General features: G+C 45.0%; 6 protein-coding genes across 10 annotated transcripts in view; 4 read left to right on the top strand and 2 right to left on the bottom strand.

Annotated features, from left to right (window-relative positions):
- PLEKHB1 (pleckstrin homology domain containing B1) overlaps positions 1-20,110 on the top strand; it is a 26,426-nt gene extending 6,316 nt beyond the window's left edge. Inside the window, exons 3-7 of the mRNA XM_060682728.2 lie at positions 1,078-1,230; positions 9,397-9,499; positions 13,682-13,721; positions 16,055-16,157; positions 17,469-20,110. Of these exons, the coding sequence (XP_060538711.1) occupies positions 1,078-1,230; positions 9,397-9,499; positions 13,682-13,721; positions 16,055-16,157; positions 17,469-17,605 (536 nt within the window). The 3' untranslated portion in view covers positions 17,606-20,110. The remainder of the gene's footprint in view (positions 1-1,077; positions 1,231-9,396; positions 9,500-13,681; positions 13,722-16,054; positions 16,158-17,468) is intronic.
- A 1,549-nt stretch (positions 20,111-21,659) lies between these two features.
- On the bottom strand, positions 21,660-77,553 carry RAB6A (RAB6A, member RAS oncogene family). Of its 2 annotated transcripts, none has more exons than XM_034438774.3 (8): positions 76,823-77,553; positions 47,826-47,884; positions 42,258-42,311; positions 38,555-38,660; positions 33,611-33,722; positions 30,405-30,498; positions 26,994-27,060; positions 21,660-23,995 (listed from the first exon to the last, which is right to left on the bottom strand). In XM_034438774.3, exons 1-8 carry the CDS (start codon positions 76,890-76,892, stop codon positions 23,931-23,933), a joined length of 627 nt encoding a protein of 208 aa, XP_034294665.1. In that variant the 5' UTR covers positions 76,893-77,553; the 3' UTR covers positions 21,660-23,930. The 2 variants fall into 2 exon arrangements, with proteins under 2 accessions (XP_034294665.1, XP_034294666.1); XM_034438775.3 differs by lacking the exon at positions 38,555-38,660 and adding an exon at positions 38,730-38,835 and having other exon boundaries at positions 76,823-77,297.
- A 9,538-nt stretch (positions 77,554-87,091) lies between these two features.
- On the top strand, positions 87,092-100,052 carry MRPL48 (mitochondrial ribosomal protein L48). 2 transcript variants are annotated; one of them, XM_060682727.2, is made up of 8 exons: positions 87,092-87,279; positions 89,164-89,216; positions 90,018-90,061; positions 95,923-96,008; positions 96,511-96,683; positions 98,284-98,386; positions 98,631-98,720; positions 99,635-100,052. In XM_060682727.2, exons 1-8 carry the CDS (start codon positions 87,259-87,261, stop codon positions 99,707-99,709), a joined length of 645 nt encoding a protein of 214 aa, XP_060538710.2. In that variant the 5' UTR covers positions 87,092-87,258; the 3' UTR covers positions 99,710-100,052. The 2 variants fall into 2 exon arrangements, with proteins under 2 accessions (XP_060538710.2, XP_087751850.1); XM_087895724.1 differs by lacking the exons at positions 87,092-87,279; positions 89,164-89,216; positions 90,018-90,061; positions 95,923-96,008 and adding an exon at positions 92,423-95,722.
- A 2,123-nt stretch (positions 100,053-102,175) lies between these two features.
- On the bottom strand, positions 102,176-103,599 carry COA4 (cytochrome c oxidase assembly factor 4 homolog). 2 transcript variants are annotated; one of them, XM_034438765.3, is made up of 2 exons: positions 103,476-103,587; positions 102,176-102,700 (listed from the first exon to the last, which is right to left on the bottom strand). In XM_034438765.3, exon 2 carries the CDS (start codon positions 102,688-102,690, stop codon positions 102,427-102,429), a length of 264 nt encoding a protein of 87 aa, XP_034294656.2. In that variant the 5' UTR covers positions 102,691-102,700; positions 103,476-103,587; the 3' UTR covers positions 102,176-102,426. The 2 variants fall into 2 exon arrangements, with proteins under 2 accessions (XP_034294656.2, XP_087751852.1); XM_087895726.1 differs by having other exon boundaries at positions 102,287-102,719; positions 103,476-103,599.
- Positions 103,306-121,968, top strand: PAAF1 (proteasomal ATPase associated factor 1). 2 transcript variants are annotated; one of them, XM_060682726.2, is made up of 12 exons: positions 103,306-103,658; positions 104,940-104,980; positions 107,343-107,446; positions 109,410-109,499; positions 111,042-111,140; positions 111,964-112,114; positions 113,867-114,061; positions 114,573-114,664; positions 115,973-116,088; positions 117,569-117,651; positions 119,784-119,870; positions 121,603-121,968. In XM_060682726.2, the coding sequence occupies exons 1-12, from the start codon at positions 103,528-103,530 to the stop codon at positions 121,674-121,676; spliced, it is 1,263 nt and encodes a 420-aa protein (XP_060538709.2). In that variant the 5' UTR covers positions 103,306-103,527; the 3' UTR covers positions 121,677-121,968. The 2 variants fall into 2 exon arrangements, with proteins under 2 accessions (XP_060538709.2, XP_087751849.1); XM_087895723.1 differs by having other exon boundaries at positions 103,639-104,808.
- A 7,299-nt stretch (positions 121,969-129,267) lies between these two features.
- On the top strand, positions 129,268-140,273 carry DNAJB13 (DnaJ heat shock protein family (Hsp40) member B13). Its single transcript, XM_034438781.3, has 8 exons — positions 129,268-129,364; positions 130,346-130,449; positions 132,111-132,272; positions 133,571-133,728; positions 134,447-134,560; positions 136,048-136,161; positions 137,503-137,579; positions 140,053-140,273. Exons 1-8 carry the CDS (start codon positions 129,297-129,299, stop codon positions 140,204-140,206), a joined length of 951 nt encoding a protein of 316 aa, XP_034294672.1. The 5' UTR covers positions 129,268-129,296; the 3' UTR covers positions 140,207-140,273.
- The last annotated feature ends 1,469 nt before the right edge of the window (positions 140,274-141,742 follow it).

Genomic DNA, 141,742 nt, shown 5'->3' with positions numbered 1-141,742 from the left:
ATCTGATTCATATTTATGACCATTGCAGTATCCCCGGGGTCACGTGATCCCCTTTTTGCGACCGCCTGACAAGCAAAGCCAACGAGGAAGACAGATTCACTTAATTAATTAATTGTGATACTAACTTAACCACTGCAAGGATTCACTTAACAACTGTGGCAAGAAAGGTCGTTAAAATCAGGCAACGCTCCCATTACAAATGTCTCACTGAACAACAGAAATTTTGGACTCAGTTGTGGTCGTAAGCTGAGGACCACCTGTATTGTCGAAAAAAAACTTCTTTTATTGATCAGATTTAGAAACTGCCCATCTCACTCTCCGATATACAGGTAGTCCTTGACTTATGACCGTTCGTTTAGTGACCATTCGAAGTTACAGTGGCATTGAGAAAAATGATATTTGACTATTTTCACACTGTGTATATGTGTGTGTGTGTGTGTAACAAATGGATAATAATAAAGGGAAAAACAGAAAACTGCTGGTGTTTTGGGGAATGATTGATTCATTTTTTATTTTTTTCCCTGGTGGAAATTTAAGAATCTGTGGATTGCTAAGTGATAATTTTATTTTTTTAGCATGTTTAGAACTCCATAAAGAAAAAAACAGGGACGGATTTTTGCGGGCAGGAAAGCCACAAGCCATTCTACAAGTAGTCCTCAACTTATGACCACATTGGAAGGGCAAAATTTCTGTTGCCGAAACAGCTGTTAAGTGAGTTTTGCCTCATTTTACAGCCTTTCTTGCCACAGATATTAAGGGAATCGCTGCAGTTGTTAAGTTAGTAACACGGTTGTTAAGTGAATCTGGCTTCCCCGTTGACTTTGCTTGTCAGAAGGTCGCAAAAGGAGATCACATGAATCCAGGACGGTGCAACCGTCATGAGTCACTTGCATCCTAATTTTGATCACATGATCATGGGGAGGCTGCAATGGTCATACGTGTGAAAAAAGGTCGTACGTCACTTTTTTCAGTGCCGTTGTAACTTTGGTCACTAAATGAACGGTTATAAGTCGAGGACTGCTGTACTTTTTCCCCATTTTTCTTAAAAAAAAACTTTCTCGAATGAACCCTGTGCAGGTTCTATTCTGCGACGCTGGAAAAGGAACTGGTTTGTGCTGTGGGCGGACGGCAGCCTCGTCTACTACCAGGATGATACCGGCCGTGAAATGGACGGAAGAATTAACATCAGATCCAACTGCCGAGACGTCAGGACGGGCCGCGAATGCCGGGGTGAGTAGGCTTGGGGTCGCCAGATGGATCTTTTTTCACCAACACCGGACTGAAAGCCCATCCTTTGTTCTTAAACTAAGTTTCTAGTCCTCAAGGCTGTGGGAACTTCTTGGAGACCACCAAAGAAGGATACATGCGAAGATATTTAAATTTGGTAGCTGGAGGTGGGGTGTTTGTATTTGATTGATTGGAGAGGGCTGGCTCCTGGGTGAGGCAAACTGTGCCGTGATTGGTTGGTGTGGGTGTGGAGTGGGAGGTTCCCTTTTTTCCTGCCTTTTTTTCCTTCAGTTTGCTCTCTTTACCTCATGATGTTCCCGCTGTGTTGATTTACCTCACGATGCTCCTGTTAGCCTGAGCGTCTCGTTTGCTGTATATATAGTTATAACATATTTATTTTATACTGTATAAAACTATTAGTTGGTGTCAGTGTCTTTGAACTTCATTAGCACACCTGCCGTGCAGTTCCCTGACAAAACACTTCTTCCATTTTCTTTTCTTTAAAACTTACTTATCTAAATTTCAAACATACAAATAGTCCTGGAACCCTCACTTCTTTGGGGCAGCCCCTCAAATATTGGAAGACTGCTATCATGTCACCTCCTAGTCCTTCTTTTCATTAAACTAGACATTCCCAATAACAGAACACCAGAGTTGGAAGGGGACCTTAAAGGTCATCTAGTCCAACCTCCTGCTCAAGCAGGAAACCCTACATCATTCTAGATCAGGGGTCTGCAACCTTAAACGCTCAAAGAGCCATTTGGACCCATTTCCCCACAGAAAAGAAAACACCGGGAGCCACAAAACCTGGGTGGGCGTGGCCAACTCAATGTCACTCACTTCTACCAGTCACATGACACCCCCCTAGCCACGCCTACTGAGCTGGTCATTAGGGCAGAGAATCGGTTGTCAAAAAACACCGGAAACCACAAAACCCTCCCTCCCTCCCTCACTTTCCCTCTCTCTCCCCCCCTCTCTGTATCTCTTTGTCTCTGCCCTGACCGCTTCCCCATCCCTCCGCTGTCACCCTTATCTTCTCAGGCCAGGCGAGGAGTGACTGGGAGGGGAGGGCAAGGGGCGGGGCCAGCCAGTGGTGGGATTACCCGACACGGAGCCACAGCAGAGCCACACGCGGCTCCGGAGCCGCAGATTGCTGACACCTGGCCTAGAGCCTTTTTGATTGGACGGCCTTATAAATCTAATAATTATTAATATTAGTAAATGATGATTTGCGTTGCTCAACCTGGCCCCCATCCCAACTACTTGGAGTACCCTTGGAGGCTCTGAAGCAGTGGTGGTTTCAGCCGGTTTGTACCAATTTGGGCGAACTGGTAGCGGAGATTGCGTGTGGGCCCGCTCCCCCACTCCGGCGTAAAGACGTCCTATTTAGCCACGTTTTTGAGACCGGGCGCATGCACGGAAGGCGCGTGCATGAGGAAAACGCATACGCGGAAGGCCAGGCACATCTGCAGAAGGCGCGCACACGTGCGAAGCGAAGGTGCGCGCATGCGGCAAACCAGTGATAAGAATATGTGAAACCCACCGCTGCTCTGAAGCAACCCACTCCGTTTCTTATTTGATAACAGAATAATAACAGAGTTGGAAGGGACCTTGGAGGTCTTCTAGTCCAACCTCCTTCTCAGGCAAGAAACCCTATACCATTCCAGACAAATACTTGTCCAATGTCTTGTTAAAAACCTCCATTGACGGGGGCACCAACATTGTGATGGAAAGGTTTTCATTCTTTTCTTTTCTGGTCCTGGCAGTGCGGGGCTGAAATCACCCCAAATGTCCCCTTCTGACACAATGGAAGGACACAGCAAGTCAAAATAGAAGATTCTTTCATTTGACACCAACACAAACTGCCAGCAGTGCTAAAGGAACAGTGGCCGGTTGTCTACCAGCCTCCAGCTAATTCTTGCTTCCTTCGTTTTGTATGTTTGTGAACCTCTATAGCTGTCTGGTTTGGTTCTGCAACCCACAAGACAGACACAGACTTCAGAGGATAATCAGAACTGCAGAAAAAGCAATTGCTACCAACCTGCCTTCCATGGAGGACCTGTCTACTGCACGAGTCAAAAAGAGGGCTGTGAAAATATCTACAGACCCCCTTGCATCCTGGACATAAATTGTTTCAACTCCTACCCTCAAAATGACAGTATAAGGCACTGCACACCAGAACAACTAGACACAAGTACAGTTTTTTCCCGAACGCCATCACTCTGCTAAACAAATAATTCCCTCAACACTGTCAAACTATTCACTAAGTCTGCATGACTATTAATCTTCTCATCGTTCCCATCACCCATCTCCTCCCACTTATGACTGTATGACTGTAATTTTGCTGCTGGTATCCTTACAATTTATATTGACTGTTTCCTAATATGATTTGATTGCTTATTTAGAATAGGACAGAATAGAATAACCGAGTTGGAAGGGGCCTTGGAGGTCTTCTAGTCCAACCCCCTGCTTAGGCAGGAAACCCTACACCACTTCAGGCAAATGGTTATCCAACATCTTCTTAAAAATTTCCAGTGTTGGAGCATTCACAACTTCTGCAGGCAAGTTGTTCCAGGGATTAATTGTTCTAACTGTCAGGAAATTTCTCCTTAGTTCTAAGTTGCTTCTCTCCTTGATTAGTTTCCACCCATTGCTTCTTCTCCTACCCTCAGGTGCTTTGGAGAATAGTTTGACTCCCTCTTCTTTGGGGCAACCCCTGAGATATTGGAAGATGCTATCATGTCTCCCCTAATCCTTCTTTTCATCAAACTAGAGACATACCCAATTACTGCAGCCATTCTTCATATGTTTTAGCCTCCAGTCCCCTCATCCTCTTTGTTGCTCTTCTCTGCACTTTTTCTAGAGTCTCCATATCTTTTTTATATCATGGCGACCAAAACTGAATGCAACATTCCATGGTCATAGAGAACAAATATTCCATTTGTTCCCTATGACCATCATTAAGTGTTGTACCTTATGATTCTGGATGAATGTATCTTTTATGTACTCCGAGAGCGTATCCATCAAGACAAATTCCTTGTGTGTCCAATCACACTTGGTCAATAAAGAATTCTATTCTATTCTATTCTATTCTATTCTATTCTATTCTATTCTATTCTATTCTATTCTACTTTACTCTACTCTACTCTACTCTACTCTACTCTACTCTACTCTACTCTACTCTACTCTACTCTACTCTACTCTATGTGTGTGTCAATTCCAGGATATTGATGGGCACCGTTCAATCACCTCCTAGCCGTGTATTCATCTCGCTTTGCTGCCTGATGAGCATTCGAGCTGAAAAGACTTTGCGGGAAGTAATGGTCCCTGCTGGGTTTCGTCTGCAAGTATATAGATATATAGAGATATTCTGGATCTTATCCAGGAAGGTGGCCTTGGAACCATCTTCTCTAGCCATCTGTTCGGTTCATGTGCTGGGGACCCATTTCCCAGCCTTGCTTGAGAGATTTGCAAACAGATCCTTCCAATTTCTGGTTGGATTTTATTGGCATGGGTGTGTGATGCAGCCGGTGACGGTTGTTGTAAGGCAGGATTTATTTCTTTCCTTTGACCACCCTGCGCAGTTTCAGTTGAGATTTTAAAATGACAGTTCTGGAACAAGAAGAAAAAAATAGATCCAGCTGTTTCCTGGCTTCTATAATAGCAAAGGTTGAAATCCAAGGTTGTTGGCACATTTTTTTATATCAGGGATCCGCAATTCCTGGGTTGTGGAGAGGTCCTAGTCCGTGGCCCATTAAGAACCAATCCTTGCAAGCGAGTGAAGCTTCATCAGCACATGTGTGTGATCCAAGTAGCGTGTGAAACCATGCGTCCCCCAGTCCGTAAAATAATGTTTTTCCACGGAACCGGTCTCTGTGTCTAAGAGGTTGGTGGCCGCTGTTGTAGATGACTTCTGTATTTTTTTACGAGGTCTTTTGGTTTACTTAGGATATTTTGGAGAGTATATTTAAAAGTACTGTGTTTTTCGGAGTATAAGATGCTCCGGAATATAAGACGCACCTTAGTTTTTGGGGAGGAAAATAAGAAAAAAAAAATTCTGCCTCTGCCTAACAGCATCCATCGGTATTCATCTGGCTAGCGTCCTGTCAGCGTGTGAGAGAGTTGAGGGCTGTTTGGAAACTGAAACAGTAGTTGCTGTGTGAGCAACAAGGAAGGAGACAGCAAGGAGCCTGGGCGTGGCTTAGCTCTGTAGCTCTGAGTCTGTGCTGAGCTCTAAACTAGTCTGCTGCTCAAAACGGAAACTGAAACTCCTCTCCTCTGCTTGCGTTTTGCTGGTATTTACTACCACGTTGGAAAACCTGCTTTTGATATTGTATATTTACTCCAGGTATTATATTATATACAAAGAGAAGTTATTGAATCCTGCTGAATCAGTTACTTGTGTGTGCTTTCTGGATGTGATTGCTGCTGCAAACTCTGAGTCTTTGCAGCAAATAGCAAACAGCCAGGTCAGTTTCAGCACATTATTGCAGCCTGCTTCAGCACAAACAGCTGATTGGCAGGTGGATCCGCCTCCTGGAATATCCCCAATCAGCTGCAGGGATTGCCACAGAACATCGCCGCCTCCGTGCCTCGTGATTTTGGCTACATTCGATGTATAAGACGCACACAAATTTTCACCTTCTTTTAGGGGCGGGAAAAAGTGCATTTTATACTCTGAAAAATACAGTACATTTTTATCCCCTCTCCTTTACAGCTAAAGACATTAGGGAGAGTCCCTTTTTTGCCAGACCTCCATTTCTGATGCAGGCTCAGCTGCCTCTTCTCTGACTGTGGTCTAGCCTGCAGCTCTTCCTCCTGACTTCCAAGGTCGTTCCTGAAAACCATCCCAGCTGCCCTCCTGCCAGATCTTCAAGCGTCCGGATTTTGGAAAGAGCTCACGTCTTCATTTGTTTGCCAGACTCTCTGAACGAACATCCTGGGACCTTTTCCTGGGAGGCAACAAACCTTCGTGTTGCGTGTACCATACGGACTAAAGTTTTGGTCCTCTGGGGTCAGCGTGACATCTCTTGTTTGAATTTTGTGGTGTGTCCCTCCGGGGGCATCCGCCAATGCTTCCTACTAATCTCCCGCTGTTTGTTTCGCTGTGACTCCTGACAACTCAAGAGTTGTTTCGACAACTCTTCCCCGAGGTCCTAATTATGCGGTGACTCTCTTGGGTTGCGACAGACAACGAGGACGGCTTTAGAGACATTCGGCCAGCAGCAGTTCCTCCGGGAAGGCGTTCTTTGTTTTCAAAACACACCCACGTACAACAATGGCAGCCTTTATTTTCAAAACTGCAGGTAGTCCTTGACTTACAAACAGTTCATTTAGTGCACTGAAAAAAGTGACATGACCGGTTATTTTTTTTTAACCCTTACAACCGTTGCAGTGTCCCCAGCGTCCTGTGATCGAAATTCAAATGCTTGGCAACTGACTTGTATTTATGACAGCTGCAGTGTCCCGGGGTCACATTTTGCGACCTTCTTGTTATGGAATGATGGGACCAAACCACATTCCTGGGTCAGCCAGAGACAGTTTATTGCGCAGTTTCAGAACCAGATTTCTATCTGCAATTCTGAACCCAGAAGAGCTCTGATACAACTGCTTTTATACATCTCCAAGACAAAGGATTTTGCAAGCACAGCAGTTTTCCATATATGGTTAACATACATTTGTTACATGATAATGGACACTTTCTAATTACTAAATTCTTTCATTATTTTCTAGTTCATAAGATTATCTTAGCTAAACAACCTTCCTCAGTTCTGTGTTTGCTGATGCGTAGATTCATGACTGCTTTGGATAATAAGTAACTTTTTGTTTCATATGGATGTCCTTGCATCCTTGACAGCTAGGCCCCTCAGAAGATATATATTACCAAGAATGGAATTTAGCTGACTTAGTGTAATCTCTAAACAAGCACATTTCTTTCTTATAATAATGTGAATAAAGTGGGTCCTTCAGTGTTCATATAGCTGACCCTGTACTATTCCTACATCATTCACATTATTCTGACTGGCAAAGTCAATGGGGAAGCCAGATTCGTTTAACAACAAGAAACGTCGTAAAATTGGGCAAAACCCACCAACTGTCTTGCTTAACAGCAGAATTTTGGGGCTCAATTGTAGTTGTTAGCTGAAGACTACCTGTATATTCAATCTAATAAGAAGAAAAATAAAGAACTCTAATGAACTGTGTAAAGCCTTAGTAAGGCCACACCTAGAATCCTGCCTTCAGTTATGGTTACCACACTATAAAAAAGAGGTTGAGACTCTAGAAAAACTGCAGAGAAGAGCAAACAGGATGATTTAGGGGACTGGAGACTTAAACATACGATGAACGGTTGCAGGAACTGGGTATGTTTAATGAAAAGAAGGACTAGGGGAGACATGATAGCTGTCTTCCAATATCTCAGGGGCTGCCCCAAAGAAGGAGGGAGTCAAGCTATTCTCCAAAGCCCCCGAAGGCCAGACAAGGAATAATGGATGGAAACTGATCAAGGAGAGAAGCAACCTAGAAACAAGGAGGAATTTCCTGACAGTGAGAACAATCAACCCATGGAAGAGAAGTTGCCTTCGGAAGTTGTGGGAGCTTCATCCCTGGAGGCTTTCAAGAAGAGACTGGACTGCCATCTGTCAGAAATGGTGTAGGGTCTCCTACTTGTGCAGGGGGTTGGACTAGATGACCTCCAAGGTCCCTTCCAACTCTCTTCATCTGAACAACCTGATGCTGTCAAGCAGCGTTTCTCAATCTCGGCAACTTGAAACTGCGTGGACTTCAACTCTCAGAATTCCCCAGCCAGCAGTTTGCAATGTTTTGGGGTGCCTGATTTCCCTCCCTTCCCCCAAATTTTTTTGTTTTTATTAAATTTATATACCGCCCTACTCCCGAAGGACTCGGGGCGGTGAACAGGCACAAAAAAAAAATAAAATACATAGATACAAAAGTTAGAAACATAATTAAAACCAGATTAAATAATTTAGCCCGAGACAATTAAAAATCCCAATAATTTAAAACAGATTAAAATTTCGATTTAAAAGAATTTTAAAACAGGGGAGAAAATTACGCCAGGCCGGCTTGCTGGAATAGGAGAATCTTAAGAGCACGGCGGAAGGTGCACAGATCCGGGATCCTCCGTATCTCCGGGGGGAGCTCATTCCAGATAGTAGGTGCCCCCACAGAGAAGGCCCTCCCCCTGGGGGCCGCCAGTCGACATTATTTGGCTGACGGCACCCGGAGGAGCCCCTCTCTATGAGAGCGTACTGGTCGGTGGGAGGCTGCTTGTGGTAGTAGGCGGTCCCGTAAGTAACCAGGTCCTAAGCCTGGTTATGCCTTTCTGGAAGAGATCCATTATAATGCTGACCTGCAGACCCTCCCAAACGATCAAAAATTCAAATGCTTGGCAACAGACTCATATTTATGGCACCCAGGGAGTGTTTCCCACGGCTTTTAGTGTGATAATTATGCCTGATTAATTTCGAGATTGTTGTAAACAGGGGTGGGCTTCATAAATTTTAGCAAGGGTTTCTCTGCCTGGTTGCTGAGTGGGCGTGGCCATGGTGGGTGTGGCCTCCTGCACCACGGCGGGGGAGTGTTTTTGTCCTCCCCAGGCTCTGGAGGCTTTTTTTGAGCCTCCGGGAGGGCGAAAACGGCCTCCCCAGGCTCTGGAGGCTTTCCTCAAGCCTCCGGGAGGATGAAAATGGCCACCCCAGGCTCTGGAGGCCCGTTTCCGGCCTTCCCAAACTTCCGGTAGGCCCGTTTTTCGCCTTCCCCAAGCCTCCGTGTGCACCCTGCACTTACCTGCATCCCAGGTAAGGGTGGGCTGGGGCAGGATGGGCTGGGCAGAGCCAGCCAGGAGTGGGATTTGGGGATTCTCCAAACTCACAGAATCTTAGCTAGAGGTTCTCCCAGTGAATCCCCAGCAGCCCACTCCTCGTTGTAATCCGATGTTGATCCCAGGCGCAGTGATGAAAAAACCCCATTCGTAATAATATTATGACATGTTTTGATCAGTGTTTCCCACCCAGCTTTAATGAAGAGCAGACTAGAGGAAAAGTCCCGTTAACACGACACCCTGGAGCGAATCCAAGCTCAAGATCTTGAGGTCTAGAAACTTGGGATGGAAATAGGAAGAGTTTTATGTCTCCTCTCCTGTCTTTATAGATATCCAGCCTCCGGAAGGGAAAACTCGGGAGTGCCTGATATGCGTCGTGCAAAGGGACGGCCCCAAGACCATGCTCTGTGCCGAGAGCGAAGACGATGCGTTGTAAGTTGTGGGTCCTCAAGGTGGGGGTCAGAAAAATCAAGATGGCAGCCACGAGCCTGACCCCTTTTTGTGGCGGACAGAGTTTCAATTGTATCACTTTGACAATCATTTCTGAAGCCATCACTACTACCACTGATGGTCCATCCAGCGGTTCAAGGCACCGGTTGTTTGGTTCCTTTGTTTTAATGTTATTTATTTATTTTGGTTGTTTACGCCGACTGCACCTTTTGGGAGCTCCTGTTGGGAAACACAAAGCTCTCTGTAGGGAAGACACTGGCGCTCTTGTAAAATTTCCATCTCATTGTTTGGGGTTATGATTACAAACCAGAGCCTTTTGCGTTTCCCAATTTCTGGTTTTATCCAAGCTGGAAATTATCTATCACAGAGTGACTGTGTTGTGTCGTAGGTTTCTGGAAAAGGTGTAGGGAAGGTATTCAGACTAGAACTCTCCTAAAGGGATGCGGTGGCTCAGTGGCGAAGTCGCTGAGCTTGTCGATCGAAAAGTCGGCAGTTCAGTGGTTCGAATCCCGGTGCCACGTAACAGGGTGAGCTCCCATTGCTTGTCTCAGCTTCTGCCAACCTAGCAGTTCGAAAGCACATTAAAAAAATGCAAGTAGAAAAATAGGGACCACCTTTGGTGGGAAGGCAACAGCGTTCCGTGCGCCTTTGGCGTTGAGTCATGCCGGCCACATGACCACGGAGACGTCTTCGGACAGCGCTGGCTCTTCGGCTTTGAAACGGAGATGAGCAGCGCCCTCTAGAGTCAGGAACGAGTAGCACATACGTGCGAGGGGAACCTTTAAAAGGTAAAGCTAAAAGGATGGAGAGAGGATTAAGGGCTGGAGTGGGACTCTCTGCAGAATGGTGTGACTCTCAGATTGAAAAATATGAAAACTTTTAAAAGAATCATTGCAGCTAGCCCTCCACGTACGTCCACAATTGAGCCCAAATTTTCTGTTGCCAAGCAAGACAGCTGCTGAGTGAGTTTTGCCCCCTTTTCTACGATCCTTTCTTGCCTCAGTTGTTAAGTGAATCAACAAAGTTGTTAAATTGGTAAGATGGTTATTTAATTGACTTTGCTTGCCGGAAAGTCCCATCACATGACCCAGGGGGCACTCCCAATGTCATAAATGGATGCCAGTCGCCAAACATCCCAAATTTTGATCATGTGACCATGGTGGAATGCTACAACCGTCATTAAGTGTGAAAAATTGTGATCAATTGCTGTTTTAAGTGCAGTTGTAACTTCCAACGGTCGCTAAACGAATGGCTGTAAGTTGAGAACGACTTGAAATAAGAGGAATAGGAACAATAATATATTCAAAGGCCTGGATGTTTATTTAGTGTAATACAGGATCCCTGTATTGTGGGCTCATTTAGCAATCCGTGGTCAAAGCCAATCCTAATTTAGTGCAGGGTTTTTCAAACTTGGCACTTAAACAAATGTCTCACTTAGCAACAGAAATTCTGGGCTCAATTATGGTCATACGTCGAGGACTACCTGCACAGGTAATCCTTGACGTACAACAGTTCATTTAGTCACAGTTCAAAGTTACGACGTCACTGAAAAAAGTGACTTATGACCGTTTTCCACACAGCAGCATCCTGATGGTCACGGAATCGAAATTCAGACACTCGGCAATTGACTCGTATTTATGACAGTTGCAGTGTCCCAGGGTCATGTGATCCCCTGTTGTGACCTCCTAATAAGCAAAGTCAGTGGGGAAGCTCGGATTCATTTAATGACTGCGTTACTAACTTAACAACTGCTGTGATTCCCTTAACATCTGTAGCAACGGAGATGATAAAACGGATGAAATTCACTTAACTGTTTCATTTAGCAACACAAATTTTAGACTCAATTGTGGTCGTAAGCCGAGCAAATAACTACGTGTATTTGCAACTCAGATATACGTTCGTCATCTTCTGACTAAGATTTCCGATTTTATGTTCTATGTTTTATATTTTACTGAAATATAACAGAGTTGGAAGGGACCTTGGAGGTTTTCTAGTCCAACCCCGTTTAGGCAGGAAACCCTACATCATTTCAGACAAATGGTTGTCCAATCTCTTCTTTAAAACTTCCAGTGTTGGAGCATTCACAACTTCTGGTGGCAAGTTGTTCCACTGATTAATTGTTCTCACTGTCAGGAAATTCATCCTTAGTTCTCAGTTGCTTCTCTCCTTGGTTAGTTTCCATCCATTGCTTCTTGTCCTACCCTCAGGTGCTTTGGAGAATCGATCCACCCTATTTTCCCTATATGACGTGAATGAGCCATATGATACCTAAAAAAGAAATACCTGGGAAGACTGACAAAAAGCACAGGAGGATATGACTTCAAATGAGCCCCTCCTGAGCTTCTTGACTGCATTAGACAATCTCTGCAGCAATAGAGATCTTGGCACGCTGATCACCCTCCAGGACTAACCGGAGGTGGCAGGAGGATGACATCTCGGCTAATCCTGCTTAGACCTGTGACTCAAGGTGATTTGAAAGCCTCGGGTGACCTTGAGGTCACGGTGGAGCCAGGATTAAGATAATCTCCCTCTAGGAGAGCTCCCAGCGATGGATGTCACCGAGATGAGCAAAAGTTGACAGGAAGGTCTTTACCTTCTCACCTCCCGTTTGGAGAAGCATTTTATAAAGCCTTAGTAAGACCACACCTAGAGTATTGCATCCAGTTTTGGTTACCATGATGTAAAAAAGAGGTTGAGACTCTGGAAAGAGTGCAGAGGAGAGCAACCAGGATGATGAGGGGACTGGAGGCTAAAACATACGAAGAACGGTTGCAGGAACTGGGCATGGCTAGTCTAGTGAAGAGAAGGACCAGGGGAGACAGGAGAGCATCTTCCAATATTTGAGGGGCTGCCACAGAGAGGAGGAAGGGGGTCAAGCTATTCTCCAAAGCCCCCGAAGGCCAGACAAGGAACAATGGATGGAAATTGAACAAGGAGAGATTCAACCTGGAAATAAGGAGAAATTTCCTGACAGTGAGAACAATCAACCCATGGAACAGAAGTTGCCTTTGGAAGTTGTGGGAACTTCATCCCTGGAGGCTTTCAAGAAGAGACTGGACTGCCATCTGTCAAAAATGCTGTAGGAGGGTCTCCTGCTTGGGCAGGAGGTTGGACTAGATGACCTCCAAGGTCCCTCCCGACTCTGTTCATCTGTTATCTGTTTGAGGAACGCTTTCAACCCTAATGCAGAGCTTCACCAGCTCAAGTTTCTTGCTGGTGAGGCCCTCACGGATTCCACCCATAGAAAAGCTGGTGCCCTGGACAAGTCTTACGTAGAATCCTACGGCTGGAAGGGACCTTGGAGGTCATCTAGTCCAACCCCCTGCTCAAGCAGGAGACTCTATACCAGTGTTTTGTCAACCTCAGCGGTTTGAAGATGCGTGGACGTCGACTCCCAGAATTCTCCAGCCAGCTATGGTATTGAAGCAACGCTATGCTATGCTGGCTGGGGAATTCTGGGGGGCGGGGGGGGGGGTTTGACGTCCTCACTTCTTCAAATTGCCAACGTTGAGAAAAACACTGCTCCAGAATATAGGAAGTCCTCGACTTACGATCACACCAATTTTATGTTGCTAAGGGAGACCGTTTTTAAAAGAGAATTTCGCCTCATTTTACGGACCTTCCTTGCCACGATGGTTAAGGGAATCCACTACGGTTGTTAAATTAGGAATACGGTTATTAATCGAAGTTGGCTTCCCCATGGAAGTTAGAAGGTTGTGAAAAGGGAATCACGTAATCCCGGGACACTGCGATCGTCATAAATGTGAGACGGTTGCCAATCTTGGAACTTGCTTCCATAGTTTATTCTTGAAGGGAGTGGTAGGAAAGGAACTGCCTTCCGCCGTGCCCTTAAAACTTTCTTTTTCCAGCAAGCCGGGCTGGCTTAACATAACATTTTTTAAAAAAACATTTTTAACTGGTTTGTCATTTTAAATTGGGGCCAAATTAATATATATCCTTTTAATTGTTTTTAATGTTTGTATTGTATGTTTTTAGCTGGCTGTACACCGCCCTGAGTCCCTCGGGAGAAGGTGCGGTATATAAATTCGAAATAAAATAAAATAAAATAAAAAAATATGAGGGGGGGGGGTGAGTTTAAAATCCATCACTTTCCCTCCGGCAGAGACAAGTGAGCTTAGCTGATTTTTCTGTTTCTGTCCGCAGAGCCTGGAAGATGGCCATTTTGGAAGCTAAAGCAACCCAGGTGCGTTTCCTTTTGTGGCCTTTTCTTAAAGGTGGGGTTGGGTACCTGAAAATTACTGAATGCGCTGATAGAAGAGAATATTGCTAGTAGCTCAGGGTTGAACTGTGGGGTCCTTGGTGCTCTCCGAGCTTGTTTCTTTTGTTTGCAGACATTTCATGCCCCAACTAGGTAACCTCATCAGTGCTAGAGGAGAATGGGGTTTTACTGAAAGTTGTTTTCAGATCAACCGAATTAATTTGCTACGGTAGTTCTAGTCGTTGACTAGGCAGTGGTGGACCTGGTTAAGGCCTGCATGGGAGGCCAGAAATGAGGTGCCAAAGTGGCACCCCAGATTGAGAAACTGGGAAAGCATCCAGGAGAAGGCAGATGGGAGAAAACGTTGGCCAGAAAACCTCAAGGTTGAGCAACTCAGCATTTCTCAGCCGGAGCAACTTTTTAAGCCGTGAGAACGTCGTCTCTCAAATTTCCCCAGCTGACCTGTGAATTTTGCAGAGTCACTTTCCGCTTTTCGGCTTCGTCCGACTGCTGATCGATGAGTGCAATTCATGGGAGGTTGCAGAAACGTTTTAAAGGCTGGATCGATTTTGTAAAGAGCCAGAGACGCCGGAACGAAAAGAAAAACAAAAATTGGGTGGCCAGCCATGAGTCCCTGCGGGGATCGGAGGTTGTCGGTTAGCGTGTCTCCCTTGCAACAATGGACGTCTCTCCTCACAGCTAGGAAAGCCAGCACAGAGTCTTTATTTATGAGGGGTCCTTGGTGCTCTCTGGTTGTTTTCTGGCGGACGTTTCATTACCCAATTAGGGAACATCATCAGCGTTACAAGGGAGTGAGGTAAACGGAGAGCAAACCCAACTGATTAGGTTACCTAGTTGCGCCAAGAAATGTCTGCAAGGAAACAGCCAAGCTCAGAGAGCATCAAGGACCCCCACAGTCCTCCTCTTCATAAACACAAAACTCCCTTCTAGCCCTGATGATGTAACCTAGTCAGGTAATAAAATGTCTGCAAGAAAACCACCGAGTTCAGAGAACACCAAATCCTCATCCTCCCTGTAAACCAGGGGTGAAATCCAGCAGGTTCTGGAGAACCGGTAGCGGAAATTTTGAGCAGTTCGGAGAACTGGCAAATACCACCTCTGGCTGGCCCCAGAGTGGGGTGGGAATGGAGATTTTGCAATATCCTTCCTCCAGGAGTGGGGTGAGAATGGGGATTTTGAAATATCCTTCCCCTGCCATGCCACCAAGCCACACCACGCCCACAGAACCGGTAGTAAAAAAAAAAAATGGATTTCACCACTCCTGCAAGCCCACTCCCTTCCAGCACTGATGATGTAACTTAGTCAGATAATGAAATGTCAAGAAAACAACCAAGGACCTCACAATTGTCTTCTTTTTCTTCTTCCTCCTCCTCCTCCTGATTTTGAGGGACAAGGCGGAAGAGCTGCAATCAGGTCCATGGTCAGAGAAATCTGATTCCAGGACAGAAATATAATTTAAGACGGCATCCCAAGCTTAATTCTCCCTAGTTCTTATGAAGAGAAAGGAAGGGAGGTGGGACGTGAATTTAAACTTTTCCATTTCTATTCCTGTAACCTTATAATAAAAGTCGCATTAGCTGCTGTGTCTTTGGTCTGCAAGGTTAGTTTAGAATAGAATAGAATTCTTGATTGGACACACAAGGGATTTGTCTTTGGTGCATACGCTCTCAGTGTACATAAAGGAAAAGATACGTTCGTCAAGAATCACAAGGTACAACACTTAATGATAGTCATAGGGTACAAATAAGCAATCAGGAAACAATATCAATATAAATCGTAAGGATGCAAGGAACAAGGTTACAGTCATGCAGTCATAAGTGGGAGGAGATGGGTGGTGGGAACGATGAGAAGATTAATAGTAGTGCAGACTTAGTAAATAGTTCGACAGTGTTGAGGGAATTAGTTGTTTGGCAGAGTGATGGCATTCGGGAAAAAACTGTCCTTGTGTCTAGTTGTTCTGGTGTGCAGTGCTCTATAGCGGCATTTTGAGGGTAGGAGTTGAAACAGTTGATGTCCAGGATGCGAGGGGTCTGTAAATATTTTCACAGCCCTCTTTTTGACTTGTGGAGTAGACAGGTCCTCCATGGAAGGCAGGTTGGTCTACCTTGGAAAGCTGACAGGTATCTCTCAGGGATGGCGTAGGCAGGGAAACCTGCGTAGGTGTGGGAGGAAGAGGGTTGGACTTCATGACCTCGAAGGTCCCTCCCCATTCTGTGATTCTGTGCCTGCAGCCCAAGGGGACCCAAGCTGCTTTGGGATCTCAGGCGCTGACGTTGGGCTGCCTTTCTGTCTTCCAGGTTCACCTCTACGATCCTTACGACGACTACTACCAAACGGTACCTCTGGACTCGCACCAGGCGATGTACGTCAGCTCGGATTACCACGGCAACCCGTATGTCGGTAGGTCCGGCAGCTCCTATCCCAGTTAACGTTTAAAGAAGGGATCCAATGACAGGTTGTCCCCGACGTACGGACACTATTTGAGCCCAACATTTTTGTTGCTAAGCGAGACAGGCATTAAAGCGAGTTTTGCCCTGTTTTACCACCTTTCTTGCTACGGTTGCTAAGTGAATCACTCCAGCACCAGAATTCCTGCTTTCTAGCCTGGTGCCCTTAGCAGCCTTCATTGGCCCTGCAGGCCTTCCAAATATGGCTATTTAACAGAATTCTAACAGAGTTAGAAGGGACTTTGGAGGTCTTCTAGTCCAACCCCCTGCTCTGGCAGGAAACCCAATACCATTTCACAGGGTAGGATCAGAGAAATTGTGTTTTCCCCAGCTGTCTGGATCAATAGGAGCTCTGAATTGTTCCCTTCTTCAGTTGATGCACTGGACAGAGCCTGGTGGCGCAGCAGACTAATAGCCTGTTATTAACATTCAGCTGCCTGCAATTACTGTAAATTCGAATCTTGCCAGGCTCAAGGTTGACTCAGCCTTCCATCCTTTCTAAGGTAGGTAAATTGAGGACCCGGATTGTGGGGGCAATAAGCTGACTTTGTATAAATATACAAAAGGATGAAGGCTATTGCTTAACGCATTGTAAGCCGTCCTGAGTCTCCGGAGAAGGGCGGCATATAAATCAAATTAAAATAAAAATAAAAATAGCCTGTATTAAATTCCAATTCCATTCCTTTGGGCTCCTATGAATCTCGAGGGCTGAAGTGACATCTGGTGGCCAAATTGGGTATTGCCACAGATGCAACAGAAGGAGATTTTTTTAAAAAAATCTTATTACAGGTAGTCCTCCACTTACAAGAGTTTGTTTAGCGACCCTTCAAAGTTACAACAACACTGGGAAAAAAAAAGCCTTATAACTCCTTTTCGCACTTAACCATCGTTACAACATCCCCATGGAGCGGATGATGATCCGACATTGATCACGTGATTAAAATTCAGATGCTTGGCAACTGGCTCATATTTATGACGGTTGCAGTGGGATCCCTTTTACGACCTCCTGACAAGGAAAGCGAAAAGGGAAGCCAGGTTCACTTAACAACCGTGTGACTAACTTAACTGCTGCAGTGATTCGCTCAACCACCGTGGCAAGGAAGGTTGCAAAACGGGTCCAAACTCAACAACCGTCTCGCTTAGCAACGTACACGCTCGGCTCAATTGTGGCCGTTAAGTCGAGGACCACCTGTACAACTTTGGAACGTTCGTGCATTTCAAGTTAAAAACCTGATGGCGTTTCTCCTTCCTTTCTTCCTCGCAGCCCCTGGAATGACCCACGTCATCATCCGCGAAGACCCCTACCGCGTTTCCGGAGATCAGATGGCTCTGGGTCTCCTGGCTGGAGCAGCCACGGGGGCCGCCTTAGGCTCGTTCATGTGGATGCCTTGTTGGTTCTGAAGCCCTGATGCTTTTTGGTAGCCTGGCTGACTCTCCCCCCTTTTTTTTCCTGGCAAGGCCTCCCCCCTCCCTATTTCGAAAGCGAAGAGGGAGAACCAAAGAAGACGGAGTCACTTGGCACATAAATTCCCGGGGATTTTGCAAGATCCTTGGGAACGTTTTAAAGCACCTACTGTGTTAACAGTAACCGTGGCCAATAGATCCCATGCTGCACCGCTAGGCCCTCCCTGGGTCATTTAGGCTCCCTGGGGCAGATCTAGGGCAGACCGGGAGACCGCTGACCCTGCCCCAAATCTATAGGTTGCGTTTCCATGGGGAATTTAGAAGGTTAGGTAAGGAGTTGCCACCAGCTTGGAAATCCGTTTAATCTGGCCCGAAGCTTTCATAAAATCTCTTTCTGCACTTTACAGACAAGCCACGTTCCCGTAACATCCTTGGCTAGTGTGGAATCTCAGTTAGCCTTTTTTGCAACTCGGGGCCCAAGTCCTGCTGATGGGTTTTTCCGTAATCAGGTTCAACGTGTTGTGTGAATGAAGGCGAGTCCCCCTTTTTAAAAAATTTCTGGCTTAATGTATTTGCAACGGTGCCTCGTGCATCCTTGGGGGAGGGGGGGGCGTTCTTGGCATCTTCCAGCCCGGATTATGTGGCTTGGCTGGTTCTTCTCCAGGGATGCTCCCCTTCCACCAGGGTATGGTCAGAAAAGTCAAAATGGTGCCACAATGGTGCAATAGAAGCTGTTTTTTTGTGTGTGTGCTGTACATTACAAAAATCCAGATTCAATGGCATTGTTGTGCAGGATTTTGGAAGCTTTTTTTTTAACCATACCCCGTGGGTACAATTTCTTTGCCCACTTTTGTTAGCTTCTTTCCTATCTCCTCCACCTCTTATGGTGGAAGATCTCAAAAAGTTTATGTTAAAGAGTTGCTACATCCTGCCTGGGCTCCCAATTGAGCTAAGCCCATTCAGTTTGTCCATTTGGACAATCATTTGTCTGAAATGGCAGAGGGTTTCCTCTTTGAGCAGGGGGTTGGGCTAGAAGACCTCCAAGGTCCCTTCCGACTCTTACTATTCTGAAAGTCCATCTCCTTTACAGCCTGAGAAGCTAGGGAGGGTCTCTTCTGAGCCTCTTGCCCCACCTGTTATGCAGCTGAGGGTTATGTGGTCTTTTATCTGTTTCCTTGGCAGCATCTCCTTACCTGGTCTCCCAAAGTCTTTCGCACAGACCATTGTGGTCCCCTTCTCTATTGTTATGTACCAGGCCAGAGTGAAGCTGGCTTGTTGGAGGTTGAAACCCAGATCCGTGGTCCGTGTTGTGTGAACCAGGATGTGACGTTTAGCTATGCGCAGGTTGAGTTGGCACGCAGACAGTGGGAATGCCAGGTGAAGCATCTCAGCCGTCCTGGGCGAAGGCATTCAGCAAGATTATAGCCGTGTCTTCCTGTCCTTCGTTATCGAGTGCTGGGTTTGAGGTTAAGGAATGAGCGGTGTGAATATGCACCGTGAATATATATTTTTGGGGGTGGGTTTGTAGCTAAGGGTGCCTTGGACCATTTTATCTCTGAAAGTTGGGAAGAACTAACCCATGAGGTAGGTTAGTAGGTTGCTGTGAATTCTGGGAGGAAAAGTCTGGATTGCAATCTTAACAAATTCAAAGTAGACAGCACAATTTTTGCACCTGCTCCAATTTTTTTCCAGAGTTTTATTTTCGTGTCTGCCACAAAGATGCCAATGGAGCCCGGTGGCTGGTTCATTCTTGGGAAGGCGTGTAAATGCCGCCCTCGCACAGACCCGTTGTGGGGTTGGCACAGCTAAATGACTGAAACACTGCCAGGTCAGCAAGAGATTTCTGGGCCCACAAAAATCACAATTGCTAGCAGCAACAACGGCTGTGATTCACTCCAGTAAATACTTGCCAGATCTTTCTGGGTTGCAAGGGTAACCCTTGTTTCCAGATTAACCGATCGCTTTCCTTACAGCAAGGACCATTTTTTTTAAAGAAAAGGATCTCACAAAAGGCAAAATTGGATCTTGCAAAAAAAAAAAATAATGTTCAGAGGGAGCATTTCCTGCACATATCCAGGCACATCACGGAATGAGAGTTGCATACGAAATGTAATCGTTTTGGATTTAATAAAGGGAACAGCTCGCATTTTAAGGGAGAAGCCGCCGGGAAGCAGTGCCCGTGGTTCTTGATGGATGAGGCTTTTTTTTTTAGCCAGCGGCGGCTCTCCTGAGGGTATCCCATCCCTGCGGCAGGGTCTGCCTCGTCTGGTGGGTTGGGGGCTTCCCAAGAACGCCGAAAAGTGGGCCAGCCGGGCCTCCCCCTTGAGCCGCAGCACAAACGCACCTCGCTTTGCTTCTCTCTGCGCTCTACGCGGCCACCATGTCCCAGTTGTTAGTTTGCGGATTGATTCCATCGAACGCTTAAAGCACTAATAATAATAATGATGTATATTTTGGAAGAAAAACTATTTAAGGATTAAAAAAAAAAAACTTGCTCTTCAACACCGTGGCTGTTGTCTGTTTTTCCACATCACCACGCTGCCATCACCACGCTCTCAAATGTATTTAAAGCTCACCTGCATTTAACTTAATTAGGGGAGTAGGAAAGCTTACCTGAAAACAATGCACCAGGATTGTCGTTTCCGTTGTGTGTTTAAGGGAAGGAAAGAGTTGAGTTTATTTTCCAATTACTTCCTCCCGGTAAGTTAAGAACAGACTAAATAACAGCATTTGGCCTTTTTGATGCTTCCACGAAGCTGCTTCCTTCAGTCAACAGGTCTGCTATTTAACCACTGCCGTTTCTCAAGTAATGTTAAAAATAAATAAATAAAAAGTTCAGTCTTGAAACTTGGTAGCCTTGGTAGTACAGTGGTCTAAGGCACCCTGTTATTAAGCTGGTTATTAAGACCAGCTGCAATTACTGCAGGTTCGAATCTCGCCAAGGCTCAAGGTTGACTCAGCCTTCCATCCTTTCTAAGGTGGGTAAATTGAGGACCCGGATTGTGGGGGCAATAAGCTGACTTTGTATAAATATACAAAAGAATGAAGGCTATTGCTTAACGCATTGTAAGCCGCCCTGAGTCTCCGGAGAAGGGCGGCATATAAATCAAATTAAAAAAAAAAAACACTGTCGTTTACAAATGGTGGATAATGCACTCGCCCGCACGCTCCTCAGACTATTCCTGATCACAAAAGGCATCGCTATGCAGAACGCGGGAAAGAATTAAGAGAGAGTAAAACAAAAGATACAAGAAAAAAAATATCCAGTTCAGGACGGAAGGGGAATCTACATGTCCCAGGATCATGTTGCAGGATCCGATCTGGGTCCATCACCTGGAACAGAGGTTTTTGTCTTCCGAGCTTTCGGACTTGTGCTGGAACCCATCCTTGGGGAACTTCTCTCTAGCAGTGTGTGTGCTTTGGGTGGGTTGTTCTATGTGTGATGTTTATATGGTGTGTGGTTGTGTAGCTTTTAAGTTGTTGATTGGGGTGGGGTGTTGATGGCTATCAAGTCGTTGGCGGTTGTTTGCTTGTGCTGCCCAGCCCTCCTCGCCCCCTATGTACTTGGTAACCTGGTGGTAAATCAGCACTCCCGGTTTACAGGGTCCTGTTTCCCAGGCTTCAATCATTTCTCTGGCTGTTTTTGTGCCTGCTCGGCCAACAATCTGAATAGCTGCAAATCTAGTTCTGTTTTTGTGAAGCAGCTTTACAAGTAGTCCTCGACTTAACCACAATTAGGACTGGAATTTCCAGAGTCATAAGCAGAATCAGACCCAATTTTAGAATTTTTACAGTTAAGTGAATCACTAGTGGTTAAACTAATCGATTATGTATGCTGGCTGGGGAATTGTGGGAACTGAAGTCTACCGATCTTAAAGTTGACACAGTTGGAAAACTCTGTCCTACTTGGGAGTTGCACGCTTGCTTCCCGTCTGGGAGACCAAAGAATTGATGTGATGCTCAGCTCCAACACCGAGTTCAAAACAAGCCAGAACTACCGAGGCCAGCGATGGGGAACAGGGGAAGCGAAAGAAACAAGAGGGAGAAACCGTTTTCTCGTAGTGTTTTGATTAGATACTTTATTGGAAGCAAAAAATTCTGTGCATGTTTTAAAAAATCCAACCCGTGTACACATTTAATTGCTCGAAGAACCCAAACCACAGAAAACTCAGTTATTCAAAAGCAGCGAGATGGGATTCTTTGTTTAAGTTTCTGCACACGTAAAATAACAACGATACAAGGAAGGAAAAAAAAATAATAATAAGTAGCCCAGTCTCCTTTTGAGTTTCTTTTCAGGATTAAGTTCGCCGTCGGTTGCCATAGTTTAAACATTTATTTCTAGACATGCTACTTTGAAAAAAAAAAAGGAAAAAAGGAAAAAGAAAAATCACCTCTTCAATATTGCATGAAAAGCATTTGTATGTCAATCTGCCCTTTTAACATGAGATTATGCAAAGTTACTGGAAACTCAAGTCAAAGTGATGGATTTGCCATTCCGACTCCACAATGCAAAGGGGTGGGGGTGGGGGGGTGGGGGGATTTTGCGTTGAGGCCTCTGCACCGAGCTGGGCTGCCTTTTCAAAAACCAGCCCTTGCGAGAAAAAAAAGCTTGTCCCACATCGCCCCCCCCTTCCCCTCCACAAACTCTCCTGGCAAACAATGTATTTACAATTGTGTTAACTTACATAGCAACTTCACAATGACTAGTACTATTAAGAGTGCACTTCTGTAGCGTGGCTGGGTGTTTGTGTGTGTGTTTTTGTGTGTGTGTACATGAGACAGAATGAATGTCTGTTTCCGAAATAAATCGCGGAATCTTGCAACATTCCCAAAGCTTTAAATGGATTAACCAATTCAAAGAGAGAGAGAGAGACAGAGAGAGAGACAGAGAGAAAGAAAGAAAGAAAGAAAGAAAGAAAGAAAGAAAGAAAGAAAGAAAGAAAGCCTTGAATGCTAAACAAATTTAAAGCAGAGAAAATAAATATTGAAGGAAATCACCGTTAATGGTAGTTAAGTTAAACATAATACTAAACAAACGGTTACTTAACCGAATTATGTAGTACATACATAAGACTCAAGACCGAATGTAAAAAAAAAAGAAAAACAATAATAATGCTGAAAGTAAAGGCAACGGTCTGCATAATTGAAAGTTTTGTTTCTACCTTATGCAACAAACCCCCCACCCCCATAATCATCCTTTTAAAAGGGACTTTTATAACTCTCCCTGCCTCCAGTTGAGTGTTGAGCTGCCCAACAGCCTCATTTATCGTGGTCCTCCTTCCTCACTTTACGGAGAATTTACAAGCTTGGGCGTAGTGTACATGCCTCCATTTTAGAAACGGATTTTTCGCGTCCATCGTTTCTCTTAAAACAGGCCGGACCCTGTTTTCAAAGCATCCTCCCCCCAAGTGCCCGTTCTGAAAACGTTCCCAGAAACGCAAAAAACCAACCAGAGACTGCATTGCGACTGGGGGGTTTCTCCCAGGAACCAAAAGAGGTTTTTCTAAGCCCTTCGGTGGGGTGTCACACAGAAGATCTGGAACCGTGCACCTTAAAAAAAAAATTTTTTTTTTCACCAGCTGATGCCGAAAGGCGGTTTGTTCGCGCTATAAAAGTAATAAACAAACGCGATTGAAAGCACGATTTAACCGGCCGTCTTTTTGAGTTTTGCTTGCCCCAAAAAGTTGGACTGAAAAGGCAGCGCAGTCTCTCTTAGGTTTTTTTTTTTTTTGCTCTTCTGTTAACGCTCTACGGCCTGCAACGGCGTCTTCTACCCTGCGACGCGCGTCCCTTGCCGGCAAAACCAGGCGCCATCCTTATTCCTCTCCCCGCTCACTCCCCACTTTCCATCCATTTGACAAGTGCAAAGTTTTAATTTTCTTTGTAAAAGAAAAAAGAAAAAGGGGAAAAAAAAAAAAAAGGAACAGACCTCAACAAAGTTGTACTCAACTTTCTAGAACTACTGGAATACAGGTAGGGTGGTTTGGGCTCTTGCAACCCCTTTCCTTCTCTTATGCAATGAAGACACCGACTTTTTTTTTTTGTTTCTTTTGTGCTTGTGAAGCTAACAGATCATCTTCACGAGACAGGCAGCGATGAGGATCCGTGCTGGGGTTAAGTGGTGGAGGAGGAGGAGGAGGAGGAAGTGGGGGAAGGAGGAGGAGGCAAGGCAATCGTCACACGGCGGCTGTCGAGGAGGGAGAGAAGGAAGGAAGGAAGGAAAGAAGGAAGGGAGGGGGGCAGGAGAAGCCAGTGATGGTTTGAGTGAGGAAGGAAGGAAGGAAGAAAAAACAAAAAAAACAAAAAAAACCCCAACACACTATTAGCAGGAACAGCCTCCTTCGCTGACTGGCTGCTCTTGAGGCTTTTCAAGTTTGATGTCGATCACTGGGGAAAGAGAAGTTAAGGGAAATGGAAAACACAAATACACCGCCTCTCAGCTCCGGTTTTATGAATGGCGCACAGGAAGGGGCCCAGGATGTGGAATTTGTAGCAGAGGATTGAACAGTGGGGGAGGGAGGGGGTCCTTGGGGATCTCTGAGCTGGGTTGCTTTCCTTGCAGACATTTCATTACCCACCTAGGGAACGCCATCAGTGTTGGGAGTGGGGTTTGCAGGGAGGAGGAGGGGAAGGAGGAGGAGGAGGAGGAGGGCTGCAAGGTCCTTGGCGCTTGGTTATTTTATTGCAGACATTTCATTACCCAACTAGGGAACCTCATCAGTGCTAGAAGGGAGGGGGCTAGCAAGGAAGAGGAGCAGGAGGAGGAGGAGGACTGTGGGGTCCTTGGTGTTTTCTGAGCCGGGTTGCTTTCCTTGCAGACATTTCATTACCCATCTAGGGAACATCATCAGTTTGCAGAGAGGAGGGAGAGGAGGAGGAGAATTGAGGGGTCTGATTTCCTGCAGACATTTCATTACCTGACAGAAATGCAAGCGATCAACACCCAAATAAGCAGAGTTTCACAGGAAGATTAACATGACTAGACCAACAACCAAGCTGTAAACAGAATCCCAATCAAGGAACTTAAAACAAATGACAGCCTAACTGAGGAACCACCAAGAAAACTCCCACCGACACTGACAGGACAAAGCACTGGTAGATAAAGAGAGAGCAAACCCCATTCCTTTCTAGCACGGATGATGTTACCTAGTTGGGTCATGAAACCCCTGCAAGGAAACCTCCAAGCTCAAGAGAGTGCCACGCTGCCAAACAGACCTTAGGATGAGGCCACAGCTCCGAACACAAACAGGGCTGCTGGGCGAAAGCCCCATTTCCCCCCTGCCCATTCACACACGAAGGGCTTGGAGAAAGAGGGAACAATGAACGGCCCCAGCAGAAGGTTCTCACGGGAAAAGGGTACGGCCAGCCTAGTCCCTTTGCCCTTTGGGAGAAGACTAGAGACCCTATTTATTTGTACTCCTCCTTAGGATTAGTGGCCCCAAGTGACCCCAGAAATCTCTCTCTGTATTCGCTCCCCCTCAGGTGACTCTTGGCAGCGTTCTAAGCTTCTGCTGGGAGTGACGGAGAGTCTTTTGAAACGAGATGGGCGGCAAATAAATGTAAATCTCTCTATATAAAAATGGCTGTGTGTGTGTCTGTGTGTGTATGTATGTTCCAGCATAACTCTGGAACGCCTCGAGCAATTTCAACCAAACTTGGTACACAGATGACTTACTCCCTGGAAACAAATACTGTGGAGGTAAGACACCCCTAACGCCATTCAGAGGTGTGTGTTCTGTAAAGATATAGCCTGTTGTGCCGTAAAATGGCTTCTACTGTACAGCACAGTGGAGTTGCCATGGTAACGGCGTCACAGTACTCCACATGGGGGGGTTCCCTCTGGCAAGGGGGAAAATCCAAGATTAGAAATTACATTTGGTCCTGACATTGTCGACAAGGTTTCGATTACTCTTGAGGACAAGTAAATACTCGGGCCACGCTGGGTTATCAGCTAGTAAAAAATAAATAAACCTACTTGTGCCCGGTAGAGAGGACTTACTTTGTATCCCATCGGTAAAAATACCCCGTCTACTGAGATCCAGAAGAAGAGTCTTTCCCGCGGCAGCGCCCGCCCTTTGGAACATACTGTCCCCCCCACAAGGGTAACCAACCTCCCCACCTTCCACAAGACCCTGAAGACCCTGGCTTGAGGTCCAAATAGGGCACTTCCACACTGGAGGTGGCTGGCTGCTAGATCGATGGCAGACTCCCCCTTTCTTTCCCCCCCCCTCTCCACCTGTCCATCTTTTCAGTCCTTATCTTGATGTATTTATTCTTGCCATGTTCCTTTGTCACTGTTTATTTTATAGTTCTATCATCTGACTTCTGTTTACGCATCTTTTCATTCTGATTCCTTTCTATTCCTGTAAGCCGCCCAGAGCAGCCCCGCAGCGAGACAGGCAGGCAAATAAAATAAAGGATAAATAAACCTCAGGGGTTTTTTTCATATGGAGGAAAGCGAGAAGAATCCGCTTAGCCTTTCAGCGGTTGGTGGGGCTCCGTAGAATTAAGGAAGAGGTTCTGCTTGTCCTAGGATGGTACTTTCCAACATGTAGAAGTGGACCTCAACGTTTCCCCTGGCGTAGCTTTCCGGATCAAAGCCAACTTGGGACGCAGGACACAATTTCCAGAGGAAATTGACTTGTGAATTTCAAAGCAGCCTGGCCTCGCCACCCAAGTTCCCACGTTCAGCTGTCCCTTTGGAATAGCTGCCTGAGCAGCCAAAGCATTCTGCGTTGTTTTCTTAATCTTGTTGTGGCTGTCAAATCAAAGGAGGAGGAGGAGGAGGCGTGGGAATCGGAGTCAGCATCAGGGCAACCTGAGAGCTCCAAGGGAGAAGAGGGAATGGAGCTGGCAGAGAGAGAGAGAGACAGAGGCGGAGCCTGGGCTGTCCGTCAGCCCTCAGATATGGAGAGTCAACAGCCCCCAGGTCTGGAGGTGGCTGATGAGGAGGAGGAGGAACAGCTGGGTCCTGTGCCTGATATGCGGATGTGCAGAAGGCAGAGGAGAGGAGAGCAGTGGAAATCTATGGGCCGGTCCTTGGGACGGAAGAGCCACCGCTGCTAGTGAAGCCCCACCTTAGATCTGGGGATCAAAGGCAGGGGGTGGAGATGAATAGATGGGGCAGACAACTATTCACATCCCTCCCGGACAGACTTGTTAGCCTGCGGTGAGAGAGAAACTTTTTGCCGGGGCTGCTGTCGCTCTGAATAAAGGAATCATTGAGTTCACTTCAGAGGGTTTGTCGTGTTTGGGGAGCTGGGTCGGAAGAAATCTGCTTTGTCATTGTACCCCCTCCGCCGGCTGCAGTGGTGCTCCCCTCCCAAAAAAGCCTCAATACCAATGACTAGATTGCTTCACCGACCGAGCGTAGATCAAAGGATACTATCTTCTCTGCTTTTCTCCTGCGTGCTCTCCATGCCAGGCAAAGCAGCAGCCACACGTCGGAAAAGCTGAGGGAGAAAATTAAGGAAGTTAGAGGGGGGGAAAAAAAAAAAGCAAGATGGATCAATTGAAGGGGACCAGGACAATATTATATAAGGTGCACTGACGCCTTTGTATCAGCGTCCAATAAAAAAGCATTCGTTTTAATGGAAGGTATAAATTGTATTTTATTCCAACTTCATTTTAAATGGTATTTTATTCCAATCTCATTTTAAATTGTTTTTTAACGGATTTTAGCAATGATTTGTGTTTGGAACTCTGTACTTTGATATGGCTAATGGGCTAATCAATAAACTGTGTACTGTATGTATGTATGTATGTATGTATGTATGTATGTATGTGACAGGTAGTCCCTAAATTACAACCATTTGTTTAGTGACTGTTTCAAGTTACAACGGCACGGAAAAAAGGGGGCTTTACAACCAGTCCTTGAACTTATGACCATGTCAGCACCTCACGATCGTGTCATCAAAATCCAGTTGCTAGACAACCGTCATATATTTACACAATGGTTCAGCATCCCAGGGTTGTAGGTTCCTCCTTTGTGATCTTCCCAGCCGGCTTCTGACAAGCAAAGTCAATGGGGGAAGCAGGGTTTAGTTAATGACATGATTCAGTTAACAGCTGCGGTGATTCGCTTAACAACGGCTGCAAAAGAGATCGTCCAATGTGGTGCAACTAACTTAACGCCCGCCTTGTTTTAGCAACAGAAATTCTGATCCAAATTGTGGTTGCAATTCAAGGACTACCTGCCTTGTGGAAAAATATACAACATGAGGTTATGAAAAGTTAAGACGTCGGGAGTAGATGGGCGCAGGAAACACCAGCTCTTGTTTGTGTAACAACATTTTTTTTTCTCGTTATTCTAGTAATAAAACGATGCATTTATTTCGACACCGACAGCCAGATGGGATCCTAACATCCCCCTTCTCCAGCCTCACAGCAGACATGTTCATGCAACAATCCTTTAACGTTTAATGTTCTGCAATGGTTGGTTGAATTTGGTTATCTGCTGTTTGGGTTTTGCACGGTTGCTCCAAATAAATTTCGGATGGCTCCCATTCTCTGGCTTCTTCCTTCTATCAGGAAACAGTTAAGCCTATGTATCGCCTTTCATTCCAACGTTAATCAGAACTGATTCAACTCCATGAGCCTCAGCAGCACTTTTAACGCTGCTTGCTAGAATGCGCTGTTGTCCTATTTGGATCCAGGCTCTGTGCTAAAGGGACTCGCTTCGGATCTAACGGCTCAAGAAGCAACAGGCCCAGTCAGAAAGCCTCAGAATAGAGGTAGTCCTCGATCTACGACCACAATTGAGGCCAAAATATTGGGTTCCTCAGTGACTAAGACGCTGAGATTGTCGATCGAAAGTTCAGCAGTTCGAATCCCTAGTGCCGTGAAATGGGGTGAGCTCCCGTGTCTTGTCCCAGCTTCTGCCAACCTAGCAGTTCAAAAGGAGGTAAAAAATGCAAGTAGAAAAAGAGGGACCACCTTTGGTGGGAAGAGAACAGCGTCCCGTGCGCCTTTGGCGTTGAGTCATGCCGGCCACATGACCACGGAGACGTCTTCGGACAGCGCTGGCTCTCTGGCTTTGAAACGGAGATGAGCACCATCCCCTGGAGTCGGGAACGACTAGCACGTATGCACCAGGGGAATCTTTACCTTTACCTTAAGCAAGACAGTTGTCAAATGTTTGTTGTCAAGCCCCATTTTACGACCTTTCTTACCATCATAGTTAAGTGTCCATGAAGATTCTCGGTCATCCAAGTTCCGGTTGTCCCAAAAGTGCTTTATTTTCAAGAGGTAACTGGACTGTCTGGTTTTTTTCTTTGAAGACATTTCGCTTCTCATCCAAGAAGCTTCTTCAGCTCTGAGTATAACTCTTGGAGTACGTGTTCTACTCTCTCTTTCAAAACCGCCACTGTGAAATTAATCTGTCTTATTCTTTCGTTGAGGAATTGGAGCTGTGCTTTCTGCAGGATGTTTTTCTCTGCCTTGCGTCCCTTCACTTTCGAACCCGGGCGCAGGCTGTTGGGGATGAGTCTGTCCTGTCTGCATCTCAAACTGAAGCGCAAATGGTTCCTGTAGTCTGCAATTTTTCTGGAAATCCGTTCATTCACCCGCACCGTTCGAAGGGGGTTCATCCCAAAGTGAGCAGCTCAGAGCTGAAGAAGCTTCTTGGGTGAGAAGCGAAACATCTTCAAAGAAAAGCCAGAAAGTCCAGTTGCCTCTTGAGAAAAAGCACCTTTGGGATAATCCTACCTTGTTTCCCTGAAAATAAGACCCTGTCTTCTATTTTTTTGAACCCTGAAATTAGTGCTTGGCCTTATTGCCATGCGCTCAAAAGCCCGATTGGGCTTATTATCAGGGGAATGTCTTATTTTGGGGGAAACAGGGTAGTTAAGGGACTCACTGCAGTTGCTAAGCTAATAAAACGGTCGTTAAGCGAATCTGGCTTCCCCGTTGACTTGGCTTGTCAGAAGATTGCCAAACGGGATCACGTGACTCTGGGCTATTGCGACCGTCATAAACGTGTGCCAGTTGCCAAGCGACCAAATTTTGATCATGTGGCCATGGGGATGCTACAACCCCCTGCTCAAGGCAGGAGACTTTATACCCCCCCAGTCAAACGGTTGTCCAGTCCAGTTCGAAAACCTCCATTAATGGACCACCCTGAACTCCATTAGACAAGCTGCCCCATTGATGAATTCTTCTCGCTGTCCGAAAATTTCTCCTTGCTTTTATGTTGGAGCTCTCAGATTTTCACCCATTGCTTCTTGTCCTGCCCTTTTGGTGGTTTGGGGAACAAGTCAAGCCCCTTGGATTTCGATCAAACAATCTTGTAGTAAAGATTTGCCTGGTTTTTAATGGGTCCTGAAAGCCTGGAATGACTCTTTTCTTTGATTTTGTAAGGCAGGGGTCTCCAAACGTGGCCCCTTTAAGACTTGTGGACTTCAACTCCCAGAATTCCTCAGCCAGAAGAATTCTGGGAGTTTTGTTTTTTTTGTTTTTTTAAATTTGATTTATATGCCGCCCTTCTCCGGAGACTCAGGGTGGCTTACAGTGCGTTAAGCAATAGCCTTCATCCTTTTTTGTATATTTATACAAAGTCAGCTTATTGCTCCCACAACTGGGTCCTCAATTTACCTATCTTAGAAAGGATGGAAGGCTGAGTCAACCTTGAGCCTTGGAGAGATTCGAACCTGCAGTAATTGCAGGAAGCTGGTCTTAATAACAGGGTGCTTTAGACCACTGTGCTACCAAGACTTGTTGAAGTCCACAAGTCTTAAAGGGGCCACGTTTGGAGACCCCTGCTGTGAGACATAACAATCTGCAGCTCCTTATTACTCACTTGTTTTACGTTGTATCCGGCCTTTGCGCTAGTTTCGATGAACATCACATTCAGCTCTTTGGCTTTCCTTTCCCCTTCCTCAATAGATACTTGTCTGGAAAAAAGAAAGGACAAGAATCATAGTAAGAGAACTGCAGTCTTGGCTTCCTCTAAGACAGGGGTCAGCAACCTGCGGCTCTGGAGCCGCATGTGGCTCTTTCACCCCTTTGCTGCAGCTCCCTGTCACTCAAAATATGCGTCAGAGCCACCAATGTGCGACACCCGCCGGCACGTGATTTATTGAGCTTTTCAACCCCCCGGTAGGCCAGCCATGGAGAAATCCAAGAAAAGAAGAGTTTCAGAAGAAAACAGAAGGTTTAATTCAACTACATTTGCTAGTTTTGTGGACGCTCAGGAAATAGTCAGGCACGGGAAGGGTTTTGTGGCTCCCGGTGTTTTCTTTTCTGTGGGAAACGGGTCCAAATGGCTCTTTTGAGTGTTTAAGGTTGCAGACCCCTGCTCTAAGAGTTGCTTTCCTTTTACGTACCAACAAGAAAAACACCCTTTCAGAACGGTTACATCTTAGATGCTTCAAGGAAGAAAACTCCATTCGTTAGAAGGGTTGGTGATTACGGCTCTTACGCTTTTATCTACATGGCAATTTACAAAGCGAAGTCCAAGGGCTCATTTGCAGGGAGGGGGGGAGGAGGAGGAGAGAATCTCATAAAACGCAATTTAAATTGTGAGGAATTAAAATTAGTCAGTTAACAGGAAAGATTTAATACACACACCCCAAGACTCAAAAGGATGCACAGGTTAAAAAAAACAAACAACTGAGCCGCCTGTAAATAAAATAAACAAAGCCCTACTTATTGTCTCATCTACATATTCTCCGAGTTGTACATTTTTTTTTTCATGGACACAGGAGAGGGCAGAGCGAAGCAGAGAGGAGGTGATGTGGGGCCATAAAATGGGAGAAAAGATCGGAGAATCTCTCCACTAAACCACACGTGGACACTGCATAGCAAGGCCGTGCAGAGAAAATCAGCAGTCCTCAAACTTATGACCAGTCACTTAGTGACTGTTTGAAGTTACTTTGAACTTCCCCAGGGATACTTACGACCCGGTTCTAAAGTTCTGACCACACTTGTGGTCACATAACTGCATCTGGGGCACCTGGCCTGCTCTCTGTCTGTCTGTCTATCCACAATTTTTCATCTCTTTCATCTCTTCTATCTCTATTTTTATTCATAATTATCCATCTCTCTCTCTCTCTCTCAACTATCATCTCTCTCTATCTCCCTCTTCTGTCTATCTTTATCCATGACCATCTTTCTCTATCCATCCATCCATCCATCTCTCCCTCTTCTGTCTGTGTTGTGACCCCGGCCCCGGAGGCTGATTTATCTTCGCATGCTGAGTCGGAGGATGATATGGAGGAAGCTGGCATGAGCTATGTGCCGGAGGGGCCATCTTCACTGGTGAATCAGCAAGAACTGACAGTTGCTGACGTGCCTCTGGACCCCAGCCAAATTGAGGAGGAAACAGACCGGTAACGAGGAGAGGGAGCCCCTATTGGATGCAAGAGAGAGACGTCGTAGAGAACAGCTATTGCCACGTCCCAAGAGGTGTGGTCAGGAGACGTAGGGCCACACCCTACAAAGTATAAAAGGGGTGTGACTGGGCTGGAAAGGCATGGTGAACAATTTGTTGGCGTTTTGGATGCAGTGGATTTACAACTGTTAGTTTGGAGGTTTTTTTGACAAGAGTCTGCATTCCTGCATTAGCTTGCTGGCCGTCTGCCAAGATGGCCAGCAAGACGTGCGGGTGGTTATGGGAACAACATGGCGCTCCCATGTGACACCTCTCCTGCGTGAGCTGCACTGGCTCCCGGGGGTCTTCCGGGTGCGCTTCAAGGTTTTGGTTACCACCTTTAGAGCGCTCCATGGCTTAGGACCTGGTTATTTACGGGACCGCCTACTACCACAAACAGCCTCCCACCGGCCGGTATGCTCTCAGAGAGAGGGGCTCCTCCAGGTGCCGTCAGCCAAACAATGTCGGCTGGCGGCCCCTAGGGGGAGGGCCTTCTCTGTGGGGGCACCCACTATCTGGAACGAGCTCCCCCCGGAGATACGGAGGATCCCGGATCTGTGCACTTTCCGCCGTGCTCTTAAGACCCTCCTATTCCAGCAAGCCGGCCTGGCCTAATTTTCTCCCCTGTTTTAAAATTCTTTTAAATCAAAATTTTAATCTGTTTTAAATTATTGGGATTTTTAATTGTCTCGGGCTAAATTATTTAATCTGGTTTTAATTATGTTTCTAACTTTTGTATCTATGTATTTTATTTTGTGCCTGTTCACCGCCCTGAGACCTTCGGGAGTAGGGCGGTATATAAATTTAATTAAAAAAAATAATAAAAAAAACATTGCCCGGTAACTATTGGACTGATATACGCTTTGGAAGAGAACTATTTATTAAAGGGCCAGCTTTAGTCTCTCTAGCCTGCGTTTGTTACTGCCGGGCTATTTGAGCCTCTGCAAGGCCACTCGTGGGAGGGGACAGAACAGTCTGTCTATATCTGACATAATTTTCCATCTCTTTCTCCTTCTTCTGTCTCCATCCATCCATCCAATTTATTGGTCCCCATATCTCACAGTACAAGGTGACTCTGAGCGGCTGCTTTACGTCTGTCCGCGGTATGAGTTCAAGTCCATGAAAGCCAACTGGGTGACTTTGGGCCGGTCCCTGACTCTCAGCCCCAACCTACCTCACAGGGTTGTTGTAGAGTAGGGGTGATCAAACTTACATCGTCGTCACATGACGTATCGGGACTTATTCCCCCCCTTCGCTAAACCGGGATGGGCATGGCCAGCATGTGACGCATCCCACCCACTGGCCGTGAGTTTGACACCCTGTTGTAGAGGAAGGTGTGTGGATATGTTCGCCACCTTGAGTTTTATTTGTAAAAAAAAACAAAGGTGAGAAAATCGATCAGCAAGGAAGTAAATCAATCAGCTTCAGGGGAAGCAAGAAAAGTGTGGAGGATCAGAAAACGGCTTCTGAACGAGAGGGACCTTCAGCTACTCAACTCGAGAGACCCAGTTCGGTTCTCACGTATACACGTATTCTTTTTCAAAACCTGGATTTTGGGTTCTATTACAGATTACGCTTTTTCGATAAAATATATATTCAGCCTAGCCATAGAAGCGGGAGGCCTGTCTCCTTACCTCTTATCTGCTAGATCTGTTTTGTTTCCTACAAGCATGATGATCACATCACTACCCCTTTCCGTTCTGACATCATCGATCCATTTTGTGGTTTGCTGGAATGAGTTTACATCTGGGAAGGAAAAATGCACAGAATAAAACCCACAGCAGATCGCTGACAAAACACATTACAGGTAGTCCTCGACTTAACAAGTTCGTTTAGTGACCGTTCAGAAGTTACGACGGCACTGAAAAAGGGGATTTGGGACCGGTTTCCACACTGATGACTAATGCAGAATCTCCCATGGTCGCATGAACGAAATTCAGACGCTTGGCAACTGACTCGTATTTATGACGGTTGCAGTGTCCCAAGGTCAGGTGATCACCGCTTTGCGACCTTCTGACAAGCAAAGTCAAGGGGGAAGCCAGATTCACTTAACAACCGGGTTACTAACTTAACAACTGCAGTGATTCACTTAACTGTGGCAACAAAGGTCGTAAAATTCACTTAACCAATGTCTCACTTAACAACAGAAACTTGGGGCTCAATTGTCATTTAGCAACAGAAGTTGTCATCAAACAATTGTCAGAATTTGTCATCAAACAATTGTCATTCATTTGGCAACAGAAATTTTAGAAATTGTGGTCGTAAGTCAAGGACTACCTGTATCTAGAAAGCATCAGTGGTCATTTGAGATTCATGAAGATTTTGGCTGATCAAAGACTGTGGGGACAGATAGAGCCCACTCAGCTGCTGGAGACCATGAATCAGTGAAATGTGTCATACTTCTACCTCCTAATTAACAACAGGAACCAGACTGCTACAAAGAAAAATGCTGGTTTCTAGTTTTCATTTACAAGAACATCCCTGGACACTAGATATTAATTCTATTATTCTGCTCTTCTATGGAAAAATATCAACAATGGATTGGATGGATGGCTAATGTGCCATCAAATCATGGTTGACTCTTAGCAACCGTGTAGATCAGGGGTCTCCAACCTTGGCAACTTTAAGACTCCCAGAGTTGAAGTCCACAAGTCTTAAACGTTACCAAGGAGTAGATAAAATTTCTCTGTGAAGATTTGCCCCTAATCTGCTCTTTCGGGACTTCTGATGATGTTTCCATCACCCTTGCAACCGAGTCCATCCTTCTGACTACCGTTTATCCTCTTCTTCTCTTTCCTTCCATGCTTCCCACCCTCCTCCAGAGAGCCAAGTCTCTGCCTGTATCCAAAGTAAGATTTTTGATCCTGGACATTTGTGCCTTGCGCGTGAAATCTGGATTGATTTGTCTCTTGACCCGTTGGTTGGTTTTCTTGGCTGCTAACGGACTTCTCAGGAGTCTTCTCCAACCTCGAAATCCAAAGGCATCAGTCCTCTTCTTCTCTTGCTTCTTCAAAGTCCAACTTTGGCCTCCACAGAGGGTCAGAGAGAACATCTCGGTCTGAGCTCTTCTGAACTTTGTAGGCATAGACACATCCTGGCATCTGAACATCTTCTCCATGGCTGCACTCTCAAATGTTAGTTTGCAGGGCATTTTTCTTGACTGTTTATTCCTTTAGCGTTAACCGTTGGTACTAAAGGCAGAAGCTGCCCAACACTTTTGGTATCTTCATTGTCAATTCTAAGGACAGAATTGTCCTTCGAAGGCTACAACTGTCAATTTTAAGGCTAGAGTATCATCTTTCTACCTATTTCTTGGATTTATCTGGCCAGCCACTCGCTCTCAAGTGACTCTGGGTGGCTTACAAACATTAGCTCGATTTTCTTTTTATTTCATTTTTATTTCACTTTAGTCCCATTTTCCCCCACCATGCTGCTTGGCATTTTTTATTACTCGAGCTTGCAGATCCTTTGCATTATCGGCTATTAGAGTAGCGTCATCAGCATAATAATCTCCACAACATGGTTTCAATGTTCCAAATGCGCTCATCAATCTAAAAATATCTGCAAAATTCCCCAAAGGTATATCGCAAGCAACCTGTCAGGGCAGGAAAGGCGTTAGATTTGATGAGTAAGAAGCGAATGAGCCCCAGGTCTCAACAGACATTGATAGTGGCACAGAAGCCAACATGTTTTTTCTTGGCATCACAACCAGGTTATTAATGCCACTACCTGTCTCATTAATGCTTCCATATTGCAATCCCAAAGGTGCTTTTTCAGGAGGCAAGTGGACTTTCTGGTTTTTCCTTTTGAAGACGTTTCGCTTCTCATCCTAGAAGCTTCTTCAGCTCTGAAGGTGAATGGATGGTGGGGAAGGGAAGGTTTATACTCCTTGCAGACAGCTGGTCATTTGCATCCTTTTAGAGGGTCCTTGAGGCCACCTGGAGTGTCACCTGAATGATGCTAATGGTTTCTGTAGTCTGCAGTTTTTCTGCAATTTACGAGGCAACTGGATTTACGAGGCAACTACAATTTACGAGGCAACTGGATTTACGAGGCACCTACATGGCATTGGACCTGGGTATTTGCGAGACCACCTTCTGCCGCCGATAGCCTCCCACCGACCAGTTCGCTCCCACAGAGAGGGACTCCTCAGGGTGCCGTCAGCCAGGCAATGTCGGCTGGCGACCCCCAGGGGGAGGGCCTTCTCTGTGGCAGCTCCTGCCCTCTGGAACGATTTGCCCCCGGAGATACGAAGGATAAAAACTTTTCTTTTCCATCAAGCAGGGCTGGCGTGAACCCCCTTTTTTAGCCTTTTTTAGCCTTTTAAATTGTCAAATGGATTTTAGTTTTAATGTTTTAAATTTTGGGCCACAGTTATATAATTCTTTTAAAATTTTAAATTTTGTATTGGTATGTGTTTTAGTTCTGGCTGTGCACCACCCTGAGTCCACTAGGAGGAGGGCGGGATAAAAATTGAATAAAATAAATAAATTTTCTTGTTTTTTCTTTTCTTCTTTCAGACTTTTAGCTATATAATTTGAACACCCTTGAATGGTGTGGGAGGAGGAATGGATTTCCAGAGGAAAAAAATTGCAGACTACAGAAACCAGGAGCACCACTCAGGTGACCCTGAGGACACAGGTAAACATCCAGGTGACCTTAACAACCCTCTCAAAGGATGCAAATGACCAGCTGTCTGCAAGGAGTATCAACCCTTCCATTCCCCACTATCCTATCAGAGCTGAGGAAGCTTCTTGGAGGAGAAGCGAAACGTCTTCAAAAGAACCAAGAAAGTCCAGTTGCCTCCTGAAAAAGCACCTTTGGGACAACCCTGACCTGGAGGGCTGAGAATCTCTACCGATTTCCATATTGTAGCTTTAGGTCAGGGGGAAAAAAACATTTCACAGGAACCAACTTTTCAAAACAGCAAATTATACTCTCAGAAATGAAATGGTTTCATCTGGCAGTCAATTTTTTTCATGCTTGGGTGCACTGGAGCATTAAAACCCAAACATGTTCCATTCAGGCTACGTCTGTATTTTATAAAAAGATCTCAATTTTTTTCATGTTTCAATACCAATTCCTCTTCATTCAGTTGTCTATTTCAAAGGCAGATTTGAAACTGAGAGAAAACAGGAGTTGCTTAATGTGCTTGCGATAAAAAAAAGGTTTCAAAAACGCTTAGTAGTATTTTGTGAGTGTCTGTGTTTTACAGACGGAAAGGGAAATATCTAAATGCAGTTCTTTGAAAAGTACATACCTTTATAGGAAATTAATCAGTGAAACTAATTAGAAGGAAGGGAGGAAAAAAAAGAAGGTTTTTGTGTGCATGAGAACAGGATGTTATAATCCCTGGAGCTTTTAGGAGCAGTGCAAAAAACAACAATAAAGGATTTCAATAGAGAAACTCGAGAAACTTAAAAGGCAACACAGGACAATAATACCCACAGAACAGCAGATGAATTGAGACCGTGGTGAGACTGATTTGCTTTCAGGGATTCTGAGCACATATACAGGGAGGGAAGGAATGCACAAGAGAGAACAGTGAGAAGCAGAATCAACAAAACTGAGAGGGTTTGCCTCTAGAGGAAGCAAAAACTCCCCAGTTTGCTCAGGAGATGATAGAACGTTTAAATTTAAAGAACTGGAGAAGCCAGGGATCATCTTTGAAAAAGCCTAGCTTTCAAGCCGGAGTCCACTTTCGAATCTTCACCTAAATGCAAATTATTTCGGTCTAATCCACGGGGAGGAGAATGCTTCCTGCACGGATTCAGAGTCAATCTTGTGGCTTTGTAGTTTATGGGTGCAGGACGTGGCCAACTTTAGGGTTGAGCCCCGGTGGAGAATCCTGTGAAACAGGTTCCTGTCCATTTGAAACATGGTAGAAAAGTCTCCTGCTTGAAGCTCCAGACAAGAAAACCATTTTCATGCCACAGTGAGGGGACAAGCACAACTGTGATAGAACATGCACAGCTTCGCTTGAGGGAAAGGGAGAGAAGGAGAGGGGAGAAAGAAAGGAAAAGGGGGAAGGGGAACATAAAAGGAAAGGAAACAGAAAGGGAAGAAGGAAAGGGAAGGGAAGGGAAGGAAAGGAAAGAGAGAAGGAGAAGGAGAAGAAGAAGGAGAAGGAGGAGGAGAAGGAGAAGGGAAAGGAACGGAAAGGAGAAGGAGAAGGAGAAGGAGAAGGAGAAGGAGAAGGAGAAGGAGAAGGAGAAGGAGAAGGAGAAGGGAAGGGAAGGGAAAGGAAGGGAAGGGAAGGGAAGGGAAGGGAAGGGAAAGGAAAGGAAAGGAAAGGAAAGGAAAGGAAAGGAAAGGAAAGGAAAGGAAAGGAAAGGAAAGGAAAGGAAAGGAAAGGAAAGGAAAGGAGGAGGAGGAGGAGGGGGAAGGGAAAGGGAAAGGGAAAGGAAAGGAAAGGAAAGGAAAGGAAAGGAAAGGAAAACGGTACAGGGGAAAGAAAGGAGATGGAAACGGAAGGGAGGGAAGGGGGTGGGAGGGAGGAAAGAAGGAAGGAAAAGAAAGGGAGGGAGGGGAAGGGAGAGCATGCGCCAAGAATACTGGAAATGCCCCCCCCCACTCACTTGTGATATCATACACAACAACTGCAACAGTGGAGTCACGAATGTAGCTAGGAATCAAGCTCCTGAACCGCTCTTGGCCTGCCGTGTCCCACAATTGCAACCGTACCTAACGGAAATCAGTCAAAACAAGCAAGAAAAAAAAAACACGTCAAAGGCCAGAGCTAAATATACCTACTTGTAATATCGTATACTACTACAGCGGCGGCAGAGTCGCGGATGTAACTGGGAATGAGGCTACGGAAACGTTCCTGGCCCGCAGTATCCCAGAGCTGCAACCTGATCTGTGGGATGGGAGAAAATTAAGGAGGGGGAAAAAAAAAAAAAAAGCCAAACCGCCACGAAAACGAACAAAATGTCCCACGCAAAGGTTTTTTTTTTTTAATATTAAAAAAAAATCATGCATGGAAGGTGTTAACGTTGAGGTTGCAAGCAGAAGGCTGCGAGAATTTCTCAGGGGGCTCCAGGTGAGTCCGGGAGGGGACTCGGGGTGGTGGGGAGGCAGGAAAACCCAGGTAACTTTGCAGATCAGGCAGGCAGCGTCAGGCATCTCTTGGGGCAGCATGCCAGCAAAGGAGAATTCGCCTGCAGAGGGAGAACCTCGAGCAGGGATGTGCAGCCTTGGCAACTTTTAAGACTTATGGACTTCGACTCCCAGAATTCTCCAGCAGAGTAACAGAGGGACCTTGGAGGCCTTCTAGTCCAACCCCCTGCTCAAGCAGGAGATCCTATACCAGTCTGGACAAATGGCATGTCCGGGCTCTTCTGGAAAAACCACCTGGTGGAGGAATTCTGAGAGTTGAAGTCCATAAGCCTTAACAGTCGCTAAGGTTGCACATCCCTGCTCTTGAGGTTTTGCAGGAAGTCTGGGGTAGCTAAGAGAGACTGTTGGAAATCAGTGGGTGTTATGAATAAAGCCAATCAGCAGCCATAAACTGTATAGCTTTATCACACATCCTATTTTAAAGCAAAATGAACATGAAACAGCATTGATGGTAATGGGAAATGTTTTCTAACAGTGTGATTTTAGAAGTAGAGTAGAGTAGAGTAGAGTAGAGTAGAATAGAATAGAATAGAATAGAATAGAATAGAAATAGAATAGAATAGAATAGAATAGAATAGAATAGAATAGAATTAGGAATAGAATAGAATAGAATAGAATAAAAAATGCAGAATAGGAGAAAAAATGCAGAATAGATAGAATAGAATAGAATAGAATAGAATAGAATAGAATAGAATAGAATAGAATAGAATAGCATAGCATAGAATAGAATAGAATAGAATAGAATAGAATAGAATAGAATAGAATTCTTTATTGGCCAGGTATTATTTATTTATTTTATTTATTTTATTGAATTTGTATACCGCCCTACTCCCGAAGGTGTGATTGGACACGCAAGGAATTTGTCTTTGGTGCATAGGCTCTCAGTGAACATACAACAATAGTGGTAGATCATTAAGAAAAATGTGCAATTAGATATTTGTTTCGTTTGGATGGCTTTGGGCTGGAGGATTCTATTCAAAATGCTAGGCTGGACTAGGACGGTAAGAAAAAAATTGATAGATTGATTGGTATTCCAACCGGAGATAGTCAGAAGGAACACCAGTCCCTTGCAGCTAGATAGGGTCTGAATCTCCACATTGCCCACAAACCATCATGGTTGGCATGTGGAACTCCACTATGAGGGGGGGGGGAAAGAAAGAGTACAGGTAGTCCTTGACTTACAATACTTTGTTTATTAGTGACTGTCTGAACCGACAACGGCACTGAAAATAGTGATTTATGACCATTTTATTATTTATTTTTTATTAATCATATTTCTATGCCGCCCACTCTCCGAGGACTCTGGGCAGCTTACACCAAAGACAGTATACTAAATAGCATATTGCCCCCCAACAATCTGGGTCCTCATTTTACCCTCCTCGGAAGGATGGAAGGCTGAGTCAACCTTGAGCCGGTGAGATTTGATCCGCTGATCTGCTGAACTAGCAGTCAGCTAAAATAGCTGCAGTACTGCACTCTAACCACTGCGCCACCTCGGCTCATTTTTCACACTTAGGACCATTGCAGCATCCCCCATGGTCACATGAGCAAAATTTGGATGCTTGGCAACTGGTTCATATTTATGTCGGTGGCGGTGATGCTCTTTTGCAACCTTCTGACAAGCAAAGTCAAGGGGGAAGCCAGATTCACTTAACAACGGTGGCAAGACAGGTCACATGGGGCAAAACTCACTTAAGAAACGTCTCGCTCAGCAAAGGAAATTTTGGTGGTAAGTCGGGGACTGCCTGTAATGCAGAAAGTATCGCAATCTATCAGTGATGGTATGGGGTAATGGGAGGGGTGATGGGGTCATAGAGATGCTGCATAGAGAACGTTGGATAACAGGCAGCCTAGCCTGCAGCTGCATAACAGGCGGAGTAAAAGAGAATCAACCCTAACGAAACAGACAGTTAAAAAAAGGGACAGCGGGAGTTTTGTACTTTCAGACTTGCAAAATTCTCTTAGTGTAGCCTTACAATAAAGTGGAATTAGCTCATAGGAGTAGATGAGATTACAGACAGGAGTAGATTTCCTGTCTGGTTTACTTGTGAGGGCTGACGGTAGCTTCCAGCACTTCAGCATAACCGTAAGGTTAAAGCATGGAACTATACTATCTATTTTTTAATATAGGAAAGAAAGGCTTGGCTTTTTAAAAAAATAAACAATTGGACAAAAAGTGTCTTTTTGTCACTGGGAAATTTGAGGCGATTTCTCACTAAGCAGAACATTTGATTGTCACGGTACACAGGATTATCCGTTTATTTCATTTGCTTCTACAGTGGTACCTTGCTACTCTTTGAAACTCATCGCACGTGGTACTTGAGGTGAAAAATTTGTCCTAGTATTCAATTTGTCCTAGTATTCCTTATTTGTTTGGTATTCAATGCACAAGCTAGAACTTATAGGTGTTGGCTGCCTTGTGACTCGCTACATTATTCCTCGCGGGAAAATTTTGTTTGATGCTCATAGTTTTTGGTGCTCATCGTGCCTACCAGTAGCGAGGTACCACTGTATAGGGATGGCCTCAAAAAGTGCACTGTATTATTTACTGGCCACTTCAAATTAACCTCTTTTTCATATAAAGATAATGCAGGAGCAAAACATTCCATCCAATTTATACATGTGAGATTTAGGTTTCTACCTTCATATGTAGTTTGAAATATTCGAGATGCTTAAGAGCGCCAGATTAGTTATTCTCAGGCCAACCCAGGCAACCTGCAGAGTTTTTGCTGTCCGAGGCACAGCAGTTCTCCGCTATGATAAGAAGATAAGCAAAGCTCTGCTGGTTCGGCCAAGGCCCGCCTTCATCCAGCATTCTGGCCAACCAGATGCCTCTGAGGTGTTCAGGTAAGGTAAGGGGCTGGCTTGTAAAACTGTTCCCCTCGATTGGCACTGGAGGTATGGCATCCTCAGTCGGAAATCAGAAGCTGCTCATATCCTTGCAAAATGCATTTAGACCAAGATTTCCCAACCTTGGCAATTGTAAGACGCGTGGACTTCAACTCCCAGAATTCCCCAGCCAGCCATGCTGGCTGGGGAATTCTGGGAGTTGAAGTCCACGCGTCTTAAAAGTTGGCAAGGCTGGGAAACCCTGATTTAGACAATACAATGCACCATCCATGTTAAAACAGGCTAGTTAGTTACTGCAAAACTCTTACTCACTGTGCGGTCTTCCAGGTACATTGTTTTTGATAAGAAGTCAATGCCGATTGTTGCCTGCAAAGTGCAATTCAACAGTGAGTACATAAATGCACGCACACACATTCCTTTTGCTAAAACATGCGCTATCCACTCAATTGCTGGTCAAGAATAATGAAAATACTTTGAAATATTAGCTACCATGCTGGATCCATTTAATCAAGCAAATTTGGGTTTTTTTAAATTTTAGATGAACAATTTGCAATTAATCCAGACTCTAATCTGAGGCAAAGATCAGAATTCTACTTCCATTACAGGCAGTCCTCAAATTACAACAGTTCATTTAGTGACTGCTCGAAGTTACAATGGTGCTGACCAGTTTTTACACTTATGACTGTTGCACAATCCCCATGGTCATGTGATCAAAATTCAGATGCGTGGCAACTGACTCGTACTTATGACGGTTGCAGTGTCCCAGGGTCATGTGATCACCTTTTGCGACCTTCTGTCAAGGGAAGCCAGATCAGGGAAGCCAGATTCACTTAACAGCCATTTTATGAACTTAACAACTGCAGTGGTTCACTTAACACCTGTGGCAAGAAAAGTGGTAAAATGGGGCAAGACTCACTTAACAACTGTCTTGTTTAACAACAGAAATTTGGGGCTCAATTGTGGTCGTTAAGTCAAGGACTACCAGTATATAGAGGGAAGGGAAGAAGATTTTTAAAATGGGGGCCTTGAATCAGAGGCTTACAAAACAGAGGCTTTTTAATGCCAGAGGGAACATTTCTCTTGCTGAAAATTCTCTTTTTAATCTTTCTTTTCTTTTCTTTTATAAATCTTATTGATTTTCTATTTATTACATTTCTTAGTGCTTAATAAACATCGTGTTGTCTGGGGATTTAATTTGCTTAACAATACAGATTCCCTTTTTACTCTCCGCCCCTTTTTTCCAACCACTGGGTAAAATAAGTGCCATGTTTGATAGCATTTTGTGTCTTTCTTTCTGTTCGGTTTTCAATGCCAGTCTATCCATTTCTGCACAGCCTAATATCTTCTGAATTATCTCCTCGTCCTGCGGTGCTTCTTCATTTTTCCAATATGGTGTGAGGAGGATCCTCGCTCTTTTTAATCTTTCAGACGGCTCTTCTGTCCACAAGAAACTTCTGCCACCAATGAAGAAGGAACAGATTCTGCCCATTCTGTCCCTAAATGTTCTTCTTTCCCTTGTTGCTCCTCTCCCTCCTCCTTTGAGTAGCTCCATCCCTTGTGCTTGCTAAGTGAATCCAGAAGCCCCGATATTAGGAAGCAGCGAACGTTCCTTCCGTTGTGCAGTTTTATCTGGGCTCACCACTGGAAATCCACCTTGGGGCGCCTCCTCGGCAGAAAGGACACGAGACGGCCGGTTGTTTGCACAGCACACAAAGCCATGCGCTGTGCAGGCATGAGATAATGCTAAGGCGTGAACGGATTGATGGGAGGACTTGAAAGAAGCCTTGCAAAGAGCTATTCAGCAGGCCCTTTTCTTCTTCCACACGGCTGCCCTCGGGCTTCCTCAGGCCTCCCAGTGCAGGAAGCAGGGTTTTTAGTTTGGAAAAGGCAATGGGGCCGTTTCAAACCTTGCCCCACCCCCCTGTCTATTTCCAACAAGAGACGGGTTATGACTCCGACTCCCGAGCCTGTCCTCATGGAAGAAGACGACTCAGAAGGTGATGGGGAGGAACTGATAAGGCCTCCCTCTCCAGGACCCTCCTCTCTGGCAATTCCTCAGGTTCCATCCGAAGGCCAAGAGGAACAGCCTGGGATGGGCCAGGAGGAAGGCATATCGGAACAACAACAGATAGGGAGCGAGGATGATGAATCCTGCCTTGATCCCAGGCAGCGTCGGAGGGAGAAGCGTGCGCAGCAAAGGAAGAGGCGTGGGAGGGCCAGAGATTGAGTTGAGTCATTGAGCCACGTCCCACAAGGGATAAAAGGGGGCGTGATTGCTCGGCAGGCTTTGTGACGGACAAAAGTTTAAACTAAAGAGTCACATCGTGAATCCTGCACTTCGGCTCAGATATATTTTGGACTAAACTCTTGTGGATAATTTGTCGCTCTGGAAACGGACTGCAGATAAGGCCGCTCCTGCTTTTTGGGAGTACTAATTGGACTGGGCAGGCGTTTTACAGTTAGCTGCCAGAACTCTCGTCTGCCAGGAATTCTGGTCTGTTTATACAATAAATTATTGGCAGGCGTGTTTGATACTGCATTTGTCTGTGTGAGGTCGGGGGACAGAACAGGAAGGGGCAGGGAGACATCGCTGCAGTGGGCTTGCTATGTAGCCAATGGAGAAAGCAAGAGAGGAAGGAGCAGGGTGCTTAACAGAACTACAGGATAACAGAGTTCAAGGGACCTTGGAGATCTTCTAGTCCAACCCTCTGCTCAAACAGGAAACCCTGTACCATTTCAGACAATGCTTGTCCAATCGTTTCTTACAAACCTCCCACAATTTCTGGAGTTAAGTCATTCCACTGGTTAATTGTCCTCACTGCTTCGCTCCTTGATTAGTTTCCTTCCGTTGCTTCTTCTCCTGCCTTCAGGGGATCATCGCCAAACAGCGATTGGCGGTAATAAGCGGCAGCAGCAATCCCCGCCGCCTGGAATGGGCCGAAACAAGCTGCATGGAGGCCGAAAATGGGACACATGGAGGCAGCGATAGGCGGTGGCAGTGATGGGCAACAATGGCGGCAATCCCTGCAGCCTGGAACAGCTGATGGGGGTTGGTATTCCAGGAGGCTGATCCAATCACCAATCAGCTACTCGTGCTAAATCAGTCTGTGCTGAAGCTGACCAGACTGTCTGCTGTTTGCTGCAAGGAAGCAAATTGCTGGGAGGCAGAGGCAGATTTTTTTCCCCCTCCTCTTATGTGTGTCATATAGTCCGGAGAGTCTTATAGTCCGAAAAATACGGTAGCTATTGTCAGGAACACTGGAGAATTTATCACATGCAACTGCTTCCTGTTGTCCTCCAGAGCAAGGTGATGGATTAGGGATGTGCAGATTTGTCAATCTAGGAATGGAACAAGCCAGCTACTCCAAAGCATTGTGTTTCTTTGGAGGCCAACTTTTTTTCTGGCTCATATATATTTCCAGACTCATTTCCAGAAAACTGTGCTAAGCCAGAATTAGTTGGAGATGAACAGGTTTGTTTTAGAGGCAGAGTCCCCCAAAATGCTTCTAATTAATTCCAAAAGCTACTGACCCAGCCTTATAACAAGCATATTCCAAGAAGTTTACCAATGTCTAGAGGAAAATAAGCATTCTGGTGTCCTCCAGAATGTTCTGTGTCCATATCAATGAACTTTGCATTTTCTTACTTCTAAATGTCTAAATGGCTTGAGTTTGACATGTTTTAGAAATCACCAAGTTCACCTTAGAGCAGGGGTGTCAAATTCGATTTGAGGGCCACATCAGGGTTGTGTTTGACCTTGGGAGGCTGGGTTGGGCATGGCCGGGGTGGGTATGGCCAGCTTGATGTCACTCCTGTTGGGAGTGGCCCCGGGCACCCCTGCCTTAGTGCATTAATTGGAATAAGTATCTTGGAAAAGCATTTATAGTTCTGAAAAGCTCTTCTCCCAAAGAATGCCAAAATTAAAATTTGAGTATCCTCAAAGAACACAAAGTACACATGAGTAGGTTTCAGAACTGGGGTTAACTGGTCATGGCTGGGATTTTTAATTGAAATAAATGAAAAGAATTAGTCATTTGACCTATGCTTCTTTTTATGCAATCTTCTTCAACTTTCAGAACAAGGAAAATACAACAAATACATGAGTATTTTTTTTTTTTTAAGGAATTTGCTTGGTCTGATTAGCCTTAGTCAGAATTTGCTTAGTCTGACTTCCAGGTGAAATAATGTTTATATTGCCAATTCCTGGATAACTTGTGATAAAATTAAACCAAACATTGTTAAGATAATGCATTAATAATATGTTTAACCTAAATACAAAAAATGCAGGCAGTGTGGAAGGAGATAATTATAGAGCTTTTAAAATCACCCATTCAGCAGCTAACCAATTAGTTCTAATTTTAAAAAACCCAACCAAGATAAAATAACAGTGCTTCAGAATGGTAGAGTACTTCTGTTCTTCCTTACAAAATATTATAAACCACAAGAGAGTGTTCAAAATTACAGATAATAAGATTCTAAAGAAAAAGTGGCACCTTCTTCTTGCTTTTATTCCAAAATATGGATGGAGGCCAAAATTAAAAACTCAGTTCCATTAACTTATACAGAGAACATGAGACTTCATGGAACACTGAGAAACCAAATTAAAAATATATCTAGCACAAATTTCTGGCTATACATATTTGAAGTAAATCGTCTTCTGCTTCTGCTTCTTGGACTTTTCCAGCTGCTTTGAGATTTCAAACCTCACATCGATGCTTGTCAAGCCCAGAGATGACACGGTGAAATCCAATCCAATCCAATCCTTTATTTGCTTATACTTAACAGACAGAATCTTGCCATATTAAAGCTATAGTCTTCTAACCTACTAGATCTATCCTAAGAGTTTCTAGGGTCTGGCTACTCTGAACGTCTTCCCTCCTGCCCCATCCAGCTTGGGGTTGTGCAGACTCTTAATCTGGGCTTCTCTCTGGGAAAGCTCTGGGTTGTAAAAAGTGCACCCCACTTATTCTCCAGGTCCACAATCCCTCAGAAAGGTACTGAGAATGGTGGATGATCCACTCCCTATCCAACCTCTCACCACAGACTTCTACCCTTTCTTTTCAAAAGACTTCATGTTTTCTACATTTGGTAGAGAAGGGAGTTGAGAAGGACAAGAAGCAACAGATGGAAAGTAATCAAGGAGAGAAGCAACCTGGAACTAAGGAGAAATTTCCTGACAATGAGAACAATCAGCAGAATGACTTGCCTCCAGAAGCTGTGGGTGCTCCATCACTGGAGGTTTTTAAGAAGACACTAGACAGCCACTTGTCTGGAATGGTGTAGGCTCTTCTGTTTGAGCAGGGGGTTGGACTAGAAGACCTCCAAGGTCCCTTCGAGCTCTATTATTCTATGTTCTATCTCAGAGTGTACATGTCAGAAGAGCCTCCTGTAGTTTAGGCTGAATGTGAGTGTGAGACTGTCATCTGGCAAGTGGGTTAATTCACTACATGTGCAAAAAAAGATCTTTTTAGTTTACATAAAGTTTTCTCCTTATTTATTAAGGTATTTAGCAACTTACGTAGAACCAATATTAGTCAGAAATATGGAAGCACATAAGGAATAGCTGTATAGGGTATGAAAAACAAAAAGAGAAAACAGTTTCCGGTATTTTCTACAGTGTACACAACTAGTACCGTCTTTCATTGAAAGCAGGCATACTGATAACAAAGCCAGAAACATTTCTGATTCCTATGTATTAGTAACAAGAGGCCTGACCTCCTATTATTTCTATTCTACTATGGAACAATCTCAAGAAACACCTTCATCCATCATTTTCCTGTTGCATGAGATTAAAAACAGAGGGAAATCTCTTTTAACCTGGAATATTTCAGCAAAATAAGTTAAAGTTTGGAAGTCATAAAACAAAACAAAAACTCTTACCTGGTAGGTATTGTCAAAGCTGTCATACATGAATCTGGTGATCAAAGAAGTCTTCCCAACTAGAAAAACAAACACACACGTTGGTAACATCCAACTAAATTCTAAGCATCATTATATTGCAGTTAAGGAAAAGGCATTTGACATGAATCACATTTTGACAATGATTGCGATTTAGTGACAATAATTAAATGAGCCATATTGCCCCAAACTGTTCACTTTGAAATATTTTTAGTTTAACAGCATGTGAACACTTATTGTAACATCTGTCCCCATTACAGTAAGATTCAACTGTCAAAAGCTTTCATGCTTTGCAACTGTGGCTCCATGTTGTTCAGTTGAACTCTGGGAAAAGAGTCTACCAATCCAGGATTGGCCAAATACAATGATCAAGAACAGGGGTCTCCAAACTTGGCAACTTTAGGATTTGTGAACTTCAACTCCCAGAATTCCCCAACAAGCCAGAACTGAAGAAGCTTCTTGGATGAGAAGCAAAACATTTTTAAGGGGGGGAAAAAAAGCAAGAAAGTCATGTTGCCTTTTGGAAAAGCACCTTTGAGAGTCTTCCCCAACATTAGGTTAGCTCCATCCCTCCTGACGTTCCAGAAATCCTTGGCTAGGTCACCCATCCTGGGAGTCCCAGAGAGAACCAGAAATATATGTAGATATCCAGTACTGAGATGAATGTACTTATTCTCCCTCTGCCTAGGGTTTGTATAATTTATACTTAACAATATTTAATTTTAATACTGATTTTACATTTTTATCATGATAGTTTGTATTTGCATTGTATTTTATCAGGTTGCTGAGAGCAGCCCACAGTCACTTTTCTTGTGATGGTAGCCATAATAGATAGATAGTTAGATAGATAGATAGTTAGATAGATAGATAGATAGATAGATAGATAGATAGATAGATAGATAGGGATGGATGGATGGATGGATGGATGGATGGATGGATGGATGGATGGACAAGTGAGTGAGTCATGAGGAGAAAATCATTTCAATTCAAATGGAAAATTATGAACAAACAACAAAATTTCATTTGGTTGTCAATGAAGATTTATAAGCCACCTGTCGCAAAGGGTGACTAAGGAAGCTACTGTCAGTAACTCTTATGAAGACTTGAAATCATTCCCCCATCTCACCTTGAACTCAATAATTAGAACAGGAGAAGGATAACTTCATCAAAGAACCAACTGTTGTGTCTGGGTAAGGCACTTAGATCCCATTAATTCCTGAAGAAAGTTAGTAGTAAAAACTGCAGCTCACTCCCAACTGGTAGGGTGTATATTAATATTCTAAAATTCATGCAGGATTACAACTCTCATCCTCTGCGGCTGATTCCACAATGTGGCAGAATTAATGGGAATTACAATCTAACACAAGCCTTTTAGAGAGGATAATACCAGGAGGAGATCCCTGTACAGTATGTAATATTAAATTCACAGAGGGGCTTAATATTAAAGAAGGCTGAGGTAAGAATTTGCATCCCAGCCATGCTGATGGTGGTTGGCTTAACCAGCCCTTCCTTTCCTATTTAATAACAAAACAAAACTCAAAACTCAAAACTAATAAAAAGAAAGAAATATAACCGTGATCTCTAACTCTAATCCAGGGGTCTTCCAAGCAAAAAATCAAAAAAAAATCAAAGAGAAGATAGCTTCGCATATTGAGTAATTTCAGCGAGATGCCATTTATCTTTCCTCCAGTTTGCAGCTGAAAAGCAAGAAAATACTTCCCGCTTTGATGAAGCAGCCTTTTGTTCAAGTCTGCTTCAAGTGATGCTGCATTTCAGCCAAATCGTATTTACTGAAAAAACAACAGAGGTTTATCATCCACAACAGGCGGCAAGTATTATATATTTCACACTTCAAACTAATAAGCGTGGTACATATGATTTAACTCTGAAAGTCCCAAATTCGTGTCTAAATAAACTAAATTTAGCCGTGTATTTATGAAAGTGATTGCAGGAAGCTAAAAAAAAAGCTATTTCCGGTACACCAGGCTTCTGCCCACGTAGATTTAAGCAGTCAGGAACATCATGTACTGCGAGCAAAGCAAGAGGACCGATTCCTGCTCAAAAGCACGATCTTTTTCACAAATGTGCTGTTGGAGAATTTCTCACACAGCGAAGACGTAAATTGACAAAGATGCTAACCAGGGATTGGGAGCAAATGAAGAGTCCTTTTTGGACAAGACTTTTCAAGAGACGTTGGGAAAGAAAGAAGTAAATAGGCTCATATTCAACAGAGGGTTACAACAGGAGTCATTCGCTTAATGAAAAAGATGTATCTTTACCATACAAGTCCTAAGACATTTAGAGATTTAAAGGGCAGTGTATCAACACCTTAACTTGTCCCAAAGGTGCTATTTTCCAAAGAAAGCTTGGATGAGAAGTGAAATATCAACTCAGAAGCAAACCTGGCTGAAGCCATCTTTTGCTGCCTCATAGTTGCCACGAACTTGCAGGGGGGAGGTGGGGAAATAACAGCTTAGCTGGTAGTCAAAGCAAAAAGCTTTCTCATGGGAACCAAGGTCGAATCCACAGGTGACAGTTTAAGGAGGCGGGAACCTGACCAAGGAGCCCGCCAAACGTCCCAAGTGGGCAATGTGACCTGTGACAATAGGGGAGGGGATCAATTGCTATTTGATTTTTTGTCATAACTGGGGGGAAATCTTTCAGAGTTGGGTTTCACTGGCTGTGCCGATTTGATGCATCCAATAAAGTTCTGCTTTGATGGGTGTGTTACTCGGAACACTGACACGAAATGTTTTCAAAGGGAAAAAAACACACCCAAGAATGTCCAGTTGCCTTTTGGAGAAAACTCCTTTGGGGACAACCATGACCTGGATGAAGGGAGAATCTCTACCGACAACACCTTAACTTGTGACTGCACAGGGCAACAGCTGAATCCACAGGGTGACAAGTCTGAAGTTTTTGTCTCTCAGAAGCCCTAGGAACCTTTGCCTCTTTCCTGGAGTCCGGACTTGGTACTTCCAAGTGGCACTATCTACCTCCTCTGAACCCTACCTGGAGGGGGGGCTCTGGCTCCCTGTCCTGCTTTTCCCGATAATGGAATGTGGAAGAGTATGACTAAATCCACAATTAATAAAAGAGATAAGGAACGTTAGATTTGCATTACACTGAACAATAAATAAAACTTCAAACTACCAAGTACCAGAAAACATTTTACTTATTTCTACTGAAATAGCAGTGTTAAGTACTCCCAGAAGCTCTTGGTCCTCTCTGACCTTGTTTTCTTGCAGACCCAAACTAGGTAACATCATCAGTGCAACGTCTGCAAGAAAAAAAGCAAGCTCAGAGAGCACCAAGGAACCCTCATTTCAACCCCGAGCTACAAATATTCTCCTTTATTACTCCCAAAGGTGCTTTTCAAAAGGCAACTGAACTGAACTGAAAAAGCTTCTTGGATGAGATGCGAAAGGTTTACTAGGAAAAAAAACCCTAAGAAATTCCAGTTGTCTTTTGGAAAATCACCTTTGGACTTTGCTTGTCAAACGGTCACAAAAGGGGATCATATACCCTCGGGATGCTGCAACCGTCATAAATACATGCTGGTTGCCAAGCAGTTGAATTTTGATCATGCGACTATGAGAACGCTGCAACCATTGTAAGTGTGAAAAACGGTCCTAAGTCACTTTTTGCAGTGCCCTTGTAACTTCAAACGGTCACTAGATGAACTGTTGTAAGTCAAGGACAACCTGTATAACCTATTGTCTTCTTCGCTGATAGAAGGAAGATTTTAAGGAGAGATTGCACCCACCTCATTGGAAGAGACAGAAATATTTTCTCCTGTTGTTCTGAGCTATGCAGAGTGCAGAGTTCGGTTGACCACAAAATAATTCATTTTAATGTATGCCGATTAAGTGTACGTTCAAAGTGACCATAAAGTTATGCTAAGTTCTAAGTTCTCCTCTTTTGACCCGGTCTTGCCAACCTTGAGGAAGAGAGCACCATTTCCTGGCTAGCCGACAGTTCACTGGATATCTCCATTAGCGTTGCTAAATGTGTCGCTCTTCACTATTAAGGGCCCATTCATTTCGCACTTCTGTAACCTCATCAGTTTTAAGCATCCATTCCTTTACCACTTCTAGTTGTTTATAAGAGATTATACTATCTGTCCATAACATTAAACATCTCTACTAAAGCAGGGGTCTCCAATCTTGGCAACTTTAAGACTTGTTGACTTCAACTCCCAGAAAGCAAAGCTGGCTGAGGAATTCTGGGAGTTGAAGTCCACAAGTCTTAAAGTTGCCAAGGTTGGAGACCCCTGTACTAAAGGACTCCTGCCTTTATGACAAAGGGTCCCTCAGTACCACCGTAAGGAGAGGGAACAATTGCTATTGCCCGGTAGATGCAGGGGCCATTTGTTCTTTGTTTTGTTTTTTTGAGCAGTTTAATTTGGCTCGACCACATAAAACCTCTCTAGCATTCTCTTTTAATGTTTTTTACGAGCAAAGAAATTGTCTGGGCTTCTAAGAGTCAGGCTGGTCAAGGAATCTTAAAGGTTGCAAGCTGGACTGGGAAGTTTAAAAAAAAAACGTTTGGAGGGAGAGCAGTGGAAAATCATTTCTGTCATGTTGCCAAGAAAACTGCATGGGTGAATCAGGTATTCACTAGGAAATGAGTTGGGGGGTCTCGTGGGGATCTTTATCTTTTTATGGGCCATTGCAGAGGCCTGTAAAGTCTGGGAAAGGGCAAATCATCTCTCTAGTATTCAAAGGGGAAAAGAATGACAGACCATTCTGATAAGCAAGCTATATAGGTAGGAGTCACATATTATGGGATTCAGATAAATCTATTCAAATGGCCATCGCAGCTGAGTATACCTTAATGTTTCCCCTAGCTTTTCTGGCTTTAATTAAACTAGCAGATTTTTAATTGTGAGAGGGGGTACGCTCTTAATTAAGATTAAGAGCAGATAAAGCCCCTTGGGAATGTGCCCCTGATAACGCTTAAAAACCGCCTAGAGCTCAGAGATTAATCCGGTGGCAAATACCCAGCTGCCAAGTAATTCTGGAATCGAAGATATAAATCAATACAAAAGAGTCATCAAGCAAAGAAATACTGAGGCCAGATTTTTTTACTTTAATTCAGATGATTCTTAAAATAAATGGAAATCTGAAACCAGAACTTTTAAATCTTATATGCATAAAGATGGGAAACGCATTAATTCCCACAATGGAAGAAGAATGGATGGTAAAGATGATGGAGATAGTGAAACTGGCTGTTTTAGTCAAAGAAAAGAATTTAGCAACTTTTGCTTCTACTTGAAGACTGCTTCTGGATTTTTTGCTCAAAGCTGAAAAAAATAAAACTTTGATTTTATGTTTTGATGATCAGAATGGCTTGAAATGTTGTGAAATGTAAAGCAAAAGGTTAATGTTGTCTTATTTTTACAATCTACTGCAGAGGTCTTCAAATGTGGCAGCTTTAAGACTTGTGGACTTCAACTCCCAGAATTCTCCAGCCAGCATAGCTTAAAGGACAAATGGGAGAAAAACGGTCTGTTTTTCACCCGTTTTTGCAAAAAAACGAGGCACGCAGAGGGTTTGGGAGGCCTGCAGAGTGCTCCTGGGGGCTGGGCAGGGCAAAAACACTGTTTTCATTGTATAAGATGCATCAACATTTCCACCCTTTTTTAGGGAGGAAAAGATGTGTCTTATACTCCAAAAAATACAGTACATTCAATTTTGCAGCTACTAAGATTGTTGGACTAGCAGGTACAAAAACAGCCAGGGAAGTGATTGAAGTCTGGGGAACAGGACCCTTGGCAGTCAACGGGAATGCCGATTTACCACCAGCTTGTCAAGTACTTACGAATTGAGGACTTGGCAGCAGAAGGAAACGACGATTTAGTAACCAGCCATCAACACCGCAATCAACAACTAAAAAGCCATACACAGCCAGGCACCATATAAATATGACTCACAGAAAAGCCCAAAGCACACACTCTGCTAGAGAGAAGTTCCTCGAGGATGGGCTCCAGCGTAAGTCCGAAAGCTTGAAAGAGTAAACCTCTGGTCCCAGTGACCGACCCAGACTAGATCCTGTAACATTATCCTGGGATGCATATATTTGCCTTCATTTGTGAGAATTGCTCTGTGCACCGAAAAAGACGGGAGATAGTGCTCAGTAGAAACACAAAAGCATTTATCCCGTAGTTAGGAGCAATTTTATTTCTGCTGCGCAGTCATGGAAATGACTTAATATCAGTCCCTGTGTAGTTAGCAAAGAATTGGGAAGAGCTTTTAAGACCACTACTGGCATAAAAGTAGCAGCAAATTTGCATGTTTCTTCTTTTAAAACTTCACCTCTCAATCTTCGGACTGCTGTTCTAGAGGAGGCTTTGAACCAGTAGTAGCTATGTTGGACTGTTGCCTTTGCATGTCATTCTAGCTTCTGACTCTAGTAAATCTGACCGTCCACAGATAAATGGGAATGAGTCTGCATAAATATTCTTAAGTACTCTAAACGTGACAGCTTACTCTTGTCCCATTCATCTAGGCAAAAATGCTGGCCTCATCCATTGGCTAAAAGAACAAGAGCTACAGATTGCTGCTATTTAAGCAAGAAATACAAGAGGAGAACAGGCCAGCCTGAACTGCATATAAAAATGTCAGTCTTTTGCTTTCTGGTATTTATATACCAATGTCGCTCTTCTCTATTGTCTTGGTCTTCCTTCCTTTTTTTTTTTTTTTTTAAAGTATGCCTGGGAGAAATGTCCCTTTTTAATTGGTATGAGATGCTTTGGAAGACAATTGTTTGAAAGATGCCATAGCAAGTAAAAGTAGTCCTTGACTTACAATCATTTGTTTAGTGACCCAAGTTACAATGGCACTGGAAAAAAAGTGACTTACGACCGTTTTTCACACTTACAGCTACTGGAGCATCCCCAAGGTCACATGACCAAAATCCAGCTGTTTGGCAACCGACTCACATTTATGACGGTTGCAGTGTCCAAAAAAGTCAGGCGATTCCCTTTTGTGGCCTTCTGACGAGCAAAGTCCATGGGGGAAGCCGGGATTCCCTTAACAGCCAGGTTGCTAATTTATCAACCGCGGTGATTCACTTAACAACTGTGGCAAGAAAGGTCGTAAAATGGGGGCAAAACTCAATGTTTCAGTTTACAGCAGAAATTTTGGGCTCAATTGATGTCTTAAGTCGATGACTATCTGTATAATAGCAGCCATGAGTTTTGCTTAAATCTTCTGGTTCCCAAACCTATGACATATTTCTCTATCACTTTAGGGCAGTGTTTCTCAACCTTGGTAGCTTGAAGATGGGTGGACTTCAACTCCCAGAATCCCCCAGCCAGCAGCGCTGGCTGGGGGATTCTGGGAGTTGAAGTCCACCCATCTTCAAGCTACCAAGGTTGAGAAACACTGCTTTAGGGTATTTTCTATTTAAAGTAAGACACCCCCCCTCAAAAAGGCCCATGTTTTAATTCTCAGGCCTCAATTCTCTAGGCATCCCTCTGAGCTGCCAAACTAAGACAAAGACTTTTTAAAAAGCAGCGCAGGCCATTAGCTAAGAATACAAGATTAAACCGGATGAAGGAAACCATCATGAATATTCATGACTGTCTGGTGCAAAAGAAAAAGAAAGAAAGAAAAAAACCATGAAAGGAAGCTAACAGAATAGCCCGAGATGGCAAGAATTAAGCAAAAGTGACGTGTATCTAACACAAGAGCATTCTCAAAAAAGAAAATATTGTGCCGATAAAGGAGAATATTTGCAGCTCAGGGCTGAAAGAAAGGATCCTTGGGGCTCTCTGAGCTGGGCTGTTTTCTTACAGATGTTTCATTACCCAAGCCAACTTACATCATCAGTGTTAGTGACTAGGTTGGAGTTCACTGGCAGTGCTATTTCTTCCTATGGAAAATTTAATTGAAAAGAAAAATCCTCTACTCTCAGCTATTTTTTCTGTCCAATGAAAAAGGGAGAAAAACACTTGTTTTGAGTTTTCATTGTTCCTTAAAAAATAGAACACCTGACGAGGTTTAAGTTCTGTTCAGATAGAAAGCGAGGTATTTAAAATGTTCCAGCAGCTGGCGTTGTTTTGTTCCGAGCTCAATAGCCAGTTTTTTAAAAATTATTTCTTCCACAGCTACAACGGAAAACTGTCTTCTGATTCTTTGTAAACCAGCAGTGGCATACATTAAAAGCAACACCACAAATGGAATTTCATAAGCCCACTGCTTGCTGAATTAATTAAATTTTGTCTTTTCTTTCTTTCAATTAAACACTCAGCACGACTAACAGCAATTACGTAAGAATAAGGAATATAATTAGACTAAGAAGAAATTTTAAATTGGCATCATTAAACTGAAAGCTAACCGTTAAACTAACAATTAAAACATCCGAAAAAGAAAAATATTGACTTCTTTGTTTTCCTAAATGCTAGAAGAGTGGAGGCCAAGTGCACTTTCTTACAGAGTGCATTATATATGCCTTCTTAAATAAATGAGATGCCTGAGCAAATAGAGGAGGGTCTTCAAAAAAAGCCTCTTGATATAGAGAGGAAAAGACGATGGTCCGTCAGTCAGGCCCTAAGCCATGCCACCACGAGCTGGCCCTTTTTATTTTATTTTTTAATTTATACCCCACCTTTATTACTTTCATAAATACTCACAGCGGTGTACCTAATAGCAACAAAGATGATTGAGGGCTGGAGGTTAAAACATATAAAGAACGGTTGCTGCAATTGGGTATGTCTAGTTTGATGAAAAGAACTAGGGGAGACATGATAGCCGTCTTCCAATATCTCAGGGGCTGCCCCAAAGAAGAGGGAGTCAAGCTCTTCTCCAAAGCACCAGAGGGCAGGAGAAGAAGCAATGGGTGGAAACTAAGCAAGGAGAGAAGCAGCCTGGAACTAAGGAGAAATTTCCTGACAGTTAGAACAATTAACCTGTGGAACAGCTTGCCTCCAGAAGTTGTAAATGCTCCAGCACTGGAAGTTTTCAAGAAGTTGGACAACCATCTGTCTGAAATGATACAGGGTTTCCTGCCTTAAGCAGGGGGTTGGACTAGAAGACCTCCAAGGTCCCTTCCAACTCTGTTATTCTAACATGATAATATTCCTTCCTCCTATTTTTCTCACAACCACAGCTGTGTGAGATGAGTTGGCAGAGAGAAAGGGACCAAGATCAACCAAGTGGCTTTCATGGCCATGGCAGGACTAGAACTCACTTGCACCTGGTGATTAGCCCAAAGTCACCCAGTCGGCTTTTGTCCCTAAGGAAGGACTGGAACTCATCTCCTGGCTTCTAGCCTGATGCCCTCATCACTTGACCAAACCGGCTCTCAAACTGGTTATACAGGGAACACCTTTTTATACAGGTGTTCTATGATTTCTAACCCTGCATAACTCTCCCACACTTAAATCCAAATTACGTGCTACCCTTAACACCATCATTATCACCCCTCTAAAAAAATTAAAAACAAGCTTGTAGTAATGGATAAGTAACTAGGCAGGTAAGTGTGGATATGTCAGGAGTAGTAGTCATGGGCCTGCACGCCAGCAGCTCAGCTCTGATGGTTGCTTTTTTCATAGACCAAAGCAGCAGTGAAACCCGGAGTCTCCTTCAGTGACTGAGCAGCCCTCTCTGGGCAGGCATTGCTTTCCTCCATAGTACAGGTAGTCCTGGACTTATAACCACAATTGAGTCCAACATTTCTGTTGCCAAGCAAGACAGTTGGCAGGGAGTTGTTGGGAAACATCACGTAGGCAAGTATAACCGTAACAATCTACTCTTACTGAAGAAGCAACCTAGAACTAAGAAGAAACTTCCTGACAGTGAGAACAATTAACCAGTGGAACAACTTGCCTCCAGAAGTTGTGAATTCTCCAACATGGGAAGTTTTTAACAAGAGATTGGACAACCATTTATCTGGAATGGTAGAGGGTTTCCTGCCTGAGCAGGCGGTTGGACTAGAAGACCTCCAAGGTCCCTTCTTACTCTGGTTATTCTATTCTAAGGCCTGTGCAGCACACGACGTCCTCGTGCCCCATACAACTTCCCGCCTGCCTATCTCTCAACAAGGCCTCCTAGATGCAGCCCTGCTCTAAGCACTGGCATCTTATTGACTGTGTCATTGTCGGAAGAAAAGACGGGCAGGAGATCAGAGTGACCAAGGCCATGTGGGGTGCTGATTGTTCGCAGTTCACAGGCTCTTTTGTCTCCAACATGAAGCTCCACATCAGGCCCAAGAGGCAACTGCAAGGAAATAAGGCCATGGAAAGAATTAATTAAGCCCAGCCCGGCTTCGGCACTGGCTGAAGATTTAGAAACTAATCTTGCTGGCAGTGCCGAAGACGACCGAAAATGCTTCAGGGGTATTGTCCATTCATCTGCACCGAAGATGCCAGGGCACTGTCCTCGCAAGCAGACCGAGTGGTTCGATGAGAATGCTGAGAAGATACGGGCTTTACTGGCTGAAGAGCATCGCGTTCGCTGTGTCCATCATCATCAGCCGCCGAGAAAAATGCCTTGGCTAGTGATCGTAACATAGTCCAGAATAAACTGCGTAAAATGCAAGATCCCCGGCAGACAAAATACAGGTAGTCCTCGACTGACGACCACAATTGAGCCCAAATTTAATGTCGTTAAGTGGTAAATTTGTTAAGTGAGTTTTGCCCCATTTTACGACTTTTCTTGCTACATTTGTTAAGTGAATCATTCCAGTTAGTGACTGTCAAGCTTCGGTGCTATCTCAAAATAAATGACTTTCCAAACTGCCAATCTTTAAGGAAATTTTCTCTTTATTTGAGTACGGCAACTGGATCATGACTCTGCGCGGTCAGTACTGACCTTTGCCCCCCAATCCCTCCCTTTCCAATCCCCAATTCTCTGCTTCTCATTGGCTATCTTCCAAGTCACTCTCCTGATTTCTTTTCCTGTCAGTTCACAGGAATGTTCCCCCTCCCCTCTTCATCTCCAAGGAGATCGAAACTTCAAAGGGATTTAGCAGGCAAAAGTTCAAACTTCATCCTCCCTTTTCTATGTCAGCGCTGAGACGCTGACAGTGACATGGATGTTGAGTGAATCCGGCTTATTGACTTTGCTTGTCAGAAGGTCGCAAAAGGGGATGACGTGACCCCAGGACACTGCAACCGTCATAAATATAAACCAGTGGTCAAGCATCTGAATGTAAATCACGTGACCATAAAGGGATGCTGTAACGGTCATAAGTGTGAAAAATGGTCGTAAGTCGCTTGTCCCAGTGCCGTTGTAACTTTGAACGGTCACTGAATGAACTGTTGTAAGTCAAGGACTGCCTGCATAGGGATATGCTGAAAGAAAACACGTGAAACTGTTCTATGAAGCTGAAAGACTCTCTGTCGACTTAGGAGTTCCTTCCTCCAGAGTGTAGATGGTACAACTCTCATTTCAGAGGGTGATTTCTGCAAAGGTGGGCATACTACGTGGGGGCCATCCTCAACCAACCTTCATCTATTGACTAAGGAGAAGGTGGCTTGTGTGTTTAGGATGCTGCTTGGAGGTTAGCAAGCCCAGGTTCAAGACTTGAGTGCTGCCGTGGGACAGGGTTGAACTCCCATCCTTCGCTCCAGCTCCTGCCGGGGACATGAAAGGAGTCCCCAACTGGGGGTCCCCAGAACAGTGATGCTTTCAACCCGGAAGCAACTCGGTGCTTCTGACAGGAGCTTTACTGTGAGGCAATAGACAGGTCCAGGTTATCAATAGCACCATGGAAGATCCTACTGGTAGTAATAGCTGAAGTCACAAAAGCTGTCGGAGTTATCCAATGGCAAAGCCCAACGGGCAGATGCTATACCTGCAGAGATATACAAAATCGATGGTCCTATATTTACACAGAAGCACACCTGAGTTATTCCAGTCATTTTGGAAACAAGGATCCATTCCTCAGGAACTTAAAAGATGCATCCATCACACACAGCCAAAAGAGGAAGAGCAGTCAACAAGTACACGACAACCCACTAAGGAATCTCTTTGCTGTCCACTGTAGGAAAAAGCCTTGTTAAGAGTTCTGGTCACTCAACTAGAGCTGCGCTTGCTGCCAGAGTCACAGTGTGGCTTCCTCAGAATCTGTGGGACTATTGACACATGAATGTTGCAATACTCCAATTTCAGAAGAAGTGTCAGGAGCAGAATCATGAACTCCACACAACCTTTGTTGATCTCATGAAAGCTTTCAATACGTTCAGCCCACCAAGTCCTGTCACATTTATTCACATGACACACCAGTTCCATGAAGGCAGGAGGGCCAGAGTGGTGGTGGACGGCAGAGAATCCTCAGGGGCATTCCCAATCGTAAGCTGCTTGCACCCACACTGTTCAGCATGATGCTTATTGCGATCCCTTGAGGTGTCATCTGCACCTCCATAACTGTCTGGTTTGGCTTTGCAACCCAACAAGACAGACACAGACTTCAGAGGATAATTAGAACTGCAGAAAAAGCAATTGCTACCAACCTGCCTTCCATTAAGGATCTGTATACTGCACGAGTCAAAAAGAGGGCTGTGAAAATATCTACAGACCCCCTTGCATCCTGGACATAAATTGTTTCAACTCCTACCCTCAAAATGACAGTATAAGGCACTGCACACCAGAACAACTAGACACAAGTACAGTTTTTTCCCGAATACCATCACTCTGCTAAACAACTAATTCCCACAACACTGTCAAACTATTTACTAAGACTGTATTACTATTATTCTTCTCCTCCTTCCTATTACCCATCTCCTTCTACTTATGACTATAATCTAGTTGCTTGTATCTTTACGATTTATATTGTTTTATTTAGTTTCCTAAGTGTTGTATCTTATGGTTCTTGATGTATTTTTTAATGTACACTGAGAGCTTAGGCACCAGAGACAAATTCCTTGTGTGTCCAATCACACTTGGCCAATAAAAGAATTCTATCCTTTTTTCTTATTCTATCCTCTCCTATTCTGTGATGCCTTTCGGGACAGTGATGCCTGTATAGAGTAGATGGGAAGCTCTTCAACCTGAGGGCATTTCAAGCTATTCTCCAAAACAGGTTGTGGCTAAATAATGATTAAATAAATTATTTAATCCAAATAGCCAAGTATATTTTAATATTTTAGTCCTTTCTTCTATTTATATACTGAAATACTATGTAAAACCTTGTACTCCAATTTGGTCTACAAGCAAATAATCAGCAAGCATCATACCAGAAGAACTTAAAATTCATCATCAAGCCTTTATTTAATTTCAGATTTCTTGCATTGGCAGGATGTTATCAGTAACCATGGAAATATTGAGCCTGCTTTCAAATTTACTTACATAACATGCCAGTACCAAGTCCATGAAACTTAACTAATCATTCATGGTAAGACACATTAAAACGGGAAGGGTTTTTCTTGTTTCCATTCCAGTAGAAAACTCTTTCAGGAGCATAGAAATTAGAGTGTAGCTTAAGCAGCAGGCAAAATGGGTGAAAATCCAGGGAGAGAGGGGGAGAACGTTGCTGATGCTGGAAAACACGAGGGGATGATCTAAAATGAAATATCGAAAGAAGTTATTATTCGTCTTGGATCCTATCAGGTCATCTTGTGGAAGAGGACAGAAGAACCACCTATGCTGGCCTCAGGCAGCATGAACAAAGGGGCAAAAAACACTGCCGTCATACGAAGACCTCACAAAGGAAATTTCAGCTGCTGTTGATTTTCCTTGTTCAAGTGATCTGTAAAGAATCAAATCACTCCATTTATAATAATGGAGAAATGAAATAAAGACTAGTTGGTGGGGGGAGGTGAAAGGGAGGCAGTTCCTCGACTTACAACAGTTCATTTAGTGACCACTTGAAATTGCGACGGCATTGAAAAAAGTGACTTATGGCCATTTTTCACACCGACAACCGTTGGAGCATCCCCATGGTCACGTGATCAACATTCAGGCGCTTGACAACCAACTCGTACTTATGACGGTTGCAGTGTCCCAGGGTCACGTGATCCCCTTTGGCAACCAAACAAGACCGAATGGCTGTGGGTATTGCCCCCTAAAGACTATGTCGATTCTCCATCCTTGGTTCTGGGGGGTGAGAAAGTGCCCCCCTCAGAACGGGCTCACAATTTGGGTGTCCTTCTAGACTCACAGCTGAGACTGGAACAACATCTGACGGCTGTAGCTAGGGGGACCTTTGCACAGGTTCGCCTGGTGCACCAATTGTGACCCTACTTGGATCAGGAGGCTCTCCTCACAGTCAGTCAGTCAGTCAGTCACTCACTCATTCATTTATTTATTCATTCATTCGTTTTATATGCCGCCCGTCTCCGAAGACCCAGGGTGGCTTGTCTCATGCCCTTGTCACCTCACGGTTAGATTATTGCAACACGCTCTATATGGGGTTACCCTTGAAAAGTGTTCGGAGACTACAGTTGGTCCAGAATGCAGCCGCGTGAGCTATTGTGGGTACACCTAGATACACCCACATTACATCAATTCTCCACGAGCTGCACTGGCTCCCTATCGGTCTCCGGTCACAATTCAAGATGTTGGTTATTACCTTTAAAGCCCTACATGGCTCAGGGCCAGGCTATCTTCGAGACCGCCTTCTACCGCATAGCTCCCAGCGACCGGTAAGATCCCACAGAGCTGGTCTCCTCCGGGTCCCATCAGCTAAACGATGTCGGCTGGTGGGCCCGCGGGGGAGGGCCTTCTCTGTGGCTGCCCCAACTCTCTGGAACCAGTTACCTCCTGAGGTCCGGACTGCCCCCACCCTACTGGCCTTCCAGAAAGTGGTGACGACCTGGCTCTTCCGGCAGGCCTCAGGCTGTTGATCTCGCTACGATGATCTTGCGAGACCCGGCCATGAATTGGTGTGTATGGGTTTTAATGTTTTCTTGTTAAACTTTTGTATGGGATATTGTTCGCATTGTTTTACTCTTTGTTGTTAGCCGCCCAGAGTCCCTCGGGAGTTGGGCGGCATAAAAATGCGACTAATAAATAAATAAATAAAAATCTTCTGACCAGCAAAATCAATGGGGAACCCAGATTCACTTAACAACCGTTTTACTGCTGTAACAACTGCAGTGATTCACTTAACAACTGTGGCAAAGAAGATCATAAAATGGGGCAAAATTCACTTAAGGATTGTCCCACTTAGCAAAAGAAACTCTGGGCTTAATTGTGGTCGTAAGTCGAGGACCACCTGTATATACTGCAGCAAAACATAGATAGCCTGCTCCTCTTTTGTTATCCACGGGGCCAGAGAGCTTGGTTTACAGCTTGGTTTAATCCAGTCCAGATCAAAGGGACTCATGGGGAAAGAGAAGGGGCATCCAGAATTAATGTATTACACATTTCAAAAGCCCAGCATACAGCGCTTCTTTTCAAACAATCAATTCGTGAATCCCTAGCTCAGCAGTTCGATGAGAATGCCTTGGTGGAAGGTCAGACCACCTGAGGCAGAAAGTAGATTCCAGATATCGACACCTATAGCATGGCAACAATTGTGATCATCAACCTGAATAAATAAACAGCAGTAACAACTGGAACTAGTATAAAGAAGCATCCAGCTGGAAATATTAAGGGAACTTTTTATCAGTTTGCAGAGCTGGAAAGCCATAGATATTGCAAACTGAAAGAAGTCAGGAGACTGAAGCCTGCCTGCCACATGGATTAAACAATAAGTGGATTTATGCTGCAGAGAGATTAAAAAGAAACAGTTAGAAATGCAGAAATTACCTGGCATACCCTCCCCATAAGACATTTCAAAAGAAGTAATGTCTCGAGAACGCATTTATGCTTCAACTGGAGAAAATCAGACTTCCCTGTTTCCTTAGATATATTTGTATCAGAGACAAAACAAAAAAAAAAAACATCAAAGACTTCCTTGAAAATCAATGTACATCTCCATTTTCTTCTCTCCCTCCTTCCTGCACAACACATGTAGTTTGTACAATTGTCGCGCTCGCTTGCGAGTCAATCCAACACTGCACAAGCAATGAACAAGCCTTTTCTGATACCTACAAGAACAACTACGTAACACTGTAGTTGTTACAATTACACAATCCTAGATATTAGTGATGTTGGACTTGCAACATGCAGTTGATCTACCTGAGCCAAACACTCAGCACCTAAGGCGCAAAATTAACAGCAAAAAGACGCTTTCTCATTTGTCTTCTTTATTGGGAAAAAATGTTACAATCTCCAGTTGGGCAATACCTTTTAGGGTCAAATTCTGCAAAAGACTAAGCAGGTTTCAAGTTCTCCAGCACTTAGTGAGGTTGAAAGGTGACGCAAAAAAAAAAACAACAGAAAAAGAAACCAAGATTCCAAAACCAAGGTAAATAACTTGAGATCACAAGGCTTGTTGTAACAGTGTTTGTTGTGACATTTATATTACACTCATGTCTAGGCAATTAATATTCAAGTAAAAACCATCATCATCATCATCATCCAAAATGAGATGACAAAAATACAAATGGGGATTTAAGGACTGTTTAACCCTCCAATGCTCTCTTCAAGAGAAACGTGTTTCATGCTCTATATGGAATGGGGTAGCTATCAGAATAGCAATATAACACAGTTGGAAGGGACCTTGGAAGTCTTCTAGTCCAACCCCTTGCTGAAGCAGGAAAACCCTATAACCATTTCAGACAAGTGGCTATCCAATCTCTTCTTGAAAACTTCCACAACTTCTGGAGGCAACATCCGTTCCACTGATTAATCGTTCCAACTGTCAGGAAATTTCTCCTTAGTTTTAGATTGCTTTTCCTCCTTGATTAGTTTCTACCCGTTGCTTCTTGTCCTGCCTGCAGGGGCTTCGGAGAACAGGCTGACCCTCTCTTCTCTGTGGCAGCCTCTTTCTGAATCCACCCATCTATTGGGAAGGGAGAATCGAGAGCATCATTTCATGGATAGATCAAACAGGATAGGTTATTTCCCTCTGCAAGGGTTGGATCCATAAGTATTATATTCCTCAGCCTTGTAGTACTTGTAGGTAATAACCAGCAAGTTGTTAAGTGGATCACTGCAGTTAAGTCACTAACACAATTGTTAAGTGAATCTGGCTTCCTTATTGACTTTTCTTGTCAGGTCAACAAAGGTGATCACATGACCCTGGAATGCTGCAACCATCATAACTGTGAGCCAGTTGCCAATCATCTAAATTTTGATCATGAGACCACAGGGATGCTGCAAAGGTTGTAAGTGAAAAACCATCATAAGTCACTTTTCTCAAGGCCGTTGTAACTTCAAATAGACACTAAACAAATGGTTGTAAATTAAAGACTACCTATTTTATGCTGTAAACAGCGCAGAGTCACTTTGAAGGAAGCTGGCTGGCAAATAAATTTAATAAATATAAATAAATATACATTAAAGTAGCAGAATCACGATAGAGCGAATGGAATGGAATGGAATGGAATGGGATGGGATGGGATGGAATGGAATGGAATGGAATGGAATGGAATGGGATGGGATGGGATGGGATGGGATGGGATGGGATGGGATGGGATGGAATGGAATGGGATGGGATGGAATGGAATGGAATGGAATGGAATGGAATGGAATGGAATGGAATAGAATAGAATAGAATAGAATAGAATAGAATAGAATAGAATAGAATAGAATAGAATAGAATAGAATAGAATAGAATAGAATAGAATACTTTATTGGCCAAGTGTGATTGGACACACAAGGAATTTGTTTTTGGTGCTTAATGATAGTCATAGGGTACAAATAAGCAATCAAATCATACTAGGAAACAATATAAATCATAACGATACAAGCAACAAAGTTACAGTCATACAGTCATAAGTGGGAGGAGATGGGTGATAGGAACAATGAGAAGATTAATAGTAGTGCAGACTTTGTGAATAGTTTGACGGTGTTGAGGGAATTATTTGTTATTTGCAGAGTGATGGCGTTGGGGAAAAAACTGTCTTTGTGTCTAGTTGTTCTGATGTGCAGTGCTCTATAGCGTCATTTTGAGGGTAGGAGTTGAAACACTTTATGTCCAGGATGCGAGGGGTCTGTAAATATTTTCACAGGCCTCTTTTTGACTTGTGCAGTATACAGGTCCTCCATGGAAGGCAGGTTGGTAGCCATTGTTTTTTCTGCAGTTCTAATTATCCTCTGCAGTCTCTGTCTGTCTTGTTGGGTTGCAGAACCAAACCAGATAGTTATAAAGGTACAGATGACAGACTCAATAATTCCTCTGTAGAACTGGATCAGAAAGCTCCTTGGGCAGTTTGAACTTCCTGAGTTGGCACAGAAAGAACATTCTTTGTTGTGCTTTTTTAATGACATTTTTGATGTTAGGTGTCCATTTTAGGTCTTGAGATATGATAGAACCTAGAAATTTGAAAGTCTCTACTATTGATATTGTGCTGTTTATTATTGTAAGAGGTGGAAGTATGGGAGGGTTTCTCCTAAAGTCCACCACCATTTCTACGGTTTTGAGTGTGTTCAGTTCCAGATTGTTCTGGTCGCATCACGAGGTTAGTTGTTCAACCTCTCGTCTGTATGCGGATTCACTGTTGTCTCAAATGAAACCAATCACTGTTGTATCATCTGCAAACTTCAATAGTTTCACAGATGGATCGTTTGAGATGCAGTCATTGGTATAGAGAGAAGTGGAGAGAGCACACAGCCTTGGGGGGCCCCTGTGCTAATTGTACAGGTATCCGATGTGATTAGTTCCTTGTATCAATATGAATAGTTCCTTGAATAGATCCTTGTATCAAACTCTAAGAAATGTACAAGGACCAGGAGAACCATGCTTCTTCTCTCCAGCTCCCACTAGTCACTTACAAGACTAATGCATTCAGCCTGAACCCTAGCTTTAAATCTGAGCAATTTATCCAAAATAAAAATAAAAATAAAATAAAGTATGTTTTTGTCTTTTGTTATTTGTCAATTTATTGTTAGATGCTTAAGAGTTTATATGGGTGGCCCTAGTCTTTTAAACAATAAATATATTTGTAAAAAAATTACTATTTGTGAAGGAATATTGTAGCTGTAGGTTGAATTCTTTTGGGCTTTTTAAAAGATTTTGCATGATCTAGCAAATCATAAAAGAAGAAACTTTGAGAGGTCCGTGAATATGGGCCATTTTGTGATGAGGTCAGCTCAAGGCAGTGTGACACGTAGAAGCAAATAAAGAGGTTAACTTAGATATTGCTTCACTGCCTGTGACCCAGCCAGTGGGACGATGACTCTACCAGCATGACCAAAGTCCAGGTGATGAAAGCAGTGAAATTCTTTGAAATAATCCTTAAAGTTTGCCTTGGTAGTACAGTGGTCTAAGGCACTGTTATTAAGCTGGTTATTAAGACCAACTGCCTGCAATTACTGCAGGTTTGAATCTCGCCAAGGCTCAAGGTTGAGTCAGCCTTCCATCCTTTCTAAGGTAAGTAAATTGAGGACCCAGTTGTAGGGGCAATAAGCTGACTTTGTATAAATATACAAAAGGATGAAGGCTATTGCTGAGCACATTGTAAGCTGCCCTGAGTCTCCAGAGAAGGGCGGCATATAAATCAAATTAAAAAAAAAAAAGTATTAATTCTATTGATTTTTGTAGCATCATTATTTTTAATGGCCACTAAAATAAAAATAAAATAAAAAAAAACAGCTGAAAAATGCACATGAAAGCTTTGGGGAATTGTCCAGCTAAAGAAAAAAAAAGGACAGTCTAAAATGATAAAGTGAAAGACCCATTGTTTAAAAAAATCACAATAATGCCTCTAATCAAAAGGACTTTGAGAGAATGTCAGCATCGGTTGTTCAAATGCAGCCATCTTGGCACTATCATGATGAAACACTATGGTACACATGGAGCTGGGCAGCCTTAAATCTAGTTAATAAATAAAATTATATCACATGAACATTGAACTATCCAAAAAACTGGATAAGCCTGCAATCCAGAACCTAACAATAATAGAAATCAGAGCCCCACAAGGAGCAGAAACTAGACTGGCACTAATTAAGAGAACTAAGCAAAGGCATTCATTCAAGAAAGGTGTGTATTAGTATCAATTTAGAAAAGATAAGTTTATAATAACTATATAATAACTAAACTGAACTATCAGGCAGTCTGTTGCAGATCAGTATACAATTGTTTGTAGCAAGTAGAGTCAAATTACTCATTGAGGGAATACTTAATAGCAATACAGGTAATCCTTGATTTACAATGATTCGTTTAGTAACCGTTCAAAGTTACAATGGCACTCAAAAAAGTGACATGACCATTTTTCACCACATGACCATTGCAGCATCCCCATGGTCATGTGATCATAATTTGGATGCTTCACAACTGGTTCATATGTGACAGTTGCAACGAGGAAACCAGATTCACTTAACAACCAGTTTAAAAACTGCAGAAATTCACTTAACTAATGTGGCAAGAAAAGTTGTAAAGAGGGGCAAAACTCACTTAACAAATGTCTCCCTTAGCAACAGAAATTTTGGGCTCAACTGTGATCATAAGTTGAGGACTATCTGTGTAAGCGTTCAATATGGAACTATTAAAGCCACAGTGTGTGTGTGTGTGTGTGTGTGTGTGTGTGTGTGTGTGTGTGTGTGTGTGTGTGTCTGAAAACGTTCTCCTGTGCCTACACTTACAACATCCAAGACATCCAAAACACCAGAGCTATGATGCTCATTCAACTTTTCAAGGTGCAAGCCAAGACTCTGAGGAGATGCTTCCGCTGCGGGACATAAGTCAATCATTATCCTTCAAGGAAAAGGAGGCATCTCTGTCAGGACCTCCATCTTTATGACTGAAAAATTCTATAAAGCCCATTAGCAATCCAGCTCCTTCTCCCAGGGGGGTTGAACTGACTACAGGAGATATTACAGCTGCCTCTATAAAGCTTCAATTAGCTTTAGGATGTGCTGATGCCATTAAACTCGAGAAGAATGAGAAAGCTGCTGAGACAATTTCTCTCGATTAACCCAACGACAACAAGCCTTATCAGAAGCCCTGCTGTATAACTGTATAACTGGAGCTGACCAAGATTTTACTTCTGGCTTCTTTTTTCACTGAGGGACTGTACTCCACTTACTGTATTTTTCGGAGTATAAGACTCACTGGAGTATAAGACGCACCTACCTTTTTTGGTGAGGAAAAGAAGAAAAAGAAATCTGCCTCTGAACAATTTTGCGATGTTGCAGCAAACAGCAAACAGCCTGCTTTACTTTCATTTTCGTTTTCAGCATAGCTTGATTAGCACAAGGAAAAAAAAATCTGCTCCAGCAATTTACCTCTTTGCAGCAAGCAGCAGAGCCCTGTGCAAAACAGCTGAGAGCAAATCAGCTGAGAGTCGGGAAGCTGATCCAATCAACTTGTGCTAATTAGGTTGTGCTGAAGCTGAAAGGAGCTGTTTTTTCTTGTTTGCTTTCAAGGAGGTAACTGCTGTGAGGCAGAGGCCAAAGGGTGGGGGCCAGTGAGTGGGTGGGGCTACATTCGGGTGTATAAGACACCTAAATTTTCACCCCCTTTATGGTACTTAATTCGCTGGTTCAAATTTGACTGTTTTGAAGACTTTGGAAAAAGTGCAGAGAAGAGTAGCTAAGATGATTAAAGGCCTGGAGACTAAGACACATGAAGAACGGTTGCAGGATTTGGGTTTGGCTAGTCTAGAGAAAAGAAGGACTAGGGGTGACATGATAGCAGTTTTCCAATATTTGAGGGGCTGTCACAAAGAAGAGAGACTTACGGTATTTTCCAATGCACCAGAAGGCAAGACAAGAAACAACGGACGGAAACTAATCAAGGAGAAAAGCAACCTAGAACTAAGGAGAAATTTCCTGACAGTGAGAACAATCAACTAGTGGAACAACTTGCCTTCAGAAGTTGTGGGTGCTCCAACACTGGACGCTTTTAAGAAGAGACTGGACAGCCACTTGTCTGAAATGGCAGGGGGTTGGACTAGAAGACCTCCAAGGTCCCTTCCAGCTCTATTCTGATTCACATTGGATCCTTCTCTTTCAACCTGGGACCACTAATTTCCTCAAGTAGCCATACAACCTGCAATAGATTTAGAGAGCAGGAGGTTCACACAACTATGGTGCAGTCCACATTTCAACACTGTGCAGGAACGGTTTTAGAGATTACACCACAGGAGTCAGGGAGGGGAAAAAAGCAATTAGACATCCCTCTGCAAGAATGAATAATAGTTCAGTGCTATTCTTTGGAACATTTAGGCAGAAAGAAACACAGCCGTTGGGGGCCCTCTGCAAGAACCCAATCTGAGCTCCTGGGCAAGCAATTGGTGCAATTCAACTTTGATGTTTAAGGCCTTACCTGCCTTGCATTCTTAAGCCCTCAAGCTTTGACAGTTCCTGCCATACATATGTCTAATATTATAACAGCAAATTTTATTTTGCATATGGCAAGGCCTATGCGGTGGAATAAACTGCTATTGAAGTAGGCACCACCTTATTATGTTTTAGGAATGGGGTAGAAACCTATAATTTCTAGAGATTTGGAGGTGCTTTTGGTTCTAATGTTACTTTTAGCATTTTAATTCATGTTATTATTGTTATAAACCACACACAGCCAGCCATTGAGATAGATGTAAAATGTATACATATATAAATAGGATTAAATATAGATTAAAATTCTGTATGTAACATGCAGCCTCCTAACTGCTACAATTTTATGTTCAGTTATACCAGACAATATCTTTTCTGACCTATTATAACTCACTGCTGGTGGAACAATTAGAGACTCTGGTTTCCTCAGCTAAAGATTGCTTAGTTTTATTGCACCAATTCCAGAGTCTCATTCTATGGACCAAAATGGCCTTTGTTTTTCTCCAAATCAGTAGGGTTGAAAAGTTGAATATTATGCAATGTCCTTATGCTTCAAGAGAACTTCAGCAGAATACTGAACGCTCTAGTTAACTAGAGCAGAATACATTTTTTAAAAGTGGCCATTTGCTTGCTTACTCTCTCACTTTGAGATTTAAAACCGATAGACAAGAAGGTAATTTGATATGATTCTTCCAAGCTCGTATCTTCTTGCTCTTTCATCAAATTAAGCCTGTTAACACCTACAGTCTTTGAGCTTTCGATGTGTGTGTATACACACACTCTCTCTCTCACACACACATATATTTCATCTACAGAATACTCACTTAAAGAAAGTTATCTTTCAGATTAAAATAAGCAGACACAAATAAAGTACACCTTTGCCAACAATTCCATTCAACTAAAGAGGGTGGGGGTTTGGTGACAACCCCACCTTAGAATTTTGAGTGCTATCTGTATGTTCTCACTTCCCCCAGCAATTAAATCCACAGCACACTGAAAAACTACACTGAGTACATCTGAATAAACTTTACTTTAATAATTAGCCATCATAAATGTGAGACAGTTGTCATGCATCCGAATGTAAATATGTGACCATAAGGATGCTGCAACGATCATAAGTGAAAAAAAGTCATAAGTCACTTTTTTCAATGCCACTGTAAGTTTGAACGGTCACTAAGCAAACTGTTGTAAGTCAAGGACTATCTGTATACCAAAAGTCATCTAAAATGTCAATAAACTGTCTCACCCAAAAAAGGGAATGGACTTATTCAATTGCCTCAGAGCAGAGGACCACAACCAATGCAAGGAGATTCTTGGCTGAACATTAGGAGAAAAGCGACACTGGAACAGTTCTGGTTTTATAAGCCAAAACACCATGGCAATCTCTTAGAAATGCTGATATTACCAATCTGGCACCATGTAGAAGCCTAGACCGGATGATCTCCATCTTCCCTTCCAGCTCTGTATGTAAAGACAATGACAATTCTGGGGACTGTTAGTGTGATCCATATCTAGTTTCAGACAACCTTCTCTGATCTGATTTCTTCTGGAAGGTTCCATAATTTTCTACCATGCTGGCCAATACATCCGGAGAGCATTAGGCTAGGCAAGGCTACAATAGTTTACTCTTGTACTGCTTCCAGAATCCACCTCAAACACAAAGTCGAACTTCATAATTATAAATCTTCAGCGGGTGCAAAAAATGGGCACGAGAAAAACTCTGAAATATTTAACAGCTACAAAGTATAGCAAAAGGATGCTTTGGCATCATGACCACAATACATGCTAAGCTGAATTACGCTAGTGGTGAAATTGAGTCCGGATTTCAGAGACCCCAATTTCTTGTTGCAGAACCTTCTTAAGAACCCACAACATCTCAAATCCACAAAACGATTGTATGAAATAAACTTCATCCTATATTTATACATAGAAATAACCATGCCCTCAAATAAATGCAAACTTTGCCAATGAAGTCTAAAGAATCTTTGCAAAATAGTAGTTGAATAACTGCTACTGAAATCAGTCAGTCCAGGCAAGTCCAGAAAATGATTATAGGGTTCAAACAAACTCAGACTACAATTTGGAATAACATACCGAAGATCCATAAGAACATAAGGTATTTAGTCTTCAAACATATATAATTTACAGATATTGTTGTAAGAGCAAAATGAAAGACCAGGAGAACAAGGATTAAATAAAAGTTACAATGAATTATTTCATTCAGACGGAACTTCCCTTAAGAATTATGGTGGTTCAAAGACTGGAAGCAGATCAGACTAAAATATCCACAATATTTTTTTTTTCATAGATCAGTTGCCATTTCCATTTCTAAATAGAATATATTTTGAAGCATACATAAAAATAAAATCACTGCAGAGTAGCCAATCTCCGGTAGCACCCTTGTAAATCGATATTTACTCTGTTAAAACTGGGGACCTGAACTTGATTTAAGAATCAGCAAGCATTAACAATTAACAGGAAAATTTATGCTGCCAGAATAAAAAGAGACCTGAAGTACCTATTAAAGTAATTTCCTATAAACTGTCAACTACTTCTAAAAACTCCAAATGTACCAACCACTGCAACTGCAGCACTCCATGATATTAAACCTAGCAGTAAGACAGGCTGATTTTTTTCAGCAAATATATTCAAAGTATATGCCTCAGGATCTTTCAATTTAGGTTGTATATTGTTTTCTCTCTTTGCTGTTCATCCTTCTCTGAAGTAACAATTATAATTGTCTCTAGAGGAAAACACTGCTCTTTATAGGGCTGCCAGTGTGCTTCATAACTCTTGTAACAGTACTTTATAGAAAATATCCTGAGGGACAGTTATCATGGCTAATAGCTACATAAATCTAGTTTGAAAACCTGAACAATAGGAGTCCAAATACAAACTGATGGATGTAAAGGGGGGGAGGGGCGAAGGACCTTTGGCTGACATCCTGTTCTCAGCATCTCAGTACAGGCATTAGATTTGAATTCCCCAACTTTCCTCCAAGAAAGCATATTATTGTGTGATCTTTTTTTCCCCCTGAAAAAAAGCCCCTGGGAAATGAGGCTAAAAAGCCATCCAAGTAGCATTTAGATTCTCAAGCACACAAACACTCTCTCTATATAAAATGAACCATTAAGTCAACCCTAATCAGGTGACTTCCAAGACCATCGAGAAAGCCACCAAGTACTGTTATCCAATGTCCTGGAAAGGTGAAAGAAAAATCTTAAAATTTAAGATTCCCCGCGTAAATGCAAGGGCTTTGATTTCTGTGTACTGCAGTGAAGAAATCTCTATTTGTAGCTTCATTCATCTTTGCAATCATGAAACTAATATTGCCTTAGACTCAGAATTGTCTAAGTCTAAGTAAGACAATTCCTGAATGAAGAGTCTTTAGAAACTATTTAAAGCTCAACAATAAAGCGATATTTTTTTAACAAATCACCAAGGAAATGAATATTATTATGACTTTCATTATTTCATTTGTAGCCTACTTTTCATCACAAAAGTTCATCAGTAGCCTACAAGAAGTGTATAAACAAAAGTTTGTGAGCTGGAGTCTAGAGAACAGTTCCTCTAAAGACAGGAAGCTCATTGGATGAATTTCAGGCAATGACTTTTTTAGCTTCACTTCCCTGGGGCTGTTTTTTTTTTTTCAGGGGGAAAAAGATTACACATAGTGTGCTTTCTTGGAGAAAAGTTGGAGAATTCAAGCACAAAATAAACCAGTAACAATACTGCACATATACAGCTCAACATTTACAGGAACCTGTCATGTGTATGGAGTAGATATACCAGTAAGTGATAGGAAAATTAAAATACAGAAACATGCACAATTCAATTCCCATTCGCTTCAGAAAAGTATGGATTTCATGTGGAAATATTATTGTTTAATCTACTATAAAGATGCCTTAAATTTTATTTAGATCTGTGGTCTGTTTGCCACCAACATATCCGCTGCGTCATATAAGCAATGGCATCAAACAATATATAAGACAATAAATCTATTATTCCTAACTGATGGAAAATTATGATTCCAGAGTCAAATGGTAATCATTGGAAATATATATATTATGACTTGCCTTACCTGTGAGATTGGCAGCATATAAATCTAATAAATATATGAAGGTATTTTAAACAGATTCACCTTAGCATTTTTACTGATTCCATTCATATACCACAAGAATCATAAACACACCTTGCATATTAATGCAGCTGTTCATGATCTCAAGATATTAGTCTATATACGTTAGCTAAGGTTTTTTTAACTAGAAAGATTAGACAGAAATCATTCCACAAACAGATATTTTATGACTAAGTGGTTCTTCCTCCCTGCAAAATAATGAAAACAATAAGGAATTCTGGATTTTGATTGTGATGGAAGAATGGGAAAGTAGAGAAGATACAAGAGATATCCTGTAGTAAATGTTTAAACCATTATTACTACTTGAAGTGTTTTGTTTCTAAGACTCAATGCCTGTCTTTAAAGCAAACTGACAACTTTTCATCTCACTCTGCACCCTATCAAACCATCAAAACCGAGTATGAATCAGCAGTATTGTTTTACTTTGTAGAACATTTGTTTTACTTCATTTTTAGAAGCATGACATTAATAGAAATGTTCATTTTCAAAGAGTGATGGCAATTACATTCAAGCAGACCTGTCACAATGCTATACCACAAGGACAATTCCAGTCATGGTTGAGAAAATCTACTTTTTTTTTCTTAATGGATCCTATCATTCTTCCACTGAAGAAACTGGACCAAATCAGACAAACAGTAAATTACAGCGCTTACCAAAATAATATTTTAAAAGGCTCAGCTCTTAACAAATTTAGTGATCATAATTCTTTCAACAAAATATATAAAAGCTCTCCTTTCTAGTTTTCAACCCAATCAACACTATCAGGCACAGGTACACCAAAATACAAAGATAATATTCATATATTCATTGATTTTTTTCCTTCTTATTCTTTCAACAAATTAAAATCTCAGCATAGAACTGAGTGTTAGTATATATTTATATATATTTATCCTAAAAGAACACTTTCTATTTTCCTATGGTGGAGATCCGAGCTAAATTCTTATGGTGAATTTAAAACTACTAAATTATTCCAGACTAAATTCAGCAAAAGGTTTCAAAGCTTGACTGAGGATTTATCTATTCCCTGCAAAAGAAGAAATTACAGAAAATCTTAATATGCCATTAATTGGGAAAGCTAAGTCTCTATGGAGCTTAGTCACAGATTTTTTTAAAAAGATCTATTAGAAAAATGTAGTACTTCCCCGATCCAGGAAATAGTAAAATTCCTCCCGAAATCAGAAATAGCTAGAATTTCTGATGCTCAGGGTTTCCAAATTAGCAACTGAATTTTGACAGGGAGAAGGCAGCCAAAGAAAATGACAGTGTTTTTTTCCATCTTTTGTGTTAGCTTCCAGTTTGATGCCACCGATGCTCCGGAGAAAACCAAAACAGGCTCAGACATCACACAATACAGAACCCCCATTACTTCAGCTCGGTTTACCGAATCAACCCAGCCAACTAGATGTGCAATTAGCATGCTAAGCTGGATTCACAAAACACACTTTGCCAACAGCCATGTTTTTGGCTTAGTATGCAGCGTACAAGCCTCAGAATTGGAAATAAACACATCCATTGAGAGGGGCGGCCTGACACCCTGATCTGGATTAAAATCAGGATTTTTTCCCCCCTCCCCGTCCAAAGAATGATGGGCCAGCAGCAAGGAATGCCAGGCTGTCCAGCCGCCCCTGCCAGCCTTTGAATACAAATATATAAAAATATAACGAATGAATGAATGCATGCATTAGGGTCATTTTCCAGGCTGCTTCTCTCCTGGGTTTTTTAGGACGAAGAAAAAGCGATCCAGTGAAAGCAAAGAAGGCTTAATACAGAGGGGAGGAGAGAGGGGAAAAGAGGAGGATTTTTTTTTTTTTAGGATGGGGGAAGGAGGCAGATCAGATCGAGACCCTTCCTCCTCCTCCCTCTCCCCCAATTCCCCCAAGAACATGTGAATGTTTTTAAAATGTTATCTAATTTTAGGTTCTATTTAATTGGGCCAAACTATGTTATAATAATAATTTTAATTAGCAATTTTATGATGTTTGTGTATCTATGTTTTTCTTGACTGTACACCGCCTTGAGTCCTACTGGAGAAAGGCAGTATAGAAATAGAATAAATAAATAAATAAATAATCGTTCCTCCTTTATTAATAATCAAAAATGATCAATAATCCTTTTTGGCCCCACCCGGGGATCTGATTTTCCTTCCCGCCCCTTGTTTGTCAGATGGAGGAAGAAATCAGAGCGCAAGAGAATAACGAGGAGGATGAGGAAGAGGAGAGAAGTAGATGATGAGGATGATGAAGATGAGGATGATGATGATAATGATAATGATAATGATAATGATAATAATAATAATAATAATAATAATAATAATAGTAATAATAAGATCGAGGTCTCCTTGCTGGAGCTGGAGGGGAGCCAGAACCGAAGCGAGGCGACCCCAGGAACAGCCCCCGCGCTCTTTTTCCCCCACCCCACCCCCACCCTCCCCCCATCCCCACCCCTCCCCCCTCAGCCTTGCCCGCGCGGGGGCTCATGGGAGTTGTAGTCTCCGCGCTGAGGCGATCGGCGTCGCGGTTCCGAAGGGCAGGAGGGCAAAGGCCGGACTGGCCGCCCCGCCGACTCACCGCTTTGCTCGCCGAGGAAGACCAGCTTGAATTTCCGCAGCGGGTTGCCGAAATCCCCGCCCGCCGACATGATGGGGATGATGGGGGTGGTGATACCGCTGCCGGAGGAAGAGGAGGAGGAGGAAGAGCGGGAGGAGAGAAGGAGCCGCCGCCGGGTCTCCCCGGGTGACTCTCGTGGGGGGGAGGAAGAGGAGGAGGACGGGCAGCGCCGCCTCAGGCCTTCTCCTCAGACGCCTGAGGAGAGTTAGGCCTTTCCAGTCACGGACCGGGCCCGACGCGCGGAGGAAGAAGGAGCCGGCGACCGGGAGACGGCGGGAGCTTCTCCGGGCGGGACTGAGGGAAGCGGCTCCGAACCCAACCTCGGCCACGACACCAGCTCGCTCGCGCCGCTGAGGCAATGCCGGCTCCGCCCGCCGTCCGCCTCTCCTCAGGCTAGGCCCCGCCTCCCAGCCGGACCGCCTCCGCCCGCCCCCCCGCCCGCGGTCCAATCACGAAGGGGAAGAAACAGCCCCTGCCTCGCGCGGATTGGAGGGACGAGGAAAGGGGGTGGGGCCGGGCCGGCGCGAGCGCCCGTCGCTCCAACCGCCGGGAGGAGCAGGAGGGTGACGCCAGCAGGAGTAGTGCGCAGGCGCCAAAGAGAGAGAGAGAGGTGGGGAAGAGAGAGAGAGAGAGAGAGAGAGAGAGAGGCCTTGGGAAAATAGAAGAAGAGGGCGTGGTTTTGCGAGGTCTTTGACGTCGCGTACCTGCGCGTCACACGGAGGGTCAGCATTGGTCGAAATGGCCCCCGGAGGCGGGTTTTGTGAAAAAATCGTTATCCGTTCCCATGGTTACTCGCACCTCCTCTCCCTGCTTGGGTCTCAGGGACATCCTTAATGAGAAAGGCTTCTGCAACGTGGCGCCCCCGAGTATTATTATTGACAATACATTTATATTCCAGTCCGGCTTCCTAATAGTGAGGACAATTAACCAGTGGAACAGCTTGCCACCAGATGTTGCCACCTCATCACTAGAGGTTTCTAAGAAGAAATTGGACAACCATTTTTCTGGTTATGGTATAGGACCGTGATGGCGAACCTATGGCACATGTGCCACAGGTGGCACATGGAGTCAAATCAGTGGGCACGCGAGCTCAGCCAATTTTCGGGCCTTCTGGGCTCACCGGAAGTAGGGAAATAGGCTGTTTCTGGCCTCCAGAGGGCCTCCGGGGCAGAGGGGAAGGCCATTTTCGCCCTCCCCAGGCTCCTGGAAAGACTCTAGAGCCTGGGGAGAGCAAAAAATGGGCCTTCCGGTCCCACTGGAAGTCAGTAAATGTGCCATTTCTAGCCTCCGGAGGGCCTCCGGGGGGGGCTCCTAGAAAGGTTCTGGAGCCTGGGGAGGGCGAAAAATGGGTGGGTCCCGTGCACATGCATGGGGGGGCAGGGTGCATAGAATTATGGGTGTGGGCACGCGCACACATGACCCCCCCACACTTTTGGCACATGATGACAAAAAGGTTAGCCATGACTGGTATAGGATCTCCTGCTTGAGCAGGGGGCTGGACTAGAAGACCTCCAAGGTCCCTTCCAACTCTATTCTGATTCTGAATTCCTGACTGGGTAACTTTGGGCCAATCACCAGGAGACGGTGAATTCTAGTCCTGTTTTAAGCATGAAAGCCAACTGAGTGAGTTTGAACCAATCAGAAAGAGATGGTGAGTTCTAGTCCTGCCTTCGGTGTGAAAACTGGCTGGGTGACTTTGGACCAATCACCAGGAGTCTGGGAGTTAAAGTCCCATGGTAGGCATGAAAGCCGGCTGGGTAACTTTGAGCCAGTCTCTCTGTCTCTGCCCACCTCACACACTTGTTGCTGTGGGGAAAACAGGAGGAGAAAAGGAACATTAAATATGCTTGTTGCCTTGAGCTATTTATAATGTCATACAGGCGGGATAAAAAAAAAATAAATCTGATAAATAAATCAAAATGTCATTCAATTGCCTTGGTGGACACCAGAGCCTTTGTGGTGCAGCAGACTAAAGTGCTGTTAAGTAGCACCAGCTGCCTGCAATTACTGCAAGTTCAAATCTCACCAGGCTCAAGGTTGACTCAGCCTTCCATCCTTCCGAGGTAGGTAAACTGAGGACCCGGATTGTGGGGGCAATAAGCTGACTTTGTATAAAAAAAAGAACACCGCTTGGGAGGGGGGCGAAAGCCCTACTAAGCAGGTATATACAAAAGTATGAAGGCTATTGCTTAACGCATTGTAAGCCGCCCTGAGTCTCCGGAGAAGGGCGGCATATAAATCGAACCAATCAATCAATCAATCAATCAATCAATCAATCAATAAATAAATAAATTCTTTGAAATATGACAGCCCAGAGAAAGGAAATTCCAAGAGGACTGAGGATGCTCAGTGACGAGGAAATAGAGACCAGTATAGTTGGGGGTACATAAGATACTATGGCAAGGTGGAACTCGAATTGTAATCCCTGGAGCCTTCAACCGTCATGCTGCGTGTCATAAGGTTTGATTGGCAGGTGTCCGCTGTGGCCCCCTCTTGAAGTACCAGGATGAGTCACAGAACACGGAGGCAGCTGCCTGTGTTATGAATAGAATAGACTGCGCCATCCGTTTATCAGAGTTTGGCGGGGAGGGGGGAAATCGCGTAACAATGTCTGGCTGCAAGGTAGCGATGATTTGATGTTCTCGAAGGCAGGCGCTTAGCAACCCATGACTCTGCTAATGGGCTCAATCCACCGGGGAGTTTTGCTCTGCAGCAAACTCGATGGAAAGGCGTGGGAATCGTACAGCAGCCCCCGGAGGCTTCAGCGCCTAGGTGGGCAGCCCTCATTCATTTCTCAATCAATTATCCGTGGGTGCCAGCGAGAAAAAAACATCACAAAATCGCTCTCCTCGCGAGGCCGGCATTCACGAGCCCGCTTTCTCCTCATTTGTTGAAAAGAGACACCGATGCCATTAATTTAAAAAACAAAGCCCTGCTGATTTTGATCCCTTGCTTTCAAGACCATTCAAGATTGGTCCTGTTTCTTGGACGACGAAGCCATTTCGAAGCAGCTTTGTGGTTATCTTAACCTCCAACACAGAACTTAGAATAACAGAGATGGGACAGATCGGACGGGGCCTTGGAGGTCTTCTAGTCCAACCCCCTTCTCGAGCAGGAGATCCTAAACCGTTTCAGTCAAGTGGTTGAAAATAATGAAGTGCTAGAAACCATGTAGGTATTCATTGCACCGAAGTGAAATCATTGTGCTTGGGCGTAGGATAGAATTGCCTAATTAAGAACAGCTTTCTCCTAAGAATCCAATCCAGTTAAACAAAAACGTGTTTTGTGTCTATGTGTGTGTGTGTGTGTGTAGGTACAGACTTACAGCCATTTTTTTTAATGACCGTTCAAAGTTACAATGAGTTGTGGTCCGCCAGCAGCCCGCGAAGCTAGCAGCGGAGTCGGACAGTGAGGAGGCTGAGGAAGAACATGGGCCAGTCCTGGAGTCTGGGGAAGGCCCGGATGAGGGCTCTACGTCGGAGGCAGAGATGGAGCCAGGGCCATCTGGGAGCGATGCGCAGACTCCAGAGCCTCCAGAGCCGGACAGCAGAGAGGCAGAGGAACAGGAGGAGCCTGTTCCTAGTGCACGCATGCGCAGAGCTGCCAGAAGGCAAGAGCAGCTAAAGCAAAAGGGATGACTCAGGAGTAAGGCCAGGAGATGATTAGCCCGTCCCATAAATCTTAAAGAGCAGCAAATGTTCTTGGGCTCTTTGTAGGAAGGCAACGTTGCTAAATCTGTTTTCCAGTTGGCGTCTCTTGTGTCTGAACTTTGTGGGGCTTTGCCAAGAAAGGCCTTTGGCAGGGTGCCAAAGAAGATAAAAGGTTTGTGATAAGCCCGAAGGACTTTGGAATTAATTTGGACTAAACTGGGAATGAAGTAATTCTCAGATGTTATAATAAAATAGTTTTGTTTGAGACTAATTGTGTCCTGTCATGATTAAGTGAGCCTAGGACACAACACAATGGCACTGAAATAAGTGAGCAGTTTTCACACTTACAAATGTTGCAGCATCCCCGTGGCCATGTGATCAAAATTCAGATGTTTGGCAACTGACTCTTATTTATGATGGTTGCAGTGTCCTGGGGGGTCACGTGATCAGCTTTTTTTCCCAGTCTCCCGATAAGCAAAATCAATGGGGACCCCCGATTCGCTTAACAACTTACTTAACAACTGCAGTGATTCACATAACAATTGTGGCAAGAAAGGTCATAAAATGGGGCACAACTCACTTAACAATGTCTTGTTTGGTAATGGAAATTTTGGGCTCAATTGCGGTCATAAGTCAAGGACTATTTGTATAGAACAGCTGGGAGAGGCATACAGTGATCATCCATACTGATCATGTGTCTCATCCACCTTATCTGGTTTCTAATAATCAGGGGCTCAATGTTGATGGATTTTACGCAATCTAGATTGGAGACATGGTCTTGCCGACAAATTGGAGACCGCACAGGGGAAATTTCTCCAGTTGTTTGACGTGTTGGTACAGGCATATAGGAGAAAAGAATAAATCTTAACAGAAAATCACAATCACCCAACAATTCAAGGCATTCCACCGATTTCAAACTGCAATATAATATAGTATAGTATTGTTGGAAGACATATCCGGGTTCAGGTCCAAGCCGTGAGAAAGGCACTGGCGACAAAATGGAGGCTGATTGGAAATATGGTCCGTTTATTGATGATGCAGAACCAACAAGCAGGTGTGATTCTGGGCAGGAGACCACATGGAGTTGCGAGCGGAGAGTTTTTATACCTTCTCTTGGGCTTTGAAGTTGAACTTCTTGTTCCTGTGCAAGAACATTGCACAGTGGCACAACTGTGCCTCTCCTCAAGAAGCCTTCCCTGGACCCGGCAGTGTTAGCAAATTATCGTCCAGTCTCCGACCTTCGCTTTGTGGCGAAGGTTGTTGAGAGTGTGGTGGCGCGACAGCTTCCCCAGTACCTGGATGAAATGGTTTATCTGGATCCGTTCCAGTCGGGTTTCAGGGTTTCTATCCTGGTCCTGTTAGATCTCTCAGCGGCTTTTGATACCATCGACCATGGTATCCTGCTGCGCCGGTTGGAGGGGTTGGGAGTGGGGGGCACCGTCCTGCGGTGGTTCTCCTCCTATCTCTCCAACCGGTTGCAGTCGGTGTTGGCAGGGGGGCAGAGGTCGACCCCGAGGCCCCTTGTTTGTGGGGTGCCTCAGGGGTCGGTCCTCTCGCCTCTCCTGTTCAACATTTATGTGAAGCCGCTGGGTGAGATCATCCGTGGCTTTGGGGTGCAGTTCCATCAGTACGCTGATGACACTCAGCTGTACATCTCCACCCCAGGCCATCCCAATGATGCCCTTGAAGTGATTCCCGGTGCCTGGAGGCCGTGCGGATCTGGATGGGGAATAACAGGCTTCGACTCAACCCTTCCAAGACAGAGTGGCTGTGGCTTCCGGCGTCCCGATATAGCCAGCTGGTGCCATCGCTGGCTATTGGGGGCGAGTTATTGGCCCCCACGGATAGGGCTCGCAACTTGGGCGTCCTCCTGGATGCACGGCTGTCTTTAGAAGAGCATATGACGGCCGTGGCCAGGGGGGCTTTTTATCAGGTCCGCCTGATTCACCAGTTGCGTCCCTTTCTGGATCGGGACTCCTTACGCACAGTCACTCAGGCACTCGTCACTTCCCGCCTGGACTACTGCAATGCTCTCTACATGGGGCTCCCCTTGAGGAGCACCCGGAGGCTCCAACTGGTGCAGAATGCGGCCGCGCAGGGGATTATGGGAGCGAGGGGGCGCTCCCATGTGACACCTCTCCTGCGTGAGCTGCATTGGCTTCCAGTTGTCTTCCGGGTGCGCTTCAAGGTGTTGGTTACCACCTTTAAAGCGCTCCATGACATAGGACCTGGGTATTTGCGGGACCGCCTTCTGCCGCCGATAGCCTCCCACCGACCAGTACGCGCCCACAGAGAGGGACTCCTCAGGGTGCCGTCAGCCAGGCAATGTCGGCTGGCGACCCCCAGGGGGAGGGCCTTCTCTGTGGCAGCTCCCGCCCTCTGGAACAATTTGCCCCCAGAGATACGAAGGATCTTTCGCCGTGCCCTAAAAACTTTTCTTTTCCATCAAGCAGGGCTGGCATGAACCCCCTCCCCCCTTTTCTAGCTTTTTTAGTTTTTTAAATTGTCAATGGGTTTTAGTTTGAATGTTTTAAATTGGGCCAGTTATGTAATTCTTTTAACAATTTTAAATTTTGTATTGGCATGTGTTTTAGTTCTGACTGTTCATCGCCCTGAGTCCACTAGGAGAAGGGCGGTATACGAATTGAAATTAATTAATTAATTAATTAATTAAAACAGTAAGATAATACATGCATTAAAATTAACAAGGAAATTGCTAAAATGGGGCGGGGTATATCCAATAGACTGATGGTGGGATCTGCTAATCCAGTATAGATAGTGTGAGAAATGCTTTAAACTGGTTTTCTATTAGCAATGCGTGCAATTTTGCTTAACCCACAGTTCCTGTTTCCTTGGAATTTAGCTGTATAAGCATATGAAACCGAAACAAGCAGTTTATTTCTAGAGTATGTGCAAGCTCTTACGGTGAAAACTGTCAGCTTGCCTGACTTTGGAGCTGCAAACATCGCCTATTTTTTTTTTCTTATAATTCTAAGGCCTAAACTAGGGGTCTCCAACCTTGGAGACTGGCTGAGGAATTCTGGGAGTTGAAGTCCACAAGTCTTAAAGTTGCCAAGATTGGAGACCCCTGCCTTAAGCATTTCTTAGTGGTCCCTAAAATCAGGGGTGAAATCCAACAGGTTCTGGAGAACTGGTAGCGGAAATTTTGAGTAGTTCGGAGAACTGGCAAATACCACCTCTGGCTGGCCCCCGAGTGGGGTGGGAATGGAGATTTTGCAATATCCTTCCCCTGGAGTGGGGAGGGAATAGAGATTTTGCAGTACCCTTCCCCTGCCACGCCCACCAAACCACGCCCACAGAACCGGTAGTAAAAAAAATTGGATTTCACCACTGCCTAAAATGTATGATACCTGTGTTGGAAGAAATGTCCATCTGGGTTCAGTTCCACATGGGAAGAAAGACACTGGAAACATGGAGGCTGCTTGGAAAGATGGTTTAATGGAGAAGCAGAACCACCAAGCACGTGTGACTCTGGGCAGCTGGCCACATGGAGTGGAGAGACAGATATATTTATACCCTCTCTTGGGCCTTGCAAGAAATGTATCCTATTGGTTGTCAGACTCCCAGGGGGCTATGCGGGGGTCCAGCTGTCCTTGTAGGCCCATGATGGCAAACCTATGGCACACTTGCCCGAAGTGGCACACGGACCCATGTCGCCTGGCTGTTGTGGCTCTGTTACCTGAGCCTGTGTCATCGTCAGGAGAGGACTCCGAGAGTGAAGGAGAGGAGTTGGCAAGGCCTCCCTCTCCAGGACCCTCCTCTCTGGCAATGCCTTCGGTGTCCGCCGAAGGGCAAGAGATAGGGCCGGGGCCAAGCACGTCCACGCAGCCACAGATGGACAGTGATGAGGGTAATGAGTCTTGGCTGGATCCACACCAGCATCGCAGAGATAAGCGCGCGCAACAGAAGAAAAGGCATGGCAGAGATTAGGCTGAATCACTGGACCACACCCCACAGGGTAGAAAAGGGGGTGAGGTGGCCATTCAGACTCTGTGACGGACAAAACTAACTACTATCGAGTCACATTGCATCTTTGGAAACAACATTATCGGCCTTGGATTTATTTTACGAACTGGACAATTCTTGACTGTGGGTATTTTGTTTATTGAGTAAAATTTCTTGGCAAGCAGCTACTGGGTTGCTGCCAAGCATCTTATCAGAAGAATTGGTTGTCTGCCAGTTTATTTAACCCCCGGCTGTCTGTTTGTGTGCGTGTGTGAGACGGGGACAGAACACTGGCATGCACGACATCACCCATTCCTCTTCCGGGTTTCTGGCACAACGATCAGCTTGCCTTCGTGCGTGCGGCTGTGCGGGAAACTGGAAGAGCTGGTATTCCATTTTCCTGCATGATCATGCACGCCGGCCAGAAACCCGGAAAACTAGCTGGCTGGCACGCATGCGCCCCCCCGGAAACCAGAAGTTTATTTACGGGCGCACGCACACACCCTGGGAAGCTCCTTTTCCAGGTTGTGACCCAGACGAGTGTATGCGGTGCTGAAAAGTTTCGCCATCGTAAGCTGTCTTGAGTCCCAGGCTTGGTTGAACCTTGTAAGCTGTCTTGAGTCCCAGGCTTGGTTGAACCTTGCTAGGTGATGATGTAATGAAGAGGCTTGGGTTCTGAACGGGTGTTGGGGAATTCCTATTATGGCTTAATGACTTTGTCCTGGTTTGGATCTTGAGCGAGGGCTAATCCTATCATGTCCCGAGGGCCATGTCTTTTGTTTTGTAGATAAGCTGGCCCAGCCTTTTGTCCTTGTAGATAGGTTTGCACCAGTCTTTCTGGGGCTATTAACAAAGATGGGGGCAGCTTTCCAAGAGCATGTATCTCCTTTTCTCATCCAGGGAGGTATAATATTCTGCCTTTTTAATATTTCCTAGAATATTTCATTCTTCTAGGAGAAGGGTGGGTGCTAACTTTCTACACCTGCAAAAACAGCATTTAGCTATTGTTGCTTTTCTTAGAATAGTCCTCGATTTACCAAAATTTCTGTTGCAAAGCGAGACAGTTGTTAAGTGAGTTTTGTCCCATTGTACGATCTCTCTTTCCAAAGTTGTTAAGTGAATCCTTGCAGTTGTGAAGTTAGTTACACGGTTGTTAAGTGAATCTTACTTCCCCATTGACTTTGCTCGTCAGAAAGGCTCAGAAGCTAATAGCATGACCCCAGGGATGCTCCAACCGTCGTAAATATGAACCAGTGGCCAAGCATCTGAATGTTGATCACACGATTCTGGGGATGCTGCAACTGTCGTAAGTGTGAAAAACGGTCATAAGTCACTTTTCTCAGTGCTGTTGTGACTTTGAACGATCACTAAATGAATGGTTGTAAGTTGTGGACTACCTGTAATCACCTCCAGAATGAAACAGCCCCGTCCGATCCCCAAGCCAATCAGCAGTGCCAGGTTTTAAGGTTTTTACCAAAGGCCGAAAAGGATGGGGGCAGATCTCACCTGGGAAGGGTTTTGATGTCCATGTTTACACAGCTTCCTTAGCTCTCATTCCTGCATATAAGCCACCATTCCTGGATTTGCACAGGTGACCACCTACAAGCAAACCTCAACACAGGTGGAGTGTTTTTGTGGTTTTGATCCCAGGGATAAAAAAACCCTCAGATCTAAGTTCATAAAAACTCATAACTCTTTGCCCTTGTATCTAATGATTTATGTTGATTGCTTCTATTTAGCATCCTATGACTCTCACTGAGTGTTGTATCTTACGATTTATGATGATTGTATTTTATGATTATGATGATCACGATTTATCACTTGCTCCTTGTACTGCACTGCGACCTTCTGCACTGGAGACAAATTCCTTGTGTGTCCAATCAACATTTAGCAATAAAGAATTCTATAAAGAGCCTTGGTAGTACAGTGGTCTAAATCACCCTGTTATTAAAAAACCAGCTGCCTGCAATTACTGCAGGTTCGAATCTCGCCAGGCTCAAGGTTGACTCAGCCTTCCATCCTTTCAAAGGTAGGTGAAATGAGGACCCAGTTTGTGGGGGCAATAAGCTGACTTTGTATAAATATACAAAAGGATGAAGGCTATTGCTTAGCGCATTGTAAGCCGGTGTCTCTGGAGAAGGGTGGCATATAAATCAAATTTTAAAAAAATTATAATAACTGTAATTGAAATTCAAATTCAAATCCTCTTTCTAAATCAAATTCAAATTCTATTCCTATTCCTATTTCTAATTAATTCTAATTCTAAACTCTACTAATTGTAAACTCTACTAATGCCCAGCTGCTGTGGTCTAGAGGTGGACCTCTTGCTTCATAATCAGGAGGCTGTGAGTTCGATGCTAGGTAGAGGCAGATGAAGGGTTTCCTGCTTGGGCAGGGGGTTGGACTAGATGACCTTCAAGGTCCCTTCCAACTCTGTTAATCTGCTAATAAAATGTTTTCCTCAAAAAAAAAAAAACTAATTCTAAACGTTAGAAAAGAAGCCTGCAAGTCACCTCTTCCCGTTTTTCTCTCTATGCTCCTTTTCCTAGCCAATCAAAACAGCCACTGCGGAGAGGAGGCTCCTGATTGGCGGCGGCGGCGGCAGAACAAACTCGCCGCGGAACTTGGAATCCGCGGAACAGGGAATAAGTGGGAACCATTTTAGTGACGGACCCGGGACCTGCGGGGGAACGCCATTAGGGTGACCTATTCGGATTCGTGATTTCACCCCCCCCGTTGCCGTGGTTACCGCCTGGAGGGTCGGGGGCGTCGCTGGGGATCATGAGCGCGGCCTTGGGGAAAGTAAGTATCTTGGGGGGACGCTCCCCGTCCCGAACCCACCCCCCCACGGGGTACCTTTCCCCATCTTTCCCTGCCTCTTTCAAGCGGCTGTACTCAGAATGGGTGGGATTCCAGTTCCCATCATGCCCAGCCAGCCCATCTGGGAGTCCTCAAGTGGGAAAACGTGGGTGGATGGAAATGGGGGGGGGGGGAACTGAGCGAGTGCATGGGAAAATGAGGAATTACCTATATATATATAGGTGCTTCTATAGTTTATCCAAACTTTATAATGGGGACATTTCCCCCCCCCCAAACTAGGGATGAAACTACATTTCTCTGCTTTTGCCCTTTCTGCTTTATTTAGTTGGGATTTAATGAACTTTTCCCATTTCTTCAAATTTTTTTTTTATAAAATTTGTAATTTTATTATAACACACACACACATATATATATAGGCTGTACACCGCCCTGAGTCCTTCGGGAGAAGGGCGGTATAGAAATAAAATAATAATAATAATAATAATAATAATAATAATAATAATAATAATAATATGACATTCACATAAGATCCAACATATAAATATCTTATCGTTTTTAAGCATCGTTTCATCATGGTCTTCCTTCTGTTATTTTGTCTTTTTCCCCCTGTGACTTCATTTCATTCCTCTCTTTTTCCCCCATTTCTTCAATTTTTATCCCGCTTTTCTTATTGTTTATAAATAACATGCCCGCCCCCACTTCCCCCAAGAATAGCTACTGGCAGTTCTCGACTTACAAGAGTTTATTTAGTGACCGTTCAAAGTTACAACGGCATCTGAAAAAAAAAAGGGAGTTATGACCGTTTTTCACACAACCAATCAAAATTCAGACGCTTGGCAACTGGCATGTACTTAATGACGGTTGCAGTGTCCCTGGGGGGGGGGTGTCATGTGATCCCTTTTTTTGCGACCTTCTGGCAAGCAAAGTCAACGGGGAAACTAGATTCACTTAACAACTGTGTGACTAACAACTGAGTCAAAGTTGACTCAGCCTTCCATCCTTTCTAAGGTAGGTAAAATGAGGACCCAGATTATGGGGGCAATAAGGTGACTTTGTATAAATATACAAAAGTATGAAGGCTATTGCTTAACGCATTGTAAGCCACCCTGAGTCTCCAGAGAAGGGCGGCATATAAATCAAATTAAAAAAAAACTGCAGTGATTCACTCAGCAACGGTGGCAAGAAAAGTTGTAAAATGGGGCAAAACTCACTTAACAAATTTCTAATTTAGCAACATAAATTTTGGGCTTCGTTGTGGTCATAAATCGAGGACTACCTGTATTTTCTTCCTAAAAATGCCCCCGGTGGATAAGTTCCAAGCCTTTTAATTTGTTTTTAAGATGTAAATCTAGTGTCTGGACACTCAAGAGTAGTGGTAATCCTTGATTTAGACCACAATTGAGCCCCAAAACAGTGACACAGGTGGTATCCAGGTAGTCCTCGAATTACGACCACAATTGAGGTCAAAATTTATATTGCTAAGCGAGATAGTTAAGTAAGCTTTGCCACAGTTTACCAACTTTTCTTGCCACAGTTGTTAAGTCAATCACTGCAGTTAAGTTAGTAACACAGTTGTAAAATGATTGTAGCTTTCTCATTGACTTTCGTTGTCAGAAGGTCTCAAAAGACGTGACCCTGGGACAGTGCAACCATCTTAAGTGTCAGTTGCCAAGCGTTCAAATTTTGATCACAACGAAGCAGAAAGAGAAACGTAGAACATCAGCCATACTATGGTTTCTTCCAAACAGCTTTTTGGGTTTATACAATCAATTTGCGAAAGTCACTAAGGAGTAACCTTGTAGTTTGGAAAGGGCTTGGTATGTTTTTCTTATTTTGGTAACTGATGATTTAACTTCCTTGCTGCAGGTGTTGTCCCTAGGAAAGGAATCTGTTTTAAAGCAAGGATCTGGTTTTTTCAGGTAAGGTACCCAGTGCTCTGCAGATTACAGATAATCCTTAACAACCATTTGTATAACTATTGTTTGAAGTTACCATGGCCTTGAAGGTAGTGACCTATGATTGGTTCTCACACTTATGATCATTTTAGCACCCCCTTGGCCACTTCATTAAGATTTGGGAGCTTCGGCAGAGAAAATACATTTGGAAGGAGAAATAATTTTAAAAAAATTAGATTGTGCAGAAATGAATAGATTAACTTTGATGATTAAAGAAAGAGAGGATTCAGAATACTTTAAGATTTGGAAACAATTTTACCATTGGTTAGAAAAGAGATAACAAATAAGTAAATTAATAGTTATGTATAAAAATGCTACAATTAGAATATTGTGTTAGTGAAGAATTGTAATGGACTTGGCAAGAATGAAGATAGAAGAAATAACAAAAAGAAGTTTTGGAGACAACACTGAGATGTTACATGGAAGGAATGACTGATTTATTGAATGTTTGTTTGTTTAAAAAATAAAAAATTTAAGGACAAGAAGAATTCAGATGCCCAACCTTATTGTAAATATTGTAAACAGGGAGCCGCGTGACAGGACACATATTGATAGGACAAATAAATTAATGCAGGATTGTTTTCTTTGGCTTTATGACTTGCACTCTTTATATAGATTTGCAAAATTGCCAATTGGGCTAGGAGCATTGCATTCGAATTACTTTTTTAATTGGACAACCTCAAGAGAGCTGTGAAAATTTTTATCTCGTGGAAGTACGTGCTATCCAAGCATAATAAGGATTTATTTGTCTGTTTGCTTTTTTAGCCTTGCATTCAAATCATCCGGAAGGAATCCAATCTGTTCTATAGGTAAGAAGATTTTGTTGGCTTTTTAAACCATTTGTTATGGTTTAACCTGGGAAAGAGATCCGTCTTTGGGGCTATGCTGTGGTATGATGAATTTGCTACCCAGAATTGTTTGTTACGAGTTGGGCAGCAAATAAATCCAATAAATAAATAAATAAATGGATGGATGGATGGATGTTATGTTCACCCTGTTTTGTCAAAAACAGTTGGCCACAGAATAGGCAATTGCTCCTGGAAGCACGAAGCCGAGAACACCAGCCTGAAGATGACGAATGAGACTTCGTCGAAACGTCGCCAAGACACTTCCAATTTTACGCGGGAGAAGACCCGAATAACCAAAGACCTACATACAAACACCCGCGAAAACCTGAGAAAACATATATATATATATATATATATATAAACATATATACATGTATATATATATATAAACATATATATATAAACATATAAACATATAAACATATATATATAAACATATAAACATATATATATATATATATATGTTTTCTCAGGTTTTCGCGGGTGTTTGTATGTAGGTCTTTGGTTATTCGGGTCTTCTCCCGCGTAAAATTGGAAGTGTCTTGGCGACGTTTCGACGAAGTCTCATTCGTCATCTTCAGGCTGGTGTTCTCGGCTTCGTGCTTCCAGGAGCAATGTGAGATCGCAGCTGTCTCTTCCTTTTAACTGCTAGTGGGGGTGTGAGCTGATTGGGTGGGAACTTGGCTGTGTTCTGATTGGGTGGAGGTGTGTTCTGATTGGTTAGGGGCTTGGCTGTGCTCTGATTGGCTGGGGGTGTGTTCTGTTTGGGTGGGGGCTTGGTTGTGCTCAGCTTAGTCTGAGTTGCAGGGGGATTTGAGCTGGTGAGCTGCGTTGTTGTTGTTTGGCTTCGTGTTTGTGGCCGTGCGAGCTCTTCATGGTGGGTGTCAGTCTGCTTCATGTATGGATTGGAGGGGTTTAAAGTGGCTAATGATGCAGCTGCGGTCTGGCTTCTGGTCCTTGGTCGTGGCTCATTATCAGTGTGGGTTTGAGTCTGCTTTCTGCGTGGATGTGTGATGGTGACATCAGGTGTGGCACTCGTGAGTGTGGGTCTGGTGTCATTGGTCGTGTTAGGGACTCGTTTGTCAATAAGGGCTGGTAACCGCCTACCAGCCATTTGGAAACCCGCCCTTATTGACAAACGAGTCCCTAACACGATATATATATGGTATCCTGCCTAAGCAGGGGGTTGGACTAGAAGACCTCCAAGGTCCCTTCCAACTGTTATTCTGTTCTGACCTGTCCTGTCCTATCCTGTCCTATCCTATCCTAATCTATATCTTATCCTATTATTTCTTATTCTATTCTTATTTATTATTGTATTCTATTCTATTCCTTATTCTATTCTATTCCTTATTCTATTCTATTCTATTCTATTCCTTATTCTATTCCTTATTCTATTCTATTCCTTATTCTATTCCTTATTCTATTCTATCCTATCCTATCCTATTCTATCCTTATTCTTTTCTAGTCTATTCCTTATTCTATTCTATTCTATTCTATCCTTATTCTTTTCTATTCTATTCCTTATTCTATTCTATTCCTTATTCTATTCTATTTTATCCTATCCTATTCTATCCTTATTCTTTTCTATTCTATTCTATTCCTTATTCTATTCCTTATTCTATTCTATTCCTTATTCTATTCCTTATTCTATTCTATCCTATCCTATCCTATTCTATCCTTATTCTTTTCTAGTCTATTCCTTATTCTATTCTATTCTATTCTATCCTTATTCTTTTCTATTCTATTCCTTATTCTATTCTATTCCTTATTCTATTCTATTTTATCCTATCCTATTCTATCCTTATTCTTTTCTATTCTATTCTATCCTTATTCTATTCTCTTCTAAATGGTATCCTGCCTAAGTAGGGAGTTGGACTGGAAGGCCTCCAAGGCCCCTTCCAACTCTGTTATGCTGTCCTGTCCTGTCCTGTCCTATCCTATCCTATCTTCTCTTCTCTTCTCAATGGCATCCTGCCTATAAGCAGGGGGTTGGACTAGAAGACCTCCGAAGGCCCCCCTTCCAGCTCTGTCAAATCTCCCAGAGGGCGCTGAGGAGAAGGCGAGGGAAGGAAGGGGTTAACTCTGCCTTCCCGCTCTCTCTCTCTCTCTCTCTCTCTCAGAGCGTGTCAATCAAGTCTCCGTAGCCACGCCTCTTCGCTCCCTCCACCTCTCGGCTCCGCTCGGCTCAGCAGACGGACGCTTTTTTCCTCAGCTCCCGATTTTTCAAACCTCAGACCCCAGGAATTTAAGACCCCCACCCCACCCCACTCCCCACCCCCACCTCTCCAAGGAGGAGGTCAGGCCCAGCGGGGGGCGCGAACCCTGGAAATGGAGCCTTCCGCGGCGGGAGGCAGCCGCCGCCAGGAGGACGTGAGTGGGGGAGGGCAGCGTTCGCCAGGCCCGAGCGCCCGTTTTGCTCCCCCGCGCCCAAAATGGCGGCCAAAATCATGGCCGAGGCACCATTTTTCAGGATGGCCGGGGAGAAGGAGGCGCGCATGCGCCAGAAGGCCTCGGGCGGAGACGTTGCAAAGGCAGAGCGTGGCGGGCAACGGGGGCCCCCTGGTGGCCAAGGCCACCAGCTCCCGCGCAACTGAAGCCCTTCAGGCGGCTACCCAACCTCGGTCACCAGATGGCGCCAGAGAGCAACTTTCTCAGCAGCAGCTTCCAAAGATAGAAGGCGACCACGTTTCAAATCTACTCCCAGCGGAAGGAGCTTGCGGGGAGCCGGCCCCTAAGAGGGAAAGGCCTACCCCAGAGGCTACCTTCACTCCTACAGCGGCGGGGCTCCGCCCAAGCCAGACCCAGCAGATAGAAATTACCCCACAGCTGATACAAATGATCTCAGAGTATATCCATCGGGCCATTGTCGCAAGAGTGCAAGAAATGTGGCCGGCAGGCTCTCCAGCCCCTGTCGGCACCTTACCCCAGAGGCAGCCAACTGCAGCCAATAACCGAAGGGACTTACCTGTTCTTCCCAGGCCTCGTCCCCCGGCCTCTTCCATAGAGGGATTTTTCTCAGACGATGAGGAAGAAAAAGAGCCAATGCTATCTGAAGACAAAGGAGTGGCTCCGGACCGCCCAGTTTTCGGAAAGCTCTTCAACCCTGCCTTGTTTGACACGCTTCTCCGCAAAGCCAAGGCCACAGTTGCCACGTCAGATCCGGCCTTGGGCTTATCTGCCCCCAGTCCTCAGCCATTTCGAGGCAAAGGAAGTTGGCCCTTCGAAAGTCAGCGCTCACATGGAGACCCAAATGGCACAAGACATGCGAAACGACATCAGCGAGCTAGAGCTCAAAGCAGCCCACTTAGCCCTCCGACGGTTCCAGACCCTCATCTCCAGCCTCCACATACTCATCCTAACAGACAACATAGCCACAAAGACCTATATCAATCGCCAAGAGGGCATCCACTCCAGGTCCCTCATGCGAGAAGCCAGGCACTGGGCGGAATCGGGGCTAATCAGGAAAGTACTGGCGGAGGGAGCGGACTTCCTACTTTTAGTTCCCCACTGACCCAGAAAGCCATGGTTTTCCGATCCAGTCAACTTATCAGTCTCCAGGCCCTAGAGGATCCCACCAGGCAAGATCGCCCTCAGTCAGGGAGTTCTCTTCCACCCAGCGCCACAATTGATCCAACCAACCGTTTGGCACTTGAGTGGAGAGCTCTGAAACTGGCCAACTGCTCTGACCAGGTAATACAGACCATTCAAGCCGCTAGGAGTCCATCTACCAACAGGATTTACGATTCCATCTGGAAAACCTTCTGCGCCTGGTGCTCCAAAGCCTCTCTTGATCCCCTCTCAATCTCATTGGCCCGAATCCTGGAGTTCCTACAGGCTGGGCTAGACGAAGGCCTATCACCCAATACGATACGCAGACAAGTGGCCGCCTTGTCGTCCGTGTTATTTGGTGAGAAAATGGAGTCCCTCGAACAGCACCCTCTTGTGCGCAGATTTATCAGAGGCGCTGTTGTGATCTCGGCATCCCGAAACCAAGAAGCGGACTCCTCGTCCCAATAAACCCTCTTTTATTTAATTTACAGTGAATTCCTCTCCAGCAAAGTCTTTCCCCTCCCACAGTCTTTCAAGATAGTTCACAATTACCAACCTTTATCAGGCTTGGAGAGTGGCCAGGCTGATATCTTTCAGACACCGCAATACTTGGCAAGAATGCAGAAATGAACTAATTAAGCGAACTAATTGTCTCCTGCAAACTCCCCTCCCTGTTCGCTCCTCTTTTATTCCCCATGGGAGGGGCCATTCATCGTCCACCTGTGGCCTTACTCCCAAGTCGACCCTTGTTCTTTAGCTGTTCCCTTTGTCTGGCAACTCTGCGCATGTGCACACTTGGATCAGGCTCCAATTGTTCATCTGCCACACTGATGTCTGACTCTGAAGGCAGCTGATAACTGTCAGATGGCCCTGGCCCTCTCTCTGCCTCCGACACAGAGCCCTCATCAGAGCCTTCCCTAGACTCCAGGACTGGCCCATGTTCCTCCCCAACCTCCTCACTGTCCGAATCTACTGCCAGCTCTGCTGGCCGCTGGCGGGCCACAACAGGCGCGACTAACTTAAAGCCTTCGACGATACACCAATATCCCACCTGGGAACTACCTACAGTCCTCCAGTCTCTCTTCTACACCTTTCGAACCTTTGTACTCCGCCAGCCTTGGTTTCCTCACCTGCAAGGTCTCCTTTCTCGTGGCTATCACCTCGCCGAGGTGCATCTCCGAGTTAGCAGCCCTCTCAATACGGAAGGATCTATGCGTTTTCTATCCCAACAGAGTTATTCTTGCGCTTGGACCCTTCGTTCCCACCCAAGGTCAAGTCCTTATTTTACAGGGCACAAGAACTGATTTTATCGGACTTCTGCTCTAGTCCAACCCATGCCCTAGAGAGGAAATGGCACACCTTGGACGTCAGGAGGGCTCTCCGCGTCTGTATCAAGAGGACAACTTTCTTTTGGAGATCAGAATCCTTCTTTGTGTCGTTTCAACCCTCCACATTGGATAATAAAGTCACAGCATCAACCATAGGCCGGTGGATACTGGCATTCATCGCCAAATCATAAGAACTTCAGGCTCTTCCATTGCCTCAGTGAGTGACAGCCCACTCCATTAGAAGCGCGGCCACTACAGCAGCGTGGGCCACGCAGGCCTCCATCAAGGAGATACGCCGAACAGTGACATGGTCTTCTCCATTTCCGTTTATACGGCATTATAAGCTGGATGCCTTCGCTTTCGCTGAAGTGGCCTTTGGCAGATGAGTTCTCCAAAAAGTATACACGGACTCTGGACCAGACCGCTGCCCACCCTTAGGACGCTCCGGCTTTGGTATGTCCCATTCCTTGGATTCTCTGCTCAGCACAATGGAGAAGGGGCATTGGTCTTACCTGACACGCTCCTTCTCGGTGTGCCCCACCCTGGCGGCCATCTGGCCCAGAGTCCAGGAGTGGTCAAGTCAGATAGAAAAACAAGTTCAAGTCGATCATTAACGCCTTCGTCAAAACTGGGGATGCAGACGCGAGAGGCGTGCCTACGAAAGATTGACAGACTCCGTCTAAAGCGCAGGAAGGCAGAGTTAACCCCATTCCTTGGATTCTCTCTCAGCACAACGTGTCAGGTAAGACCAATCCCCTTCTATTCTAAATGTAAAAGGTTGAGGTTTTATGCTATTATATTCTATAGCAGGGGTCTCCAACCTTGGCAACTTTAAGACTTGTGGACTTCAACTCCCAGAATTCCTCAGCCAGCTTTGCCGGGTGTTGAAGTCCACAAGTCTTAAAGTTTTCCGTATTGTGTTTCCCCCCCCCTCTTTTAAAGGCAGCCTACAGCAGAGTTTCCAAAGACACTACAGGTCCAAGCCTACCCATGGTATCGGCCGGTATAGACATCTTCTCCCGCCGGAGGTGAGCATTAGGAATCTCTCGCTTTGCTGATTTTGTTGCTTCTTAAAGACAGATTTCCAGAGCGACATGATTATCAGCTGAGGATTCTCTGGATTAGAAGGTAAGGGGGGGCTATTATAGGCATTCCTCGATTTATGACCACAATTGAACCCAAAATGTCTTTTAAGCGAGACGCTTGTTCAGTGAGTTTTGCCCCATTTGATGACCATTTCTTGCCACCATCGTTAAGGGAATCACCGCAGTTGATAAATTAGTAACACGGCCGCTAAGCAAATCTGGATTTCTCATTGATTTTGCTTGTCACAAAAGGGGATCACGTGACCCCGGGACACAGCAGCGGTCATAAGTATGAACCAGGTGCCAAGCCTCTGAATTTTGATAATGTGACCCTGGGGAGGCTGCAAAGGTCGTAACTGTGGGAAAACGTGCGCCTCATAATGAGCTATTATAAATTGAGGACTACCTGTATATATTTAATAAACCCTGCTGTCATTTTCCCCAGGTCCCTCAAAAAAGGAAGAACCATGTGGAGATGAAGGAAATTGACCCTGGCACAGAACACCAGTATGGCACTTTAAACGTCGTGATGATGGGCTATGACGTCTCTCTGGTGGAGCACTACGCTCAGTACGTCCATCGCCTCTGCAACAAGCTGTCCGTCAAGGTGGTCGAAAGGTAAAACTCGCTTAGCAACCGTATGTAGCCAGAGGCTGAGGAGCTGAGAAAGCTACCTGCCGTGAAGAAATTCTTGCGAAATTAGCTGCAGGGCTAACCTCCTAGTAAGGAAATGCCCTAGTAAAATAGCTAATATACAAGCTTTTCTTTTGAAATTTCTTCTGATTTTGGAATTCTGAAATAATCTATTAAGAGATTAGAATATCTCAAAACCATTATCCTTCATCAAATCTCAAGGACGTCCCTACAGTTCGGAGAAAGGCGGCATACTAGTTGAACAAATGAATAAATAAATAAATACAGGAGCTCCTCCGTAACAGACAATGAAGAGAACAATAAATGAGGCAACGTCTTTCCGTACGTTGCAGGAACATCGGAAAAGCTCAGGAGGCTCTTCAGCCAACACAACATACGTGCACCCTTCAAACCCAAGAATACACTTAAGACAGAGGTCTTCAAACTTGGCAGCTTTAAGACTTGCGGACTTCAACTCCCAGAATTCAAAGCAGTTCAAAGCAAAGCTGGCTGAGGAATTCTGGGATTTGAAGTCCACAAGTCTTAAAGCTGCCAAATTTGAAGACCTCTGCACTAAGTAGTGGAGAGTGGGGGGCTCCATTTTGCTGTGGCTTTTCTTCCACCAATATTTTGGGTTAATATTTGGAAGGGATTCAGAAGGCAGAAACCTATTTGCCTTGTATATGCTCTATTCAAGAGAGGCTCTTACCGATATACATACATAAAGCTATGGAAAAGCCACAAAGCATATAAAAAGATGTGGAGAGACTAGAAAAGAGTGCAGAGAAGAGCAACAAAGAAGATCAGTGGGCTGGAGGTTAAAACATGAAGAACGGTTGCAGGAATTGGGTATGTCTAGTTTGATGAAGGACTAGGGGTGACAGGATAGCAGTCTTCCAATACAACCTAAGGAGAAAGAATTTTTTACAAAATGATGTATGGTCGGTTATGATGTAACTTGAATGAAAAGGACTAGGGATGACATCATAGCAGTAGTCCAGTATTTGAGGGGCTGCCATAAAGAAGAGGGGGTCAAAATATTCTCCGAAGCACCTGAAGGCAGGACAAGAAGCAACGGGTGGAAACTCGTCAAGGAGAGAAGCAACTTAGAACTAAGGAGAAATTTCCTGACAGTTACAACAATGAGTCAGTGGAACAACTTGCCACCAGAAGTTGTGAATGCTCCAACACTGGACGTTTTTAAGAAGAGGTTGGATAACCATTTGTCTGAAGTGGTGTAGGGTTTCCTGCCTAATCAGGGGGTTGGACTAGAAGACCTCCAAGGTCCTTTCCAACTCTATTCTGTTCTAACCCCCTGCTCAAGCAGGAAACCGAATGGAATGGAATGGAACAGAGTAGAAAGGAGAGGAGAAAAGAAAAGAGAAGAGAAAAGAGGAGAGGAGAGAAGAGAAGAGCTTCATTGTCACTTTGAATGTACACCACTCGGCATACATTAAAAGGAAATTTCGTTGCATACAGACTAATACTAAGAGCAATATAATAATATATCATTTCAGACTAAAGGTTATGCAGTCAAGAGAAACGATATAATAATTTCCTCCCTCTCTGGTGGCTCTTTCCCCAGCTATGCCATGCCCACGAAGACGGTAGAGCTGGTGTTGGCCGGGGACCACGGCACCAAAGTGCGTGTGGACGGCCACCTTACAAGCCACCAGCGTGTCGTTCAGGTAGGTTGCCTTTCTGGTTTCATTTTCAAAAATGCAGGCAGGCCTTGACTAACGGAGCCCCAAATTCCTGTCGCTAAGCGAGACAGTCGTTAAGCGAGTCTTGCCCCATTTTACGACCTTCCTTGCGAGAGCTCTCAAATGAATCACTGTTGTTTAGTGAGTAACTGAACGGTTGTTAAGCGAATCTTAACAAATTTTGGTAATTCGTTTTCTCTGGAAAAATGATTTTTTTCCGTTCCTCCAGATTAATCAACTGACTGCCATCTTTACTCCTATTTTCTTGGAAATTATTCAGAATAACCTGCCCGAAGGAGTCCATCTATTAGTGAAAGAGGTATGTGGGTTTCTTACTGAAACTTTTAAATTGAGAATAAAATAACCAAAACCATCAATAAATTTAACCTCAGTAACTTAAAAGAGGAGAACAACAACTGTGGGGTCCTTGGTGCTCTCTGAGCTGGGTTGTTTTCTTGCAGACGTTTCATGACCCAACTAGGGAACATCATCAGTGCTAGAAGGGAGTGGGGTTTGTGGAGGAGGAGGAGGAAGATTGTGGGGTTCCTTGGTGCTCTCTGAGCTTGCTTGTTTTCTTGCAGACATTTCATTACCTGACTAGGTTACATCATCAGTGCTTGAAAGCTGGAAGAATATAAAACTGGCTTGTGCGTAAACAAACCTCTCAGGGAGCGCCATTAATTTCCCAAGGAACCCTCGAATTCTCCGGACCACAATCTGATAAACCCTGACAATAAACCAAGTTAAAAGTTAATTTATAAGATGGTTTCATATATTTTTTTTAGCCGAGTGTCATGCACAAATCCAGCCTCAATATCTGACAAAACATAATTTCGAATTGAACCGCACAAGTGGCTGGCTGGAGTGCGTGTGTGTGTCAGCCTGCCACTCGTGCTGTGCTGCACATGTGTGCGCTGGCCCGCCATTCACACAAGGATGCATGTTTGCACGTGTGCGCTGGCCTGCTGCTCGCACGGCCCAATCCTCCTCTTCCCTCCCCGTGCTGGGCCAAGCTGCAAAGGTTGGGGATGTTGGCTTAGATCAGGGGGTCTCCAAACTTGGGTCTCCACAAGTCTTAAAGCGGCCAAGTTTGGAGACCCCCGGCTTAGATGATCTAAAACTTCTCAGGTACAAAGGCTTTGCAACTTTCTCAACCCTCCCGAAAGATGCTTTCCTCCAAGCAACCACATTGTCTTTTAAGATCCAAATGTTCGGTTTGTTTCTTTCCTTCAGCACACGGAGGAAGATTTCAGAATTCGATTGAAGGTCCGGCCAGAACTGGATGAGCTCCGGGCCAAACTGCAGTGAGACGGGGGCCTGGTGGCCGATTGTGCTTTCCATCACTCCGAAAACGTCCTTCCAGGGTTCTTCAGCCAGCATGGGTTGGACTTCCAACTCCCAGAATTCCCCCATAAGTACAAAAACGTGGGGGTGGAGGATGGAAGCAGAAACAGGTCTCCTGTATGAGCAGGGGGTTGGACTAAATGACCTCCAAGGTCCCTTTCAACTGTTACTGAGTGCCAGCAAGCTTGGTTCCATCCCGTAACCTTCCCATCCTATAACCACAATCTGGCCGCTTGCACCTCCCGAAAGATGCTTTTAAAAGTTTGTTTTTCTTTTTAAACCAAAAATAAAAGCATGAAAAATCCAACGTGTAGCAACTCTTTTATGTATGGTGATGTTGTCCAAACAGTCCTTTTCAGCGCGAACGTTGCAGCGTCTATGCCCTGGAAGCAATTTAAGATGTAGTCCTCGACTTACAACAGTTAATTTAGTGACAGTTAATTCAGTGCCGTTGTTAAGTTACAACGGCACTGAAAAACGTAGGACCGTTTTTCATACTTACGCCTTTTTTTTTTTTAGCATCCCGATCACGTGATCAATGTGATTCGGATGTTTGGCAACTGATTCATACTTAGGGCCATTGCTGTGTCCCAAGGTCACGTAATCCCCGTTTTGCGACCACCTGGCCTGCGAAATCAAAGGGAAAGCCGGATTCTGTTCCTAACTTTTATCAACTGCGATGATTCACTTAACCACGGTGGCCGGAAAGGGTCGTAAAACGAGGCAAAACTCACTTAACAAATGTTTTGCTTAAGAACAGAAGTTTGGGGCTCCGTTGTGGTCGTAGGTTGAGGACTGCCTGTATAGCAGCCCAATTCCCTGTACAGCACAGACTTACTGTTTTTCCCTAGCAGCAAATTAGGCGAGAGAATTGCGCTTCCACCCATAAGAAAAGGGGATGCTTGCAAGGGTCCTTTTCTCGACCTCTATTCAAAGCAAGACCGCTTGAAAAAAAAAAGATGCTTTTATAGATGGGAATCAATTGTGTTGGTAGTACAGTGGTCTAAGGCACCCTGTTATCAAGCTGGTTATTAAGACCAGCTGCCTGCAATTACTGCAGGTTCGAATCTCGCCAGGCTCAAGGTTGACTCAGCCTTCCATCCTTTCTAAGGTAGGTGAAATGAGGACCCAGTTTGTGGGGGCAATAAGCTGACTTTGTATAAATATACAAAAGGATGAAGGCTATTGCTTAACGCATTGTAAGCCGCCCTGAGTCTCCGGAGAAGGGCGGCATATAAATCAAAATTAAAATAAAAAATAAATCAAAATTAAAATAAAAAATCAAAATTAAAATAAATACAAAAAATCGTATGGAGGTGGTTTGCTGGAAAATCTAGTTTGATGAAGAGAAGGACCAAGGGAGACATGATAGCAGCCTTCCAATATCTTGGGCTGAAACAAAGAAGAAGAGGGGGTCCACCTCTTCTCCAAAGCCCCTGAAGGCAGGACAAGAAGCAATGGGTGGAAACTAATGAAGGAGAGAAGCAACCTGGAACTCAGGAGAGATTTCCTGACAGGACAATTAATCAGCTTGCCTTCAGAAGTTGTGGGTGCTCCAAAATTGGAGGTTTTAGAGAAAAAATTGGGACAGCCATTTGTCTGAAATGGTATAGGGCAGTGTAGGGGAACCTTGCCGGCACTGAGTGCCGAAATGGGAGCGTGCGTGTGTACCGGAAACCCAGAAGAGCAGCCGCCTGGTGCACATGCGTGTGCCAGGAAGATGATCTGATTTCTGGCATGCGCACTGGCCAGTTGGTCTTCATGCGTGCCAGAAACCGGAAGACCCAGGGGGCCAATGCACATGCACACACCGGAAACCGGAAGATCATCTTCCTGGCGCACGCATGCACACCGGACAGCTGCTCTTAGTCTCCAGCGCTCCTGCGTGGGTGAAGACCAGCTGGCCGGCACGCCAGAACTCGGGAGAGCAACAGGCAATGGCTCACATGCCCGGAGAGATGGCTCTGTGTGCCACTTCTGGCACGTGTGACATCGGTTCGCCATCACAGGTATAGGGTCTCCTGATTGAGCAGAGGGTTGGACTAGAAGACCTCCAAGGTCCCAACTCTTCTTCTTCATCATCTTTTAATGACCCCATAATCCCTTGCGGGGTGGTTTGGGCAATTGAATGGAGGTGAGTGTTTACTGGCCGGATGCCCTTCTTGTTGCTGGTGCGGAGTTTTGTTCAGCAGATACATTCTCATTGTGCCCAAAGAGAGAAATATCACCCTCTACCCAGGATCAAACTCACAGCCTCCTGATTGTGAGGTGAGAGCTCCACTTCTAGGCCACCGCACCACTCAAGGTCCCAACTCTGTTATTGTGTTAAAATACTTGTGTCCCGTCCCGTCCCTGTTTTCACTCCGAGATTTTTGCCCAGATTGGGAAAACATTGCCAAAACCTCAAACAAATGAACAACACCAACAAAGGAAAGAATATTCCATTTATCCTGGCAGGAGGCTTCACATTTTTTCCTATTAAAAGCAAAAAAAAAAAGAATGCCACTCCCATTTTTTTTTGCATTAACGGGTCTGACGGTAGACACATCTTTGGCCTACAAAATTTAGCTCTTTCCAAATCTCTGATGATGGCTTCGTCCTGCATAGCCATCCCTTGCTGGGCTCGCGTTGCTCCGAAGCTTTGGGAGTCCAGCGGGCGACTCCCCTGCGCTACCCTTCGGTCAGCTGGCGGCCTGGTGCAGCTTCTGCCTCCTCTTGACCTCTTCCGCTCGCTGCTTCTGATGTTCCGTCATGCAGGCCCGGAAACTCTGCACTTGCTCCTGGCACTTGCGCCAGTCCTGGTGTTCTGCCATGCACTCCATCACGGCGTAGTGGAAAGTGGCACAGCCCGTCCGCTGGATCATCTGGTCGAAAGGATCCTCCTCCTCCTCCTCCTCTTCCTCCCTCCTTGTTTGCGTCTTCTGGCTCCAGTTGTGGCCAGACATCCTGGCAAATCTGGGGAAAGGAGAACCTGCTGCTTAACAAAAAAAAAAAAAAAAAAAATCCTTGTGGTATCTACACCAGTGTGAAGCTACTCGAGCCAGGTGAGACTGTAACCTCCTAACCCAGAGGTCTTCAAATTGGCAGCTTTAAGACTTGTGGACTTCAACTCCCAGAATTCTCCAGCCAGCCATGGACCCTTTATGACTCATGGACTTCAACTCCCAGAATTCCTCAGTCAGCCATGGCTCCTTTACGCCCTGTGGACTTCAACTCCCAGGATTCCTCAGCCAGCCATGGACCCTTTATGACTCATGGACTTCAACTCCCAGAATTCCTCAGTCAGCCATGGCTCCTTTACGCCCTGTGGACTTCAACTCCCAGGATTCCTCAGCCAGCCATGGACCCTTTATGACTCATGGACTTCAACTCCCAGAATTCCTGGGCCAACTATGGCTCCTTTATGCCCTGTGGACTTCAACTCCCAGGATTCCTGAGCCGTCATGGCTGCCAACAAGCAAAGTCAATGGAGGAAGCAGGAATTCTGGGAGTTGAAGTCCAAAGGTCACAAAGGGGGGCCCTCGTTGCCCACTTAGCTCACCAAACGACCTAATTTTTACCCCTTATTGAAATAAAATATCGGGAAGGAAGCGTCCCTTTCTCCACCCCCCCCAAACAAGCCTACCTCGCAGGGCTGGGGTGAGGGGGAGACTCGGCGCGGTCGCTCACCCCAAGCCAGCCCTGCCAGGTAGGCCAAGCCACCTCCCCCCCCCCACAAAGCCCCGCCCACCTCCGCGAGCGCCTCCAACCGCCGCTTCAAGTCTTCCGGCTCCGCCAAACTGATGCCGTGGTGGGCGGCGCCTGGGCCTTCCGGGGGGCGGTCCCCGGGCGGCAACTTCCGGGGCGGGGCTGAGGCGAAGATGGCGCAGGCGCCGGTGCTGCGGATCCAGAGCGACTGGGACCAGGTCTTGAGGTGGGGAGGCCACGCCCACGACGGCGCCGGCCACGCCCCTCGGCGTTGGCGGCGTGCCCTGGCGGGGAAGGGAGACCACCCGGAGATCCCTGAGGGAAAAATTGGAACGGAATCTCCGGGGATCGTGGGGGGGGTGGGGACTGCCTGGACTTGCCTTAGGGGTCTTTGGGTCCGCCAGTCCCAGCCTTCTGGGTGCGGGAGTCCAAGGCAGAGAAGACCCTGAGGCAATCAATCCAATCTTCTCAGGGACTACAATTCCCATTCATCCACAACACAATAGGCTTTTAACTTCATGGACTTGTCTTAGAGGTCTTTAGGTCCAGCAGTCCCAGCCTTCTGGGTGCGGGAGTCCAAGTTAGTAGACACTGAGGCAATCTAGTTCTGTCAGGGACTACAATTCCCATCCACCCATGCCACAATGGGCTTTTAACTGCATGGATTTATCTTAGGGGATCTAGAGGTCCACCAGTCCCAGCCTTCTGGGTGCGGGAGTCCACAGCAGAAAAGACACTGAGGCAATTAATCCAGCCCTCTCGGGGACTACAATTCCCATCCACTCATGCCACAATGGGCTTTTAACTGCATGGATTTGTCTTAGGGGGTCTAGAGGTCCACCGGTCCCAGCCTTCTGGGTGCGGGAGTCCACAGCAGAAAAGACACTGAGGCAGTCCAGCTCTCTTAGGGACTACAATTCCCATCCGTCCACGCCACAATGGGCTTTTAACTGCATGGACTTTTCTTAGGGGCCTTTGGGCCCACTAGTCCCAGTGTTCTGGGTGCGGGAGTTCAAGGCAGAGTAGACACTGAGGCACTCTAGTTCTGTCAGGGACTACAAGTCCCATCCGCCCATACCACAATAGGCTTTTAACTGCATGGACTTGTTTTAGGGGATCTTTGTGTCCACCAGTCCCAGCCTTCTGGGTGCGGGAGTCCACAGCAGAAAAGACACTGAGGCAATCACTCCAGCCCTCTCAGGGACTACAATTCCCATCCACCCATGCCACAATGTGCTTCAAACCCCTTCTGCTCCTGTTTACCCTACCAGTTGATTGGTAGCTTTTCTGGCTGGGGAATTCTGGGAGTTGCAGTCCGCACTTCTTAAAAGTCACCAAGTTTGACAAACGCCACAATAAACCCATTTAATTTACAGGTAGGGAAGCCCTTGGCCATCGGGATGCAACACCGCAGCCCTTTCAATTATTGCTTTTATTTATTAAATTTATATGTCTCCCATATCACCTGATTTATTTCTAATGGTTTATTTCTCCCCCACTTTTCTAGGAGAAATGAGGAGGAGGTTTGGCTGAGCTGCAGGAGTCCAGGTGAGTGAGAAAAATCAGCCTCTCCTGTTGTTGTCGAGCGATTTTGCCAAGGAGTTCCAGTTTTTTCTGTTCCTCCATCCCTACTCGGATGTTACACGCCTCGTGTAACATCCAATCCCCCTCTCCAATCCCTTCCGTCTTAAAATAGACCTGCTCAAACTTATGGCTTGCATGGTATGGTCCGAATTCTTTGCATCAGGTTTTGGGGTTCCCAATACAGGTGATTCTCGACTTACAACCATTCATTTAGCGACCGTTCAAAGTTACAACGGAAAAAGTGACTTATGATTGTTTTTCCGCAATCAACATAAATCATAAGATCCAACGAGAAAGTGTTATGAGTTTGTAAACTCAGATCTGTATTTTTATTTTTATTTTTTTGGATCCCTGGGATCAAAACAACCAAAACACTCCACCTGCATTGGGGTTTGCTTGTAGGCGGTCACCTGTGATTATGCAAATCCAGGAATGGTGGCTTATATGCAGGAATGATAGCTAAGGAGGCTGTGTAAACCTGGATATTTCAAGGTTGACTCAGCCTTCCATCCTTCCGAGGTAGGTAAAATGAGGACCCGGTTTGTGGGGGCAATAAGCTGACTTTGTATACAAAAAGAACACTGCTTGGGGGGGGGGGGCGAAAGCCCTACTAAGCAGGTATATACAAAAGTATGAAGGCTATTGCTTAAAAGCATTGTAAGCCGCCCTGAGTCTCCGGAGAAGGGCGACATATAAATTGAACCAATAAATAAATATCAGACCCACCCTTTCCAGGTGAGTTCGGCCCCCATCCTTTTGGGCCTTTGGTAAAAGCCTGGCTCTGTTGATTGGCTTGGGGACTGGACGGGGCCGTTTCATTCAGGAGGTGGTTACAGGTTGTCCTCCACTTACAACCATTCATTTAGTGACCATGTGAAGTTTCCGAAAAATGCCCTAATGAATTCATGAGCCATGATCCGAACTTCAAAGGAAATATATTCATTTATTAGGAGCAACATTCCGGCAATCCTTGGATGCAGTTAGGACTGATCCTACGTAGATTTACGTTCCCCTATGACCCTGTTCTCTCCCCTCCTCCCTGGCCGTGTCATAAATCACATTCTCCGATTAACCACTTTGGTTGGCTGTGAAATCCAACACCCTCCTTCTGATTGCGGTCAGGAAGAATGTATGGAATGCAGCTTCAGTTAGGGAAATCAATTAGCTCTATCAGTTCTCCCTCCCTCCTGCTCATGGCAACTTGAAAGCTTTGCAAGTTGACAGACCATTCAAAGTCACAATGGCCCTGAAAAACGTGACTTATGAGTGCTTTTCACACTTACGACCATTGCAGCATCCCCAGGGCCACTGGATCAAAATTCAGACGCTTGGCCATTGACTCATATTTATGACGGTCTCAGTATGCCTGGGTCACGTGATCCCCGTTTGCGATCTTCTGACAAACAAAGTCGATGGGGGAAGCCAGATCCACTTAACAGCGCTACTAATTTAACCCACAGCAGGGATTCACTTAACAACTGGCAAGGAAAGTCGTAACATGGGGCAAAACTCACTTCGCCTCACTTAGCCATGGAAATTTGGGACTCAGTTGCGGTCGTAAGTCGAGGACTACTTGTGTTCACTGATGATATTTGCAAGCCCGGAATTTAACCTTGAGAAGACATAATACACAACTCAGAATAGAATAGAATCGAATAGAATCGAATCGAATAGAATAGAATAGAATAGAATAGAATAGAATAGAATAGAATTAGAAGAGGTGGAATAGAATAGGGTGCCGGCCTCTAGGCCACATGGATGGTGCCACCAATGGAAAGATTTGCAGATAATTACCAGTTTAGGTTGCTGATAAAAATGTACATTTTATGTACTAGGACACAACATTATGTACTAGGACACACAAAAGAGCCTGGTGGCGCAGCAGACTAAAGCCCTGTTAAGTAACACCAGCTGCCTGCAATTACTGCAAGTTCAAATCTCACCAGGCTCAAGGTTGACTTAGCCTTCCTTCCTTTCTAAGGTAGGTAAAATGAGGACCCGGATTGTGGGGGCAATAAACTGACTTTGTATAAATATACAAAAGTATGAAGGCTATTGCTTAGCGCATTGTAAGCCGCCCTGAGTCTCCGGAGAAGGGCGGCATATAAATCAAATTTTTAAAAACCGTTGAAAAATTAGCATTTTTTCCCCCTTCTGTTCTTTCTTTTCAAAAGAGGGTTGCAGCTTTAGCACCTGCTAAGCGTTGGCACTTAACTGAATTTTGGTCCTGTAACAGAATCACAGAGTTGGCAGGGACCTTGAGCTCCTGTTCAAGCAGGAAACCCTATACCATTTCCAACAATACCGTTTCTTCTTCTTCCTTTAGGGAAATCAACTTTATATGGAACTCTGACTTGTCACGGTTTGAGCCCAGATGGGATTCCTGAAATTGTAGCCTCCGAAGGATTTGAAGTCAGCGCAGTAACATTGGTATGGTCGAAAAGCAGAATCTGGCAACATTTCCCCCCACCCCCCAAAAAAATCATATTATATGGAAAGGCAGAAGCGTTTGGGAACCACATCCAATGCAGAACCCAGAATTTCTCTCAACTGTGGCAGGTTTAAGGTACCTGGACTTCAACTCCCAGAATTCCCCAGCCAGCATAGCTGGCTGGGGAATTCTGGGAATTGAAGTCCAGACAGCTTAAAGTTGCCATGGTTGAGAAATAAATACCGGGCTAGATTGATGGAGGATTTAAAGGTGAGGGGAGGAAGGTGGGAGGAAAAAGACAGGTTGGCTATGCAGGCACATGTGACAGATTTTTTTTTTTTGGCTTTAATTTATATGCCGCCCTTCTCCAGAGACTCAGGGCGGCTTACAATGCGTTAAGCAATAGCCTTCATCCTTTTGTATATTTATACAAAGTCAGCTTATTGTCCCCACAAACCGGGTCCTCATTTTACCCACCTTAGAAAGGATGGAAGGCTGAGTCGACCTTGAGCCTTGGTGAGATTTGAACTTGCAGTAATTGCAGGCAGCTGGTCTTAATAACAGGGTGCTTTAGACCACTGTACTACAGGCTCAGATTGCAGGTATATCATCAATTTGTTATTATACTAAGCTTAAAAATGGAGTGGTGCTGTGGCTTGGAGGGGGCGCTCTCGCCTCACATTCAGGAGGCCGTGAGTTTGATCCTAGGTAGAGGCAGATATTTCTCTCTCTCTGGGCACACTGAGAATATATTTGCTGAACAAAACTCCGCCCTGGCAACAGGAAAGGCATCCGGCCAGTAAACACTCATCTCCATTCAGATGCCCAGATTCCACCACCCCGGAATTATGGAGGTCGTTAAAAGAGGACGATAACTATGCTAAAAACCCACTGTGTGTTTTGTGTCCTTTTGCGAGAACCTGAGATAAAATAACACAAGAAATGGGAGGAAGTTCAGTTTGATCTAGTTGTTAAAGCGCCAGGCTAGAAGCCAGGAGACGGTGAATTCTAGTTCTGCTTTGGACATGAAAGCCGGCTGGGTGACTTTGGGCTAATAACCAGAAGTGATTTCTAGTCCTGCCGTAGGCATGAAAGCTGGCTGGGTGATTTTTGGACCACTCTCTTTCAAGCCAACCCACCTCACAGGGTTGTTGTTGGGAAAATAAGAGGAGGAAAGAATATTGAGCATGTGAGTTATTCATAAAAATAATACAGGCAGGATACTGTATATATAAATAATCAATAAAATATGACACCATCTTGCCTTTTTGTTTGACCACATACTGCAAAAGCTGTTGTGTGTGGCTGTTTAACTTTCTTACTGAAAGTCCACATGGACCTCCGAATTGTTAGACTTTGGGATGGATGGAGGGAGAGAGGGAGAGAGGGAGGAAGGAAGGAAGGAAAGGAAGGAAGGACAGAAGGAAGGGAGGAAGGAAAGAGAAAGGGAAGGGAAGGAAGGAAAGAAGGAAGAAGAGAGAGAAAAGAAAGAGCGAAAGAAAGAAAGAGAAAGAAAGAAAAAAAGAGGAAGGAAGGAAAGAGAAAGGGAAGGGAAGGAAGGAAAGAAGGAAGAAGAGAGAGAAAAGAAAGAAAGAAAGAAAGAAAGAAAGAAAGAAAAAAAGAGGAAGGAAGGAAGGAAGGAAAGAGAAAGGGAAGGGAAGGAAGGAAAGAAGGAAGAAGAAAGAAAAAGAGAGAAAGAAAAGAAAGAGAGAAAGAAAAGAAAGAAAGAAAGAAAGAAAAAAAGAAAAAAGGAAGGAAGGGAGGAAGGAAAGAGAAAGGGAAGGAAGGAAAGAAGGAAGAAGAGAGAGAAAAGAAAGAAAGAAAAGAAAGGAAGGAAGGAAGGAAGGAAAGAGAGTGGGCAGGTACTGTAGATAGGTAGACGGAAGGAAAGTAGGGTTGAGATAATCTGCATTTGGTCAATCTTATTTTTATATCAATTTTTCTTTTTTTAATCTCCTTCAGAAAAGTTTGCTTGTCTCCTGCTCGCGGGAAAACACCTCTAGCCAGTTTCTGGCACCCTATACTTCCTTCTGCAGGATCCATCAGAAAAGTGTACGTATTGTTTTGCCACCCGGTTTGGAAAGACTATTAAAGGAAATAAAGGCAGGATACATTTTTTAAAATTATTTTTAGCAAAACCATGGTTCACTTGATTATTGCGATTTTCGCTGAATGACCCCTTGCAGTCATATGACTGACCCATTTCACAGCTGTTACGACATAGAACTGTAATGGTAAGGTTTCATTACGGTCATATGTCAAGGACTACCTATATTTCCAGCAATAGAGGGTCCATGAACAGAATCTTGAAAGCCTCTCCCAAACCTTCCCTGGCTCAGAAAGGCCCATGAGGTTAAGGTAGGACTGTTCTGAGTCACTTCCTCACACTTCCTACTACTTTCCCAGGAGGGAGTGACACTTTCCTTATCTCCATAAAACCTCTCTCCCCTTTAAGATTAAAATAAATTAACAGAATAACAAAATTGGAAGGGACCTTAGAGGTCTTCTAGTCCAACCCCCTGCTCGAGCAGAAGACCCTATACCATTCTGGACAAATATCAGTCCAATCTCTTCTCAAAAAGCTCCAGTGATGGAGCACCCACACATTCTAGTGGCAAGCTGTTCCACTGGTTAATTGTCTTCCTTGTCAGGAAGTTTCTCCTTACTTCCAAGTTGCTTCTCTCCTTGATGAGTTTCCATCCGTTGCTTCTTCTCCTGCCTTCAGGGGCTTTGGAGAATAGGTGGAGCCCCCTCTCCTTTGGGGCAGCCCCTGAGATATTGGAAGACTGCTCTCATGTCACCCCTAGTCCTTCTTTTCTTTTTTCTTTTCTTTTTTTTATTAAATATATAAACACACAAAATACACATACACATACAAATATACAAATAGGACAAATACAACATCAATAACATAAATGACATCTAAACGTAATGTCAAATTTCCTCCGACATCAATAACCTAAATTCCTCGATATATGTTCCTTCCTTTCGCCTTATATAACGATATTATTTTATTAATATTTAATTATGCATTGTTAAATCTTATTTGGTACAGGATTTTGTTTTACTCTTTTAGGATCCTCTTTTGGTTTGGTTTTTTCCCTCTAACCATTGATACCACCTCTGCCAAACCAGATAGTAGTCAGATTCTTCCTTTCCTTGAATTTCCTTGGTGAGTCTGTCCATCTCAGCACGTTCCATGACTTTAGATATTATTCTGTCTTGTGTTGGGACTTCTTCCAGCTTCCAATTCCAACCCTAACCCTAGTCCTTCTTTTCATTAAACAGAATAACAGTTGGAAGGGACCTTGGAGGTCTTCTAGTCCAACCCCCTGCTTAGGCAGGAAACCCTAAACCATATTAGACAAATAGTTGTCCAATCTCTTCTTAAAAAGTTCCAGTGTTGGAGCATTCACAACTTCTGGTGGCAAGTTGTTCCACCGATTAATTGTTCTCACCGTCAGGAAATTCCTCCTTAGTTCTAAGTTGCTTCTCTCCTTGCTTAGTTTCCATCTTCTTGTTCTGCCTTCGGAGGCTTTGGAGAATCGATCGACCCGTTTATTTCTCACTGCTCTTGTTCTCTCTTCATTGTAGATCACCTGCCTTGACATTTCGAGCGGAGGAGGGCTTGGCGTCTCCACCAGCGCTGACGGCACTATGAAAATTTGGCAAGCCGCTAACGGGGAAGTTAGAGTAAGTCTCGCCTGCCTAAGCCAGTGTTTCCCAACCTCAGCCCCTTTTAAAGAGGGCTGGCCTTCCAGTTCCCAGAATTCCCCAGCCAGCTATGCGGTGTGACTCGTTTAACAACCGCCTTGCTGAGTAGCCCCAGAACTTCCGGTCCCAATTAGCAAGCACGGCATCTGTTGATAATGTGTTCCATCCACAAAAATTCTGGAAGAAAATCAAAACTTGGATAGTAGAAATAATTCAGAACCCAACAGAGGGAAAACTGGAACAATTTCTGTTAGGAATCTCAATAGACAACTATACTAAAGAAATACAGCACCTTATATTGCATATATTGACTGCAGCACGTATTGTACACGCACAATATTGGAAGAAGGAAACACTACCAATGGAAGAGGATTTAATTAAAAAAATTCTAGAATGTGCAGAATTAGATAAATTAACTAAAGAAATTAAGGGGAAAGAAGAATCAAAGTATTGTAAGGTTTGGAGTAGATGGTATGAATGGTTGAAACATAAGGAAATAAGTTAAATGAATGAAGAAAGGAGGGGGAAAATGTGTATGATCTTTTGTTAGTAAAGAAGAAATGATATAAAGTAGAAAATGAACGTCAAATAAGTAAATACTTAAATATTTGTAAATATTGATGTATAGAAAGAGCAGACCGCTGTGTATAGCTGAAAGAAAAGTGATATTTTTCTTTTTTGTGTTATTTTTGGTTGTATGTATATGTTCGATTTTTAATGTGTTTTTAATGTGTTTAAAATAAAAAAAACTTTTTAAAATTAAAAAAAAAAGATAATGTGCTCCATTCATGGTCTTTTTCAGAGGAATTTGGAAGGTCACATATACGATGTGAATTGTTGTCGGTTTTTCCCATCGGGCATCGTGGTGCTGAGCGGAGGGATGGACGCCCGGCTGAAGATCTGGTCTGCAGAGGATGGTAACTGCGTCGCAACTTTTCAAGGACACAAAGCAGGTACCTACCTAGAGAGAAGCGAGCGCTGGAGTTAGCCCAGAGCTGAATTGAATTAAGCCAGCTGCATATATGGCTGAAGTTTGAAGGAGTGTTGTCAGTTCAGTTGTCCTGTGTGGAACAGTCCTTGCAAAAGACAGAACATAGAACCTCATCAGAGTTGGGAGGGACCCTGGAGGTCTTCTAGTCCAACCCCCTGCTCAAGCAGGAGACCCTAGACCATTGCAGACAAGTGGCTGTCCAGTCTCTTCTTGAAAACCTCCAGGGATGAAGCTCCCACAACTTCCGAAGGCAACTTCTGTTCCATTGAATAACAGAATTAACAGATTTGGAAGGGACCTGGGAGGCCATCTAGCTCAGCCCAAGCAGGAGACCCTGCCTACACCATTTCTGACAGATGGCAGTCCGGTCTCTTCTTGAAAACCTCCAGGGATGAAGCTCCCACAACTTCTGAAGGCAACTTCTCTTCCATTGAATATAGAATAACAAGAGTTGGAAGGGACCTGAGAGGTCATCTAGACCAGCCCAACCCCCACCCCGCCCTAGCAGAAGACCTTACATCATTTTTGACAAATATTGGACCGCTGCTGTCATGTCTACCCTGGTCCTTCTCTTCACTAGACTAGCTTGCCCAGTTCCTGCAACCATTCTTCATATGTTTTAGTCCCCAGTCCCTTAATCATTTTAGATTAACAAATTAACAGAGTTGGAAGGGATCTTGTAGGTCATCTAGTCTGACCCCCTGCCCAAGCGGGAGACCCTACACCATTTCTGGCAGATGGCAGTCCAGTCTCTTCTTGAAAGCCTCCAGGGATGAAGTTCCCACAACTTCTGAAGGCAACTTCTCTTCCATTGGTTGATTGCTCTCACTGTCAGAAAATTCCTCCTTATTTCCAGGTTGAATCTCTCCTTGGTCAGTTTCCATCCATTATTCCTTGTCTGGCCTTCGGGTGCTTTGCAAAATAGCTCAACCCCCTTCCCCCTCTCTCTGGCCGCCCCTCGAATATTGGAAGATGCTCTCCTGTCTCCCCTGGTCCTTCTCTTCCCTAGACCAGCCAGGCCCAGTTCCTGCAACCGTTCATCGTATGTTTTAGCCTCCCGTCTCCTCATCATCCTGGTTCTCTTCTCTGCACTTTTTCTAGAGTCTCAACAACTTTTTTATAATGTGGTGACCAAAACTGGATTCAGTACTCTAGGTGTGGTCTTACTCAGGCTTTATAGAGTGGTGACCTATGACTGTTTTTCATACCTTAGGACCATTGCAGCACCCCCCCCACAGTCACGTGATCAAAATTCTGACACTTGGCAGCTGGCTCACATTTATGACGGTCGCAGTGTCCCGGGGTGTGTGTGTCTGTCCTCTGTTCCCCTTTTGCGACTTTCTGACAAGCGAAGTCAATGGGGAAGCCACATTCCCTTAGTAAGCGCGTTACTCACTTAACCACCGCAGTGATTCACTTAACGACTCTCTGCAAGGAAGGTCGTAAAACGGGGCAAGACTCACTTAAGAACTGTCTCGCTTGGCAGCAGAAATGTTGAGCCCAATGCTGTCTCATAATCCGAGGACTACACGTAGAATTAGATCCGGCTCCTACTGGCTCCCGAGAGCTGGGATTCTTAAAACTTTGGCAAGCTGTTTTGCAACCAGAGCTGAGCCCTGGCACCAAGCGGGCATTTAGGTGTTCAGCAATCCGGCAGCGGCGCCGCAGCAACAAAGCTGGCAAGAGTCAGTTGCTAAATATTTCTCTTTTGCAGGAATCCTGGACACGGCCATTGTGGAGAGAGGCAGGAACGTGATCTCTAGCTCGCGGGATGGCACGGCGCGCCTTTGGGATTGCGGGCGATCGACTTGCCTGGGCATCGTAGCCGATTGTGGCTCTCCGATCAATGGGATTGCTCTGAATGCCACGGACAACTCTTTAAACTTGGGGTCCCCTGAAGAACTTCCCAGTAAGTGATTACATTGCAACGGGTTGATTTTTCTTCTAAATGCAGGACCAGGCTCTTTGCTTCTCTTTGAATCGTGCTGAAACCCAGACATTTGTTTTCAGACAGGACTGGAGCTCCCAGGTGCCTGGCTTCTACCCTCATGCCTTAACCAGTATACCAGGGGTCTCCAAACCTGGCAACTTTTAGACTTGCGGACTTTAGCTAGAACTAGAAATCCCAGGACTAGAACTCCTGGATGCCTGGCTTTTAACCTGATGCCTTAACCACTAGACTAGGGGTCTCCAAACCTGACAATTTTAAGATTTATGGACTTCAACTAGAACTAAAGCTCCCAGGACTAGAATTCCCAGTTGCCTGGCTTTTAACCTTCCAGGGGCCTGGAAATCTGGCAACTTTTCAGGCATGGCGGCTAGCTGGCTGGTGAATTCTGGGAGTTGAAGTCCACAAGTCTTAAAGTTGGCAAGTTCGCCCTTCCCTGCATGAGACCAAACCGTCTCTCTTCCCACTACAGGTGAGCGCGAAGTTGGCACGGAAGGAAAGCTGTTGCTGTTGGCTCGGGAGGACAAAAAGTTGCAAGGCGTGGGGTTACAAAGCAGGCAGCCGGTAAGATTCCTTCTCCACGTGGGATAACGGGGCCAATTTTTCTTGGTTGTCTTTGATTGGAAATGTATCTCAAACCAGAATAAGGGAAGTTGGGGGGGGCATTTTGCTCCTAAGCAACTCAGCTGAGCTTTGCCTCTGATCTGCATCAGCCTGTTCTGTCCCCGTCTCACACACGCACACAAACAGATAGCCAGGGGTTAAATAAAACTGGCAGACAACAAATTCTTTCGATAAGAGGATTGGCAGCAACCCAGTAGCTGCTTGCCAAGAACTTTACTCATAGAGGGAGGGGTTGTTTCTCCGTCAGATAAACCCAAACAAGATACACACAGTTCAAGAATTGTCAAGTCCAGTCTGTATTAAATCCAAGGCAGATAACGTTGTTTCAAAGATACAATGTGACTCGCTAATAGTTAGTTTTGTCCATCACAGAGTCTGAATGGCCACCTCACCCCCTTTTATCTCCTGTGGGGTGTGATCCAGTGACTCAGCTTAATCTCTGGCACGCCTCCTTTTCTGCTGCGTGCGCTTATCTCTCCGACGCTGGCGTGGATCCAGCCAAGACTTATCTCCATCACTGTCCTACTGCGAGGAGATACCTGGTTCCTGGCCAATCTCTTCTCCTTCGGGAGACACCTGAGGCATTGCCAGAGAGGAGGGTCCTGGAGAGGGAGGCCTGGCCAACTCCTCTCCTTCATGTTCGGAGCTTTCTCCCTCCGATGTCGGCCTCTGGGGTCGGAGTCACAACACAGCCTTTGTGAGATGAACTGATTTCACTTTTGATTTATCTTCCATGAAAGAATTCTTTCTTTTAATATTTGCACTTCAGGGCTGAAATGAGGGCTCCTTGGTGCTCTCTGAGCTTGGCGGTTTTCTTGCAGACATTTCGTGACCCAGCTAGGTAACATCATCAGTGCTAGAAGGGAGTAGAGTTTGTGGAGAGAAATAGGAGGAGGAGGAGGAGGAAGAGGAAGAAGAAGACTGGTGGTAGAGAAGGAGAAGGAGGAGAGCTATGCGGTCCTTGGTGCTCTTTGAGCTTGGCTGTTTTCTTGCAAACGTTTCATGACCGTACTAGGTAACATCATCAGTGCTAGAAGGGAGGTGGGTTTGTGGAGAGGAGGAGGAAGAAGAAGAAGGCGGGTGGTAGAGAAGAAGAAGGAGGAGAACTGTGGGCTCCTTGGTGTTCCCTGAGCTTGGCTTTTTTTCTTGCAGACGTTTCGTGACCCAATTAGGTAACATCATCAGTGCTAGAAGGGAGTGGGGTTAGATTGGATTTCAAACCACATTTTTCTCCCATTTCCTCCTTAGGTTTTTCTTTTTATCAGTTCGGCTGCTTTCAACTGTTGCACTTTCCTCTCTAACACGTATCTGCTGGGAGGGACGCAGGATGGGAGCATCTACCAGCTGGATGTCCGAAACACCAAGTGAGTCAGATTCTATTATTATTATTTATTATTTTATTAGTCATATTTCTATGCCGCCCACTCTCCGAGGACTCTGGGCGGCTTACGCCAAAGACAGTATACTAAATAGCAGCTTACTAAGTAGTATAAGCAGTATACTAAATCCCCAGCTGCTTTGGAAAAAATCCAGCAACCGTTTCCTTATTTCCCCCGCCCCCCCCCGGCCCATTTTTTTTATTTTATTCAAAACATTAAAACATTAACATGAGCCTTGGTGGCGCAGCAGACTAAAGCCCTGTTAAGTAACACCAGCTGCCTGCAATTACTGCGAGTTCGAATCTCACCAGGCTCAAGGTTGACTCAGCCTTCCATCCTTCTGAGGTAGGTAAAATGAGGACCCAGATTGTGGGGGCAATAAGCTGACTTTGTGTAAAAAAGAACACCGCTTGGGGGGGGCCCAAAAAGCCCTACTAAGCAGGTATATACAAAAGTATGAAGGCTATTGCTTAACGCATTGTAAGCCGCCCTGAGTCTCCGGAGAAGGGCGGCATATAAATCGAACCAATAAATAAATAAATAAATAAATACAGACTGCAAAAAGGAAAAAAAAGGAATAGAAAAACAAAAGAAAATTGTGCATAACCCCCCCAACAAACATATAGATAAATTATACTCCCCCTCAGCTGAATACTGATAAATATATTTCAAAGATAATCGTAATGGCCTCTTTTCGAAGCTTAATTTGGCTGTTGGTCTTGTCCGTTTAACTATGTTTTCATATACTGGTAGTCCTCGACTTATGACCACAATGGAGCCCAAAATTTCTGTGGCTAAGCGAGACATTTGTTCAGAGAGTTTTGCCCCGTTTTACGACCTTCCTTGCCACAGCTTATAAGTGAAACACTGCAGTTGTTCATTTAGTCACACGATGGTTAAGCGAACCTGGCTTCCCCCCATTGACTCTGCTCGTCAGAAGGGTTGCAAAAGGGGATCACGTGACCCCCCCGGGACACTGCGACCGTCATAAATATGAGTCAGTTGCCAAGTGTCTGAATTTTGATCATGTGACACCCCCCCCGGGGATTCTGCAACAGTCGTAAGTGTGAAAAATGGTCATATTCAGTGTCGTTGTAAGTTTGAACGGTTGTAAGTCAAGGACTACCTGTAGTAGATCGGTGTCAGGTTTAGAGGGTTGTAGAAATGGATAAATTTGCTCCGGCCTTGTGCGCAAAGAAACCGAGGCGATGCTCGTGAAAGCAGCCCGTTCAAAAACCAGATTTTTTTTTCCCTTCGAAAATGTTTTGCTTTCTTATCCAAGGAGCTTCTTCGGTTCATCCAAGCTTCTTGGATGAGAAGCGAAACGTTTTCGAAGGGGAAAAAAAAATCAAGAGAGTCCAGTCATCTTTTGGAAAAAGAAATCACCTTTGGGACAATCGTGGCCTGGATGGTGGAGGATCTCCATATAGACCTTTAAATATTGAATTCTTTCTCCATTTTCCAGAGCTCCCATTCGAGTGATCCAGAGATCAGGCGCTCCGGTCCTTTCCCTGATGCCTTACAAAGATGGATTTATTGCCAGCCAAGGTAATTGATTTCTTATTTCTGCGGTAAGGAAATCTATATGGATGCCTGCTCTCTCACGGTAACCTCCAATACAGGGGTGGGCATGGTGTGGCCATGGGGGGCGTGGCCTAGTCCGCTTCCTGTACCATGGAGCGGGTGTTTTCGCCCTCCCCAGGCTCTGGAGGCTTTTCTGGCACCTCCAGGAGGGTAAAAACAGCCTCCCCGGGCTCCGGAGGCCCTCCAGAGGCTAGAAATGGGCCCGTTTCCAGATTTCCGGTACTTCCGGTAGGCCCGTTTTTCGCCCTCCCAGATCCTCCATGTGGGCCCTGCACTTACCTGGCATCCAAATCGGGCCGTGTGGAGACTCCTGGGAGGGGCAGGGTGAGATGGGTGGGGTCCCCCACCCTATCTGGTGTTCTGTCCCCGTCTCACACACGCACACAAACAGACAGCCGGGGTTAAATAAACTGGCAGACAACCAATTCTTCTGATAAGACGCTTGGCAGCAACCCAGTAGCTGCTTGCCAAGAACTTTTACTCAATAAACAAAATACCCACAGTTCAATAATTGTCCAGTTTGTAAAATAAATCCAAGGCCGATAATGTTGTTTCCAAAGATGCAATGTGACTCGATAGTAGTTAGTTTTGTTCGTCACAAGGTTTGACTGGCCACCACGCTCCCTTTTATACCCTGTGGGGTGTGGTCCAGTGACTCAGCCTAATCTCTGGCACGCCTTTTCGTCTGTTGCACGCGTTTATCTCTGCGACGCTGGCGTGGATCCAGCCAAGACTCATTACCCTCATCACTGTCCATCTGTGGCTGCATGGACATGCTTGGCCCCGGCCCTATCTCTTGCCCTTCGAACCTGCAGAAATTGCAGGCAGCTGTGTTAATAACAGGGTGCATTAAACCACTGTACTACCAAGGCTCCTTTTTTTTTTAGTTTTTAAACTGTCAATGGGTTTTAGTTTGAATGTTTTAAATTTTGGGCCAAAGTCATGTAATTCTTTTAAAAATTTTAAATTTTGTATTGGTATGTGTTTTAGTTCTGGCTGAGTCCACTAGGAGAAGGGCGGGATAAAAATTGAATAAAATAAATAAATAAAACAAAAGGTGGCATTTCTAAGTTTTTGAAGAGGTATAAGGAGACTCAGTCACTACAAAACCACACTGGTAAAAGGCAGGAAAAAGTGCACAACAGCAAGTGGTGATAGAAGAATTAAGAGACTGTGCCTATGTGACAGAAGAAAATCATCTGGGTCAGAGGTGGTTCTGACCAGTTCTGGAGAACCGGTAGCGGAAATTTTGAGTAGTTCGGAGAACCGGTAGTAAAAATTCTGACTGGCCCCGCCCCAATCTATTCTCTGCCTCCCAAGTCCCAGCTGATTGGGAGGAAATGGGGATTTTGCAGTATCCTTTTCCTGGAGTGGGGAGGGAATGGGGATTTTACAGTATACTTTTCCTGGAGTGGGGAGGGAATGGGGATTTTACAGTATACTTTTCCTGGAGTGGGGAGGGAATGGGGATTTTACAGTATCCTTCCCCTGGAGTGGGGAGGGAATGGGGATTTTACAGTATCCTTCCCCTGGAGTGGGGAGGGAATGGAGATTTTACAGTATCCTTCCCCTGCCACGCCCACCAAGCCATGCCATGCCACGCCCACCAAGCCACACCCACAGAACCGGTAGTAAAAAAAATCGAAAGCACTGATCTGGGTGTATACAAGATGAAATGGCACAATGCAATGTGAAGTCGAGTGCAAGGATTGTTCAGCGCAGACCGATTGGGCCTAAAATCTAGAATTCCACGACAAAAGCCACTTTTATCTCTCAAACAAAAGTTGAAAAGCATTACATTCTTGATTAAATTATCTTTCCATTGATTATATAATTTTATGGTACTACTCCCCCCCCCCCAAAAAAGTGGTGTTATTAGCCATCAAACCTCAAAAATACACTTTTCCCAAAAGGTTTCCACAATTTTGGGCCACTAGTGTAGGAAAAGATGCTCCTTAATTAAATGTATATGCCGCCAATCTCACTATCCCAAGTGACTCCAAGAGACTTAACAAAAATAGAAAGGTAAGTATTAAAAAAAAAAATTAGCATTTGCAAAAACCAAATGCGGAATTTGATTGCTTACCTGTTTGCAGGTGACGGGACTTGTTTTATTATGCAGCAGGATCTCGACCACGTGCTTGAGCTGACCGGACCCGACTGTGATCCTGTGTACAAAGTAGGTTTAAAACACAACATTCAGCATGATTTACTTCGCGCAAAGAAGGGACGTGTGGCAGGAATAAAAAAGGAATTGGGGTCCTGCCCCAAAAACCGAAAGAGGGAGGGAAGTATTTGGGTATAAAATCAAGAACCATATGATTTGCAATGGTATAGGGCCGTGATGGCGAAGCTATGGCACGGGTGCCACAGGTGGCACGCGGAGCTATGTTGCCTGGCACGCCAGCTCAGCTCCGGTACGCATGTGCGCCCCGGCCAACTGATTTTCGGGCCTTCTGGGTCCACCAGAAGTAGAGAAACAGGCTGTTTCCTGCGTCCGGAGGACCTGGGGGAGGGTGTGGAAGGCACATTTTTCTTTCTCATTCCAGATCCTCCAGATCCTCTCTATGCATCTGGGGAGGGCGAAAACAGCCTTCCCCACCGCCTCGGAGGCCCGAAACAGCCCGTTTTCCAACTCCCCAGATGCATAGAGAGGATCTGGAGCCAGGTGAGAAAGAAAAACAGGCCCACTGGGCTATCGCATGCCAGGAGCTGGGGGGAGGGGGGGTCGCGTGCGCATGCGCGGGACACGTAGAATTATGGGTGTGGGCACGCGCATGCACGAACCTTCTCCGCCCCTTCCTGGCACATGATGGCAAAAAGGTTAGCCATCACTGGTATAGGGTCTCCTGCTTGGTTGCAGGGTTGGACTAGATGACCTACAAGGTCCCTTCCAACTCTGTTAATCTGTTTATAAAGATACACTTCTTATTCGTTTTTGTATACTTCTTATCCGCCACTATGGCACGCTTCTTATGTTTTCTCTGCTTGACAAGATGGGGAAAATAAAGTTATTTATTTATTAAATTTAGAAACCGCCCTTTCCTTCCTAGGATGTACAAATGAAATATTATAACATTAAAAATAACCACACAGCTGGTCCTCGACTTACAGCCATTCGTTTAGGGACCGTTTGAAGTTACAACGGCACTGAAAAAGAATTTATAATTTTTTTTTTTCACGCTTAACGACTGTCTCAGCATCCCCATGGTCCCCTGATCAAAGTTTGAATGCTTGGCAACTCACATTTATGACAGTCTACGTGTCCCAGGATCACCTGATCCTCTCTTGTGACCGTCCGACCAGCAAAGTCCAGGGGGAAAGCCAGATTCGCTTAACAACCGTGTTACTAATTTAACAACTGCAGTGATTCACTCAGCAGCGGCGGCAAGACAAGTCATAACATGGGGGCGAAACTCAAATTTTCTCCCCTTTCTTTTAAATTTTTAAATTGGAATTTTAATTTGTTTTAAATTATTGGGATTTTTAATTGTCTTGGGCTAAATTATTTAATTTGGTTTTAATTATGTTTCTAACTTTTGTATTTATGTATTTTATTTTGTGCCTGTTCACCGCCCTGAGTCCTTCGGGAGTAGGGCGCTATATAAATTTAATAAAACAAACAAAACATAAAACAAACCACTTTCTCACTTAAGCAACATAAATTTTGGCCTCAATTGTAGACCGTGTGACTCACTTAGCAACTGCAGTGATTCGCTTAACAACGGTGGCCAGAAAGCTTTGAGAAATGGGGCGAAACTCACTTAACAACTGTCTCGCTTCGTCGTGGAAATTGTATGCTGAAACTGTGGTCATAAGCCGAGGACTACCTGTACATCAAACGGGAGACAACCCGGGTGTCGTCAGGATCCATTTGAGCTGAGATATTTTTTTTTTTCTGATTTTTCCAGGTAGCTCCCTGGGGGAAAGAAATCTACACCTGCTGCCGAGATGGGATCCTTCGGAGATACCAGCTTTCCGATCTCTGATCCGCCTGGAAAGTTCAACAGCGGATTTGCAAATGCTGGATTTAGTTCAGGGATTTCTCCCAGTGACTGTTTGGAAAAGGGCCAACAGGGCACCTGTTTGTAGTCCTCTATAGCACGGCTCTATCTATACAGTCGCTTGAACAGAGCTGATGACAGGTATGACTTTAAGAAGACCTCACCTGAACTCGGGGCTGAACCGGGTATTCCTGCAAAAACAAGACACAGGATGCCTGAAAATTTTTTGCTCCGAAGGTTTCTTGTTATTAAAGGCCACCTTGCATTTGGAAAAGCACAAGGGGGTTTCAGCCATCTTTTGATGATGATTAAGCCAGGGCGAAGGAACTGACCCGAGGGAGGAGAGGCCAGGATAAATGACCTCCTGGGAGGAATTCCCATAAGCCCCTCTTGACAGTATCTCAACTGGGATCTGAAAAGGCAGACACAGTGGGGTTTACTGGATGTGGTTTTAAAAAAAGTCAAGATTGTGTGCATGTGTATTGCTATATGATAGATAGATAGATACCATAGATAGATAGATACCATAGATAAATGATAGATGATAGATAGATGATAGACAAAAGAGATGAGAGAGATGATTGATTGATAGAGAGAGAGAGAGAGATTGCATATATAGTATTGCATAGATGATAGATCGATGATAGATAGATAGATACCATAGATAAATGATAGATGATAGATAAAAGAGATGAGAGAGATGATTGATTGATAGATAGATAGATAGATAGATAGATACCATAGATAAATAATAGATGATAGATAAAAGAAATGAGAGAGATGATTGATTGATAGATAGATAGATAGATACCATAGATAGATGATAGATGATAGATAAAAGAGATGAGAGAGATGATTGATTGATAGATAGATAGATAGATAGATAGATACCATAGATAAATGATAGATGATAGATGATAGATAAAAGAGATGAGAGAGATGATTGATTGAGAGAGAGAGAGAGAGATTGCATACATAGTATTGCATAGATGATAGATCGATGATAGATAGATACCATAGATAAATGATAGATGATAGATGATAGATAAAAGAGATGAGAGAGATGATTGATTGAGAGAGAGAGAGAGAGATTGCATACATAGTATTGCATAGATGATAGATCGATGATAGATAGATATCATAGATAAATGATAGATGATAGATAAAAGAGATGAGAGAGATGATTGATTGATTGATTGATTGATAGATAGATACCATAGATAAATGATAGATGATAGATGATAGACAAAAGAGATGAGAGAGATGATTGATTGATAGAGAGAGATTGCATATATAGTATTGCATAGATGATAGATCGATGATAGATAGAGACCATAGATAAATGATAGATGATAGATAGATGATAGATAAGAGATGATAGATAGATAGATAGATAGATAGATAGATAGATAGATATAGAGAGATAGATAGATATTGCATATATAGTATTGCATAGATGATAGATTGATGATAGATAGATAGATACCATAGATAAATGATAGATGATAGATAGATACTAGATAAAAGAGATGAGAGATGATTGAGAGAGAGAGAGAGAGATTGCATATATAGTATTGCATAGATAGATAGATGATAGATAGATTGATAGATAGATAGATAGATAGATAGATAGATAGATAGATAGATAGATACTGTGTTTCCCTGAAAATAAGACCCTGTCTTATATTTTTTTGAAGCCCAAAATAAGTGGTTAGCCTTATTTTTGGGGGGGGGTGTCTTATTATTTTGGGGCGCGTGGAGCAAGATGCGGCTCCTCTTGCCGTCTTACCTGATTTCCGGCTCTGTCTCCCTAACCCTAACCAGAGGAAATGGCGGGGACCAGCTGCGCATGTGGTTAAATATTTTTGGGGAGGAGGTGTTATTTTAGCACATGCGCTCAAAAGCCCAATAGGGCTTATTATCAGGGGATGTCTTATTTTAGGGGATAGATAGATAGATAGATAGATAGATAGATAGATAGATAGATAGATAGATAGATAGATGATAGATATAGATATAGATATAGATATAGATATATAGATATACATATAGCATATATATATATATATGCTTTCTTCTCTTATCGTAGGTTTTTGTATGTATTTTTCTTCAGGTATTTTCCTACGTAAACCAAGTTTCTCAAATTGCAGCCATAGGCTCAGCGAAATCACATCCACTATCCTAGGCTTCTTCAGACAGCAAGCAAGCATTTTGCTGCCTATTGGGAGACTAATATAGATTAAGAAAAATACATACAAAAACCTACGATAAGAGAAGAAAGCAAATACTTATCCTCTACGGGGAGGGGACACATGGTAAGGATGTGGCTAACTGATGAGGACCGATCAGTCCGAAATAGATCTGTATTAGTCTCCCAATAGGCAGCAAAATGCTTGCTTGCTGTCTGAAGAAGCCTAGGATAGTGGATGTGATTTCGCTGAGCCTATGGCTGCAATTTGAGAAACTTGGTTTACGTAGGAAAATACCCAGTTGAAGAAAAATACATATATATAAATATACACACATTCACATGCATGCATAAGGTTTTTAAGCAGAGACTGGACAGTCACTTGTCTGAAATGGTATAAGGTCTCCAGCCTGAGCAGCGGGCTGGACTAGAAGACCTCCGAGGTCCCTTCCGGCTCCATTCTGATTGATGGATGTTGTTGAGGACTACCTGTGGAGCTAAATGCACGGAAAGCTTTCCAGGAAAACATTTCCCGGACTGCAGCAGCCGCTGTTCTATTTGAACTGTGGATAAAGTACCCTCCTATAATTATGTTTTCCTAGTCTTATCTTTAGCCCCCAAAGCAAGATCAGCCACTTTGGAGTCTCTGCAGGAAGCAAACGGGTGAAAGGTAAACAAAGAGAGCGGCTGCCGAAGAGCCTTTTGCAGCCACGCGTCGTCGTCTAAAGAGGTCATAAAAAGAGGTTTTTTTGGTTTTTTTTGCAAAGAGCCAGTCATGTCTCGGCTTAAAAGTCAACATTAAAAACCATAAAAGCTGCAATTACACCAGTACGAAGCTGCATCGGCCTCCCTAACCTCCGAAACACGCCTGCAAACGCTCTTATTTAACTTTGAGGGGGTTATTTTCAGCACTGAGCACCCCCAACCCTGAAAAATAGATGGAAAAATATGGGCATTAGCCATGCCTCCCCCACCTTCCCAGATCTGCGAGAGGCCGCACATATTGTGTGCAAAAGTCACAGGAGATGTTTTTTTTTTTTACGGGCTTGTGCACTAATCCACACCTTGTTAAAGAGTTTAGCACACTGTGCAAATCAGGAGACGCTCAAGATTAGGGAACTTGATCTTAATATGCTACTCCTGGTATGTGATGTCTTGTATACCTACAGAGAAAGGAGCATCTCTTGCGATCTTGGACTTTTTTTATTATTATTATTATTTGATTTATATGCCGCCCTTCTCCAGAGACTCAGGGGGGCTTACAATGCGTTAAGCAATAGCCTTCATTCTTTTGTATATTTATACAAAGTCAGTTTATTGCCCCCACAAACTGGGTCCTCAATTTACCTACCTTAGAAAGGATGGAAGGCTGAGTCAACCTTGAGCCTGGGGAGATTCGAACTTGCAGTAATTGCAGGCAGCTGAATGTTAATAACAGGCTATTAGTCTGCTGCGCCACCAGGCTCCTTTTAGGCTTGCTGTCAAACATCAGCCATCAGACTAATGACTATTTATTTATTTATTTATTTATTTATTTATTTATTTATTATTCGTATTTCTATGCCGCCCACTCTCCGAGGACTCTGGGCGGCTTACACTAGAGTATACTAAATAGCATATTGCCCCCAACAATCTGGGTCCTCATTTTACCCACCTCGGAAGGATGGAAGGCTGAGTCAACCTTGAGCCGGTGAGATTTGATCCGCTGATCTGCTGAACTAGCGGTCAGCTGAAGTAGCTGCAGTACTGCACTCTTAACCACTGCGCCACCTCGGCTCTTATTTTATTTTTTTTGAACAATAGGCAGGTTGTATTTCACGAATTTTATATGTGAAAATTATTACGACCGAAATATTTCTGCACCTCTATTGGTTCACACTGTCAGGAAGTTTCTCCTTAGTTTTAGGTTGCTTCTCTCTTCGTTCCGTTTCCATCCATTGCTTCTTCTTTTGTTTTGCCTTCTGGCGCTTTGGAAAATACATTGCCTATACCAGTGATGGCTAACCTTTTTGCCGTCGCGTGCCAAAAGCAGGGGGAGTGCGGGGGGTCTCTCTCTCGCGTGCCCACACCCATAATTCAATGCCCCCCCATGCATGCATGTGTGACCCCCCCCCGCGTTCCCCCCACTTTTGCCACGCGATGGCACAGTGGGCCAGGAAGGCCCATTTTTTGCCCTCCCCAAGCTCCAGAGCTTTCTTGCAAAAGATGATCCCCGGGAGACTGCGATGGTCATAAATATGAGTCAGTTGCCAAGCATCTCAATTTTGATCCCGTGACCAGGAAGATGTTGCAGCGGTCGCAAGTGTGAAAAAAAAGGTCAAAAGTCACTTTGTTCAGTGCCTTTGTGTCTTAGGACTAAAAGAACTGTTGGATGCCAAAGACTCCCTGTATGTTATTATAATCAAGGACAGAACCTACCTAGAAATAAAAGAGAAATTTCCTGGCAATGAGAACAATTAACCCGTGAAACAGCTTGCCTCCAGAAGTCGTGGGTGCTCCATCACTGGTGGTTTTTAAGAAAAGATTGCACAACCGTATGAAACGGTATATATATATGGGGTTGGCTAGAAGACCTCTTAAGGTCCCGTCTGTTGGAAATTGTTCTGTCCCCAACCACACACACACACACACACACACACACACACACACACACATCAACAGACGTTTAAGAGTTAAAGACCAAACCAACCGGCAAAATCCTTTTCCTTATGATAACGGAACTTGGCAACAACCTAGTGGCTGCCTGCCAAGAGTTTATTACTTATGAAGAGGAGAGATAACTTCTCCCCACTTCTGATACATCAAAAGAAACAGCTCAATAATTACGGAGTCAATCAAGTCCAGAGATAATCCAGCAAAGTCTATAGCCAAAAGTCCGGCCATGCAGAATGGCGTGGAAGCTTTCAGCTTTGTTCGTCACAAGGTTTGACTGGCCACCACGCTCCCTTTTATACCCTGTGGGGTGTGGTCCAGTGACTCAGCCTAATCTCGGGCACGCCTTTTCTTCTGTTGCGTGCGCTTATCTCTGCGACGCTGCCGAGGATCCAGCCAAGACTCATTGCCCTCATCACTGTCCATCTGTGGCTGCGTGGACGTGCTTGGCCCCGGCCCTCTCTCTTGCCCTTCGGCGGACACCGAAGGCATTGCCAGAGAGGAGGGTCCTGGAGAGGGAGGCCTTGCCAACTCCTCTCCTTCACTCTCGGAGTCCTCTCCTGCCGATGACACAGGCTCCGGTAACGGAGCCACAACAGAAATGAATTCAACCCACAAGCCTGGGTCGATGAAAACAAAGAGACTTTTATTAAAAGGAAAGAATAAAAACAATTTTGCAAAATAGGGTGGTATCTGTAGATCTCAACAAAGGAGTTTGAGCCAGAAAGCCACACCTGAAGTTTCAAAATCATTACATTTTATAGTTCCCTATCCCGACGCCCCCCCATGCCCCTCCTACATCGCACCCAGTGACCGATCACAGCTAATCCGAATCGCCTTTTAGAGAGAACATCATCTCTTTCTCTAATTACATGTTTATCAACACCTCCGCATAACTGTGCCCATAAAATAATTTGTAAGCATGACTCTTTCTTATCTCTACTGCCCTAGCATTAAGGAACGTCCTTCTTTTTCAAGGCCTCTTAACAGTCCTAAAACAAAAGAAGATTTATTCTGACACAACACTGTTACATATTGGTCAGCAGCATGTCTTAAAAGCAGAATAACGTCTAACAAATTTACCAGAGTAGCAGACCTTGCAAATCATCCAGTCCAACCCTCTGCCTAAGCGAAATTGAACCTTGACTTATATGCATTTCTAACCTATAGACCTACATGCTATTTTATTTTTTGAATTTTCTCATATCCTACACGTCCGTGTTATTCTGTCTGGGGATCGCCGAGTGGTCTCCCATCCAATGCAAAGTAGCCACTGGCCAAACCTCTGGCAAAACTTTAAAGCAAAACTTTAAACCTTAAAACTGTCTACTGTTGACCTCACCCCATTCCTAAGAGGTCTGTAAGGGGCGTGCATAAGAGCACCAGCGTGCCTCCCGTCCAGTGGTGGGATTCAGCCGGTTCGCACCACTTCGGGAGAACCGGTTGTTAACTTTCTGAGCAGTTTGGCCAACTGGTTGTTGGAAGAAATCATTAGGGCAGAGAACCGGTTGTCAAATTACTCGAATCCCACCACTGCTACCGTCCCTATCCTAATATTCCCTTTAATTGTATTCATTTTATGTATTCGATTCATGCTTGTACTTATATCAGGGGTGAAATCCAGCAGGTTCTGACAGGTTCTGGAGAACCGGTAGCGGAAATTTTGAGCAGTTCGGAGAACCGGCAAATACCACCTCTGGCTGGCCCCAGGAGTGGGGTGGGAATGGAGATTTTGCAATATCCTTCCCCCAGGAGTGGGGAAGGAATGGGGGTTTTGCAGTATCCTTCCCCCTGGAGTGGGTTGGGAATGGAGATTTTGCAATATCCTTCCCCCAGGAGTGGGGAAGGAATGGGGGTTTTGCAGTGTCCTTCCCCCTGGAGTGGGTTGGGAATGGAGATTTTGCAATATCCTTCCCCCAGGAGTGGGGAAGGAATGGGGGTTTTGCAGTGTCCTTCCCCTGGAGTGGGGTGGGAATGGAGATTTTGCAATATCCTTCCCCCAGGAGTGGGGAAGGAATGGAGATTTTGCAATATCCTTCCCCCAGGAGTGGGGAGGGAATGGGGGTTTTGCAGTATCCTTCCCCCTGGAGTGGGGTGGGAATGGAGATTTTGCAATATCCTTCCCCTGGAGTGGGATGGGAATGGAGATTTTGCAGTATCCTTCCCCCAGGAGTGGGGAAGGAATGGGGGTTTGCAATATCCTTCCCCCGGAGTGGGGTGGGAATGGAGATTTTGCAATATCCTTCCCCCAGGAGTGGGGGTTTTGCAGTATCCTTCTCCTGCCACGCCCACCAAGCCACACCACGCCCCACAGAACCGGTAGTAAAAAAAATTGGATTTCACCACTGACTTTTATATATATTATCTCATATGTACTCGACAAATAAAATAAATAAATAAATAAATATCCCAAAGAAATTGGATTTTGGGAGGGAGTTGGGGGAGGGAGCAACCTTTTCCCAATCTTTTGCAGCAGCCTTTTGCAATCCAGGATTTTTGTCCCCTGCCCCAAAAAGGTTGCAAATGCAAACCCCCACCCCCAAAAAAGCAACGCTCCTCCTTATCCAAAAGAGAGGGACCCCCTCCCCCCAACAACAACCCAAAACGGGGCTCGCACTGCAGCTCTGGGCTTCCCAGCATAGCAGCCAGAAGCATTTGCCCTGGGATCGCGAGACTACAACTCCCGTCATGCCCCGGGCGGGCAGCGGCGGCGACGGCGGCGGTAGCCATAGCAACGGGAGAAGCCCGGGCAAAGCAAGGCCGCGATGGGGCAGGATTACTATGCGGTGCTGGAGCTGAACCGCAACGCCAAGGATGCGGACATCAAGAAGGCGTGAGAGCCGAGAAGGCCTTGGGGGGGGGGAGTGGAGGCGTGGGACTGCAATGCCCATGCTCCTTGGCCGTGCAACATGGGCTTGGTGGTCGTGCAACATGGGCTTGGTGGACTTTTTGCAACCTTTTGCAAATCCCCCCCCCTTAAGAGAATTGCTGCGTTTTGGAGGCTGCGTTCACATGGGGACTTTGCAATGGGCAAGGGACCCCAAATCTGCCTTCTAGTGCGGGGGTCTCCAAATTTGGCAACTTTTAAGACTGGTGGACTTCAACTCCCAGAATTCCCTGTCTTTAAAGCATGGCTGGCTGGGGGATTCTGGGAGTTGAAGTCCACCAGTCTTAAAAGTTGCCAAGATGGAGAAGCACTGCCCTAGGAGCAGGGAGTCTCCAAACGTGGCAGTTTTTAAGACTGGTGGATTTCAACTCCCAGAATTCCCTGTCTTTAAAGCATGGCTGGCTGGGGGATTCTGGGAGTTGAAGTCCACCAGTCTTAAAAGTTGCCAAGTTTGGAGACTCCCTGCTCCTAGGGCAGTTTTAAGACTGGTGGACTTCAACTCCCAGAATTCCCTATCTTAAAGCGGGCTGGGGGATTCTGGGAATTGAAGTTCACATCTCTTCAAGATGCTAAGATGGAGAAGCACTGCACTAGGAGCAGGGAGTCTCCAAAAGTGGCAGTTTTTAAGACTGGTGGACTTCAACTCCCAGAATCCCCTAGCCAGACATGCTTTAAGACAAGGAATTCTGGGAGTTGAAGTCCACATCTTTTCAAGTTGCCAAGATGGAGAAGCACTGCTCTAGCGGGGGTGACACAAGGCTTGGCAGCATGAAGCAACCCCGAATTTGCAAAGATGCAAAAAAAGCACGAACGAATAAAGGTGATGCCTCAACACAGTTAAACAAACCTGACAAAACCGTTTGTGTGAATCCAGCATTTGAGATTCTTGGAACAAAATTTGCAGCTTCTCATCTCTGTGATTTGCAGATATCGGAAGCTGGCCCTGAAGTACCACCCGTTAAAGAACCAAGAACCATGGGCTCCTGGGAAATTCAAGCAGCTGGCCGAAGCCTACGATGTCCTGAGCGACCGTAAGTAAAGGAAAGGAGACCACACAGAGATGCAGCACGGGAGAACCGCTTCTCTGCAAAATCCAGACGTCTTCCTCTAAATCTTTTTCTCCTTCCATTATACATCTGTGGGCTAAGCTATCCCTTATTTACTATTCCCTAGGCATCTTCTATTCCTGTTCCTAAAAGTTTATCTGACGTGCGATTAAATCAAGGATGCTGAACAGGATTTAGATCAGTGTCTCCATCATCCAGGTCCTGGTTATCCCAAGGTGCTTTTTTTCAGGAGGCCACTGGACTTTCTAGTTTTTCTCTGAAGATGTTTCGCTTCTCATCCAAGAAGCTTCTTCAGCTCAGAGTGGATGGAGGGGAATGGAAGGATTTATATACAGCTGGTCATTTGCATCCTTTTTAGAGAGTCGTTGAGGCCACTTGGAGGCTGGACTGTGTCCTCAGGACACCTGAGGGGGGCAGATGGATGTGGAGCCTTCTTGGAGCTTGTGTTGTGGAGCTGTGCTTTCTGCAGGATGTTTCCGCCGGTTCCACACCCATCTGCCCCTCTCAGGGGACCCACAGACAAACGTCCAAGCGGCCTCAACGACCCTCTCAAAGGATGCAACTGACCAGCTATCTTCAAAAAGTATCAATCCTTCCCTTCCCCACCATCCGGTCAGAGTGGAAAAAGCTTCTTGGATGAGAAGCAAAATGTCTTCAAAAGACACACCAGAAAGCCCAGAATTCTGGGGGTTGGAGTCCACCCATCTTAAAGTAGCCAACATTGAGAAACACTGATTTAGATCAGTGTTTCTCAACCTTGGAAGCTTGGAAGATTCTGGGAGTTGAAGTCCACCCATCTTCAAGCTACCAAGGTTGAGAAACACTGATTTAGATGGACAAAGCCTCTTTTCCAGTAGTAGAAGAGGAAGAACACCGCAAAAATAAAACAATTTGTGTATATGTGAAAAATGAAGCTTTCTCTACAAGGTCTACAGGTAGTCCTCGACATACGACCACAACAAATCCCAAAATTTCTGTTGCTGAGCTGGGCAGTTCTTAAGCGAATGTTGCCCCCATTTTACGACCGGTCGTTAAGTGAATCGCTGCAGTTGTTAAGTTAGTCATGCGGTCATTAAGCAAATCTGGCTTCCTCATTGACTTGGCTTGTCAGAAGGTCGCGAAAGGAGATCCCGTGACCCTGGGACACTGCAACCGTCATAAGTCCATGCCAGTTGCCAAGGCACGTGAATTTTGATCACGTGACGATGGGGACGCCACAACTGTTGTTAAGTGTGAAAAATGGTCCTAATGTACTTTTTCCAGTGCTGTTGTTACTTTAAACAGTCACTAAATGAACTGTTGTAAGTCGAGGATTACCTATATTTTTCCCATCTGTTATTTTTCCTTCCTCCTTTAACATCGCCTTTTAATGACTCCATAACTCTTGCAGGGTGGACTCTGAATGGAGATAGTTTACTGGCTGGATGCCTTTCCTGTCGCCAATGCAGAGTTTTATTCAGCCGATATAATCTCATTTCTCTCAGAGAGAGAAATATCTGCCTCTACCTAGGATCGAACTCACAGCCTCCTGATTGTGAGGCCAGAGCTCCACCTCTAGGCCACCGCACCGCTCTTTTCCTTCCTCCTTTATGCCCGGTTAAAATGTTCCCTCTTGATCCCTTTAGCGGTGAAGAAAGCCGTGTACGATAAGTTTGCAGAGGAGGGTCTGAAGGGAGGAATCCCCCTGGAGTTTGGCATCGACACCCCCTGGACGGAGGGCTACGTCTTCCATGGAAACCCTGAGAAAGTCTACCGGCAATTCTTCGGAGGAGACAACCCCTTCGCGGGTAGGTTCCGACAACCCATTTACTCATTTGTTGGATGATTTGCAATTCGGCATATAGATCTGAGGGAAGTCCGGAAGTTTCTCTCTCAACGCAGGCTAACAACTCCATCCATCCGGAAGATGAATAGTTGTCTGCCCCATCTATTCATCTCCGCCCCCTGCCTTTGATTCCCAGAACCGGGGTGGGGTTTCGCTAGCAGCGGTGGCTCTTCCATCCCAAGGACCGGCCCATAGATTTCCGCTGCTCTCCTCTCCTCTGCCTTCTGTGCATCTGCATATCAGGCACAGGATCCAGCTGTTCCTCCTCCTCCTCATCAGCCACCTCCAGATCTGGGGGCTGTTGACCCTCCATCTGACAGCTGACAGACGGCCCAGGCTCTGCCTCTGTTTCCCTCTCTGACAGCTCCATTCCCTCTTCCCCCTCGGAGCTCCCAGGTTGCCCTGATGGTGACTCCGATTCCCACGCCTCTTCCTCCTCCTCCTCCTCCTCTAATTTGGCCGCTGGAGGGGCCGGCGGCCAACAGGCCACAACAGGAACATTGTGGAGGGAATATAGGTTGCTGTGTTTCATTGTGGGGATCGACGTGTGTTTTTCTCCCGATTTCAACGTTCTTGATGACCACGCCTCATGATTTCAGGCAGTCCTCGACATACAACAGCTCATTTAGTGTCCATTCGAAGTTACGGCGGTACTGGAAAAAAAATGTTACTTAGGATCATTTTTCACAGTTACGACCTTTGCAGCATCTCCATAATCGTGGGATCATAATTCAGATGCTTCACAGTTGGTTCATATTTACGACGGTTGCACTGTCTCAGAGTCACGTGATCCAAATTTGGGCCCTTGGAAATGAGCTCGTATTTATGACGACCGGAGCATCCCGGCGTCACATGTTCACCATTTGTGACCTTCCCAGCTGGCTTCCCACAAGCAAAGTCAACTGGGGGTGTGTTGTTTCCCTTAACGACCGGATGGTTCACTTAACAACCACAGTGTTTCATTTAACAACCATGGCGAAAAGGTTATGAAATACGGCAAGACTCACTTAACAATCTCCTAGAGAGCAAGAAAAATTCTACTCCCAACTAGAATTACCTGTATTTAGTCATGCTAGTGCGGTGTTTTTCAAACCTTGGTAACTTTTAAGATGTGTGGACTTCAACTCCCAGGATTCCTCAGCCATCCTGGGGAATTCTGGGAGTTGAAGTCCACCCATCTGAAAATTGACAAGTTCGGGGGAAAAAAACACTAGGCCGGTGGAACGTAACCGGTGCCCACCTGTCCTCTCAATGCTTTAGAGTTCTACACCGGCGAAGGGGCAGAGGTCAACATGGCTTTCGGGGGTCTCCGGGGCCGTGGGGTGAAGAAGCAGGACCTCCCCATTGAGAGGGACCTCTACCTGTCCCTCGAAGACCTGTTTTTCGGGTGCACCAAGAAAATCAAGATCTCACGGAGGGTAAGGAAGGGAAATGGGGCTGGGGTCTGTTTTGGAAGGGGGCGGGTTATCACGTAAAATGGGTGGGGCTTTCTCGTCCGCCATCTTGATGTTTTTGACCCCGGTTATGCTTTGACGACCTTGACCCTTCCTCCGCTGTGTTGGTAGCACAACTATCGCAACAACAAAGTAGTCCTGAACTAACAACCGTCATTGAGCCCAGAATTACGGTCATAAATCGGGCTGGCCGTTAAGCTGGTCACCCACGTCGCTACGGGTAGTCCTCGACTTACAACAGCTCATCGAGTGACCGTTTAAAGTTACAACGGCACTGGAAAAAGTTGCGACCATTTTTTCACGCCGTTACAAAGCCTTTGCAAGTATCCCCTTGGAATTCGGACCATTGGTTCATATTTATGACGGTTGTAGTGTCCCGGAGATCACGTGACACCCCCCCCTTATGCAAATCTTCTGACAAGCAAAGTCAACGGGGGAATCCGGATTCACTTAACAACCACGTTCCTAATCTTAACAACGGCAGTGATTCATTTAACAAACGGCGGCGAGGAAAGTCGCAACATGGGACAGCAAAACTCACTCTGCCACAGAAATGTTGGCCTCCAACATTGTGGTCGTAAATCGAGGACTGCCTGTATCGTCACCCTGCCTTGTCGCTAAGTGAAGGGTTACCTGTATGGAAACGGTATACCCCCTCCCCCATCTTTTTCCCGACCCTCAGGTGATGAACGAAGATGGCCACGCCTCCACCATCAAAGACAAGATCCTAACGATCGACGTTCAACCTGGTTGGAAGCCCGGAACTAAGATCACGTTCAAAGAGGAAGGAGACCAGGTGAGGTTAGGCCAGGACAGGTGATGTAGTCTTTCCTTTGGAACCTTCCCTGGTTAATTCTGGCCCAGAATCTGCTTTATCAGATGCCAGCTTCAACTTTTAACAGAACAACAGAGTTGGAGAGGGGCCTCGGAGGTCTTCTAGTCCAACCCCCTGCTCAGGCACGAAACCGTCTACCATTCAGCACAAATGGCTGTCCAGTTTCTTCTTAAAAACCTCCAGTGATGGAGCACCCCCAAATTCTGGTGGCAAGTAGTTCCACTGGTCAATTGTCCTCACAGTAAGGAAGTTTCTCCTTAATTCCAGGTTGCTTCTCTCCTTGATTAGTTTCCATCCGTTGCTTCTTCTCCTGCCCTCAGATGCTTCGGAGAATAGGTTGAAACCCCCCCCCCACTTCTCTGGCAGCCCCTCAAATATTGAAAAATCATGTCTCCCCCAGTCTTTCTATTCCCTGATGAGTTTGTGGGGTTCTCACTTGGGAAGGGGCCCTCAAGACCCCAACCTCCACCCGATGCAGAAGGCAAGTTAAATCCTCCCTGTCACACGTTTGTGCAGCCTTCGCTATTCTTTCCGTGAAGCCAGAACAGAATAACAGGATTGGAAGGGACCTCAGAGGTCATCCAGTCCAGCCCCCTGACCATGACAGGGGGGAATCCTATTCTGTACCATCCTGGGCAATTTTTGAAAACCTCCCAGTGTTGGAGCAGCCACAACTTTTGATCAATTAACAGAATAACAGAGGTGGAAGGGACCTTGGAGGTCATCTAGCTCAGCCCAAGCAGGAGACCCTACGCCATTTCAGACAAATTGATTGTCCAGACTTTCCTTGAAAACCTCCACCCACAACCTCTGGAGGCAAGTCGTTCCACTGGTTAATTCTTCTCCCTGTCAGGAAGTTTCTCCTTAGTTCTAGATTGGCTGAAGTTGAGGGGACTTCTCTGTCTCCACAATATGAACCCTGGATCGTCTACTACACGTTGTATTTATATAGTTCCTGGTGTCTTTCTTAAGAGATCCCTGTCTATTTACTACCAAAGCTCAAAATAACTGAATAACAGAATTAACAGATTCGGAAGGGACCTTGGAGGTCATCTAGCTCAGCCCAAGCAGGAGACCCTACTACATCATTTCTGACCGATGGCAGTCCGGTCTCTTCTTGAAAGCCTCCAGCGATGAAGCTCCCACAACTTCCGAAGGCAACTTCTGTTCCATTGAATATAGAATAACAAGAGTTGGAAGGGACCTGGGAGGTCATCTAGTCCACCCCCCCCTGTTCAAGTAGCAGACCCTCTACCGTTTCTGCCCAGTCTCTTCTCCAAAACCTCCAGTGATCTGCTGCCCACCTCACTGTTACAGCGACACCGGGAGGGTGACACAGCCTGGAGGAGCTACTCACCTGGGCACCTGTCCTGCGCTGGGATCATCCGGAGGGGTGACGGAAGCGTGAGAAATCTCCTTTTCAACCCCTTTCTGGTTTTTCATTCTAGGGCCCCAACATCATCCCAGCAGATATTATCTTCATTGTGAAGGAGAAACTCCATCCCAGGTTTAAAAGGGAAGATGATAACCTGATCTACGTGGCCAGCATCCCGCTGGGAAAGGTAACGCCAAGACTAGGCGTTAGGGACACGGGAGGTTGCTCACACACACACGTGTACAATGACACACAGGCGGAGCGTACTGCCTCTCGTGTAGGACCACAGCCTGTTTTACTCTTGGTTGACTCGAGGATGGGCCGTCGAGCTGGTAAGGAGTCTTAGCAGCTTCATCGATAGAGCTTCTCCATGGGGGATCGGTTACCAACGTGGTCCCTCAGCTCTTCCAATGGGGCCTTCATCGCCGCTGAAACGGAGTTCCTCTTTTTCCTCCCCTTCTCCTTCCTCCAGTCTATAAACCCCACTCCCTTGCGGCACTGATGAGATTGCCTAGTTGGGTAATGAAACGTCTACAAGAAAACCATCAAGCTCAAGAGAGCACCAAAGACTCTCCTTCTCCTTCTCCTCCTCCTCCTCCTCCTCTTCCTCTCTTCTTCTCCTTCTCCTCCTTCTCCTCCTCCTCCTCCTCTTCCTCTCTTCTCCTCCTCTTCCTCCTCTCCTTCTTCTTCTTCTTCTTCTCCTCCTCCTCTTCTCTTCTTCTCCTTCTCCTTCTCCTCTCCTTCTCCTTCTTCCTCTTCTCCTTCTTCTCCTCTCTTCTCCTCCTTCTCCTTCTCCTTCTCCTTCACCTCCATTCCTCCTCCTCTACTTCCTCTTCCTTCTCCTTTTCCTCCTTCCCTTTCCAATTCCCCCTTCTCCTTTTCCTCTTCCTCCATTGTTTCCTCTTCCTCATCAATCGTTTCCTCTTCTTCTCCACCTCTTCTTCTTCTCTTCCTCCTCCTCCTTCCTCCTCCTCCTCCTCCTCTTACCTCCTCTTCTCCTTTTCCTCCTTCCCTTTCCAATTCCCTCTTCTCCTTTTCCTCTTCCTCGATCTTTTCCTCTTCCTCATCTACCGTTTCATCTTCTCCTTCTCCTCCTCCTCCTCCTCTCTTCTTCTCCTTCTCCTCCTTCTCTTTCTCCTTCACCTCCACTCCTCCTCCTCCTCTACTTCCTCTTCCTTCTCCTTTTCCTCCTTCCCTTTCCCTTTCCAATTCCCTCTTCTCCTTTTCCTCTTCCTCGATCTTTTCCTCTTCCTCATCTATTGTTTCCTCTTCACCTCTTCTTCTTCTCTTCCTCCCCCTTCCTCCTCCTCCTCCTCCTCCTACCTCCTCTTCCTTCTCTTTTTCCTCCTTCCCTTTCCAATTCCCCCTTCTCCTTTTCCTCTTCCTCATCTACCGTTTCCTCTTCTCTTCCTCCCACTCTTCCTCCTCCTCCTCTTCTCTGCAATCCCCATCCCCTTTCTAGTATCAGCAACATGTCCTTCTCGGATAGCAAATCTCACCCACCGGTTCCTATCCTTTGCTCCCCCAGGCCCTGATTGGCTGCACGGTGGACGTGAGGACGCTCGATGAACGGTTGCTGAACATCCCCATCAATGATATTGTCCAGTAAGCGGCTGTCTTGGAGGAAGGGGAGGGGCTTGGGAGCTGACAGGTAACACCTCCCCGGTTGCATTCAGACAACCAACTTATGCCGGATGGTTGGGCAGCAAAGCCCAGTGCCTGCAGATGGCAGAGGAGAGGAGAGGAGGGCAGTGGAAATCTATGGGCCGGTCCTCAGTGTCAGAGTGGCAATTAATCTCATTCCTCTTTGGGGTAATTGCACCTTGATTAGAGACGGATCGTGGCTTTTCCTTGGAGTATACTTTTTAAAGAAAACAAAACCCGAGACATATTCTAATAAAACACATTTTATTATAAAGAAGTAAAAACAGTCTTACTAGCTGATGATTACATCTTGGCAGCGTTCCTGCCTTACCTCTTGGCAGGCGAACAAAGAAAGTTAGAAGAAAGTGAAAGAAGGTGGACATGCGCAGTAGCTTAGAGATAAGACTCTGTCTACCGTAAGTCTCAGAATGGGAGCCCAGCTGACAAATACAAAAAAAAACAAACGCAGTGACAATCCCCTTCTTTGTCAGTTGAGCAGACATCAGGTACATCATCAAATAAGGCACATCTTCTTACGCAGATACTTGTGTTGAGCTGCTGGAAGCGGTTTGTTGAGCATATCAGCAATTTGATCATTGTTTTATGTTTTGATAACGGATGTCAATGTGTCTGGACCTAGAACCTGTGAAATGTGATTCAGAAAATATAAACCACCGATTCATCGTCTTCCATCACGGTGATCGGTCGGATCGGGTGTGTCCAGATATCTGTGACCAAAGCATCAAACCATGTTAAGAGAATTACATGCATTTGAAACACAAGCATATTCAGCTTCGGTAAATGAACAAGAAACAAAATTCTGTTTACGCACTTGCCAGTAAACAGGACATCCATTTAAGAACGTCATATAACCTGAAGTATTTTTACGTACTTGTGACACTCAAGCAGCCACCGCTGCTAAGCCCCACCCTAGCTCTGGAGATAAAAGGCAGGGGGCGGAGATAAATAGGGTGTGGCAGAATTATTTATCTCCTTGCCGGATGGAGATGGGAGGAAAGATAAATTTTTTGCCGAGACTGCTGGCGCTTCTAATAAAGGAATCTTTGAGTTAACTTTGAGTTAACTCAAAGTTTGAGTTACCCAAACTAAGCTCAACTTAATTTTTCATTCAGCGACCATTGGATGTTGCAACGGCACTCCCCCCAAAAAGTGACTTATGACCCTTTTTTACACTTATGACCAGTGGTGAAATCCAAACTTTTTTTACTACCAGTTCTGTGGGCGTGGCTTGGTGGGCGTGGTGTGGCTTGGTGGGCGTGGCAGGGGAAGGATACTGCAAAATCCCCATTCCCTCCCCACTCCTCGGGGAAGGATACTGCAAAATGCCCATTCCCTCCCCACTCCTGGGGGAAGGATACTGCAAAATCCCCATTCCCACCCCACTCCTGGGGGAAAGATATTGCAAAATCTCCATTCCCTCCCCACTCCTGCGGGAAATATATTGCAAAATCCCCATTCCCTCCCCGCTCCTGGGGGAAGGATACTGCAAAATCCCCATTCCCTCCCCACTCCTGGGGGAAGGATACTGCAAAATCCCCATTCCCACCCCACTCCTGGGGGAAAGGATACTGCAAAATCCCCATTCCCTCCCCACTCCTGCGGGAAAGATATTGCAAAATGCCCATTCCCTCCCCACTCCTGGGGGGAAGGATACTGCAAAATCCCCATTCCCTCCCCACTCCTGCGGGAAAGATATTGCAAAATGCCCATTCCCTCCCCACTCCTGGGGGAAGGATACTGCAAAATGCCCATTCCCTCCCCACTCCTGGGGGAAGGATACTGCAAAATGCCCATTCCCACCCCACTCCTGGGGGAAAGATATTGCAAAATCTCCATTCCCTCCCCACTCCTGCGGGAAAGATATTGCAAAATCCCCATTCCCTCCCCACTCCTGGGGGAAGGATACTGCAAAATGCCCATTCCCTCCCCACTCCTGGGGGAAAGGATACTGCAAAATCCCCATTCCCTCCCCACTCCTGGGGGAAGGATACTGCAAAATCCCCATTCCCTCCCCACTCCTGGGGGAAGGATACTGCAAAATCCCCATTCCCACCCCACTCCTGGGGGAAGGATACTGCAAAATCCCAATTCCCTCCCCACTCCTGGGGCCAGCCAGAAGGTGGTATTTGCCGGTTCTCCGAACTACTCAAAATTTCCGCTACCGGTTCTCCAGAACCTGCTGGATTTCACCCCTGCTTATGACCTTTGCAGCATCCCCCCACGGTCGCGTTTGGTAAATTGACTCACACTTATGACCGTTTGCAAGCTTCCGACAAGCCAATGTCGGATTTTCTCGCGAGCCAAGTGTTCAGTGCCGTTGTAACTTCAAGCGGTCACTCAGCAGATGGTTAATAGGTTGAGGACGCCCTGTACGTGTCATCCTCTGAACTGCCTCTCCTCCTTCCTTTTCCAGCCCAAAGTACTTCAAAGTGGTCCCCGGCGAGGGGATGCCCCTTCCCCAAGACCCCACCTGCAAGGGAGACCTCTTCATGTACTTCGACATCGTCTTCCCGGCCAGGCTGACCCCAGCCAAGAAGGCGCTGGTGAGGGAGGCCCTCCTCATGTGACGGACATCAACCCAGCCGCTCTTTCCCCACCTCCGTTTTTTGGAAATAAATGAAAACATTGAGTTCAGATGCAGGATTTGGGTTTGGCTAGTCTAGAGAAAACAAGGACTAGGGGGGACAGAAGACGGGGTCCACCTATTCTCCAAAGCCCCTGAAGGCAGGAGAAGAAGCAACGGATGGGAACCCATCAAGGAGAGAAGCAACCTGCAAGTAAGGAGAAACTTCCTAAGAATGAGGACTATTAACCAGGGGAACAGCTCGCCACCAGAAGTCATGGGCGCTCCATCATTGGTGGTTTTTAAGAAGAGACTGGACAGCCACTTGTCTGGAATGGGCTAGAGTCCCCTGCTTGAGGAGGGAGGCTGGACTAGAAGACCTCCAAGGTCCCTTCCGGTTCTTATCCCAATTCTGATTCCTTGACTACGGAATGGCAGGGAACATTGGCGTTCACAAGTGGTCCTCAACATACGACCACAGTGGAGCCCCCAAATTTCTGCCGCTAAGCAAGACAGTCGTTAAGTGAGCTTTGCCCCATTTGATGGCCTTTCTTGCCCCGGTGGTTAAGTGAAGCTCTGCGGTTGTTGAGCTGCAGTAACATGGTCGTTGAGCGAATCTAGCTTCCCCGTTGACTTTTTTCCCAAAGCCCCTGAAGGCAGGACAAGAAGCAACGGATGGAAACTAATCAAGGAGAGAAGCAACTTAGAACTAAGGAGGAATTCCCTGACACGGAGAACAATTAGCCAGTGGAACAGCTTGCCACCAGACGTTGTGGGTGCCTCCATCACTGGAGGTTTTTAAGAAGAGATTGGCTAGTCAACTTGTCTGAAATAGCATAGGGTTTCCTGCCTGAGCAGGGGGTTGGACTAGAAGACCTCCAAGGGTCCCTTCCCGGCTCTGTTCTAATTCTGATTCTGACTTTGCTGATCAGAAGCTCCAATTCCAAGTGAATGAATTTTGCCCACCTCAAAAGAAGTGGAAGAGACCCTCCGTTTCCTGCAGTGCTAGCAAGACAAGTCTTAATTTTATAGACCCTCTAACTGAGAGGGCCGTGAAACTCCCAAGAATGTAGTACTTGTGAATATGTCTGTACTTCTCCCCCTCAAAAAAACCAACCTAACTTCCCATTAAAGGACAAATTTTCCTTTTTTATCCAGCTCACTTCCCAGTAACTTCATGCCATTTTTACGATACAGGCAGTAAGGCAGCCTACCAATCGCTCTCTCTTAGGTCAGGGATGGCTAACCTTTTGGCCATCGGGTGCCGGGAATGGGGGGAGCGGAGGGGGGGTTGCGTGTGCACATGCCCACACCCATAATTCTATGTGTCCCGCCCCCATGCATGCGTGCGTGACACCCCCCCTCTCCCGCTCCTGGCACGCAATGGCCCAGTGGGCCTGGTAGGCCCATTTCTCTCTGTCTCCAGGCTCCAGAGCCTTTCTAGGAGTCTGGGGAGGGCAAAAATGGCCCTCCCCAACACACACACACACCCCGGAGGCCCTCTGGAGGCGAGACATGGCCCGTTTGCCAACTTCTGGTC

The sequence above is a fragment of the Pantherophis guttatus genome, chromosome 5, assembly GCF_059756535.1.
Source record: "Pantherophis guttatus breed Tessera chromosome 5, ASM5975653v1, whole genome shotgun sequence".
In the NCBI taxonomy this organism is placed as follows: Eukaryota; Metazoa; Chordata; class Lepidosauria; order Squamata; family Colubridae; genus Pantherophis; species Pantherophis guttatus.
This window is presented reverse-complemented; position numbering and strand designations above follow the sequence as displayed.

Coding starts and splice junctions, on each gene's coding strand:
- RAB6A (XM_034438774.3), bottom strand. CDS start 76,892: ATGTCGGCGGGCGGGGATTTCGGCAACCCGCTGCGGAAATTCAAGCTG. Junction 47,885..76,822: donor CTTCCTCGGCGAGCAAAGCG/GTGAGTCGGCGG, acceptor TTGTTTTTCTAG/TTGGGAAGACTTCTTTGATC. Junction 27,061..30,404: donor CCGGATACAACGTAAAACAA/GTGAGTAATAAG, acceptor TTTCTCCCTCAG/CTTTTCCGACGTGTGGCTGC.
- MRPL48 (XM_087895724.1), top strand. CDS start 95,363: ATGAGTTCTCCAAAAAGTATACACGGACTCTGGACCAGACCGCTGCCC. Junction 96,684..98,283: donor TCCGTCAAGGTGGTCGAAAG/GTAAAACTCGCT, acceptor CTCTTTCCCCAG/CTATGCCATGCCCACGAAGA. Junction 98,387..98,630: donor GCCACCAGCGTGTCGTTCAG/GTAGGTTGCCTT, acceptor CCGTTCCTCCAG/ATTAATCAACTGACTGCCAT.
- COA4 (XM_087895726.1), bottom strand. CDS start 102,690: ATGTCTGGCCACAACTGGAGCCAGAAGACGCAAACAAGGAGGGAGGAA.
- PAAF1 (XM_060682726.2), top strand. CDS start 103,528: ATGCCGTGGTGGGCGGCGCCTGGGCCTTCCGGGGGGCGGTCCCCGGGC. Junction 114,665..115,972: donor GGTTACAAAGCAGGCAGCCG/GTAAGATTCCTT, acceptor TTTCCTCCTTAG/GTTTTTCTTTTTATCAGTTC. Junction 116,089..117,568: donor CTGGATGTCCGAAACACCAA/GTGAGTCAGATT, acceptor TCCATTTTCCAG/AGCTCCCATTCGAGTGATCC.
- DNAJB13 (XM_034438781.3), top strand. CDS start 129,297: ATGGGGCAGGATTACTATGCGGTGCTGGAGCTGAACCGCAACGCCAAG. Junction 134,561..136,047: donor TCAAAGAGGAAGGAGACCAG/GTGAGGTTAGGC, acceptor TTTTCATTCTAG/GGCCCCAACATCATCCCAGC. Junction 137,580..140,052: donor CCCATCAATGATATTGTCCA/GTAAGCGGCTGT, acceptor TTCCTTTTCCAG/CCCAAAGTACTTCAAAGTGG.